General features: G+C 45.5%; 2 protein-coding genes and 2 pseudogenes across 6 annotated transcripts; 1 reads left to right on the top strand and 3 right to left on the bottom strand.

The window, feature by feature from the left end:
* Nucleotides 1-47,294: 47,294 nt before the first annotated feature.
* SCAF4 (SR-related CTD associated factor 4) lies at nucleotides 47,295-104,119 on the top strand. 5 transcript variants are annotated; one of them, XM_060198622.1, is made up of 20 exons: nucleotides 47,295-47,730; nucleotides 69,214-69,297; nucleotides 69,838-69,882; nucleotides 71,590-71,751; nucleotides 73,129-73,264; nucleotides 73,578-73,717; nucleotides 74,680-74,856; nucleotides 75,924-76,135; nucleotides 76,677-76,785; nucleotides 79,930-80,091; nucleotides 80,409-80,494; nucleotides 81,699-81,889; nucleotides 82,584-82,684; nucleotides 83,484-83,597; nucleotides 84,424-84,580; nucleotides 87,581-87,738; nucleotides 89,800-89,965; nucleotides 90,050-90,136; nucleotides 90,296-90,487; nucleotides 102,530-104,119. In XM_060198622.1, exons 1-20 carry the CDS (start codon nucleotides 47,701-47,703, stop codon nucleotides 103,447-103,449), a joined length of 3,429 nt encoding a protein of 1,142 aa, XP_060054605.1. In that variant the 5' UTR covers nucleotides 47,295-47,700; the 3' UTR covers nucleotides 103,450-104,119. The 5 variants fall into 5 exon arrangements, with proteins under 5 accessions (XP_060054605.1, XP_060054608.1, XP_060054606.1 ...); XM_060198625.1 differs by having other exon boundaries at nucleotides 75,921-76,135; nucleotides 80,409-80,482; nucleotides 90,362-90,487; XM_060198623.1 differs by having other exon boundaries at nucleotides 75,921-76,135; nucleotides 80,409-80,482.
* Nucleotides 104,120-105,790: 1,671 nt separating this feature from the next.
* On the bottom strand, nucleotides 105,791-114,428 carry SOD1 (superoxide dismutase 1). Its single transcript, XM_060198637.1, has 5 exons — nucleotides 114,243-114,428; nucleotides 110,956-111,037; nucleotides 107,803-107,872; nucleotides 106,933-107,050; nucleotides 105,791-106,004 (listed from the first exon to the last, which is right to left on the bottom strand). Exons 1-5 carry the CDS (start codon nucleotides 114,336-114,338, stop codon nucleotides 105,897-105,899), a joined length of 474 nt encoding a protein of 157 aa, XP_060054620.1. The 5' UTR covers nucleotides 114,339-114,428; the 3' UTR covers nucleotides 105,791-105,896.
* Nucleotides 114,429-115,926: 1,498 nt separating this feature from the next.
* On the bottom strand, nucleotides 115,927-119,674 carry LOC103110563 (large ribosomal subunit protein eL29-like; annotated as a pseudogene).
* A 7,389-nt stretch (nucleotides 119,675-127,063) lies between these two features.
* Nucleotides 127,064-127,619, bottom strand: LOC103110537 (small ribosomal subunit protein uS13-like; annotated as a pseudogene).
* Nucleotides 127,620-143,280: the final 15,661 nt, after the last annotated feature.

Raw genomic sequence — 143,280 nt, 5'->3', positions numbered from 1 at the left:
AGGTGTCTCTCCTTCTCCCTCTCCCTCTCCCTCTCTTTTTTTTTTCCCTCCAGGGTTATTGCTGGGGCTCGGTACCTGCACCAGGAATCCACTGCTCCGGGAGGCTTTTTTCTTTCCCTTTTGTTGCCCTTGATTTTTTTTTTATCGTTGTTATGGTTATTATAGTTGTTGTTATTGTTGTTGGATAGGACAGAGAGAAATGGAGAGAGAAGGGGAAGATAGAAAAGGGGAGAGAAAGACAGACACATGCAGACCTGCTTCACCACTCGTGAAGCAACGCCCCTGCAGGTGGGGAGCCGGTACACCAATCCTTGCACTTTGCATCATGTGCACTTAACCTGCTGTGCTACCACCTGACCTCCTATCTTTATCTCCCCCTCTTTTCTCAATTTCTTTCTGTCCTATCCAATAAAATGGGGAAAATGGCCACCAGGAGCAGTGGATTCATAGTTTTGGAACTGAACCTCAGCAATAACTCTGGAGGCCAAAAAAAAAAGAAAAAGAAAAAGAAAAAAAAATTTTAATATTTTATTTTAATGAAAAACAGAGAGAGAATGAGAGGGGGAGAGAGAGAGACACCAAAGTCCTGCTCAGCTCTGGCTTATTGCAGTGCTGGGGATTGAACCTGGGACCTCAGAGCCTCAGGCATGAAAGGCTTTTGCAGAACCACTATTCTATCTCCCCAGCCTATAAATAAATCGTTTTGAAAAAATATTTACAAAGCATAAAAAAGTAAGAACACAAAGCAACATTCTTGTTGGTGTCCTCCACATCATACTAAACTCCAGATAATTTCTTCACTCCTCCCCCCTCCACCTCCCTGTACTTCTTATAACAGTCATCATATGAAAAAATGTAAACTCCTACATTTTTTCTTTCTTTTCTCCATATTAAGAAGTCTGGATTCGGAACCAGGTGGTGGTGCACCCAGTTAAGCACACACATGCAAGGAAGGAAGGAAGGATGGGTCGATGGATGGATGAATGGATGGATGGTTGAATGGATGGATGGATGAATAATTAGATGAATAGATGGGTGGATGGATGAATAATTAGATGAATAGATGGATGGATGGATGAATAATTAGATGAATAGATGGATGGATGAATAATTAGACAATTGGATGGATAGATGGATGAATAATTAGATGGATGGATTATGGATAGGTGGATGATTGGATGGATGGATGATTGAATGGATGGTTGGATGGATGGATGATTGAATGGATGGATGAATGGATGAATAATTATATGATTAGATAGGTAGATGAATGGATGATGGGATGGATGAATGGATGAGTAGATGGATGGGTGAATGGATGGGTGGATGATTAGATGAATGGATGGAAGAATGGATGGAAGGATGGAAGGACAGATGATTGGGCAGATGGGATGAATGGATAGATGAATGGATAGATGGATGGATGGATGGATGGATGGATGCATGGATGGATGGATGGATGGATGGAGCCTATTCCCACAGAACTACTGAAAAGATTAAATGAGATAATGTGAAATAAGAAGAACTTGCCAGACAGTAAATGCTCATTAGGCACAGACAGATTGATTTTATCATTCCTCCACTGCAAAACCTTCAATCATTTCAGCTCCCATTAGGTTAAAGACTCAAGTCTCAACTGCTTGAATAAGCCATCTAGCCTTTGACTATCACTTGGGAATCTCTCTCCCTAAGGGAGTCAGGCCTACAGATCAGACCTGGATAAGAAGCCAGATGGTCTACAAGGAGGTTCCTATAGGAACCAAGCCCACAAAGGAGACAGAAAGACCCCATAATTACCTGGGAAGCTACAATTTGCCTAGATTGAGAGTCACAATCTCCAGAGATCTCTAATTTTATAACAGCATCAGACTCTCTGAGTGTCCACAGCCAAAGGGCTCATCTCTTCCGGCCCTCTGTCCCCCCAAGCCCAGGACACCATCCTCCGTCTTGCAGGAGTCTTTCACTCTGATGATTCCATGTGTGGCTCTCTTGATCTGGAGGCCTCCACTGGCCCTCTGCGCATGCTCTGTTCCCATGCCACCCTGGGCCACCCTGGGCCCCTCCCATCCATCCGTGGTGTATCCTGGGTCCCTTCCTTAGCTCCCTAACCCATCCCTCCAACCACACCTTCACTGGCATAACCCCCCTCTCTGAATGATAAGTGACCCAGGAGCTTGCTCCATCAAAAATTAATACAGGGAGTTTGGGGGTGGCACAGCAGGTTAAGTGCACGTGGCACAAAGCTCAAGGACCAGTGTAAGGATCCTGGTTCGAGCCCCGGGCTCCCCACCTGCGGGGGATTCACTTCACAGGCGGTGAAGCAGGTCTGCAGGTGTCTGTCTTTCTCTCCCCCCCTCCTCTCTCCATTTCTTTCTGTCCTATCCAGCAACAACAACATCAATAACCACAACAATGTTAAACAACAGGGCAACAAAAAAGAGAAAATAAATAAATATTTTTTAAAAAAAATTAATACAAGGGAGGCCGGGCTGTAGTGCAGTGGGTTAAGCACACATGTAGCAAAGCTCAAGGACTGGTGTTAAGGATCCCGGTTCGAACCCCAAACTCCTCACCTGCAGGGGGGGTCTCCTCAAAAGCAGTGAAGCAGGTCTGCAGGTGTCTGTCTTTCTCTCCCCCTTCCCGTCTTCCCCTCCTCTCAATTTCTCTCTGTCCTACCCAACAACAATAATAATAACAGGAGCGATTAACAATAAGGGCAACAAAAGGGAAAAAACTGCCTCCAGGAGCAGTGGATTCGTACTGCAAGCTGCTGAGCCCCAGCAATAACCCTGGAGGCAAATAATAATAATAATAAGTCGGTGGCACAGCAGGTTAAGCACACATGGCACGAAGCACAAGGACCAGTGTAAATATCCTGGTTCCAGCCCCTGGCTCCCTATCTGCAGGGGAGTCACTTCACAGGTAGTGAAGCAGGTCTGCAGGTGTCTATCTTTCTCTCCCCCTCTCTGCCTTCCCCTCCTCTCTCTATTTCTCTCTGGCCTACCCAACAACAATAGCAATAACAACAACAACAGCAAAATGGGGGGGGGGATGGCTGCTGGGAGCAGTGGATTCGTAGTGTAGGCACGGAGCCCCAGCAATAACCCTGGAGGCAGATAGATAGATAGATAGATAGATAGATAGATAGATAGATAGATAGACAGACAGATAGATAGATAAAATGGGATATGGGGGGATGGTGTACATGTTACAATATGCAAGGAGTTGGGTTCAAGGTCCCAGTGCTGCAGGTGTCTCACTATCTCTCTCCCTCTCTACCTTACCCCTTCCTCTCTATTCCTGGCTGTCTCTATCCAATAAATAAATAAATATCCTTTAAAAATATGTGATATCTATATATAGTTTGCAACATACAACACTCTGTTGCAGATGTTCTGACTTGATGTGGAGGAAGTGATAGCCCCTCAGGAGAAACCATACTTCACGTGTTTGGGGGAGGTGACCCCATAGCTTCTCCCAACCATTTGGAGTCTTGTCACTGTAGTAACCTGAAATTAAGTTGAGCTCAAACTCTCCTCAGGCCTTGCTTCTGCTGTGCACATGAGTAGTGGGGCAAGCAATTAAATCATCAAAACTTTGTGTGTATCTTTTTTTTTTTTTTTTTTGCCTCCAGGGTGATCGCTGGGGATGGGTGCCAGCACTGTGAGCCTACTTCTCCTGGTGGCCATTTTTTCCCCCATTTTATAGGATAGAACAGAGAGAAACTGAGAGGGGAGGGGAGAGAAAGATAAATACCTGCAGAGCTACTTCACTGCTTGTGAAGCTTCCCTTCTGCAGGTGGGGAACCAGGGCTTGAACCCAGATTCTTGTACCGGTCCTTGCACCTAGTACTTACTATGTGTGCTTAACTGGATGTGCTACTGCCCAGCTCCCCATGCCTTCTTTTCTTTTCTTTTTTTTTAATTATCTTTATTTATTTATTTGAATAGAGACAGCCAGAAATCAAGAGGGAAGGGGGTGATAGACACCTGCAGCCCTGCTTCACCACTTGTGAAGCTTTCCCCCTGCAGGTGGGGGCCGTAGGCTCAAACCCAGGTTCTTGCACACTGTAACATGTGCGCTCAACCAGGTGCACCACCACCTGGCCCCACCTTCTTTTCTTTTCAAATCCTGGGTGGACTCTGAGGTTAAGAAAAGAAAAATCAGGTGGTCCAGGAGGTGGCACAGTGGATAAAGCATTGGACTCTCAAGCATGAGGTCCTGAGTTTGATACCTGGCAGCACATGTACCAGAGTGATTTCTGATTCATCCATCTCTCTCTCTCCCTCCCTCTGTCTCTCCTGGCCTTCTCATTAACAAATAAATAAAATCTAAAAAAAGAAATAAAAGTGCTGGTATGCTGGGCTGGGCTAGCTTCACGGCGGTAGAGAGAGACGACCAGGGACTCATGGCTGAGCTGGGAAGCAGTATCTCATTTATTAATCAGATACATCACCTTTTATGCATCTCTTCACCAGAAGTGGCAAGGGAAAGGAAATGACGAGGAGAGGGGGCAGAGCAAAAAAAGAGCTCGAACAGAACATAGAAAGCTTCCATACAACCAGTGGGGATTAAACCAATACCCTGCAGGCAGGGCGGGACCCAGGTAAAACAGTGATTATGTAAATAGACCACATCGTAAGTAATACAAGTGAACCTAATGTGATGATCAAAACAGAAGGCCTTATAAGCAGAATTTAGAAGCAGACCAACATAAAAGAAAAACCATTTTGTTGTGATCCAGGAGGTGGCACAGTTGATAAAGCATTGGACTCTCAAGTATGAGGTCCCGAGTTCAACACACATGTACCAGAGTGATATCTGGTTCTTTCTCTCTCTCTCCTCCTATCTTTCTTATTAATAAATAAATGAAATATTTTAAAGATAGAAAAAGAAAGAAAATTAAGGGGGCTGGGTGGTGGCACATGCAGTTACAGTATATGAGGACCTGGGTTCAAGCTCCCTAGACCCCACCTACAGAGAGGGAGAAAGCTTCTTGAGTGGTGAAGCAGTGCTGCAGGTGTCTCTTTCTGTCACCTCTATCTCTCCCTCCTTTCTCAACTTCTCTCTGTCTCTATCCAAAATAAGTAAATAGAAATAAATAGAGAAGGAAAGAAAGAAAGAAAGAGAGAGAGAAAAGAGAAAAAAGAAAGGAAGGAAGGAAGAAAGAAAGAGAGAAAGAAAGGAAGAAAGAAGAGTCAGTGCAGTGGGTTAAGCACAGGTGGCGCAAATATCAAGGATCCAAGTAAGGATCCCGGTTCGAGCCCCCGGCTCCCCACCTGCAGGGGAGTCGCTTCACAGGCAGTGAAGCAGGTCTGCAGGTGTCTATCTTTCTCTCCCCCTCTCTTCCCCTCCTTTCTCCATTTCTCTCTGTCCTATCCAACAACGACAACAACAACAACAATAACTACAACAATAAAGCAACAAGGGCAACAAAAGGAAATAAATAAATAAACATTTTAAAAAAGGAAGGAAGGAAGGAAGGAAGGAAGGAAGGAGGAAAATTGGCCAGTGGTTTGTAGTTTAGAGGGGATGACAAGCGCTTCCTGGAAGCAGACGCCCTGTTACATTCTTCTAGCTTTGATGGAACCAGGGCAGAGCCTGAGTGAAACTCCCCAGACCCCAGGCTGAGCAGAGCTGGACAGTGGAGCCCTCCTTCCTTAGAGCACTCTCCCCTGGGGTGGTGTAACCCCATTTTCTGTCTAGGAGCTGTGTGTTCACGACATATCCCTCTACTGGACTGTGCCCACCTCCCACATATACATATGCATGGATTTTCCTAGAAAACTTCTAAGTGTGTGTAGAAAATTACACACACACACACACACACACACACACACACACACACACACACACCCCAGCTTGACTTAAAAAACCACACCTTCAAATTCTCCTCTTTGAAGCGCACTCTGCAACCCATCCTGTTTTAGGCAAGTCTCCCAACTTCTAAGCTGCCTTTTGGAGGATAAACTTCCTCTCATCAAAGCAGCTGTCTCTGTGATTTTTGCCAACAGCAGGAACCCTTACAGCAAGCACTTCGCTCTTCTCTTCTGGGACTGTGTTCTACAGACGGGGTGAGGCCCTTCTGCAGCTGAATGTGGGCCCCCTGTCCCAGGTCACAGAATACCACAAGCTGTAACACCACTGGCAGAAAGGGGCAGGAGTTTGAAGGCCTTTCAAACTCACAATGGAGCCAGAAGCCCTGATCCAACCTACCTCCCATCCCTTTGCTTCACGTAGAAGGGAAACCAGGAGGTGGGCTCATGGTCAGCAGGGTGGGGACCAGGGGCCATCAGAACTTTCTGTCTCCTGGAGCAGAATGGGTTTTTAGTGACTTCTTAAAATAAAGTCTGTATTACTAGTATTTGTACATAAGTATGCAGAGCTCTCTTTAGATGGACTTGTTTGTTTCCACTGAAGGTAAGTATTTTGCAAACAATGATCATGGTGAGATGAGAATTTTTACCTGTGTCAACTACCCTACTGAAAATCATTAGTCCCCTCAATTAATGGAGGAAAGAAAAGAAAGAAAGAAAGAAAGAAAGAAAGAAAGAAAGAAAGAAAGAAAGAAAGGAAAGAAATGGAGCCGGGCTGTAGCACAGCGGGTTAAGCGCAGGTGGCACAAAGCACAAGGACCGGCATAAGGATCCCGGTTCGAGCCCCCGGCTCCCCACCTGCAGGGGAGTCGCTTCACAGGTGGTGAAGCAGGTCTGCAGGTGTCTGTCTTTCTCTCCTCCTCTCTGTCTTCCCCTCCTCTCTCCATTTCTCTCTGTCCTGTCCAACAACGACGACATCAACTACAACAACAATAAAAAGACAACAAAGGCAACAAAAGGAAGATAAATAAATAAAATTACAAAAAAAAAAGAAAGAGAAAGAAAGAAAGGAAAGAAGAAGGGAGACAGGGAGGGAGACAGGGAGGGAGGGAGGGAGGGAGGGGAAGAGAGAGGGAGGGAAGTAGGCTCTAACAGGTCTTAACTGCCTCATTATTTTGAAGGGCCAAGGCAAACAGGAACAAGGGAGTAATTCGATCTCTGCTCTGGGCCTTTTAGTGTGTGTGTGTGTGTGTGTGTGTGTGTGTGTGTGTAATAGCGGCTTACAAAACTGTAAGATGACAGTGTATAGTTCCACACTTCACCCACCACCAAAACTCTGCACCCCCAAAGATAACCACCAGAGTTCTCACAAGTCTTAAAAACAAGTTTCTTAGCTTCTGGTTTTTTTAAAATAATTATTTATTTATTCCCTTTTGTTGCCCTTGTTGTTTTATTGTTGTAGTTATTTTTGTTATTGCTATTGATGTTGTTGTTGTTGGATAGGACAGAGAGAAATGGAGAGAGGAGGAGAAGACAGAGAGGGGGAGAGAAAGACAGACACCTGCAGACCTGCTTCGCCACCTGTGAAGCGACTCCCCTACAGGTGGGGAGCTGGGGGCTCAAACCAGGATCCTTACGCCGGTCCTTGCGCTTTGCACCATGTGCTTCTGTTTTGGTTTTTTTTCCCAAGTTCCTGTGTATTAGTTCTCTAGATTCCACATATGAGTGAAATCATCTGTTAGTGTCTTTCATCTCTTTATTTATTTCGCAAAACATCATCACCTCCAGCTCCATTCATTTTGTCCCAAAGGACACAAACTTGCCTGTTTTGATTGACCCTTTTTCTATTTATTTATTATTATTACCAGAGTTATTTCTGGGGCTCCTTGCCTCCATGGCCACTCCACACCTCCCAGCAATCTTTTGTTTTGTGTTATTTGCTGATAACAACAGATAGGAAGAGATAAGGAGAGAAAAGAGGGGGAGAGAGAAAGACACCTGCAACACTGCCCCACCACTCATGCAATTTCCAGCGTGCAGGTGGGGCCCACTTCCTTGCAGGCGATAATGAATTCACTCTACCAGCTGCCCTGCTTCTTCTGCTTTCCAAAATCAGTTTTGGGGAGTCGGGCGGTAGCACAGCGGGTTAAGCGCAGGTGGCGCAAAGCGCAAGGACCGGAGTAAGGATCCCAGTTCAAGCCCCCGGCTCCCCACCTGCAGGGGAGTCACTTCACAGGCGGTGAAGTAGGTCTGCAGGTGTCTGTCTTTCTCTCCCCCTCTCTGTCTTCCCCTCCTCTCTCCATTTCTCTCTGTTCTGGCCAACAACGACGACAACAATAACTACAACAATAAAACAACAAGGGCAACAAAATGGAATAAATAAATATTAAAAGAAAGGAAAAATTACAAACCAGTTTTGACTGTTAACTGTCACATGTAAAAACAGTTCTTGCAAATAGCAGAGGAAGAGAGGTTTTTTTTTTTTTTTTTTTTTTTTTTTTGTCTAGTTGAACTTGTCATCCTCAACTCACCTGTTCTCCAGAGCCACGCCAGACAGCCCTGTTCCTCTGGGGTCACAATCCCACTTTCGCACCCAATTGGGCTTTGTGTTGGGTGCTTTTTACAACTGTTCTAGGCTGATGTTAAGTCTTTCAGGTGCATTTAACATCACCTCGATGTAGGCTAGACTATGCTATGGTGTTTGGTTAGGTGTGTTCAATACATTTCCCATGTATAGCATCTGCAATTTATAGCCAATTTATCTGGTCGTGATCTGGTCGTGAGTGACTCCAGGAATGTCCGTATTGATCTAAAGCCACGAGGTCTGGCACATTGCATGTATGGGATGTAAAAGAGACACGGCAGGGAGAAAAGATGGACAACAAGGCAGCCAGAGAATAAACAGGGAGGAGGGAAGCCGCAAGTCCTGAGCAGTCTACTTCAGGAATTCACAGGGGCATGGGGGGCTGCAGTCATGTATCCTGGGTGCTGCTTGCCTACGGTCCCATCTTGCACAATGGCGGACGTGGCTGCAGCTGCTGAGATCCTGCGTGCCGACATGCCACAGGGTCTGGAGTGGACACACCTGTATGTTTCTTGTTTTGTTTTTTGCTTCCAGGGTTATCACTGGGGCAGCCTCTTTTTTTTTTATTTCCATTTTATTGGCTAGGACAGAGAAAAATTGAGGTAGAGAAGAAGAGAGAAAGATAGACACCTGCAGACCCGCTTCACTGTTTATGAAGCAATCCCTTACAGGTGGAGAGCTGGGGGCTTGAACCCAGACCCTTGTGTGCGTCTTTGCACTTCATACTATGTGAGCTTAACTGGGTGTGCCACCCCCCACACACACACACACACCGGTGTTTACTGACTGTAAACATACATGATATTTATTCACAAAAGTCTGCATGACATCAGAGCATGGAATGAGGAACATTAAGAGCCTTTGACAGCTGATGCCAGACCACAGGCGCACACTCACATAGCCCTCTGGCCGTGTGGTGGGTACACACTCTGCCCACATCCTGCATCCCATGGTCTGTGAGGGTCGTCAGTGTTTGTCACAATGTGCAGAATTTAGGCCTTTTTGTCTTGGGGGGGGGGGGGGCTGTTGGCCCGACTGCTTGTGTCATCCGCCAGATGCCCATCAGAGAACAGGAGTTGTCGCCAGAGGGGAACAGGAGTGCCTGCAGGTAATTAGCATTCCTTTCCTTTCCTTTCCTTTCCTTTCCTTTAGGTGTGTTTTCAGTAATTGAGGAAATAGTTCAGCAGAAAATACACTTGTATCAATAAGTTACAGGCATGGTAATGCAGGGTTCTCCAATGTCAAGTAACAGGCATCAAAAAATCAGGGTGTTTCTAACAATATAACATCAGGAGCTGTGATCTCATCCCCAAATCTGTAGACAGTCGGTTATTTCAAAGGAACTGGGAGGGCGGTGGGGGAAGGCTGATGGAACTGCAGCGATGTGACTTTTTTTTTTTTTTTAGAAAGATGCTGCTAACCGCCTAATAACGCCTGGGTTCCAGGGCGCCGCACACGTTCACCGGCTTCTGCAAACATGAGCTAATCAGCCTGCATTCGGGCAGGTGTGCCAGTGAGCTGTTACCACCGGAGCTTGCAAAACCACTTAACTCTATCACACTTCTTGTAGCAACATGCCAAGCGACTACTAGCCACACCCCGGGCTGGAAAGACCTGGATTTCACCCAAGCAGTGCCAAGGATCTCTGAGGGGCTCGTGCATTCCAAGGAGATCTCCCGCTCTTCGGAACTCTTTTTTTTTTTTTTAAGAAACACTCTTCTTTTTTTTATATTTTTATTTATTCCCTTTGGTTGCCCTTGTTTTATTGTTGTAGTTATTGTTGTTGTCGTCGTTGTTGGATAGGACAGAGAGAAATGGAGAGAGGAGGAGAAGACAGAGAGGGAGAGAAAGATAGACACCTGCAGACCTGCTTCACCGCCTGTGAGGCGACTCCCCTGCAGGTGGGGAGCCAGGGGCTGGAACCGGAATCCTTATGCCGGTCCCTGCGCTTTGCGCCACCTGCGCTTAACCCGCTGCGCTATTGGCCAACTCCCCGGAAGTCTCTTCTAACTTCTCACCACAAGCACCCCCTCAGATGCCTCCATCCTCCCCAAAGCCTTTCCCAGATCTGCTGGTTTGCAAAAAAGGATTCTTCTTTGTGATGACCAACCATCCAAGTTTATCTGCTGTGGGGTTGGAGAGGGGCCTCGAATATTGAGAGCAGCTGTTGACCCGAGGCCAATTGTTCCTTGTTCCGTGTGGATATTTCCACCTTTACCCACCCTGTGATAACTATTAAAACGTGGGAAGAGAAGTGATCTAGGTCGCAGACTCTCCCCTTGTTTGCAAGGGTGTCGGCAGCCTAAGCTTAAGCTTCCTAATAAAGGCTCTTGCTATCGCTGGTCTTCGTTGCGTGAGATCGGGACTCGAACTTCCGGGCATAACATCCGGGACTGTCTCCATTGCTTTTTTTTTTTTTTTTAATTCAGCTATTTATTATTAACATGAGAGGGCATGAGAGATAAAGCCACAGAACATCCCTGTGGCATATATGATACCAGGGTTCAAACTCAGAACGTCATGCTTGCAAGTCAGATGCTCTGTCCACTACACCACCTCCCAAGCAACCTGTCTGGGTTTTTGTCTTTTTTTTAAATCTTTATTTATTTGATAAAAACAGCCAGAAATAAAAAGGAAAGGGGACCTAGAGAGGGAGAGAGACAGAGAGACACCTGCAGCCCTGCTTCACCACTCCTGAAGCTTTCCCTCCTACAGGTGGGGTCCGGAGGCTTGAACCCAGGTCCTTGTGCACTGTAACATGTGCACTCAACCAAGTGCACCATCACCCGGCCCCAGTTTTTTGTTTTATCACTGAGGGTTCCACATCCAGGAAACTCCTTCATCCTAGACAAACCAGGATGGTTACTCAAAACTCCTACGACCTAGTACTGGTGACATGAGATTTTGCTATTCATCATACCACGAGCTGGCTGATAATATAATTTAGTGATGGGAAGGTACACTGATCTGGTCCCAAGATTATAAACTGCACCCCATCCCTCCGCCCAGAAGTTCTTGTCTTAATCTCCTTGCGGTGCCTAATTTGGGCACCAAGAATTGCATGTTACTTCATTTCTTTTGTTTTAAAAATGTATCTCTTTGAGCCTGTGGAATAACTCACTTGGACAGTGCTCGGCTTTGCCGTGTGCACAAGCCAGGTTTGAACCTGGCCCCCACCTCATACAAGAAAGCTTCAGTGCTGTGGTCTCTCTCTCTCTCAATTTCTCCCTGTTTTTTCTTTTTACCTCCAAGGTGATCGCTGGGGCTTGGTATCTGCACTAGGAATCCACTGTTCCTTGCAACCCATTTTCCATTACTGTTGTTGGGTATGACAGAGAGAAACGGAGAGAGGAGGGAAAGACAGAGGGGGGGAGAGACATAAACACCTGCAGACCTGCTTCACCCCCTGCAGGAGGGGAGCCGAGGCCTCGAACTGGGATCCTTGAATGGGCCCTTGCGCTTCGTGCTACGTGCACATAAAATGGTAGACCACCACCCATCCCCCTCAATCTCTCTCTCCTTCTCTCCGTATATAGCTTGGACAAAGTCAGCCTGGAGTTGTGAATTCCCAGCAGCAACAAGAACAAAATAGAAGATACATACTTACTTACACACTCCATTGTTTTTTCATTTATTTTCCCTTTTGTTGCCCTTGTTGTTCTTTTTTATTGTTGTAGTTATTATTATTGTTGCTATTGATGTCGTCGTTGTTAGATAGGACAGAGAGAAATGGAGAGAGGAGGGGAAGAAAAAGGGGGAGAGAAAGATAGACACCTGCAGACTTGTTTCACTGCCTGTGAAGCAACCCCTTGCAGGTGGGGAGCCTGGGGCTCAAACCGGGACCCTTACACTCTCCATTTTAACTTAAAACGTATAAACGTCTGTCCCTTCGCCTATTTTGTTTGTGAACAGCCCAAGCCTGGCTTTCATGCTGACTTTCTGTTCAAATGTGTGTCTTCTCTGCTCATCTTGTATAAGTCCCACCCACACATCCCTTCTTCTTTTTTAATCTTTTGTTTATTTGTTGTTGAATTGAGACAGAAAAATATAGAGGGGAGAAGGAGGTAGAGAGGGAAAGAGACAGAGAGACAACTGCAGCCCTGCTTTACCACTTGTGAAGTTTTCCCCTTGCAGGTGGGGCCAGGGGCTTGAACCTGGGTCCCTGTGCACTGTAGTGTGTGTGCTTAACCAGGTGCACCTGCGGCTGGCTCCTACACCCACACATTTCTAGGGGAACATCTTTGGACTAAAACAAGAATCTGAAGCTACTTATGTCATGCCCTGGGTGTGGGACCCTTCCAGGCCCTTGTGATAGTATTTGGAACTTCTTTGTTCATCTCAGGCACTCTGAGTTCAGGGAAACTTCTGGGTGGCTCCCATTTGTCAGTCTGTTGAAATACTTGCCAGCATGCTCAAAGTCAACACGATATGAGGGAGGTGTTCGTTTTTTTTAACCAGAGGATCAGTGACATGAAAGAAAGAGGTCTCTGTTTCTTTGCTCACCCAATTATTCTGAGCATGAGGAAGACAACTTGAAACTAAGTGTCAGTCTGTTTATTTTTTTTTTATAGATCCAATACTGTTTATTTATTCACTATAATAATTGCAGGATTGCTACAGTGACTCTGGGGGGAATTCCAGAGTTGTGCTCTCTCTCATTTATTTATTATTGGATAGAGACAGAGAGAAATTGAGAAGGAGAGAGAGATAGAGAAGGAGAGAGACAGAGAGACACCTGCAGCTCTGCTCTTCACCACTCATGAAGCCTTCCCCCTGCCGGTGGGAACGAGGGCTTGAACCCAGGTCTTGTGCACTGTAGTATGTTCACTTAACCAGGTGCGCCACCACCTCCCCCCCTCTCTTTCTTTGCTGTCTCACCCTCTTTGTCATATGTGTGTGTGTGTGTGTGTGACAAAATCAGCCCGGTGATGATATTGTGCAAAGATACATCAGTGTCAACAGAAAAACAAGCAAAAAAAAATAAAATGAAGCAAAAAACAAATAAACAAAAACACCAGAGGCACAGTACATGGCACAATGGATAAAGTGTTGGACTCTCAAGCCTGAGGTCCCAAGTTTGACCCTGGTATCACAAGTGCAAAATGATGCTTTGAGAGAGTCAGGCAGTGGCACAACCAATTAAGCGCACACGGTACTAAACACAAGGACCAGAGAAAGGATCCTCTTTCAAGCCCCCAGTCCCCCACCTGCATGGGGGTTGCTTCACAAGCGGTGAAACAGGTCTACAGGTGTCTGTCTTTCTCTCTCCCTCTTTTTCCCCCTCCCTCTCTCACCTTCTCTCTGTCCTATCCAATAAAAAAAAAAAAAGAAAGAAGAAAAGAAAAGAAAAATAGCCCCCAGAAGCAGTGGATTCATAGTGCAGGCACTGAGCCCCAGTGATAACCCTAGTGGCAAAAAAAGAAAGAAAGAAAGAAAGAAAGAAAGAGAAAAAAAGATGCTTTGATTCTCTCTCCCTTCTCATAAGTAAACAAATCTTTGTTTTTGAAGGTAGCCTTTGGGCTGGCCAAATAGTATACTAGGTTAGCACATTCCTTTGCTATGTGTGCAACCCAGGTCCGAGCTGAGCCCTGGGTAGTGTGGTCTCTTTTACTCTCTCTGCCTCTCTGTTTCTAACTGAATGTTAATATGTTAATTAATTGAAAATTTTAAAAAATTATTGAAAAGGCCCAATTATTCAACTACTCTTCTGGTAGATAAGATCTTGCTTTTGGTCCCAATATGAACTTTTTTTAAAAAAATATTTATTTATTTATTAAAAGGAAACACTGAGGGAGTCGGGCTGTAGCACAGCGGGTTAAGCGCAGGTGGCACAAAGCACAAGGACTGGCATAAGGATCCCGGTTCGAACCCCGGCTCCCCACCTGCAGGGGAGTCGCTTCACAGGCGGTGAAGCAGGTCTGCAGGTGTCTATCTTTCTCTCCCCTCTCTGTCTTCCCCTCCTCCTCTCTCCATTTCTCTCTGTCCTATCCAACAACAATAATAACTACAACAATAAAACAACAAGGGCAACAAAAGGGAATAAATAAATTAAATTTTTAAAAAAAAAATATATATATATATAAAGGAAACACTGACAAAAACCATAGGATAAGAGGGATACAGCTCCACACAATTCCCACCACCAGAGCTCTGTATCCCATCTCCTCCCCTGACAGCTTTCCTATTCTTTATCCCTCTGGGAGGATGGACCCAGGGTCGTGTGGGTTGCAGAAGGTGGAAGGTCTGGCTTCTGTAATTGCTTCCCGCTGAACATGGGCGTTGACAGGTTGATCCATACTCCCAGCCTGCCTCTCTTTCCCTTGTGGGGCTGGGCTTTGGGAAAGAGGGACTCCAGGACACATTGGTGGGGTTGTCTGTCCAGGGAAGTCCGGTTGGGGCTTGAATCCAGGTCCTTATGCTTTGTAACATGTGCACTCTACCAGACATACCACCTCCCAGCTACCCCAAAATGATATTTTAAGTGTCCCAAAGATGCTCCCACTCCAGTAGGAAGGCTGTTGAATAAACAGGGGGGACCCAGGTCACCCTTATGTTAACCTCCTCCTCCTCAGCCACCCCATTGATAGTTTAGTGAGCTCCCGAGCAAAGTCATCCAGACTTCCACTCAGCCAGGCTAACTTACCTACATCCAAAATCCAAACCTGTGTTCTCTCTGTGGACCAGCCTGCCCCCTGCTGGCAGGTCACATTCAATCACACCCATCCAAAGAATGCAGGCCGGCAACTTCCAACCTGTTTTCTGCTTCTGCCATTCCCAAAGGAAAGACACCACATCCACTACCCCTACCACACCTACTTACTGCTCCTGTTCCAGAAGCACCGTTTACAGCAAAGAGCTAAGTTATGCTGCACACAGAATCCACAGGTCTACCTGCAGACATTCTCACCCAGAAATCACTTTGCAAATAGACGCACCTGTTTTTTTTGTTTTTTTATTAGTGATTTAATGTTGATTTACAAGATTGCAAGATAACAGGGGTACAATTCCATACAGTTTCCACCATCAGAGTTCCATATCCCATCCCCTCCATTGGAGGCTTCCCTTCAGTATAGACCAAAAATCTTTGGGGTGCAGAAGATGGGAGTTCTTGCTTCTGTAATTGCTTCTCGGCTAGACATGGGCATTGGCAGATGGATCTAGACCCCCAGCTAGTTTCTACCTTTCCCTAGTCAGGTAGGGCTCTGGAGAGGTGAGGTTCTAGGATGCGCTGGTGAGGTCATCTGCCCAGGGAAGTCAGGATGGAATCATAGTTGCATCTGCAATTTGGCGGATGCACATTATATATATAGAGAGAGATATTATATGTTATATAATATATAGAATATATTTATATATTATATATTATATTATTTATTATATTATATATAATATATTATATATATTTTAATTTATTCCTTTTTGTTGCCCTTATTGTTTTATTGTTGTAGTTATTAGTGATGTCATTGTTGTTGGATAGGACAGAAAGAAATGGAGAGAGGAGGGGAAGACAGAAAGGGGGAGAGAAAGACAGACAGGCACCTGCAGACTGGCTTCACTGCCTGTGAGGTGACTCCCCTGCAGGTGGGGGCTCAGTGAAGCAGGTCTGCAGGTGTCTATCTTTCTCTCCCCTCTCTGTCTTCCCCTCCTCTCTCCATTTCTCTCTGTCCTATCCACCAACAATGACATCAGTAGCCACAACAATGTTAGACAACAAGGGCAACAAAAGGGAAAATAAATAAATATCCAAAAATTTAAAAAAACACTTAATATTTTTTTTTAAAAAAAAAGGAAACACTGACAAAAACCACAGGATAAAAGGGGTACAACTCCATACAATTCCCACCGCCAGAGTTCCATAGCCCATCTCCTCCCCTGATAACTTTCCTATTCTTTATCTCTCTGGGAGGATGGACCCAGGGTCATTATGTGGTGCAGAAGGTGGAAAGTCTGGCTTCTGTAATTGCTTCCCTGCTGAACATGGGCGTTGGCAGGTCCATCCATACTCCCAGCCTGTCTCTCTCTTTCCCTAGTGGGGTGGGGCTCTGGGGTAGCGGGGCTCCAGGACACATTGGTGGGGTTGTCTGTCCAGGGAAGTCTGGTTGGCTTCACGGTAACATCTGGAACCTGGTGGCTGAAAGGAGAGTTAATATATAATGCCAAATAAATTGTTGACTAATCATGAACCTACAGGCTGGATTAGTGCAGATGAAGATTTGGGGGGTCTCTGTTTTGTAGATAGTTAGTAAGTCTATTTTAGGTATAAAATAGGGCCAAAGGGCCCATGACTATACTAGTGTTTTTGTTGTTGTTTGTTTGTTTTTTGAACCTGACATCTGATATGCAGGTGGGCCCAAGTTATTGTCTAGGGAGATGATGTCATGACTGGAAAAGGACCAGAAAGAAAGCTGGATCAGGGAAGAGAGTAGCTTCCAAATATGGAAAAGGTGTGAAAATATTGTTGACTGTAAACCCCATCAATTTGATGTGATCTGGGGCCCATATTCAGCTTAGGAGCCTATGTGACCTCTGTGGGTTAAGCACACATGGCACAAAGTACAAGGACCAGCGTAAGGATCCAGGTTCAAGCCCCTGGCTCCCCACCTGCAGGGGGGTCACTTCACAGGCGGTGAAGCAGGTCTGCAGGTGTCTATGTTTCTCTCCCCCTCTCTGCCTTCCCCTCCTCTCTCCATTTCTCTCTGTCCTATCCAATAATAGCAATGGCAACAATAACATTAAAAACAACAAGGGCAACAATAAGGGCAACAAAATGAGGGAAATGCCTTCAGGAGCAATGGATTTGTAGTTCAGGCACCAAGCCCCAGCAATAACCCTGGAAGCAAAAAAGAAAAAGAAAGACTGTGGTCCGGGAGGTGGCGCAGTGGCTAAAGCACTAGACTCTCAAGCATGAGGTCCTGAGTTCAATCCCCAGCAGCACATGTACCAGAGTGATGTCTGGTTCTTTCTCTCTCTCCTCCTATCTTTCTCATTAATAAAATAAATAAAATCTTTTTTAAAAAAAGAAAAATAAAAAAAGATAGAAAGAAGGAAGAAGGGGGTCAGGCGGTGGCGCAGTGGGTTAAGTCCTTAGCACATGACGCAAAGCGCAAGGGCCAGCGAAAGGATCCCGGTTCGAGTCTCCGGCTCCCCACCTGCAGGGGAGTCGCTTCACAGGCGGTGAAGCAGGTCTGCAGGTGTCTGTCTTTCTCTTCCCCTCTCTGTCTTCCCCTCCTCTCTCCATTTCTCTCTGTCCTATCCAACAATGACCTCAATAATAACTACAACAATAAAACAACATGGGCGACAAAAGGGAATAAATAAAGAAATATATTTTAAAAATTAAAAAAAAAAGAAAGGAAGGAAGGAAAAGAGAGATAGGAGCTCTATCTTCCTTCATTCACTGTTGTATTTTTCTTTCTTCCTTTCTTTCTTCCTTCTTTTCTTTCCTTCTCTCACCACTAGAGTTTACTGCTCTATACAGACTTTTCCCAATAAGAGAGATAGAGAAAGAGAAACGGGAAAATCACCACAACTTCCAAGCTTCCTCCACCAGTGTGTCAGAGGCGTGGCAAAGCAGCGCCCTATCCAGATGAGCCATGTCCCCAGCTCCACCCCCTCATTTCCTTCCCGGACAGGCACAGATAGAGCTGCAAAAAGAGACTAGCATTTTCACTGCTTTTTTTCCCTCCCATTCTCCCGCAACTTCATAGGTGCTAATTACTCCATTTGGGTTACAGAAGAAACCTCAAAATGAGATTATTACGGAAAAGATGGGCCTGGTCCAGAGATTATTATTTTGGGTGGAGAGTAGATAGCATAATGCAAAATATAGGTTATGCAAAGAGACTCTCATGCCTGAGGCTCCAAAGTCCTAGGTTCAATCCCCTGCACCACCATAAGCCAGAGCTGAGCAGTGCTCTGGTTAAAAAAACATCTTTTTAATTATTAAATTATTTAAAAATATTATTATTTTATCTCCAGGGTTACTGCTGGGGCTTGGTGCTGGCACTACAAGTCCATTGCTCCTGGCAGTCATTTTTTTCCATTGTATTGGATAAGAAAGAGAGAAATGGAGAGATGAGGGGGAGACAGAGAGGGAGAGAGAAAGAGAGACACCTGCAGACCTGCTTCACCGCTTGCAAAGCGACCCCCTGCAGGTGGGGAACCAGGGACTCAAGCCGGGATCCTTACATGAGTCCTTGCGCTTAGTACTGTGTGTGTTTAACCCACTACCTCCTGGCCCCCTATTTATTTACTATTGATGAGAGAGATAAGAGGGGAGAAAGAGAACCAGAGCACAACTCTGGTCCATGTGCTGCCAGGAATTAACTCAGGACCTCATGCTTGAGAGTCCAACTCTTTAGTCATTGTACCACCGCCTGAACTGATTGGCCCAGAGACCTCGAACTCCAAGCTGGACTCAGAGCTCATGAGACTGTGGGTTACCCATGACCAGGTGCAGAAAGCATGTTTCCAATGCAACTTTGGCAGTCGCCTTCTGTTATAAAAGCTGTCGATAAATTCGAGTAGATACTGCTACCCTGCCCCCAAAGGGGTCACCCTCAAAGAATCACTGCCAACTCTCCCTCTCGCACACGGTGAGCCTCTGAGAGATGCAAAGGCAGACACGCCACCCCATGGCTGCAGAAAATCCAAAACTGCTTTCTTCCCCTGCCCCCTGGAACCCTGGATTCCGAAGATCAGACACATCCACCTGGACTTCCCATGAGGAGAAAGCATTGTTCTGAAAACAAAATGATGTTGAAATAGCTCACCTGCCTGGTGTCCTGCTTTGCCATGCATATGACCCAAGTTCAAGGCCCTTACTGCACTGAAGGAAGTTTCAATGCTGTGGCATCTATTGAGAGAGAGAGAGAGAGAGAGAGAGAGAGAGAGAGAGAGGAAGGAAAGAAGAAAGGGAGGAAGGGAAGAGCAGATTGCTCAACTGTGTAACAACTATGTAATCTGAGTCTCAGTCATAACTCCCAGAGATCTGTCATCTCTCCAAAGACGTTCGGAACTCTCATGCAGACAAGATTTCTGATGGCTTCTGGTACCTACCCCAGGGCTCCACAGGGGCAGACAGGGAAGGTCTAGACTATGGCCACCCTCACCCCTCACCCCCCACCCAGCTCGAGACATCAGAGCTGCCCACATCTGTCCTGACACTGGAAACCCTCCGTCCCAGGCAAAGCAGGACAACTGGCCTCCCTCATACTTAGGCGAAAGGGAAAGCAGTGTCTACCGGCTGAGGGCCACAGCAAGTTTAGGGGAAGGGACTTGGTGGCCTTCGTGTTGACACAAAGGATTGCCTCTTGTGGTGCAGACACACCACACATTTTCCTAGACATGCCAAAGAAAAACACCCTCCAGTAATCACATCTGCTCACAGCACGGCCTTGGAAGCAGTGCCCTAGTCCTAGAAGAGGCTCCCTCTCAGCTGGCTGGGTGCTCAGTGAGATATTCTCTGCTCCAATGCCTCCATCTCCCCACATTAGAGCTGATCTCTTTTCTGAACTCCCGTTAACCTACTGGATCTTCTGAACACCTCAGCACCTGGATTGTCTGCCAAGCCCGTTTATTTACATGCATGTTGTGCCTCGGGCAGCAAAGGCAGCACAACCATGTGAGCTTGCTATCCAATTATTGTAATTCCTTTTAGGACAGAGAAAGAGAAGGGGGGGGGAAAGATCTGCTTCGTTAAGCAGGAGAAGTAAATGCCTTCTGAAGGTCAAAAACCACGTCTCTTGATTGGAAAAGGCAGAAGATTAATGTAGGAGAAATGATAGGCATGGGCTGGGGAGACAGCACAATGGTTCTGAAAAAGACTTCCATGTCTGAGGCTCTGAGGTCTCAGGTTCAATCCTCAGCACCACCAGAAGCCAGAGTTGAGTAATGCTCTGGAACCTCTCTCTCTCTCTCTCTCTCTCTCTCTCTCTCTCTCTCTCCTGGTGTAAGATGGAGGAAAGGACCTGATTTGGGGAAGTGAGTACCTTGTGGAAGCCTATACACCTAAAATGGCAGGTGAGAGGTTGCATCCACTCCTCCAATAAAATATTTAAAAATAAGGAAAAATATAATGACCTGGGAGGTGGTATTGAACAAAGTGCTGGACTCTCAAGCATAAGGTCCTGAGTTCCACCCCCAGCAAATGTATATGCCACAGTCATGCTCACGTTCTTCCTCCTCCCTCTTTCTCCTTTCCTTATAAACAAAGAAATCTTAAAAAAAAAAAAAAAAGAAGAAGAAGATGAAGAAGGAGGAGGAGAAGAAGAAGGAGGAGGAGGAGAAGGAGAAGGAGGAGAAGAAGAAGGAGAAGGAGAAGAAGAAGAAGAAGTATAAAGGGGACATCGCTTAGCTATGACTGAAGACTAACATGAAAAGTTTCTTTAGCCAGAGATTATATATGTATATCTATATGTGAATGTATATGTATTCATGAATTCACTTACATCAAGTTCCATTTTCTCACATTTTTTGCAAAACATTTCATAATTTGGATCAAAAAAGAAAACACTGGGCTCAAATATTCAAAACCATATGTATTTTACTGAAGAAGAGCATCTTGCTCACTGTGACAGAGCAAACGAGGGCCGCTTAGCAGATATAAAAAGCAGGACTGGTGGTGTCTTTGGAGGGATGTATATACACAGGCAGCTCCAGTGTTCCAGGACTGAAAAGACACTCTTGCCTTTCTTCACTTCAGCCATAGTTCCCATCCATGGGCTGCCCTCTGGTGAGGTAAATAATCAGCAACCTTATCTGTGGTTGGGTTTACTAAGGGAAAAGGAAGGAGAGAAACGTCAAGTGTCTGTTCTAGGACCTTCTGAGGACTGAGGAGGGAAGCTGGGACAGGACAGCAGAGTTGCTGGAACATGGGGACTATAGTCACAATTCATAGAGCTTAGTGGAAAGGCCACCCCCCACACACCCAATGACCACAGCAGCAGTGGCCACGGGCCTAGAGGGGCCCAGGAGTTCCCAGCCAGTAGTGTCGGGACACAGGCAGGCAGCGTAGGGGGTGACACAGCACCGCAAGCTGCCTCCCAGGAAGGCATGGCCCCTAAGGGTGGGTATCAGACGCTCTAGCACCATCTGTCTGCACCCAGCTCCCATGAAGGCAGCACCTGAGATCTAGCTCCACCCATACCTGGCCCCGGGGCCCCACAGACAGAGCTGCACCTGCACCCGGGCCTGGCGGGGTCCCAAGGCAGAGTTGAAAGTGATCACGGCACCTCCGAAGCTGGATTTCTATAGATGATGATGATGATGAGAGTGGTGGTGTTGGTGATGGTGGTCCTGGTGCAAGTGGAGGTGATAATGATGTCGAGATGGCTGTTGGGATATCCGGCTCTGCAAGCGTGAAGGAGGCCTGGAGAGAGAGACTGCGACTGAGAAAAAAAGAAAGGCACCAAGACACAAAAGAGAGAGTGTAAGCTGGGTGTCAGGGTCTACAACCTACTAGTGAGACAGCAGCCCAGGACACTGCCATCCGCGCCTATTTATTGGCTGTACAATCAAGGACGTGTGACGGGGATCGTGGTGGTTGCGTGAGGCTTCAAACGCTTCTATTCCAGGAATGTGCTGTTTTGCTCAGGGACGCAGGAAGCAGATGATTTTGTGACTACAATTTAGGGACTGTCTAGGAACAACACAAAAGCAAGAGCGGCTTGACTTTAGATTCCTTGCACGCAAACAGGATGGAGAGAAAACAGTTTGCTCTTTTCTTCACCCTGTTCCTCCTTACTCTTGCCGAGCCCGACGTTCAAACGTTCTCTAACAGGTGATGATGGCAGAGTTAGATACGGTGGTACAGTGGATGTGGTGGTGATGGTGATGGCAGTGGATGTGGTGGTGATGGTGATGGTGATGGTGACAGTGGTGGAGCTGCACGTGCTGATGGTGGTGGTGATTGTGGTCATGATGGTGGTGGTGATGGTGACTGTGGTGAAGGTAGTGGAGATGGGAATGGTGGTGGTGATGGTGACGCACATCTTCTGCCAGCCTGGGCTCACTGCCCGCTCACACTTCCTCCACACTTCTCCCTGCCATCACTGCTCCTGTTGTGCTGATTAGTAATAATACTTGGTGTTGGGAAATTGTGCAGATGTGGTAGAACATTGGCGGGACCCACAAAACATTATATTTCCATGCAAGTTTTATTTACAGATATCCACCACGTTATCCCCTCAGGGTATCGCTAGCTTAGTTAAAACCAACAACAGGGAGTTGGGCGGTAGCGCAGCAGGTTAAGCGCAGGTGGCACAAAGCACAAGGACCGGTGTAAGGATCCCGGTTCGAGCCCCGGTTCCCCACCTGCAGGGGAGTCACTTCATAAGCAGTGAAGCAGGTCTGCAGGTGTCTGTCTTCCCCTCCTCTCTCCATTTCTCTCTGTCCTATCTAGCAACGACGACAATAATAACTACAACAATAAAAAAAACACAACAAGGGCAACAAAATGGAATAAATAAGTACATAAATATTTTACAAAAAAAAATTGCAACAGTTGCTAGGACGCTTCCACCTTCCCAGCATGGCTTTTGCCTCTCTCCACCCCCTTTCCTAGCCAATCCTGTCCTGACTCGCCACTTCTGGTTTTTACCCTATAAAACCCACTGTTAGGGGTTCACTCTCTTGCCCTTTTGTTCTCCTCTGCGACCTGACCCAGAGAAGGGCTGCTAGGCATAGTGGGAGGTGGTCATTTTGCTAGCTCCGTGTGGCCTAAACCACTCTGCTCTCGCCCATTTCTGGGGTGCCTGCGTGAATAAAGATTCGTGTTCCCACTCCGCTGCGGTCTCTTCTCTCTCCCCTGCGACACAACCCGACAACTTGGCATGCGTATCTCCCTTGAGGATAGCTTCCCCACTTTCCCAGTGGCCATCCCCATCATGTCTCTACTCCTTGGAATAAAAGTGGGACGGATAAAGGCAGGGCAGGTGGTTGGCTGGAAGCTGGGTGGTTACACCTGTCGGCACTCACACCACAGAACCACACAGGTGATGTTATACACTTCTCCAGCCTGGGCTGCTGCTATTATGATTTTTAACTGTGTGCATGGGAGCCCTCTGCTGTCCAGAGTGGGTTTATCCACTAGCTGAGTCTTGATAGATATATTTTTTCAGCTGGCCTACATAGGAATACTGAATCAAGGTCAGGTGGTAGCACACTGGATTAAGCTCACATAGTACAAAGTGCAAGGATCCCAGTTCGAGTCCCCAGCTCTCCACCTGGAGAGGGTCACTTCACAAGCGGTGAAGCAAGTCTGCAGGTGTCTCTCTTTCTCTCCCCCTCTCTATCTTCCTCTCCTCTCTCAATTTCTCTCTATCCTATCCAATAAAATGGAAAAAATAGCCTCCAGGAGCAGTGGATTCATAGTGCTAGCACTGAGCCCCAGAGATAAGCCTGGAAGGGAAAGAAAAGAATACTAAATCAGGGGCTGGGTTGTAGTAAATCAGTGGCTAGGTTGTAGCACACCTTGTTGAGTACACTTGTTACCACGCACAAGGACCCAGCTTTCAAGCCCCAAGTCCTCACCTGCAAGCAGAACCATTATGCTGTCTGCCCAGCTGTCATTTAACAATTTTACAAAGTAAATAAATGCACATGTAAATTAATAACACTTTTTAAATAAAGGGAGATGTTATCAATTGTGGCAGATCAAACCATCCTAAAATTCTGGATGGTCCTCAGGTGGAATTTCCATCCTAAGAGCATTTCACAAGGGTTAAAGACCACTCTGATTCATTTAAAATATTTAATTTATCTATTGGACAGAGACAAAGAAATCAAGAGAGAAGGGGGAAATAGAGAGGGAGAGAGAGAGAGACCTGGAGCACCAATCCACTCTGCCCTCAGGAGATACAGCACAGGGGGAAGAGGGAACATTTGCATGTGGCTCAAAGAGTGAAAAGGGTGAACAGATGTTATCTGTAGGAAACTCAGAAGCTCAGAGAGAAGCTAAGAGAGAAGGGAAAGTCCCCCCACACCACTAAACAGGGGCTTGGCTCTGCTCTAGACTCTCTGCCACTCACCTGGAGAGTGTATCTGCTTTGTCATGAACACAGCCGGTTTCAGGTACAGCTCCCAACCACTGAAGGAAACTTTAATGCTGCAGCATTTTTCTCTCTGTCTCTGTTCCTTGTTTCTGTCTCTGTCTGGGGGGAAAAATCGTCCTGGAGCGGTAAAACTTCAATGACAGGGTAAAAAAGACTCTTGGGAGTAGGGGGCACCAAGTGGAAGCTCACATAGTACAAAGCATAAGGACCTGCACAGGGATCTTGGTTCAAGCCCCCAGTTCCCCACCTGCAGGGGAGTTGCTTCACAAGAGGTGAAACAGGTCTGCAGGTGTCTCTCTTTCTCTCCCCCTCTCTGTCTTCCCCTCCCTTCTCAATTTATCTCTGTCCTATCAAAAAAAAAGAAGAAAGAAAGAAAGAAAGAAAGAAAGAAAGAAAGAAAGAAAGAAAGAAAGAGGGGAAGAAATGGCCTCCAGGAGCAGTGGATGCATAGTACTGGCACCGAGCCCCAGCAACAACCCTGGAGACAAGTATTTACAGGGGTGGGGTGGGGTGGGGGGAACGTCTTAGGAGAGGAAGCCCCTTCCTCCTGCTGCCACCATGATCACTTAACAGATGCAAAACCCCAGAAACAGTGATGAGGCACTGGTCACCTCATAGGTGTATAGTGTCAGGGTTTGGGACTTTATCCCGGGCTGTGACAACCCTCAGTTCCCTTCTGACAACTTCATGTTATGTTATCTCTAAGCAAAGATTTCTGGTGGCCTGGTTGGTGGTACAGTGGACAGAGTACTGGACTCACAAACATGAGGTCCCAAGTTCCAATCTAGACATCGCATGTACCAGAGTGACACTCTGATTCTCTCTCCCTTTCTCTCATTAATAAATAAATATTATTTTAAAAGATTGATAAAGGTTTGGCCAATGAACAAAGCAGAGCTTACCACAGGTCTGCCTGGTGTATAATAAGAAACTGATTTGAGGAACAGAAACTTGGTAAGGTTTGCCCACCTACAAACAACACTGCAGAGAAAGTTGAATCCTCTGAAGAAAGAAAACAGTCTATGCAGCTATTAAGAACAATGAACCCACTTTCTCTGACCCATCTTGGATGGAGCTAGGAGGAATTATGTTAAGTGAGCTAAGTCAGAAAGATAAAGATGAGTATGGGATGATCCCATTCATCAACAGAAGCTGAGAAAGAATAACAGAAAGGAAAACTAAAAGCAGGATTTGACTAAATTTTGAGCAGGGCACCAAATTAAAAACCCTGGGGTGAGGGTGAGGGTGGATGTTCGGCTTCACAGGAGGGGGGTGGGGGATGGAATGGAACACAGTCTTTTGATGGTGGGAATGGTGTTTATGTACATTCCTACTAATTTGTAGTCATATAAATCATTATTTAATTAATATGAGAGGGAAAAAATTGATCTAATGTCTCAAAGTTTTTAAAGCACAGAGTGAATCTTTTTAATACATTGGCTGAGTCTTTGATATGTTGACTCTCTTAAAAGCTTAGACAACAACAGGAACCTCACATTTACACTATAGAGCCTATATTTCCCCCAGTCCTGGAACCGTAGGGTGGGGCCCACTTTTCTGCATGCTGCTCTCAATTCAAATCAAATAATATTGCATCCGCGGATCACAACCTAATCAACGCAACGAGTGCCACCCCAGCATGCTTCACTTCAGACTGTGACCAGAGACTTCAGGTGTGGAATGACAACCCTTCAGCTTCATCACTAGGGTGAGAACTTTCCTTTCATAGTATTCTCTAATTCCATTCCAGGTGTTCCACTCCCCAATAAAGTCCCCAAACCTAGATATAGTCCAGGTCCCCTGAGATAGAGCATAGGTTCACCCGTGCCCATAAACTAGGGGAAAAATATATACCTGAAAACAGAAGTACACAAGAGCATGCAGGGAATACCCCCCAACACTTCATCTGCACTATTCCAGTCTTTAGGTCCATGATTGTTCAACAATTTGTTTGGCTTTGTATGTTAACTCTCTTTTCAGCCACCAGGTTCCGGATGCTAGCATGATGCTGACCAGACTTCCCTGGACAGCATCAATGTGTACTGGAGCTCCATCAATGTGTACTGGAGCTCCACTTCCTCAGAGCCCCACCCTACTAGGGGAAGAGAGAGGCAGGCTGGGAGTATGGATCGACAAGTCAACACCCATGTTCAGCAGGGAAGCAATTACAGAAGCCAGACCTTCCACCCTCTGCAACCCACAATGACCCTGGATCCATACTCCCAGAGAGATAGAGAATGGGAAGGCTATCAGAGGAGGGGATGGGATATGGAGATCGGGTTATGGGAATTGTGTGGAATTGTACCCCTCTGATTCTATGGTTTTGTTAATGTCTCCTTTCTTAAGTAAAAAAAAAAAATTTTTAATCCAAAAAAAAAAAAAAGCTTAGACAAGGGAGAACAGAAGCAACTGGTGGCACAGCTATATACAATAATGTCAAAGGACATAAATTATGGTGATGTTGTGTATGATACAGCAAATCCTAACAAAAGGATATTTCAAGGTTAACCCAATTACCAAATAATGTGATTATAGCAATAATTATTGTCTTCTTAAATCCTAAGACAGCAGGAACCTCACATTTCCTCTATAGAGCCTATATTTCCCCAGTCCTGGAACCTCTAGGGTGGGGCTCACTTTCCTGCATGCTTCTCTCAATTCATACCAAATGATATTGCATCCACTGATCCCAACCTAGTCAATGCAATAAGTACCACCTCAGCAAGCTTCACTTCAGACTGTGTCCAGACACGTAGGCATGGAATGTCAACACTTCACTCTCATTACTTGAGTGAGACCTTTACTTTCATAGGATTCTCTAATTCAATTCCAGGAGGTTCACTTCCTAACAAAGTCCCAAAACCTAGATATAGACCAGGTCCCGTGAGATAGAGCATATGTTCACATGTATCCATAAATTGGGGCAAAATATATACCTGAAAGCAAAAGTACACAATAGTCTGTAGTGAGTCAGTATAAAGTTCATAATGAAATAGTGTCTACTTAGAGTTACATACCTTCCTCATCTACTTCCTATTACAGTTCTCTCACTCACTCCAAAGATAACCTTAGCAAAGCAAGGACTACAAATGCTGAATACGGGCAAGAGACTGGCATACTTCAACGATGACTCTTTAGTCACTATCAGGCCACCCCATCATCTGGGGCCTTAATCGGGGAGTCCTGAGATTCCCAAACTGACATGATGGGCCTAGACCTTAAATAAATCCCTCTCTCCATTGTTACCGGTCATTTCTATCAGGAACAAAACAATAGACCCCTTTGTGGGCCCCCCATAGGACCTTACCCCCAACTTGGATCAACAATGGTAGAGAATATTCCATCCTCCGAAGGGAGGATGGACAGCATACTCTATGCTACACTTGAGGAAGATGGGTCAATATTGGGGCAGCATGGAATGTTCCTACTCATGACCACAGAATGTGAGCTCAGATCTACAGGGATGCAGAGGTCACATAAGCTCCTAAGCTAATTATGGGCCGCAGATCACATCAAATTGATGGGGTTCACAGTCAACAAGACTTAAACCCCTCTTCCCTGATCCCAGCTTTCTGGTCCTTTTTCCAGCCATGACATCATCTCCCCAGACAATAACTTGGATCCACTGGCATATCAGACTTCAAACTCAGGGGCAAAAAGAAAAAGGAAAAAAAAAAAAACTAGTATAGCCACAGGCCCTTTGGAATTTAACTAAAATATGCCTACTAGCTATCTTCAAAATGGAGGACTCCTCGCTCAACTCTTCATCTGCACTATTCCAGCCCTTAGGTTCATGACTGGTCAACAATTTGTTTGGCTTTATGTTAACTCTCTTGTCAACCACCAGATTCCAGATTCTAGCATAATGCCGATCAGACTTCCCTGGACAGACAACCCCAGCAATGTATCCTGGACCCCTGCTTTCCCAGAGCCCTGACCCACTAAGGAAAGACAGAGACAGGCTGGGAGTACGGATTGACCTGTCAACACCCATGTTCAGCGGGGAAGCAATTACAGAAGCCAGACCTTCCACCTTCTGCATCCCATAATGACCTTGGGTCCATACTCCCAGAGGGTTAAAGAATAGGAAAGCTGGGAGTCGGGTGGTAGTGCAGTGGGGTAAGCACACGGACTGGCCTGAGGATCCCGGTTGGAGCCCCCACCCCACCCCCCTGCTCCCCACCTGCAGGGGAGTCACAGGTGGTGAAGCAGGTCTGCAGGTGTCTATCTTTCTCTCCCCCTCTCTGTCTTCCCCTCCTTTCTCCATTTCTCTCTGTCCTGTCCAACAACAACAACAACAACAACAATAACTACAACAATAAAACAACAAGGGCAACAAAAGGAAATTAATTAATTAAAAAAAGAATAGGAAAGCTATCAGGGGGTGGGATGGGATATGGAGGTTTGATGGTGGGAATTGTGCGAAGCTGTACCCCTCTTATCCTATGGTTTTGTAAATGTTTCCTTTTTATAAGACCCCACCAATGCGTCCTGGAGCTCAGCTTCCCCAGAGACCCACCTTACTAGGGAAAGAGAGAGGCAGACTGGGAGTATGGACCGACCAGTCAACGCCCATGTTCAGCAGGGAAGCAATTACAGAAGCCAGACCTTCCACCTTCTGCAACCCACAATGACCCTGGGTCCATACTCCCAGAGGGATAGAGAATGGGAAAGCTATCAGGGGAGGGGATGGGATATGGAGATTGGGTGGTGGGAATTGTGTAGAGTTGTACCCCTCCTACCCTATGGTTTTGTTAATTTATCCTTTCTTAAATAAAAAATAAATTTAAAAAAATACACCAAGGAAGGGCTGGGCTGGTGGAGCACCTGGCTGAGCACACATTATGGTGTGTAAAGATCCGGGTTCAAGCCCCCAGCAGGGGAAAAGCTTCACAAACTATGAAGTGGTGCTGCAGGTATATCTCTGTATTTCTCTGTTGTTATTTAACTTAAAAAGGGGGGTTTTAGTTAGTTATCTCCCCATTCCTTCTCAGTTTTTCTCTGTCCTATCGAATTAAATAAATAAAATTAAAAATATTTTTTAAAATACACCAGAGCTTAGCGAAATAACTCACTGCTATGTCATGTGCGCAAGCCAGGATTGATCCTGGCCCCCCACTCCACTGAAGGAATCTTTGGTGCTGATGTGAGTGTGTGTGTGTGTGTGTGTGTGTGTGTGTGTGTGTGTGTGTATGTGTCTTCCCCTCCCTCCTTGTCTTTGCTTCTTTGCTTCTCTGTCTCTATCTGAAAGAAAGAAAACAAACACACACACACACACACACACACACACACACACCAAGAAGGGACAGTTGGTGGCTCACCTAGTACAGCATACATATTACCATGCTTGAAGGCTCAGGTTCAAGACCCCCACTCACATCTGTAGGGGTAAAGCTTCAGCAGTGGTTCTTCTTCTTCTAGCATTTGCCCTTCTTCCGTAGCCAGTCAACAGGTCAGGTTGAAAGCTGTCAGGAGCTGCTTGTTGCTGGCTTTGAAAGTGACTGGGATCCATGTGGATTCAGTTGGCTAGGAAGGATCGTCAGTTTCCCCAATGAATGGGTACTCACGGGATGCACCACGAGAAGGTCGATCCAATGCATCCCAATGCATCAGCAGTGGTGAAGCAGTGCTACAGATATCTGTCTCTCTCTCTCCCTCTCCCTCTCCCTCTCTCTCTCTCCCTGCAAAAAAAAAAAAAAAGAAATGTGTATCTATATTTGTTGGTCATCATTTCTCCATTGGCTAATTCTGCTTCTAAGATCCCTTCTGTTTATATCCATGTTGGTCATCACTCCAGGTTCCCTTGCATTGCTTGATGCTGTGGTCTATTTACATAATCACTGTTTTGCCTGAGACCCGCCCTGCCTGCCAGGCATTGGTTTAATCCCCACTGGTTAGATGGAAGCTTACTATCTCCGCGCTCTTTTTCTTCTCTCCACCCACTCTCCTACCCATTTCCTCTTCCGACCTGCCACTTCCGCTTCAGAAGGTATAAAAGGCATTTTTCTCTGATAAGTAAAAAATTGCATTGTGTTCTCACTCAGCCACGTGTTCCAGAGTTTCTCTCTCTCCAGCGGTGCTAGCATGGCATACATTTATTTATTTATTGAATAGAGACAGAGAAACTGAGATGGAAAGGGAAGACAGGGAGGGAGAAAGATAAACACCTGCAGCACTGTTTCACTGCTTGTGAAGCTTCCCCCTGCGGATGGGGACTAGGGGCTTGAACAGGTCGTTGCACATGGTAACATGAACACTCAGCAACCAGTTATGCCAACACCCAACCCCAAGAAATATCTCAAAAAGGGGGAAAGGCTGGGTGGTGTTAAACCTGGATGAACTCACACTTTATATCACACAAGGACAAGGGTTCAAGCCCCTGGCCCCCACCTACAGGGAGAAAGCTTCCCAAGGGATAAAACAGTGCTGCAGGTGTCTCTACCTCTCTCTTTCTTCCCTCTCAATTTCTCTCTGTCTCTATCCAATAAATAAATATAAATAAAATAAAATTTAAAAGGGGGAAGGGAAGAGGAATGGCCTAAGGGAATGATGTATTTGTTGTGTAGGAAGGAACCCCAGTGATTTTTGGTGGCAAAAATTAAACATACACACACACATACACAGCAGACACTTAGCATTCAGCTGCATGCTCATCATTTTTTTTTCCCAGAGGATAAATGAAACATATTTGATTTGGTCCATAAAGTCAGAAGACAAATATCCGAGCCTGGAGAGGGAGGACACGTTGTCTTGAAGGAGTGCAGGGCTGACTGGCTAACCCAGGACCAAGCTTGGGAAGTGCGCTAGCTCACTCTGCTCCAGGAGGGAGCTGCGAGGACAGGGTGGGGATAGGGTGGGGACAGGGTGGGGGGCAGCGGACAGGGAGCAGCACAAAACCTAGGTCCCTGGGGACTTGGGCTTTGATTTGGACTCAGGGGGAGATGAATCACTCCTTTGATCTCCAGGGAGAGTCTGTTTGGGGAGGGACTGAGTTTCCTTAAATACAGGAGAAGCTGGTCACATGCTTCTTGGCCCTTGATGTGATAAGAACAGATGACTAATGACAATGACAGTTGACCCCCTAGTTTGTGCCATAGGGGGAGTGGGAGCGGGTGAGAAGCTTCACAGGAGCCATTGGCCTTTGCCAGCCAATTAGGCTTTGCCTGCCTACAAAGGGGGCCAGGAGATGGTGCACCTTCTTCTTCTTCTAGCGTTTGCCCTTCTTCCGTAGCCAGTCAACAGGTCAGGTTGAAAGCTGTCAGGAGCTGCTTGTTGCTGGCTTTGAAAGTGAGTGGGATCCATGTGGATTCAGTCGGCTAGGAAGGATCGTCAGTTTCCCCAATAAATGGGTACTCACGGGATGCACCACGAGAAGGTCGATCCAATGCATCCCAATGGTGCACCTGGTAGAACGCACATGATGCAACACTAGGACCAGGGTTCAAGCCTCTGGTCCTCACCTGCAGGGGTTGGGAGGGGGAGCTTCAAGAACAGTGGAGCAGTGTTGTATTGTTATGTGGAAATGTTATGCATGTACAAACTATTGTATTTTATTGTCGACTGTAAATCATTAGTCCCCCTATAAATAAATAAATAAATAAATAAATAAATAAATACAGGGGGACCAAAAAAGGAAGAAAGAACACAAATGCCTCCCCAAACCATGTCCTGGAGATAACACGAGTGTCACTGCAAACACTGTGGATTCTGAGATTCTGATTCAAGTAAATATGAGTCTAACTAAAATAAATCAATAAATAAGAACACAAAGCACAGGGCTCTTCTCTTTCCTTTGAAGAAGCTTAGATTTCCTCTCTGTTGCAAGCATGCCTCTAGAAAATTTGTAGCTAGTGGCCCAGGAGGTGGCATAGTGGATAAAGTGTTGGACTCTCACACATGAGGTTCTGAGTTCAACCCTTGGCATTTCATGGGCCATAGAGATGTTCTGGTCCTCTCTTCTTTCAAATAAATAAATAAATATTTTTTTAAAAGAAAGTTTCTGGGCGCCAGGCAGTGGCACATCTGGTTAAGCACACACATTACAGTGCACATGGACCCAGGTTCAAGCCCCTGGTCCCCACCTGCAGGGGCAAAGCTTCACAAGTGGTGAAGCAGGGTTGCAGGTGTCTCTCTGCCTCTTTTCCTCTCTCTCTCTTCTCTTAATTTCTCTCTGTCTCTATCCAGTAATAAATAAGTATATTTTTAAAAAGAAAGAAAGAGAGGAAGAAAGAAAGAGATAAAGAACAAAAGGAAGGAAGGAAGGAAGGAAGGAAGGAAGGAAGGAAGGAAGGAAGGATGGAAGGAAGGAAGAAGGGAGGAAGGGAGGTAAGGAAGGAAGGAAGGAAAGTTGGTTTTGTAGCTTAAGAAGTGATGTAGAGGCTAGAGCACTGGACTTGGAAACATGAGGCTCCAAATTCAGTCTCCAGCATTGCATGTGCCAGAGTGATGTTTTGGCTCTCCTTTCTCTCTTTCTGGTGCAAATAAATAAATGTTAAGAAAGAAAAGAAACTCTGTACCTAGGGAGTCGGGTGGTAGCGCAGTGTGTTAAGCGCACGTGGCTCAAAGCGCAAGGACTGGCAAGAATCCCGGTTCGAGCCCCCAGCTCCCCACCTGCAGGGAAGTCACTACACAAGTGGTGAAGCAGGTCTGCAGGTGTCTATCTTTCTCTCCCCCTCTCTCCATTTCTCTCTGTCCTATCCTACAATGACAACATCAATAACAACAATAATAACTATAACAATAAAACAACAAGGGCAACAAAATGGAATAAATAAATAATTTTTAAAAATTAAAAAAAAATGTGTACCTAGCACAAGAGTCAGCAAACATGTGGTCATGGGCCAGGTGACCCTAACAGATGCTCTAGCACAAACCCTGTGCTCTCTGCAGCAACAGTACAGTTCTGCAACCTGCAGCATGAAAGCTGCTATAGATCAGATGCAGACTACTGGGTGTGACTGTGTCAATAAAACTTTATTTGTAAAAAAAAAAAAAATTCTCTTTGCCAAGCCTTGATCTAAAATACAAGGCTAGCAAAATAACTCACTTGGATAGTATGCTACTTTGCCATGTCCAGGACCCAGGTTCAAGCCTGGACCTCCACCTCATTGAAGGAAATGCTGTGGTGTCTCAATCTCCCTCTCTTTCTCTCTCTGAGACTAAAAATAAATAAAGAAAAAGAGAACATTGTACAAAAAGCACAAAGTCAGGGGTCAGGCAGTAGCACAGTGGATCAAGCGCACGTGGCGCAAAGCGCAAGGACCAGTGTAAGGATCCCAGTTTGAGCCCCCTGGCTCCCCACCTGCAGGGGAGTCGCTTAATAGGCGGTGAAGCAGGTCTGCAGGTGTCTGTCTTTGTCTCCCCCTCTCTGTCACCTGTTCTCGCTTCTCTCTCTCTCCTTCACTCTGACTCATGTGAAATCCTCTTTCATGTGTAATAAACACATTAAAAAAGTAAATCTAAATTTAAAACTAAGGCTGGGTGGTGGCTTAGTTGTATTATTCATGAGTGAGGTTTTGGGTTCCCCTAGCACCATATGGAAAAATATAGGCCTGGGGGGCCAGGCAGTAGCGCAACGGGTTAGGTGCATATAGCATGAAGCACAAGGACCTGCATAAGGATACCGGTTCGAGCCCTTGGCTCCCCACCTTGCAGGAGAGTCGCTTCACAGGCGGTGGAGCAGGTCTGCAGGTGTCTATCTTTCTCTCCCCTCTTCTGTCTTCCCCTCCTCTCTCCATTTCTCTCTGTCCTATCCAACAACAATAGCAATAGCAACAATAACAATAATAACAACAACAAAGGCAACAAAAATGAAAGGGGGGAATGGCCTCCAGGAGCAGCGGATTTGTGGCACAGGCAGCAAGCCTCAGCGATAACCCCGGAGGAAAAAATAGACAGAAAGAAAGAAAGAAAGAGAGGAGGAGAGAAAAAAGAAAGAAAGAAAGAAGAAGAGAAAAGAAAGAAAATTAAAGGCCTGGGGGCCAGGACTGTGATGCACTTGGTTAAGCACACATATTACCATGTTCAAGGACTCAGGTTCGAGTCCCTGCTCCCCTCCGACAGGGAAGACACTTCATGAGAAGTGAAGCAGGTCTGCAGGTGTCTCTCTCCCTCTATATCTACCCTTCCTTTTCAATTTATCTCTGTCCTGTCAAATAAAAAGAAAATGGAAAAAAATAGCCACTAAGAGTTATGGTACTGAGTCTCAGAAATAACCCCGGTGGCAATAAAATTAATTAAAAAAAAAAAAAGAAGGAAGGAAGGAAGGAAGGAAACAAAGGGGAAAGAAGAAGAAGAAGAGGAGGAGGAGGAGGAGGAAGAAGAAGAAGAAGAAGGAGGAGGAAGAAGGAGGAAGAGGAGGAGGAGAAGATGAAGGAGAAGAAGGAGAAGGAGAAGAAGAGGAGGAGGAGGAGGAGGAAGAGGAAGAAGAAGGAGGAGGAAGAAGGAGGAGGAGGAGAAGATGAAGGAGAAGAAGGAGAAGGAGAAGGAGAAGAGGAGGAGGAGGAGGAGGAAGAGGAAGAAGAAGGAGGAAGAAGAGGAAGAGGAGGAGGAGAAGATGAAGGAGAAGAAGGAGAAGGAGAAGAAGAGGAGGAGGAGGAGGAAGAAGAAGAAGGAGGAAGAGGAGGAGAAGATGAAGGAGAAGAAGAAGAAGAAGAAGAAGAAGAAGAAGAAGAAGAAGAAGAAGAAGAAGAAGAAGAAGAAGAAGAAGAAGAAGAAGAAGTAGAAGAAGAAGAAGAAGAAGAAGAAGGAGAAATGCCTAGTAGGCTGGCAAGGTAGCTCGATGGCAGGGCACATTCCTTGCACGTGTGAGACCCTGGGTTCCACCCGAGATCCCCAGCTCTACATAAACAACAGGCGAAAGCGCAGCCATCCAGCCATGTCTTCCGTTCCGTCAGAGGCCACAAACTGGCTTCTTGTAACACAGTCGCCTGAGAGCTTTGCCCGTGTGAGTTCCACGTCTGCTTTTTCCCTGTCCTTCCTCACGGTTATCAGTCTACCTACCGCCACGTTTAGCTGCTGTCTGTTCACCAACCCACAGCCACTTATAGCCCAATTTATGAGCCTGGATTAAAAAAAAAAAAAAACTCAAGGATGGCCTGAAGTCTTGAGTTCAATCCCCAGAAGCACCATAACCCAGAGATGGCCACCGTTTTGGAAAAATAAATATATTTTTAAAATTTTTTAAATATTTTTAAATTTATTATTTATTCCCTTTTGTTGCCCTTGTTGTTTTATTGTTGTAGTTATGATTGATGTCATTGTTGTTGTATAGGACAGAGAGAAATTGAGAGAGGAGGGGAAGGCAGAGGGGGAGAGAAAGATAAACACCTGCAGACCTGCTTCACCGCCTGTGAAGCGACTCCCCTACAGGTGGGGAGTCGGGGGCTTGAACCAGGATTCTTATGCTGGTCCTTGCGTTTTGCACCACCTGTGCTTAACCCGCTGCGCTACCACCCGACTCCCTTAAAATTTTTTTTGTACTATCTTTATTTATTTATTGGATAGAGACAGCCAGAAATCTAGAGGGCAATGGGAGAGAGAGAGGGAGAGAGACACCTGCGGTCCTGCTTCACCACTCACAAAATTTTCCCCCTGCAAATGGGGATTGGGGGCTCAAACTTGGGTCCTTGCACATTGTAACATGTGCCCTCAACCAGGTGCACCACCACCCAGCCCTGGCATCAGTCTTAATATGGGAACAATGAGACGCCTGCTACCTTAAGTGTTTGAAGATTTCTGCTATTTATTTCTTGCTTTGAGGATTGAAGTGGCACTTCCACTTTTTTAACTTATTTAATTTCTATTTATTTATTGAGAGATAAAGGGGAAATATAGCGTGGGAAAGAGAGAGACCTGCAGCACTGCTTCAGGGTTCATGAAGCTCCCCTACTGTAAGTGGAGATGGGGTTTGAACCTGGTGCCTTGCGCATGGGAACATGTGCTGTCAAGCAGATGTACCAACATCCGACCCCATCCTGTTTTTAAAAGGCTTATTGAATTTGATTGACATATAAAAGAAAGAGACGCTCATATGAGAGAGTGGGGGGGGGGTCAGAACATTGTCCTGGTGCTGGGGACTGAACCAGAAGCCACAGGCATGCAAGTCCTGCACTCTGCCAGATGAACTATTTCCCCAGCTGCACAGTGGGACTCCTACTGGGGTGATATCATACCTGACATACATGCCTGAGGCCCAGAGGTCCCAGGTTCAAGCCCCAGCAACACCATCAAATACCCATTGACCAGTACTTTACTCTCTGTCATGAATATAAGTAAATCTTTTTTTAAGTTGTTTATTTTTAAGCTTTATTTATTTATTTATTTATTTTTCCCTTTTGTTTCCCTTGTTGGTTAACATTGTTATGGTTATTGATGTTGTTGGATAAGACAGAGAGAAATGGAGAGAGGAGGGGAAGACAGAGAGGGGGAGAGAAAGACAGACACCTGAAGACCTGTTTTACCACTTGTAAAGCGACTCCCCTGCTGGTGGGGAGCCGGGGGCTTGAACCGGGATCCTTAGGCTGGTCCTTGCGCTTTGTGCCGCATGCGCTTAACCCGCTATATCACCAACCCACTGTACTACCGCCCGACTACTGTAAATCTTTTTTTTATTTTCCTTTTCTTTTTTTTTTTTTTTTGTAAATAGAGATAGAATGTGGTGATAGGGTTATAACTGGAAGGGGCAGCACCAAGACAGTTTTTTTTTAATTTCTTTTTAATTATTATTATCTTTATTTATTGGTTAGATATAGCTGGAAATCAAGAGGGAGCTAGAGAGACACCTGCAGACCTGCATCACCACTCGCAAAGCTTTCCCCCTGCAGGTGGGGACCAGGGCCTTGAACTGGGATCCTTGTGCACTGTAACATGTGCGCTCAACCAGGTGCGTCACCACCCGGCCCCAGTAAATCTTTTTGTCATGGAGCTTGTGTTGTGGCTGTTTACCGAATGACTGACTGTTTGACTGACTGGCTGATTGACTTACTCAGCCATCACTCATCTACCTGCTTTTTGCTTCAATGTAGGTTCTGCTGTGTTTTCCCCAATGGCCTGTGTCTTTATGAGGTGGGGAGCCCTTTGCAAATATTCTAATCGATTTGTCCATTTACATAAGTATAGAAGTTCACGTAAATGCACACACATGAGCTATGCATTTTAAGGATACTTTAAATTTTAAAAAAAAAATTCAGGAGCTGGGTGGTAGCGCAGACTGTTAAGCAAAAATGGTGCAAAACGCAAGGACCGGCATAAGGATTCGGGTTCGAGCCCCCGGCTCCCCACCTGCAGGGGAGTCGCTTCACAAGTGGTGAAGCAGGTCTGCAGGTGTCTGTCTTTCTCCCTCTCTGTCTTCCCTTCCTCTCTCTATTTTTCCCCGTCCTATCCAACAAGAACAACGAAAACAACAATAAAAACAACAACAATGATAAACAACAAGGGCAACAAAAAGGAAAGGATGGCCTCCAGGAGCAGTGGCTTCATAGTGCAGGCACTGAGCCCCAGCAATAACCCCGGGGGCAAGAAAAAAAATTTTTTTTTCTTTGTCTCCCCTCCCCTTCCACCCACATTGAGGCTCTTTTGCCTATGCTGGGATACCGAGAGTTAACAACTAGGTATCTCTCCTCCAATCTTTTCTGTACACTCTGTATTTTATTTATTTAGGATAGAGATAGAGAGAAATTAAGAGAAAAAGAGGAGATGGTGAGGGAGAAAGAGAGACACTTGCAGCATTGCTTCCACTCGCGATGTCTCTCTCCAGCAGGTGGGGACTGTTGGCTTGAACCTGAGACTTTGCGCATGGTAACAAGTGCACTCAACCAAGTGAGTCAGTGCCCCCCCTTCTAGCTGATGGTTTCTAAAAGTAAATCCCCAGAGGGGGAGCGGTCTGGGGTAGCTCACAGGACTTGGAGGACATAGTAGGGAGCACAAGGACCCGCATAAGGATCCCAGTTTGAGCCCTGGCTCCTCACCAGCAGGTCACCTCACAACTGGTGAAGCAGGTCTGCAGGTGTCCATCTTTCCCGCTCCCTCCTTACTTCCCTCTCCCCTCTCAACTTTTCTCTGTCCTAGCCTATAAAATGACCAAAAAAGGGAATCAGGCGGTAGCACAGCAGGTTAAATACAGGTGGCGCAAAGTGCAAGGACCCCAGAGTAAGGATCCCAGTTCTAGCTCCTGGCTCCCCACCTGCAGGGGAGTCACTTCACAGGAGGTGAAGTAGGTCTGCAGGTGTCTATCTTTCTCTCCCCCTCTCTGTCTTCCCCCTCCTCTCTCCGTTTCTCTCTGTCCTATCCAACAATGACAACATCAACAACAATAATAACTACAACAAGGGCAACAAAAGGAATTAAATAAAAATTTTTTTAAGAAAAATGGCCTTTAGGAGGAATGAATTAATAGTGCCAGCACCAAGTTAAAAAAAAAAAAAAGGAAATTGTATCCTTCCTTTCACTTGGGAGGGAATGAGCATATGCTTAGCTCTGTTATGTTGCACAGGATACCATGTGTGTGCGTTTTTAATTTACTGATTGACTTGTTACTGAGAGAGTGAGCAAACACCAGAGTATTACTTTAGCACATGTGATGGTGGGGACTAAACTCCGGACCTTATGTCTGAAAGTCCAATGCTTTATCTACTGCACCACCTCCCGGGTCACAACACCGACCCACGTTTATTAGATAGACCTGAGATCCCTTTTACAATCTAATCGGTTTACAGCGTCACAGGTACTCTGACACACGCAGAACTTTACCTGAACACATGCTCCACTGCTCTCCAGCTCCCTGCCATCATTCTTGCATTATAAGGAGTTTGTCTATCCAGAGTGTGGGTAGAGAGCTCTTAGTCCAGAAGAAGCTCACTTACACTCCAGCTCCGTCTAAAAGAAATAGAAAGGACTGAGGGAAGAAGGTTCTGGAAGACTTTTTTTTTTTCACATTAAGAAATGTAGTGTGGTGGTCCCAGAGGTGGCGCAATGGATACAGCACTGGATTCTCAAGCATAAGGTCCTGAGTTCAATCCCCCGCAGCACATGTACCAGCATGATATCTGGTTCTCTCTCTCCTCCTATCTTTCTCATTAATAACTAAATAAAATCTTCATATATATATAGTTTGGAGGGGCCAGGTGGTGGTGCACCAGGTTGAGCGCTTGTTACAATGTGTAAAGACCCAGGTTCAAGCCCCCAACCCCCACCTGTAGGGGGAAAGCTTTGAGAGTGGTGAAGCAGTGCTGCAGGTATCTCTCTTTCTCCCTCTCTTTTTAAAAGTTTTTATTTTATTTATTTTTCTTTTTCTAAGATTTTATTTACTAACGAGAAAAATAGGTGAGAGAGAAAGAACCAGACATATCTCTGGTGCATGTACTGCCAGGAATTGGACTCAGGACCTCATGCTTGAGATTCCAATGCCTTATCCACTGCGCCACCTCCTGGACCACATTTTATTTATTTTTTCTATTTTTTTTTTCCTCCAGGGTTATCGTGGGGCTCAGTGCCTGCACTACGAATCCACTGCTCCTGGAGGCTATTTTTTCCCTTTTGTTGCCCTTATTGTCTATCATTGTTGTTGTTATTGTTGTAATTGTTGTTGGATAAGACAGAGAGAAATCGAGAGAGGAGGGGAAAACAAAGAGAGGTTTCACTGATAGCAGACAGGCACTAAGAAGAATACTGAAGGATCTTCTTCAGGAAAAAGGGAATTGACAGCAGGTGAAAACAGCAGAGATCTGTACAGGGGAAGGAAGTGAGAACACCGAAAATGTTAATATCTGTGGGGAACTGTAGAAACTCTCACCTTATTTTCAAAAACCTTCAAAAGGAAAAAAAGAATTGAAAGAAAAACAATATTTATGTATCATGGGATTATAAACTATGCAAAACTAAATACAGAAAAGTAGCCAACACAAGGACTGGTGAGGAACTATTGGTTGCAAGTGAAAGGGTGAGAAAAATCATACGACGTATGAAGAAAGACAAGGAATATTACCAGAAGACAGAGAGAGAGAGAGAGAGAATTTTCCTAACAAGAATAGAATCCGGGAGTTGGGCTGTAGCGCAGCAGGTTAAGCGCAGGTGGCGCAACGCAAAAGGACCAGTGTAAGGATCCCGGTTCGAGCCCCCACTCCCCACCTGCAGGGGAGTCGCTTCACAAGTGGTGAAGCAGGTCTGCAGGTGTCTATCTTTCTCTCCCTCTCTCTGTCTTCCCCTCCTCTCTCCATTTCTCTCTGTCCTATCCAACAACAACGACAACAATAATAACTACAACAGTAAAACAAGGGCAACGAAAGGGAATAAATAAATAAAATAAATTAAAAAAAGAATAGAATCCATTCATCAAGGAAAAGTACTATTCAAATTTTACAAACAGAGTAACAGAGATTCAAAATACATAAAGCAACTGCTATCAGACTAGAAGAGAAAAAACCCCGCAATCATAAATTTCAAATGGATCCAGGATTTGGATGTTAAGCCAGAAACCATCAAATATTCAGAGGAAAACAGTGGTAGCACTCTTCTCCATCTCAGTTCTAAAGCCATCTTTAATGACTCAAGTCCATTTGCAAGGAAAACAAATATAAAAACAAACCTAGGGGACCACATCAAATCGAAAGCTTCTGCACAGCAAAAGAAACCGCCGCCCAAACAGAAAGACTCCTAATTGGATGGGAGGAGAACTTTTTATCTCATACACCAAGCAAAAAGTTAATATACAAAGAGCTCACTAAATTCATCACAGGAAAAATATTCAAAATTGGGGAGAGGATATGGACAAAATATTCACTAAAGAGATCCAAAGGACCAACAGAGAGATGAGATGATGCTCAAAGTGGGGTCGGGCGGTGGCACATAGGGTTAAGTGCACAAAAAATGAAGCACCAAGATCCCGGTTCGAGCTCCCAACTCCCCTCCTGCAGGGAGGAAAGTTTCACAAGCAGTGAAGCAGGTCTGCGCGAGCCCATATTTCTCTCTCCCTCTCTAACTCTCCCTCCACCTATCAATTTCTCTCTGTCCTACCCAAAAAGAAAAAGAAAAATGGCCACAGGTGCAGTGGATTCATAAATGCAGATACCAAGACGCACTAATAACCTTGGAGACAAAAGTAAATAATTAAATAAATAAAAATACTACAAAAACAGACGTTTCTGCGCTCAAGGCCCTAATCCCCACCTGCAGGGGAAAAGCTTCATGGTGGACTAGTGCTGCAGGTGTCTCTTCTCTCAGTCTCTCCCTTTCTTTTACTCTCTATCAAAAGTAAATTGATTTGGGCTGGGAAGTAGCACACACATTACAGTGCACAAGGACCCCGGTTCAAGCTCCTAGTCCCCACCTGCAGGCGGAAAGCTCCATGAGCAGTGAAGCAGGGCTGCAGGTGTCTCCCTTTCTCTCTCTATCTCCCACTCTCCTCTTCATTTGTCTGTAGTCACTACATAATACAAAAATTAAAAAGTAATTTAAAAAAAAAACTAAGAAGAAACTTTAAAAGAAAAATCTACCAGGTTCACAGCAGGATAAAAAAATTTACTCTCATGAACTTGGTGGTGGGGAGAGGAATCGTACTAAGTAGGCTTTTGGGGGTTCACTATAAAGTTCTATTATAGTTCACAGAAAGAGGTGGAGACAGGGTAACACTCGGTGAGAGCAGAGAAGTATAGGGAGGCTTCTCGGGCCCAAGCCTGGCAGAAGGTTGAAGCCAGATATGTGGCTGGGGAATGAAAAGAGGTCAGGTCTAAACTTGGGTTTAAAGCCAGAATGTATCAAGTGGCTCACTGGCTTAAGCGCCTAGTTAGTACCAGGCGCCAGGATCCCGGTTTGCACTTCCCGCTCTCCACCTCTAGGGGTGGGGGTCACTTCACAAGCAGTGAAGCAGATCTGCAGGTGTTTGTCTTTCTCTCTCCCTCTCTATCTTCCACTCCCTTCTCAATTTCTCTCTCTTTCTTTCTTTCTTTCTTCCTTTCTCTATTACCAGAGCACTGCTCAGCTCTAGCTTATGGTGATGCAGGGGATTGAACCTGGGACTTTGGAGCTTCAGGCATGAAAGTCTCTTTACATAATCATTATGTTATATACCCCTGCCCCCCCCTTCAATTTCTGCCTGTTCTGTTTAATAATAAAAAAAAAGAACATGGGAAAAGTGGTCACCAGGACCAGAGGATTTGTAATGCAGGCACTGAGCCCCAGTGATAACCCTGGTAGCAAAATACATATACATACACATACACATACACATACACATACATATACATATATGTTATCAAGAAAGTTATGACATATTGCCAAAGTAAAAGACTCTGGGATGGGGGGAGAGTTCAGGTCCTGGAACATGATGGCAGAGGAGGACCTAGTGTGGGTTGAATTGTTATGTGGGAAACTGGGAAATGTTGTACATGTTATACATGTACAAACTACTGTATTTTACTGTCCGCTGTAAACCATTAATCCCCCAATAAAAATAATAAATAAAACCATGACACATTTTTGCATAGAAAAATACATCATGAGTTTCACAAGAACCCAATGATTACATTTATGGGGGGGGAGGGAGGAGGGACATTTCTTTCTCGTTTTTAAGTCTATTATTTATTTATTTATTATTTATGTATTTATTTTCCCTTTTGTTGATCTTTTTTAAATTGTTGTTGTAGTTATTATTGTTGTTGTTATTGATGTTGTCATTGTTAGGTAGGACAGAGGGAAATGGAGAGAGGAGGGGAAGACAGAGAGGGGGAGAGAAAGAGAGACACCTGCGACTCCCCTGCAGGTGGGGAGCTGGGGGGGTGGCTCAAAGGGGATCCTTAGGCCCATCCTTGCACTTTGCACCACGTGCAGGTTTTTAAGTCTTAACCTAGGGCCTCCAACATGGGAAGGCCTGTGTTTTACAGGGTGAGCCATCTCTTGGCCTTAACTCCCTCATCTTAAGGAAACAAGCACACTTTCCATTCAGCCTGTAGTTTTTTTATTTGCCTTCACAACCAAGTTTCTTTCTTCCTTTATTATTTTATTTTCTCTCACCAGAGCCCTGCTCAGCTCTGGCTTATGGTGGTGCTGGTGACTGAACCTGGGGCTTTGGATCCTCAAGCATTAAAGCTGTTTTGCATAACCACTATGCTATCTCCCGATCCAATCATATTTCTGTAAGACATCTATGACCCCTACCTTTTTCTGAGGGTACACATCTCTTCGAACAGCTCCAACTCAGTCTGTATTTTGCTGGCCTCTACATCAGCGCTGAACCTGTTCTCCAGTTCTTTCTCTGGGTCTTTTTTTTGTTTTGTTTTGCTTTTTTAGAGATTTACTTATGAGAGAGGAGAACCAGATCATCACTCTGGCCCTTGCAGTGCCTAGGATTGAACTTGGGACCTCACCCTTGAGAGCTTGAGAGCCCAATGTGTTATCCACTGGGCCACATCCTGGGTGGCCTGACAGGAGCTCGTAACTCTTCAATTTTTTAAATTTATTTATTTTCCCTTTTGTTGCCCTTGTTGTTTTTCATTGTTGTTGTAGTTATTATTGTTGTTATTGGTATCATCGTTGTTAGATAGAACAGAGAGAAATGGAGAGAGGAGGGGAAGACAGCGGGGGGGAGAGAAAGATAGACACCTGCAGACCTGCTTCACAGCTTGTGAAGCGACTCCCCTGCAGGTGGGGAGCCAGGGGACTCAAACTGGGATCCTTATGCCGGTCCTTGTGCTACATGCGCTTAACCCACTGTGCTACCACCGGACTGCCAGGAGCTCATAACTCTTTAGGTAGCAGAGACTTATCTCCCACCCATTTCCTCCAGCCCCCAGCTTCCCTCATCTCTGCTCTAATGATTCCTAGGCTGCCCCTGGACATGCCACTTACTCAACAGTTGCCCCGGGGGCACCTGGAACTTCAGGCCCCCAGAAGGAAATCATCTGGGCTTGCTGAGTGAATTCTCTCAGCCTCCCTTCCTCAACCATAAACCCACTAATAGCCGCCTCCATAAATCCTCATTAGATTAAATAAAAGAGCACAGAACAGGGCTGGGCAGTGGCGCACTTGGTGGAGAACACACACTGCATGTGAGAGTCCTCCAGCTGCGCCTGGGGGTGGTGATCAGGTGTGTGTGGTGAAGCAGGTGTCTCTCATTTTCTCCCCATATCTTCTCTTCCCGTCAATTTATTTCTGTCCTATTTAATTTAAAAAAAAGGAAAAATTGCTGCTGCTAATAATAGAATGAATATATATATCTATATCTCTATCTATCTATATATATGTATATATCTGTGTTCATAGCAGCACAGTAGTCAGAACCTCGAAGCAACCCAGGCGCCCAACAACAGCTGAGTGGCTGAGCAAACTGTAATCCATAGACACAATGGAATACTACTCAGCTAATAAGAAGGATGAAGTCACCTTCTTCACCTCATCTTGGATAGAGCTTGAAGGAATCATGTGAAGTGAGATCAGGCAGAAAGAGAAGGATGAATATGGGATGATTTCACTCATGGACAGAAGTTGAGAAATAAGAACAAGGGGCCCGGTGGTGGTGCCCCTGGGTGAGTGCACGTGTTACAGCGCTCAAGGACCCGGGGTCAAGCCCCGGTCCCCACCTGCAGGGGGAAAGTTTTGTGAGGGGTGAAGCAGGGCTGCAGGTGTCTCTCTCCCGTCCTATCACCCCCTTCCCTCTCAATTTCTGGCTGTCTCTAGCCAATAAATAAATAAAGATAAAAAAAATAAGAACGAAGGGGAATAACAAAGCAGAATTGGGACTGGAGTTGGTGTATTGCCCCAAAGTAAAGGACTCTGAGGGGGTGAGGGGGCTGTCAGGTCCCGGTGCCTGATGGAGGAGGAAGATTTAAACTGGGGGTGAGAGTGTTCTGTAGAAAGATCAAGAAGCTTTACACATGCACCAATAACTGTGCTGTAAGCCACTAATTTCCCATTAAAAATTAGTCACGGGAAATTAATAATGGCCTACAGAAAGTAGAGTTATTGGTACATGTGTTATCACCACTGAATGCTTCTAGGCCCTCAGCCTCCTGTAAGTCCTGTTCCTTTGAACCCTGTGGTTAACCTAGCCCCCCCACCCCCACCCCCACCTAGACACAGCTGTGCAAGAAAAGATAGCGGTAACTTTGTAACCAGCTCTCAGACTTGGAGCCAGGGGTGAAGAAAACCCCTGCCCTTCCTAACTCTGCTACACTTGGCTGCTGTAAGCAGGCTCTTTGCCCTCAGCCTGCAGCCCTATAGCTATCTACACCGTGCCTGTGTTCCGGGCCTGGAGCCTGGCCCAGAGTTTATCTCCCACCGACTAGTTAGTCTTTGCTGAACAAAAGGTTGCAGGTAGTTCCTCCTTCCCGACTACCTCCTCACTCTGTACCTTAACATCTTTCCTTTCTTGGCCCCCACTCTAGCTCCTCTGCACCTTTCCTGGAGAGAGCACACTGCCCTCCTCTCAGCTCTCAGAACCTTACAGCTCTGCACTACCTTGGAGACAAAACCCTAAGTCTTTCGGAAGGTACAGGGCCTGTTAGGGAACTGGCCTCCAGAGTCCAGGGCCACAAACCCAAGCTTCCTCTGGTCCACTTGGAGGTGAAGTGGGGTGGGTCATGATGATGATGATGATGATGATGCCATAGGGCTCATCATCAGTTCCACTCCAACCTCAGCTGCTTCTTCCAAATGGGAGCTTGGATGCCACATCCTCTGAGAAGCCTTCCTGGGCTTCACAGGGGAAGAGCTTCTTCTCTGTTCTCCCTAACACTTCAAGCTGCTTCGGTTACAACCTGCTCATCTGTCAGTCCTTTCGTAATGAATCTGCATTCTCTGCAGGCAGAACCAAAAAGGAACAAAGATAATAAAACAGACGGACCTTGGGGCCGGACGGTGGCGCACCTAGTGGTGCACCTGGTTGAACGCAGACTTGAGTTCAAGGCCCCGGCCCCCACCTGCAGGGGGAAAGCTTCACAAGTGGTGAAGCTGGTTTGCAGGTGTCCCTCTCCCTCTCGATCACCCCCTTCCCTCCCGATTTCTGGCTCTCACTATCCAGTAAGTAAAGATAATAAAATTAGGAGGCCGGGTGGCGGCGCACCTGGTTGAATGCACATGTTACAATGCGCAAAGAGCCGGGTTCGAGCCCCTGGTCCCCACCAGCAGGGGGAAAGCTTTGCGAGTGGTGAAGCAGGGCTGCAGGTGTCTCTATCACCCGCTTCTCTCCCGATTTCTGACTGTCACTCTCCAATATATAAGGATAATTAAAAAAAATAATAATTAATAGATGGATCTTTTGTTTTCATGCCTAACTCAACCCCCCCCCCAACCCCAGCAGAGTGCCTGGCAAGGCCATACCAGGTTCTCGGGGCGGGGGATGGGGGGAAACACATGAATCTGGGTAAAACCGCTTGCAAAAACAAAACAAAACAAAAAAAAACCACAACGTGGACTTGGGGGTCAGAGTTACCACAGCCGAGGGAACCCGTTCTTCCCGGGGCACACGCATCGCCCAGGCGTGACATGGGGCTGGTGTGGCTCTCCCAGCACATTGCCCGCGACCTCAGGTCGCGCAGGACAGCCCCGCACCATTGCACCCACACCCAGGCTGCAGCAGCCTGCAGACCAGCCTGTTAGTCCGCCCCTTTGTCCTCGGCTCCCGCCCGGGGCCCGTTCGAGACCAGCCTCCTGGCGCAGGACTCGATCCCGCGCTCCCGGCGCTCCGGGCGCTCCGGGCGGACTGGCAGCCGAATGGGCAGCCGCCGGCGGGAAAGAGCGCGACGTGCCTACGTCACGCGCCGCCGACAGAGCGCGCGGGGGGCGTGTCCGAGGGCGTGTCCCGTGCGCGGAGGGGCGGGGCCGGAGAGCGCGGGGCGGGGCGGGCGCCGCGCACAGGAAGCGCCGGGAGGCCCGAGCCGTCCCAGGGTGCTCCGCGCGGCGTGCACTCGGGCCGCTGCCGCCATCCCGCTGGCGAGAAGCTGAGGGAGGCCCGCCCGCTCGCCGGCCGGGCCAGTGTGGGCCAGAGCGTGAGGGCGCGGGGGCCCGTGCCAGCCCGCCAGCCGCGGGGCGCAGCCGCCACCCCCGGACGGACATGTTGGAGTCCGGCGTCACCGCCGCCGCCGTTTCCTCATCCTCCGAACGGGACTGAGCCGGGAGTCGGGGGGGGGGGGGGCCGTCGCCGTCGCCGCCGCTCCCTGCCGGGTCCACCGGGGCCTCGGACGCCGCCGCCCTCGGGCCCCGCTCCGCCGCGGCGCCAGGTCTATGTGACCGGCCGGCCCGGGGCCGCCGCAGCGCGAACATGGACGCCGTCAACGCCTTCAACCAGGAGGTGAGGAGGGGGGTCGCGCCGGGGGTCGGGGGGGGCCTCCGCGCGGGTTCGGGGCTCGGGGCGGGGGGCGGCAAGGGGGGGACCCCCGTCTCCCGGGGAGGTGGCGGCGACCCCGGGAGCTGACCCGCGCCCCTCCCCCACCCCGCGCCCCGGGGCGGCGACCTCGGGCTCGGCCTCCCCCCACCCCACCCCGGGGTCCCGGGGGCCGCCGTCTTCCCGCCGCGACCTCTGAACTTCGCCCCCTCCCGGGTCGCGGCGCGCTCGCTCGGCCCCTCCTGCGGCTCGGCTCCCGGGCGGCCCCCCCCGACCCCGGGAGGAGTTGGAAAACGGAGTGTCTGTCGGGGAGGGGGCTCCACGCTCCCCACCTCCCTCCCTCCCTCTCTTTCCCTCCTGCCACTCGCACCCCCGTGTCCCCGCATTTGGGGGACCCCCGAGCGACGGGAGGTGCGGGGGGGGGCTGTCGGGGTCATTGGGAGCCGCACCCGCGCCCCCTGTCCCTTTCTGGGGCCGCTGGGTCACCCACCCCACCCCCACCCCCGAAAAACAAAAAGTTGAGGGTGGACGCCCCCCCACACACACACCCCGGGAAGCCGACTCCGGCCTGGGCGGCCGACCCCGCACCCCGCCTCCCCGGAGAGGGGGGGTCATGGCCACGTGACACACACCCCCCCAAACGGGGACAAAGCTGCCCGCGGGGCCTGGCGGCTTCTTACTTGGGGTTTATTGTCCGGGGCCCCGCCCGCACCCCCGGGTGCCCCGGCCTTGCGGGGTGGCGGGGCGTCGGCCCCGTGGGAGCCGTTGTCACGTGTTGCCGGGCGGCCCCCTCGTCCCCCCCCCCCCCCCGTCCCCGGCCGCGCGGGGCATCACCCCGGGGTGGGGGGCGACTCCGCGGCTGGGCCTGGTGAGCCCGCGCGCGGACTGAGTTTCCGAAGAGCGAGGTGACTTCCTCGGCTCCCGGCGGCCGAGCGGGCCGCGGTGGAAGTGGACTCCGCTTCCTGCGGGAGCGGGCACGGCTCCCGGGGAGTTCGCTCTCTCTCCGCCCGCCTGCCTCCCCTCCTTGCTGCCTCCTTCCACACGGGCAAGTACTTGTTGAGTGAGGTGTAGACGAACGGGAGAGCGTTAGACAAACAGAAAGAACGACAGCTTCAAAGTGGGCCTCTCTGCCAAGCTGAAAACTTACTATTTTGATGACACTTTTTCTTCTAAGGTTCCTTCCTTCCTTCCTTCCTTCCTTCCTTCCTTCCTTCCTTCCTTCCTTCCTTTCTTGCTTCCTTGCTTGCTTGCTTGCTTGCTTTCATGAAGGCGACTTTTCATTTTCGGTGTATTTAAAGATAAAATTACTAACCGAGGCACCAAAGTTGCTGTTTCAGTGCATATCCACCGGCAGCCTGTCATGTTTAGTTCCGGGAAAGCGCGATGTGTGACTACATTGAAAATCCACAAATGGGAATGGCACTGACTCCTTGAAAAGAGGAAATGGTTCACTTCGACTTTTTTTTAAACGCACAGAGAATCAATCCCCTTACCACTGTTTACTTTGCCCCTCGAATAAGTTTTATCTTCATTCCAGGTTTTGGGTTATCACAGTGCATTGCATCGGGGGTGTGGGACTTTGCTCTGAAGAAATTATTCTGGCTTGAAAATCCATCATCTTGTGTCTTCTTTATTTGTAGCGCTTGTTATTTCTCCACATTCCGTGGCATGGTACTCGGAACCTCAAGTCTCCAGAATCTTACTGGCGTTTTACAGACTTGTGAGTGCCTTCCCAGCTGAGTGCTGTGGGGCTGTGGAGGGTCTTTCCCTCAGGACCTAGTCTAATCCATGGGAGAGACTTGGGCAGATAGCTCGTGTGTGGTCTAGAAAACAACTTCCATGCGCCCTCAGAAGGTGCTGTGAGCCCCTCGAGGACGGGGTGCTGGGGTACTGGAGGACTTGCCATAGAGGAAGTGGGGATGGGGAGGCCACAGCTGGGAAGTTGAACAGAAATGAAAATGACTAACTAATGAGTTGCATAGCTGTGTAATGTACTTAAATTCCATGCTTAGGTTCTGAGTAGCCTAAAGCCTCTTGAATTATTATTATTATTTACCAGAGTACTGCTCAGCGCTGGGTTATGGTGTTGGGGATTGTACCTGAGACCCGCATGCCTCGGCCATGAAAGTCTCTTGTATACATCAGTGTGCTGGGGCCGGGTTGAGCACATGTGTTAGAATGTGCAAGGGCCCAGGTTCAAGCCCCAGGTCCCCACCTACAGAGGGAAAGTTTCGTGAGTGATGCAGTGTGGAAGGTGTCTCTCTGTCTCACACCCTTACCATCATGCTCTTCCCTCTTGATTTCTGGCTATCTCTAGCCAATAACTAAAAATTGCTGGGAGTCAGGCAGTAGCACAGCTACGTAAGCGCACATGATGCAAAGCGCAAGGACCAGCATAAGATCCCGGTTCGAGCCCCGGGGTCCCCACCTGCAGGGGAGTGTTTCACAGGTGGTGAAGCAGGTCTGCAGGGGTCTGTCTTTCTCTTCCCATCTCTGTCTTCCCCTCCTCTCTGTCCTATCCAACAACGACAACATCAATAAGTAAGGGGATAAGTAAGTATTAAAAAATTGCTGTGCTATTTCTCTGGCCCATGTTGCCCTTCCCTGAAGGGTTTTAAAACGAAATGATGAAAACACCGAGTAGCGGTTGGTTCTGCAGACTGAAGCAGGAACAAGGAGCAACATCTGAACTTGCATAAAGGCGCAGATGTGATTCCCAAGAGCCCGTGAACCTTGGTGTCTGAGAGGCTTTAGAAACACCTTTTGCACCCACATTCTAGGTGCTAGGAGAGCTGTTGATGCCGTTCGGAAGGGTATTTACTGGAGAAGCGAATGTGGTGACTTTTGAGCAGGTTGAATTTGAGATTTGTATGGAGGAGTTGTGTGGAAGTTTTGGACAGGTGGTTGTGTAGGACTCAGACTTAGAAGCAGCCAAGTGGAGACGGGATTTGGAGACATCTGGGCATCACTGTCATGTGTCCTAGAGAAAAGTGGGTGGGAGGGGGTGCAAATGAATGAATACCAATAAACGTGTGGCATGTCGGATGTCTTATACACATCTAGTGGGCCTGCAGCTTTTCATCCATTTACAAGCAGAGACTGACTTTCAAATGAGTTCAGTAATTCTTCCAAGGGCATCAAGCTAATTGACAGCTAGGGTTTTACGCATGTCTCACCGTCTTAACTGCTCCTGGAAGGTTGTGCTTTTTTGTAGCATTCACAGGGTTAAAATTGGGGGGGGGGCACGTTACCAAACACAAGGGTGCCCCCACAGACACCTTCAGGGGGGGAGAAGCTTCACAAGAGGTGAGGCAGGGCTGGAGGTTTCTGCCTCTCTCTCCCCCTATCTTTCCTTTCAATTTCTGTCCTATCTAATAAAAAGGGGGAAAGGCTATGGCTTTTGGGGTGATGGAATCAGAAGTTCAGGGTTAACAGGTGATGAGAGAAACAAGAAAATAGGCAGGTGTGATGTGGAGGTGTTTTGTTTTTGTTTTTTTTAAGGTTTGGTGGTTTTGAGGGCATCGAGAAGGAGAAAAGCTATTTCAGGAGTAGCAGTTAGCTGAGCACTGGTGCTAGACTCTTTGTATATCTACAAAATACATGTAAGCTCTTGACTTACTAAGTGGTGTCAAACCCGTCTTCTCAGAAGTGGGAATGTAAGAGTACATCAGGGAGGGAAATTATATTGGAAATTGTGATTTAAACCACTGGGGGGGGTAGGTTGACTTAGAGCAAAATGTTGGCTAAGAGGAAGGAGACAGATGAGAAACACAGGGGAAGGGTCAGTGGTTGGACCGACAGAGCTCACTGGGTAGTGCATCTGCTTCACTGCACAAGACCCAGATTTGAACAGCAGCCAGCACACTGGGGGAAGCTTGAGGTGGGTGGGTGGGTGGGTGTGAGGTCCTGGTGACAGCAAAAAGGTGAGGTTATTATGGACACTCATTTAACCAGAGGACTTTGTGGCAAGACACTAAGTGTTGTGAAACTGTTGAGAGTTGTGAAAGATGAAAAGGTGAAGCGGGGGAGTCGGACGGTAGTGCAGTGGGTTAAGTGCAGGTAGCACAAAGCGCAAGGACCAGTGTAAGGAACCGGCCAGTGTAAGGATCCCGGTTCGAGCCCCCGGCTCCCCACCCCTCCATTTCCCTCTGTCCTGTCCAACAACAGCATCGGTAACTACAACAATATAACAACAAGGGCAACAAAAGGGAATGAAGAAATATTTTTAAAAAGATGGCTGAAGCAAGCTGGGAAATAGCTCAGTTGGTAGAGTGAGATTAGTGTGCCTGAGGCTGGCTGGGAGCCTCACATAGATAGAGCAGGTGTGAGTGGTGAAGTTTGTGAAACAAAGAGTTTCTCTATCAGGTTATTTGTTGGGTTCTTAAGAGGTTGTAACTACTGTTTTAAGTGTTTTAACTTAAAAGAAAACAGAGCCTTGCCACCCGCCAGAGGCGAGGTTAGTGGCTGACCACCATCTCACTGCTCTGCAGTGTACTAGTTTTTGCTTCAGTGACATTTTCTTCTGGCTTCCCAGTTAGTGATCATTTAAAGTTTCTCATTTTTGTCTACAAATGCTGCAGCAAACTTTCTCAAACACCTTTCCTGGCTGCGGGTATAAGTTTCTCCAGGACAAATCTTCTCAAACTTTTTTTTTTTTTTTGGTGTGTGTGTGTGTGTGTGTGTGTGTGTGTGTGTGTGTGTGTGTTACCGGGACTTAACACACGAAGTAAATCGGCGGCGGCCCTCGCCCCATTTCACCTTGTTACGTTGTTCAGGATATGTACAACTTCACTGGGCCAGGGCTTCTTTTCTTTTTTCTCTATTCCTTCCTTTTCTTATTGAGGTAGAGAGAAACGGGCTGCGCAGCACTGCTTCACTACTGAGAGGCCCCTTCCCCTGCGGCCCCATGTGGTGTGGCCTTTCAGCCTACTGCATCAGTCTCCCCACACTTCACAGACTTTGACTCTTAAACTTGTAGTTGTTGAGGACCACAGAGCTTGTCTAGCTGTGGGTTGTATCTATCAATCATGATCACATTAGGGAGTCATTAAATAGACCAGTAAACACGTTACTTGTATCATAAATGACATTTTAATGAAAATGCATTTCTAAGAAGAGAACATTTAGAAGAGTGGTGTGTTACATTTTCGCAGATTTTGTTTAAATTTCTTTAATAGCGCATAGCTTCTTCTGTTTCTTCAGTCTCCTGCAAATCACCCTTGCAAAACTGTCCTGTACACTTGTGAGAAGATGAATGAAAAGGGCTAACAGTGTCTCAGTATTAATATGCAAACCAGTTTAACCTCAGAGACCAGTGACAGAAACTCTCCCCCCCCCCCCCCCCCCCCCCGTCCCTGGAATTTTTTTTCAGAACTGGAATGCTGAGGTTGGTGCACATATAGTGCTACTTCGAGATATCCAACAAAAAATGGGGTAGTTTTATATTTTTAGTCTTTACAAGCAAACAAGTGAAATTATAGATACTTGGTGTGTGTGAGAGAGAGAGAGAGACTTGGTGTGCTTACCCAGTAGGCTATGGGTTCTATTGATTACTAGGTGTGATTGCTAGAATTCTAGACTATATGTGAAGTTACCGTGTTTTTAAACCTGTGGTACACTCTTACTGTTCTTAGTCAATGCTTTTTTTTTTTTTTTAAAGATTCATCTAAAAAGTGGGCAAAGAATTAAAACAAAGTTCTCACTGTGGAAGAGATGTAGAGGACTGTGACAGCGGGTCAAGCAAAATTGGTGGTTCCTTTTGTCTCGTTTGACCTTTGTACTCTTGAGATATTTTAGAAGTTAGTCATTTCCCTGCTTCCCCCGCCCCACCTCCCAGTGCTTGGCTCAGTCAGGTCTTATGGTGGTGCTGGGGATTGAACCTGGGACCTTCAGTGCCTGAAAGTCTTTTTGCAGAACCATTCTCTTCTCAGCCTTCTGCTGTTTCTTGGTTTTTAGAGAATTGTTATCTCCCGTAAGAGTAGAGAGCTTTCATTATGGTGAGTGGAAAAACCCTGGAACTTTCTCTGACAGCATTTTTTGTGTTCTTGTTGAAGATTTTCCAGCTTGTCTTTTTTTGGGGGGGGCATGTTTTAGAAAAACATAATGTGAACATATGTTAAGGACCTGACTCAGAGACATGGTAGTATCATCTTATAAATTTTGTAGAAACTACCTAGATTGTGTAGTGGTTATGCAAAAGACTTTTTTTTTTTTTTATTTACTGGATAGTGACAGAGAAATTGAGAGCAGAGGGGGAGACAGAGACACCTACAGCCCTGCTTCACCACTCTGAAGCTTTCCCCCTGCAGGTGGGGCCATGAACCTGGGTCCTTGCTCACTGTAATGTGTGCGCTTAACCAGGTACACCACCACCTGGCCCAAGACTTTTCATGTCTTAGGTTTTGAGGTTCTAGGTTCAATACCCAAACACTCCTGAGCCAGCGTCCTTGGGAAAAATAAAGCTCTATTGAGAAAGTGTATGTTTGTGGGGACTTTGTGTGTTTTTCTTTTGTTTCCACCAAATGAAAATTGTGGTATCCTTTCTTCTGCCATAGAGTACAAATGAATATAATTCACTTGAGCATTCCAGGTGACTTTCTGTAGGTAAATCTGTGCATTCAAACTGATTTTCAGTAGACAATGATCATGTGCAAGGGGGAAATTACAGAAATGATAAAGCTGTAATGTCTGATAAAGCTGTAATGTTTATAATATCTGATAAAGCTGTAATGTCTGTTAAGACGATGCTGCATCCTTTTAGCACAGTGATGAGCTAAGAGCAAGCGAGCAACTATCCTACTTAGAGTTGAAATTTTGAATGATTACGGATCTGTTCCCGTTGAGCCCCACAGCAAAGTGGAGTTGAAAACAGTTAATTGACTTTTAGCTTTTCTAGTACTTGAGTTTAGAGTAGGAGAAATGCCTACATTTGTGTGTTAATATTTATTTTCTTTATTGGGAGATTAATGTCTTAATATTTATTAAGAATCAACAGTATTGTTTTTTATTTACATTTGTTTATTTTTTAGAGAACTCGGTTTTACAAACAGCATCATAGCGCACTATAGCCCATTCACCTTCCTCTCGACCTAGTTACTGTTTGCACTGTTTGACTGTTTTTCACTGCTTTATACTTAGAACTCTTAATTGGTGATTCTGAAGACAAAGATACATAGAAACGTTGCAACTTTAGCAAGAAATCCAATCTTAACTCTGGAGTAAAGTTAAGAATTACAGACCAGAGGAGGGTAGATAACGTAATGGTTATGCAAAGAAGAAACTCTCTTGCCTGAGGCTCCAAAGTCCCAAACTCAGTCCTCTGCACCACCCTCAGCCAGAGCTGATCAGTGCTGGGGGGTGGGGAGAGGCACACACAGCAAGGTCTTAGTGGGAAGAGAGGTTAAAGGATGGCAGGGCTCAGTGAAGCGAGGAGGGTTGTGGGAGAACTGCAGCGTTTATCCTGGGGGGCTAGTGGGCACAGAACCATCTCACAAATCACTATTACAATAGTCTTTAAATAAATAAGTTAAAATAATTGAAAGGGAAGGCTTAAAGCGGAGGGTCACCCACGGAACTCTTTGAAGCTATATGTGTTTGACTAGCATTTTATGGGCTTAGTTATAATTGCCTGTGGTGTGGTCTATTTGACATCCAGGGCAAAGACCCCCCCCCCCCACACACACACACACACACACACACACTGCTCTTCCTCATTAATTTTTTTCCTTTCAGAAATAATCTTGAAATTGTCTGGGAAAGAAACATGAACGTTATGCCAGTTACAAATATTACAGTGGAAAAATGGTTGATTTATTATTTTTAAGTTATTAGTACTTTTAAAAGATTTATTTTCCCTTTTCTTGCCCTTGTTGTTTAACATTGTTGTGGTTATTGATGTCGTCGTCATTGGATAGGACAGAGAGAAATGGAGAGAGATGGGGAAGACAGAGAGGGGCAGAGAAAGAGACACCTGCAGACCTGCTTCACCGCCTCTGAAGCGTCTCCGCTGTAGGTGTGGAGCCGGGGGCTCGAACCGGGATCCTTACACTGGTCCTTGCGCTTTGTGCCACCTGCAATTAACCCGCTGCGCCACCGCCTGACTCCCAATACTTTTGGAAATTTGATCTGTGGGTTGTACTGTCCTGTCGAGCAGTTCCAGACAGTCCACCTGCTTGCTGCGCTGGGGTGCTAGGGAGTGCTGTTCCTTAAAGGAGAGCTGGTGCCGGGGTCCTGTGCTGTCCATGCTGCATCTGTATGCACTTTACTGGGATATCCCACTGTATTTCCTTGTTAGGACTTTGTCAGGCCTGCAGTACCTTGCTCTGAAGAGACCCGTGTACTGCACTTTTCGGGAATGTGCCTTTGAGCCTTTCGAAAGCAGGTGTAATATTCCTTGGACTTGAACGGCCACTTGAGTTAAGATATGTAGTGATATATCATTACTTGAGGAAGGACAGCAAACCTTGGGTTTCATTCAGTACTGTTTAAATCCTTATAAATACTTCTTACCAGTTTTCAGTTGAATAAATGTAGAAGCATTTTTTTTTTCCCTCCAGGGTTATTGCTGGGCTTGGTGCCTGCACCATGAATCCACCGCTCCTGGAGGCCATTTTTTCCCCTTTTTGTTGCCCTAGTTGTTGCAGCCTCATTGCGGTCATTATTGCCATTGTTGACGTTGCTTTGTTGTTGGATAGGACAGAGAGAAATGGAGAGAGGAGGGGAAGACAGAGAGAGAGGGGAGAGAAAGATAGACACCTGCAGAACTGCTTCACCGCCCGCGAAGCGACTCCCCTGCAGGTGGGGAGCCAGAGGCTCGAACCGGGATCCTTACGCCGGTCCCTGCGCTTTGCGCCACATGCGCTTAACCCACTGCGCCACCGCCCCACTCCCAGAAGCATGTTTTTAGAGCTAGGTTTTTAAAATAGTGAGAGAGAAATGTCCAGAAGAAGGCAAAGTCATGGAGACTATTTATAATAGATTATTTGGGAAGGTGAGGGGAATATTTTTAAATAATGTTGATGATTATATGACAGTATAGCAAACACCATGTAACTTGAGCTTTAAAGAGGTAAGTTTCCCGATCTGTGAGTTCTCCTGAATCTGTAAATGTGAAGTGGTAGGTTGTGGCCATCACTTTTATTGTTTTGTTGTTTGATCTGCTTTTTGGTAAGTTGAGAGAAAATATTAGCTGCCAAGTAGCTGTGTGAATTGTTTTGTTGATCTTGAATTTGAAGATTATTCAAAAACTAGCTTTAGTTTTTACATGCTATTTTAAGAAGTAATGCAGTGGGGAGGGACAAGCTCAAGGGAAAGACTGGAAAGAATCCTGCACTCGCTTACTAAATAGCCACCAGCTGCTGGCTTCCGGGTAGTTGGGTTACATGTGTCTGAAATTGTTCAAGTGGGCAGTGGGACAGGGCTATCAGCAACTTGGTGGGCTTCTGTACAGTCTGAGAGGTGAAGTTGTATCTCCTAAAAGACACAGTCTTGTAAACCAGCTTGAGCTGATTAAAAAAATAAATCAATACTGAAAAGTAAGGAAACTCTGGGTGTTACTGAGGTCACAGTATAAGAGGCAGCCTCTAGGTCTCACGTGGCTGTGCTGAAGTTTTCTGTCTAATGTGTGTTCGTGAAGAGGACTCGGTGGGTAACTTCTGACCGTTAGACTCACGGTAGCAAGTGGTCTGTCAAAATAATGGATATTTTTGGAAGGGCTTAGTAAAATTTAAGAATGAAGATAGGTAGATTGTTCTTTTTCCACAGCATTGTAGTGACTGCCGTCAAAGCATAAACCGAAGACATTCCTTGACTAACTTATATTCTCAGTTAAGATTTATAAAGATTTGCTTGTTAGAGAGGAGGAGGGAAGAGAAAATCTTCTGCACCGGAGTACTGCTTTGGCACGTGCAGTGCCACGGGATCTGACTTGGAATCTCATACTTGAGCTAGTTTTTTAACTGATAAGGGTTTTGTAAGTGCTAACATTTCAGATGTTAATTGCATGCTTGGCTTTGGTCAGTCATCACAACATTATGGGAATAGGTGGGCATAAATAAAATATGCACATGGGATTCATATTTTTGCGGCCAGGGTTTTGCCATCTGCACAGTTCCACTGCTCTCTGCAAACTCTTAGATCTAGGATGAGAGGATGGGGAGATAGCATCATGGCCGTGCAAATGACTTCACGCCTGAGGCCACTAAGTCCCGGGTTCAGTTCCCTGTGCCTTCCTTTGTAAGCCAGAACTGAGCTCTGTCGAAGGGAGGAAGGGAAGGAAATAGGGTGAGAGGTAGACGAGATGCCACAGCACAGCAGCACCACTCAAGAAGCTTCTTCAGTTTTGCGGGATGTTCTCCTGCTGTCGCTTGAGGCTCAAATTCAAATCCTCATGTAGCAGAGTGAGGTGCTGTATAGGCTGAGCTATCTCCTAGCCCAAATATGGGATACTTTTTCTACGTAAATGTCTTTTGTGTCCTGGAACGTTTTTGTTTTTTGCTTGTTTGTTTTTGCTTTCCCCCCTTTTGTTGCCTTTGTTGTTGTTGTTATTGTTATTGATGTCATCCTTGTTGGATAGGACAGAGAGAAATCGAGAGAAGAGGGGGGAAAGACACCTGCAGACCTGCTTCTCTGTCTGTGAAGGGACTCCCGTGCAGGTGGGGAGCTGGGGGCTCGAACCGGATCCTTATGCCGGTCCTTGCACTTTGTGCCACGTGCGCTTAACCCGCTGCACTAATGCCCAACCCCATGGGACAGTTTTCTAGTGAGGCACAGTAAGTTATTTTGTGTCATAAGTGGCTGGGTAAGTTTCCTGTCAGATTAAACCCCAGCACCACATAACAAGTGCTGTAGCACCAGAGGAAGGACACTAGTACTGTGGTGGCTCTCCATCTCTTGGTCTCTATTTGAATGAAAAAGCAGCCCAGAGCTGTGAGATTGTGTATGTGCTCGGCCCTTGTCCACTAAAATAAGAGGGGATAGGGAGGGTGCTGAGTTTGAGTTCTGGCTTGTGAACTAGCACAGTAGTGCAGGGACTTGAATTAAAATACTTGGCATTTCCTAAATCACCTCCTGCCCTATTTCCTGAGCAAGTGGAAATAAAGTTGAAAATTGTATTTCATTGAGTCAAGAAGGAGGTAAGGAATAAAAAATGCCTTCTTGTTGTAAACTGGAATTGAAAAGGTTAAAAAGCCTTAATTAAAAAGTGAAAAGTTTGGGGGAGCAGGGTGTAGGGCACCCACCACCTTACTGTGTGAGAAGCCTGGTGCAGCGTGTCCTGGAGCAGCGCTGGGGCGCCTTTCCCTTCCTGTCCGAAAATGTTGGGAAATAGTGGAATCACTCTGACTCAAAGTCCTGTCGTGGAAAACGGGATGAGAAGAAAATGTCACAGGAGTTATGAAGGTGTGCGTTTGTGACAGACACCCTGACGCCACGCCGGAAAAGTGAAGTTTCAGTGAGGCACAGACCCTTAAAATGGTAGGGAAAGAGCCAGCCAGGGTGTGCTTGAACGACCAATTCATCCCAAGTTCCCTTAGAACCCAGTGATAACAGCAGTCAATCCTGTGTACAAAGTTTGAGCTCGTGCTTGCTCTGTTTGCGAGTTGGATTTCTTCATGTGCATAGAGCTGTGATTTGCTCACCCCAGAGTAACTATATTGAGTATTAACTGCGTATATGCGCTGTGTGTGTGTGTGTGTGTGTGTGTGTGTGTGTCTGTCTGTCTGTCTGTCTGTCTGTCGGTCGTGGTTTCTCTACATTCTGGAGCCGGGGAAATTTGTGGGAGAATACAGTGAGGTTTGAAAGTTAGGAAAAGTTACGTGTAGATTTTTTTCTTAACTCTCCAAATTGGAGAATTTAGTGTGCAACTTTTACTTGTAGCTTGTGAGGTGTCTGACTTGAAATCTCTACACATCTGAAGGGTGGATTTTGTGCAGAAATGAATGTGATAGTTCACAGTGTTTAAGAAGTCTGCCCAGAGTGGTGAAATAATACATGCGCCAGACCTTAGCGGAAGGAGGAACCGACCTCGAGTGCTCAGTGGGAGCAGAAAAAGTCCAGTTTTCTTAGAAATGTGATGCCAGAACTGTCAGGGGACAGAGATGAGGTTTCTACGGAGTAGATGGTGTCCCCTTAACGAAAGGGATTCTTTCCTTTTCTCCACCCCCTCCCCATTTGTTCCCAGGGTGGCACCACTAGGCCAGCACTTGCAGATAGAGACGGAGACAGAGGGAGAGCTAGGGCAGTGTGTTCCCAGGTGAGGGATGCTTTCCCTTTTAAAACATTTATTTCCTTATGAGAGAGAGGAAGAGAGCCCAAAGCAGTGTTCAGTTCTGACTTAGCATAGTGCCAAGAAGCGAGCCTAGGACTCCGGAGACCTCAGGCACAGAAGTCATGCGTAACTGCTGGTGCTGCCTCCCTGGCCTTAGGGGATGCTTTCTGTAATCCATTTACCTACCAGAAGTATATGTAAGACTGGTTTCCCAGATTTGGACTTTATATCCACAGGGCTTTAGTTATTGTACATTTTAAAGAAATACATTTTTACTGAAGATTCAAGAAATATCTTGTATTAGATAGCTTTCTGGAAGTGGAATTATTGTTTCAGATATATAGGCATTTTTAATTCTTGGCAGACAGGGGGCTTTCTGCTTACCACAAACTGCCCAGCTTTAAGAAGACAGTAGCTCAAAAAGACTCGACCTTTCCAACAGCCCAGTATATGAAAGGCCCTGATAGGACTTAGTGAACTGGTAGTAGGCTGGGTGGTAGCATGACCTGCGTTCAGCTTGCAAGGGAAAGGCTTTGCTAGAGGTGAAACTGCTTCTCCCACTTCCCTCTGTGTTTATATCCAATAAAGAAAGAAATTATATATATACATATATATATATATATATATATATATATATATATATATGTATATATATGAAAACTGGGAATTTCTCCTTACTTAGTTATCCTAGCATTTAGATTTCTTTGGTTATCATTATTGTTGGGGCTTCACTAGACTGGGCTGATTTCTCCAGAGACAGAAAACACAGCTCTGCAGCTTGACCATTGTTCACCCTGATGGCAGACAGGTGCTGTCCCAGGTGAGCTGTCTTGCCAACCTACAATTAAATGTTTATGGAATTGTCTTTAAGTTGTAACTAGTTGAATAAAAAATCTTTTTGGAAAACATAATTTTAAAGGGCCCCCCTCCCCCAGTTAGTTACTTTTGTTAAGAGATTTGGTGTGTGCCCCCTTTTTTTAAAAGTATTTATTACTAGGGAGTCAGGTGGTAGCGCAGCAGGTTAAGCGCAGGTGGCATAAAGCGCCAGTACCCGTGTAAGGATCCTAGTTTCAGCCCCCAGCTCCCCACCTGCAGGGGAGTTGCTTCATAGGTAGTGAAACAGGTCTGCAGGTGTCACTATCTTTCTTTCCCCCCCTCTGTCTTCCCTTCCTCTTTCTATTTCTGTCTTATCCAACAACGACAACATCAATAACAATAATAACTACAAGGGCAACAAAAGGGAATAAATAAATATTTAAAAAGTAATTATAAAAAAGTAGTTATTACTAGTAAGCGTTAGAGTTAATGTTGATTGTAAGTCCTGATTGGGCTAAAGCCAGTCCTATATAATTATAAGGAAGAAAAGATAGAAGTATCTCATTGAAGGAGATTCTGAAATGAAATATTGCTTGAGCCTGTGTGGGGGGGGATTTTTATTTTTGCCACCTGGGGTATAGCTGGGCCTCAGTGCCTGTCCTGCTCTACTGTTCCTGGCCGGTTCTTAAGAGAGGGTGAGAGAAATAACAGATCGGGGGAATATCTGCGGCCCTGCTCTCCTGTTAGCAGAGCTTTCACCCTGCAGGTAGGCATTGGGGACTTGAACCCTGGTACTTGAGCACACTAATGTGCCCCCTACAGGATGCACCGCCACCCAGCCCTTGGCTTCATTGCCCTGATGACTCAGTTTCAAGAAATAAGGAAAAGACATATTCTGAAATCATAGATTTAATGTCAGTAACTTTTTATATCTGCTACTTTTGTCAGACAACTAAATTTATGAATTTCTAGTCACTCAGCCAGAGTAAATTTGCTAGCAATGTATAACAAACTAAATCAAACTTTTCTGTCTTGTTTCTTAACCAGAGCTCTGCCTTTATTACTTGTTGATCTTTTTTTTTTTTTTTTACCAGACCACTACTCAATTCTAGCTTATATTGGTGCTAAGGATTGAATTTGGGACCACTGGGACCTGAGACATGAAAGTGCTTTTTCCATAACCACGTTGCTATCTCTACAGCCCATATGTGCCTCTGTATTGGTGCTGAGTCTTGAACCGGAAACCTCCAAAGCTTCAAACATCAGCCTTTTGGCACTAAACTTTTCACTTTTACTGTGTTTTGACCCATGAATTATAAAACAATATTTTGCAATGATCATTATTTGGCTTAATTTCATCATGAAAAATATAGTCAGGATGAAACTATTAATTAATTTTTGTCAGAGCACTGCTCAGCTCTCGTTTATGGTAGTGTGGAAGATTGAACCTTGTTGGACCTGGGGTCTCGGGTGTGCCAGTCAGTCTACATAACCTTTGTGCTAGCTCCACTGCCATATGGAATACATCTTAGCAGAGTGACAGTGCCAAAAGAACATTAGATAAGATGATCTAATGCAAGTAAATATGTCCTGTTCTTTTTAATTTGGGGGGGCGGGCGGGCGGTGTGGAGTTGTAGGAAGGTCATGGATAGTGGCTTTGGGGAACGTAATAGCTAATTAGGATAGCTGCTGCGCCAGGTAGCAGAACATGCTCTCCAGACTACCTGGTCAGTTACAAAGGCCTGTCTAAAGCCCACATCAACCAGTGTGCGGATTGAAATTATTCTGGTATTAGTGATTTTAGCAGCATGCTGTAAGACTACAAGATGCCAGGGGTATGGCTTCACACACATAAACACAACCCCCCTCTACCAAAGTTCTGTCTTCTCTCCCCCCCCCCCCCCATAGTTCTCACAAAGTCAAGGGACTGTTTGGCTGTAATTGTTTGTTTTCCAAGTTAATTTCCTTTAGTCATCTGTACTCCATCTGGTAGTTGTACTTCACCTCTCTTATTTTACTTAGCCATAATCACCTCCGATTCCATCCAAGTCATTCCCAATGAAGATTTGAGACACCAGTGAAAACCGTCTGAGAGGTTCAGATGATGATAGATATGAGTTAAACATTTAAAAAAAATAACGTCCCCACATACCTACATTCTGACTCCTAAACCCTATAGCTGTGAGACCTTACATGGCGGAAGAGCTTTTCCAGATGTGGGGAAGTCAAAGATGTTGATAGGTTGGTTATTCTACATTACTCAGATAAACCCATTTTAATCTCAAGGGTGCCTGTCAGATAGGCAGGAGAGTTGAGAGAAATGATATACAGTGGAAGAAGTCTTGGAGAAGAGGAGATAATGATTACAAGGCTGGCTTTAAAGATGGAGCTAAATGAACGTGGGCACCTTGAGGAAGCTAGGAAAGTTGAGGAGTAGTTGCTGCCCAAGAGCCTCGAGAAGGAAAGCGGCCCTGCCAGTCTGTTAGACTGGTGGCAGTCTGACCTCCAAAACAATTGGTTTTTTCTAAGTATGTTTCTGTGGAAATAAAAGGCTCTGAGGCTCTTAAGTCCCAGGTTCAATTCTCACACCTAAGCCATAGCTGGCTCTTAAGTCCCAGGTTCAATTCTCACACCTAAGCCATAGCTGATCAGAGCTCCGGTAGAGTTGTCTCATAAAGAAGGGTTAGTTTGTGTACTGTGGGGCGGGGGTAGATAGCATAATGGTTATACAAAAAGACTCATGCCTGAGGCTCCAAAGTCCCAATCTCCTGCCCCACCATAAACCAGAGCTGCCTTTGGTTTAAAAAAAAAAAAAAAAAAAGATTTAGAAAGAGAGGAGGCATTGCAGTGCTGGCATGAGAAGCCAGAGGTTGAACTGGGACTGAATGCTACCAGGCCACCTCCTGGGTTATGACATTTTTAAAATATTTTTTTATTTATTTTCCCATTTGTTGCCCTTTTTTTTTTATTGTTGTAGTTATTACTGCTGTTGTTGTCGTCGTTGGATAGGACAGAGAGATGGGGAAGACGGGGAGAGAAAGACAGACACCTTCAGACCTGCTTCACCGCCTGTGAAGCGACTCCCCTGCAGGTGGGGAGCCGGGGACTTGAACCGGGATCCTTAAGCAGGTCCTTGTGCTTTGCGCCATGTGTGCTTGATCCGCTGCGCCACCGCCCGACTCCCGACATTTTTTATTTTTTAAGCCACTAGACCACTTCTTACAGCTAGCTAATGATAGAGCTAAGGCTTCCCAGGCTGATGATTGGTCCTTTCTGATGATCATTACTGCCATAGGAGTTTATTTTAAAAAATTCAGCAAGTAAATTCAATGGTAGATGACCATAAGATAAGCTTCCAGGAGATTCCTCAGCCAGTGTTGGGGTCACAGTGGTTCTTTTTATTTCAGATTATTAAATTGCACTTTGTTCTACATCCAGGTGGAGAGTCAGCACATTGCCTTCAACTTACACTTGGCTGGACACACACATTTCATCTCTTGTGCGGCTTGCTTGTTTGTTTATTTTAATCTGAGTCCAAACTCATGTAACCATTACATTTAAGTGTGTGTGGTTTTTGTTTTATTACATTTTTTTTTATTTAGCTATATGGTCACTACTGTCTTCAATATCGGCGTGCTATTCCTGTGGTTTATTTTGTATAGTACTTTCTAGAAAGAGCTTGAGTTTTGGAAAATGGCATGAAATTATTTTTTTATATATTTTATTTTTCCCTTTTGTTGCCCTTGTTTTTAATTATTGTTATTGATGTCGTCCTTGTTGGACAGGACAGAGAAATGGAGAGAGGAGGGGGGGAAAGAAAGAGAGACACCTGCTTCACTGCCTGTGAAGCGACTCCCCTGCTGGTGGGGAGCCGGGGCTCGAACAAGGATTCTTAAGCTGGTCCTTGCACTTTGTGCCACATGTGCTTGACCCGCTGGACTCCCATGAAATTACTTCTGTATGACTGAGTGAGTAGATTCTTGAACCTCTGTGGCTCAGTGTTCTCGTCTACAAAGTATAATAGCTACTCTTCTTTTATATGACAGAGAAACAGGGAGAGCGCCACCTACAGCGCTGTTTGAAATGCTCATAAAGCTTCCTTCCCCTCTCCAGGTGGGGACTTGAACCTGGGTTCATGTGCATGATGATTCAGTCCCATAATATCTACTTTGTTATACTAGTTGTTTTGTTTTTGCCTCCAGGGTTATCACTGGGACTGCCTGCACTATGAATCCACTGCTCTTGGAGGATATTTTTCCCATTTTGTTGCCCTTGTTGGGTGTTGTCATAGCTGTTTTTGTTGTTGGATAGGACAGAGAAATCCAGTGAGATGGGGAAGACAAAGAGGAGGAGAGAAAGATAGACGCCTGCAGACCTACTGCGCTACTGCCTGGCCCCAGTTGTTGGTATTTTTATCCAAATATGCAATGTCAGTACACAAAGTTACATCAAAATGTATGTGGCAGTAGAGTTTCTAGGTCTGAAGAGAATTTTTTTGCTTTGCTAAGTGAAATTGATGAGTTTGTACTTTTTTTCCTTTTCTTAAAGTATTAATGTATACCCTTTTGTTGCCCTTGCTTTTATTGTTGTAGTTGTTGTTGGATAGGACAGAGAGAAATGGAGAGAGCAGGGGAGGACAGAGAAGGGGAAAGATAGACACCTGCTGACCTGCTTCCGCCTTTGAAGCGACTTCCCTGCAGGTGGGGTGCCGAGGGCTCGAACCAGGACCCTTACGCTGGACCTTGCACTTTGCGCCTTGTGCGCTTAACCCTCTGCGCTACTGTCCGACTCCCGATGAGTTTGTACTTTGAAGAAGACAAAATATTAACAACAACCATAGTTTCTTTTTTTTTCGTATTTATTGCTGAATAAAAACAAATTGAGAGGAGAGGGGGGAGATCGAGAGGAAAAGAGACAGAGAGATACCTGCAGCCCTGCCTCACCACCATGGAGCTTTCCCCTGCAGGTGGGGACCAGGGGATTGAACTCAGGTCCTTGTGCACTGTAATGTGTGCATTTAACCAGGTGTGCCACTGCCTGACCCCTCTCATTGAGCTTAAAGATAGTTTTAATTGCTTGAGTTGAAAACTCTCTGTAGTGTTTTCTTTGTAAATATATGCAACCCAAATTTACAGCTTGAAGATAAAAAAAGAGGGCAGGACTGGGGAAATCACCTTATGCAACAGATTTTCATGCTTGTGTCACTAGAGGTCCTGGGTTCAAACCTACTCCCTCCTGGTTCTGGGTTCAAACCTACTCCCTCCTAGTTCATCAGCACCAGCCTGCTTTACAAAAAGACCTTGGCATTTGAGATAGGATTACACTCAAGCAAGAGGTTCTGAGTTCAGCCCTGACCCCTCATGCGCCAGACTGATGCTCTGATTTTCGTGTGTGTGTGTGTGTGTGTGTGTGTGTGTGTGTGTGTGTGTTAGTGTAATTTGTTTAAGGTCATCTAAAAAATGTGATAGAGGTTTTTAAGGCTAGCATGTAAAAAATAGAATGCAGGTGGTCATCTGGGGAGCATTCAGACATGACTCTGACCTCATCCTGTCTAAACACAGCTTGCTGCTATTATGGATAGTTCTTGAGAGTGAAAAATTATTCCAGTTGCTTTCTTTTTTCTTCCTCATCTGCCACTCCCACCCCCGGGATTGCAACTGGAACCCTGGAGCCTCAGGCAGGCATGAGATCTTTGCATCATCTACTACTTAATCTGTTGAACTTTGGAAGCACTATTAGAAAGTAATGTCAGCCCAGGCAGTTCGTTGTCAAAGAGCTGAATGAATGAAGGGGGGGGGGGGCATACTGGGCTAAGGCACATGGCACGAAGCACAACCACCAGGAGAAGGATCCCGCTTTGAGCCCCTGGCTCCTCACCTGCAGGGGGGGCGCTTCACAAGCGGTCAAGCAGATCTGCAGGTGTCTCTCTCCCCCTGTCTGGATTGCTCTGTGTCCTATCCTGCAACAACAGTGATAATAACATCAACCGAATGAGGGGGGGGGGGGGAATGGCTGCAAGGAGCAGTGGATTTGTAGTGTGCCCCAGTGATAACCCTGGAGGCAAAAAAAAAAAGAAGAAAAAGAATAAACAAGATTTTGAGTTGATTAAGTTGTCACACTATATGAATGTGTCAGATGCTTTCACTATCTTTTTGTCTTCATTTGATATGGAGGGAAGTAGAGAGAGAGCTGTAGCACTGCTTTGCTGCTCCTAAAGTTTTCCCCCTGCAGGTGGGGGCCAAGGTCTTGAACCGAGATCCTTGTACATTGTATGTACCATGTGCGTGTAACCGGGTACATCTCCCTTACCCCCAGGTGTGTTAAATTTCTGGTATGTTTTGGTGTTCACTTGTGCGGCCCCCTTCGCTATAACACATCGGAGCTTTTGGCATGCCCTGAGCAGACGTGTGTTCTTGGTTTCCTTCTTAGTTAAAGTTCTCTTTCACCCATTCTTGTGCCTTTTATCCTATAATTTTTCAGTTTCTCACCTGGACTTCTCTTCGGTATTTCCGTTCCACAGTCTGCTCTCTCCAGGGATATTCAGTCAGATGCATTCTGTATCAGCATCACACTATATAGACAGCTTGATGTACTCGATATTTTGCCTGTATCCTTCTTTGTAGTATGGTCTCTTCATTAAAATATTCTCTGAATAACAGCTTGAGAAGGCATTCTCAACTTTGTTTATTCATAAGACTGGGTACACACATTCTCTCATGAATGTTTGCAAAGTGATGTATTGATATTTTGGGGGGTTGTTTTTGAGTTTTTTGGGGGTTTTTTTGAATAGAAATTAAGAGGGCTGGGGAGATAGTGTGAGAGAAACAGACACCTGCAGCATTGCTTCACCACTTGTGAAGCTTTCCCACCCTGCAGGTGGGGACTAGGGGCTTGAATCTGGCTCCTTGTGCACTGTAATGTGCTTACCCTGATGTGCCACCGCCTAGCCCCCAGGTTGAGGTTCTTTGTTTCTTTTGTTAATAAAATTTCAAGGATTACCATCTTATAATTAGTGAGCTTTCTCTTGGAGAACTCTTTATTGTGTAAATAAAATCATTATGATGGGGCAGGTGTAGATGGCATAATGGTTCTACAGACTGACTCTCATGCCTGAGGCTCCAAAGTCCCAGGTTTAATCCCCTGCACCACCATAAACCAGAGCTGAGCAGTGCTCTGGTAGTTAAAAGAAGAAGAAGAATTATGACCCTGGGAATGGTGGTGGCCGAGTCGCAGGTCTGCAGGTGGTGTCTTTCTCTCCCCTTCTCTGTCTTCCCCTCCTCTCCATTTCTCTCTGTCCTATCCAACAATGATGACATCAATAACTACAACAATGAAACAAGGGCAACAAAAGGGTAAACAAATAAATATTTTCAAAGAGAATTATGACCTTATTTTTAAAGAAAAAATTTGAAGCAAATTTCTGTATTAATCATGGTCCTCTCATTTTCTGTACTTGCTGTTTTGTATTTGTTACCAAGGAACACCCCTTAGCTCTGACCTGTGGTAGACACCGAACCTGGGAGCTCTTGCATGAAAATCCTTTGTGCTACTTGATCCACGACCCCTTTTTCTGAGTCATAATTTTTGTTGCTTATGTGCCTTTTTCCCTATTAGGTTGCCTGCTCCCAGCACCAATCCTGCCCCCCTTTTCCTCTGCACCACTATAAGCCAGAGCTGAGCAGTGCTTTAGGAGTGTGTGTGTGTGTGTGTGTGTGTCTACATCTGTCCCCTCAGTGAAGCTTTGTGATTTATTTCACTTCGACAGGTTATACACACAGACACACACATATATTTAATATATGTTCTATACATTAAGAACAGAGTCTTCTTTCAACAGTTGTAATAACTTCTTGGGAGATGATGAAGTTTAAAGGCAAATATCTTGCTTGTGTGTTTAAATCTCATGGCATTGCCTGATTGGTGGGTTTACTGTTGCAGTATTAAACGTCGTTTTTATTCGGACTAAATGAAGAAATTGTAAATTCTGCTTTTATAATAATAGCCTATTAAACTACTTGCCTGGTAAATGTGATTCTCCAAATTGTTTTATTATTTAGCCTCACAAATATAAATGAGATTTTTGGGTTAAAAATTGAGTCACTTTGCCACTGTAATTCCAGAAACATGTTTTTTTCTATTTGAATCATTTTTTAGTTCTCTAGTAAAGCTCTGTGATTTTTGTTGTTGTTGTTGTTGTTGTTAGGTTTTATAAATTCCTTAGTGTTTTCACTTTTACTTATTTTTTGGTAACCAAATTGTGAAAGTTAGTCCAAAAGTTTGCCGTTCTTTTACTTAGTAGATTTTACTTAGTATATTTCTAGAAGTAGGTTATTTATCTCTAATCTTACTCTTTTTGTTTGCCTTTTAAGCTCTTTTCACTTATGGATATGAAGCCTCCCATTTCTAGAGCCAAGATGATTCTTATCACAAAAGCTGCTATTAAAGCTATTAAGGTAAAAAGTAAGATATGTGAAATTCTAAAATGTTATGAAATGTGAACTCACATTTTGTAATTCAAGCCTGAATCAAAGTCACTAATCTCTTTTTGCTGAAGACTTAATTTTAGTAAATTTGTACTGTTGTGTGTGGGGGGTGTGTATATGTATATTTATGTTTTAATTTCTCAATTGAGGAATTAATGATTTACAGTCAACATTAAAAATAAATACAATAGTGTGTACATATGTAAGATTTCTCAATTTTCCACATAACATTTCAAACCCCACTGGGTCCTCCTTATATATTTTTAACCAGTTTTTTTTTCTTTCGCTATTTATATTGATATTTCCCTTTACATATTTTCCCAGCACTACTGAAGTGTAATTAACAAAAGTTTTTTAAGCTTCCTATGTTTAATTATTTGTTGAGAGTCTTATCAGTTGTTGACTGGATTAGTTTTCATGGGTCATTCAGTATTGACTTTTGAACCACTGTATTATAGAAAATATAGGGCTATGTAAACTAAACAGTAACTTTCTTTTCATTCTTTTCAGCTTTATAAGCATGTGGTACAAATAGTAGAAAAGTTCATCAAAAAGGTAACTATCCATTTCATGGACTCATTTCAGTCATAATCTGTATTGTGATTTACTTTGAAAACTATAATTTAGATGTCTGCTTGTAAGGACACTACAAAGAAGCTGTCATTGGAGCTTTTTTATAATTCCTTTTTTTTTTTTTTTTGTAATAATGCTGTTGGTGGAAGATTTTTGAGGTAAATAGGAATTTATATACTGGGCAGGATTCATCCTTCAACTGAATGCTGCCCTTCTGTTGTTTGCCCAACCTACTTGGTTGAACTTGTAACTCATCTTAAGAATATTTCAAACGTAAACGCTTTGTAAGGGTTTTTTTTCCGGTATTGCCCTACCCAGATCGTAATTAAACCATTTAGTTCTACAATTGTATGTTGGTTTATAAATGTGTTGAACCCAATCTCTGTCCTCTCCAGCCTGGAGTTTGTCATTTTGTGCATGTTAATGCGTCTGTAAACATTTCCCATTGGTGACTGTATGAGTACTAGCTGAGACATTGAATTCTGAGCTTAAATTCTTTATTTTTCCCTTTTATTGCCTTTGTTGTTGTTGTCATTGTTGCTGGATAGGACAGAGAAGTCGAGAGAGGAAGGGAAGACTGGGAGAGACACCTGCAGACGTGCTTCACCACCTGTGAAGCAAACCCCCTCCAAGTGGGGAGCCAGGGGCTCGAACCAGGATCTTGCACCATGTGCTCTTAATCTACTGCGGCTCCCTGGAAACTATTTCTTTACATGACTTACTCCCGTCATTTCCCTGGTTTTAAATATTTGAATTTTTGTAATTTGTGTCAGGACCTCCTGCCCGTCCAGTTTCACCAGCTTGGGCCCCTTTCACCTTCTTCAGATGGAGAGGCAGAGGGGTGCTGAAGCCCCCCTCTGGTGCCACCCTGCCTCACCTGCTATGCTAGGACCCCTGCACACGTGACGTGGCATGCGGCCAACCTGGCTCTCCTTCCAAGCCTTGACTTTCCGACTTTTTAAAAAATAACTTTACGGGAAACCAGGGGTGGCTTTGTATGAGAAAGACTGCATATATTTCAGTTGCCTTCCTAAGATAAATTTCAGTGATATTTTTCTTACATGAAATAGACTTTGGTGGTCCAGGAGGTGGCTCATTGGACTCTAAAAAAGAAAGAAATAGACTTTGCTTTCTAAATCATATCTCACAGTTTGTACCATCAAAAATGCATGCTGGCGTATGTTTCTTTAACTTCTTTTCTCTGTTGGGGAGGATTAGTGGTTTACAGTTGGCAGTAAAATACAGTAGTTGACCCATGTGTAAGGCTGCTATTTTCGCCATAACTCTCTAGACCCCCACCAAGGTCCTCCTTTGCCTGTTTCTTTATTTTTATCCTTCAACATGGATATTCCAAGAATGACATTCTTTTGTTACTGATAATGTACTTTAATATATTACTAACTTTTTTTTTCATTTTTAAATGTAAAAATTCCTTTTGAGCTAGATAAAATTGGAGACTAAAGTAGATTTGTGTGGAAGTGGCCTAGGAATTGGCAAAGTAATGTCACTGGAGAATTGTGTGGAAATAGAGAATCAAAGAAATGTAAGATGTTGTGTCTTAATTTTCAAGGGAATGAGAATTCTGTATGTTGTGGGAAATTTGACAAGCTAGCCAATGAGAGTACACGCTCAGCTACTTAATCAGATTGTAACTATTTTTGAATCAACTTTACATCTTTATTTTTGTAGTGTAAACCAGAATACAAAGTTCCAGGATTATATGTAATTGACTCAATTGTACGACAGTCTCGCCATCAGTTTGGAACTGATAAAGATGTTTTTGGGCCAAGATTCTCTAAAAACATAACTGCTACATTCCAATATTTATATCTTTGTCCATCTGAAGATAAGGTAAATGATGTCTAAGTTAAAACTTAAATTGTTTTGTTTCTGTTTGTTTTACTGAAGTTTATATTGGATATTCAAAGCCTATTAGCTGGGGAGGTCATTATTAACGATCTCTGTGAACTCTAAGCAAAAGCCAAGTTTTTCTTTCTGTATTCCTATATTTGTCTTATCTTTTGAAATCCTTCAGTAGTCATTCTTGAAATATGAAAGAAGGCACCTGGTTGAATGCACATATTACAGTGCACAGGGACCCAGGTTCAAGCCCCAAACCCCCACCTGCAGGGGGCTGCTTTGTAAGTGATGAAGCAGTGCTGCAAGTGTTTATCTCAGGTGGTTGCTCACCGCAGACGGAATGTATCAAAAATCACAATCTAATACGGGGAGATGGCGCAATGTTGTTCATTAGTAATCAGACTACAGCATTAAAATGCAGCTATCCGCTGGTCTTACAACGTGCTATAAAAAGGTAGAAAGACATCAACATAATAGCTAGATTTCTATAGCTAACACTAGTAAGCCTACTCAGAATACTTAGATACAGGGAGGTCTGCAGTCAGCAACATGTCAGTCTTGAGTGTTGTGAGCCACTCGTAGAGGAGTGCTCTGGGAAATGTACACACAGCCTTTGGGAGGTCATGGTCATGGTCGTGAGCGGCACACCTTCTGCATCGTCTTCATTATTCTCTGGTCCACAAGACATTTTCTTAAAATGTCTTAATTATTAGTCATCCTGAATTGATTCTTTGCTGCTGCTTCTCTTTCTCCCCCTGCCATCTCCTCCTCCCTCTTTCTCTTCCCTTCTCCATTTTCTTACCAGAGCAACGCTCAGTTCTGACTTGCGGTGTTTGAATTAAGCCCAGGGTCCAGGAGCCTTGAGCATGAAGGTCTTTTACATAATAACTGTGTTACCTCCCCAGCTTTGTTTATTTCTCCAAGATTATCTTTTTTTAAGTCCATGACATATCTTTGTAATCATAAACATACTGAAGAGTCTCAAATACTTTTTTTTATTGTAAGAGTTGGAGAGAACAGATTTGGTTCTGGTTTTGTCATCATTGCTCTCCTGTGGGCCTTGGGGAACAGCCTCGCCCATGCAAGCCAGGTGATCTAAGATGGAGCCATCCCCAGGTCCAATTTAATTCCCTAGGTTTTACTCTTTTTCTCTGCCCCCCACCCCCCCCTTCTTGCTCCAGATTACACTGTACTGAGGAAAGCTTACTAGAGTAGTTTGACCAGGTTGTAACTGTGGTGTCTCTTTCCCCCCTTGTTTACAGAGCAGGTTGTGTGGAGTAGTAACCTGGGGAGTTTCTTTTATAAGAGGCATACTAAGTTGCTCAGGCTAATATTGACTATATATTTATGTTTCTTCACACATAACAGAGTAAAATAGTTCGTGTGCTGAACCTTTGGCAGAAAAATGGAGTATTCAAAATAGAAATTATACAGCCTCTTTTGGACATGGCAGCAGGAACCAGTAACGTTGCCCCAGTAGCAGAGACTGTCGCTAACAATGAAGGTATGGGCAGTTTAATTACAGTCTAAGAACATGTGTGTGGCATTGGGTACATTAAAAGTCTTTGCTTATGTAATGGTGGGACTTTCAGTTTGAAGGTAGACCTTTTCATAAAGCTTGTTTTTAGTAAAAGTGCTTTTTTTCTCCTCAAGTACTTACTGTTGTGTAGACTCTAGTACCATCGTCTGGTTTTTTAATATGTCAAACAAAATGGAATGTTATGAAAGAAGACTTCTGCTGTCTTCTCTGGCATTTAAGAAGGTTCAAAACGAAAGGTTTCTTAGGCCTACCTCAATGATGATCTTTCTTTGGCTAGGTTCCCCTCCACCTCCAGTTAAAATTGCTTCTGAACCTACACAAGCCACTACAAACTCTATACCAGCTGTGCCACAGCTGCCCAGTTCAGATGCCTTTGCTGCTGTGGCCCAACTGTTTCAGACGACTCAAGGTCAACAGGTAATCTGCCTATCTGAAGATTGAGCGGCTTGTAATTGAATACTATTGTCAGTTTTTTGTTTTCTATTCCTAATTAGCAAACACACAAACACATTCCAAGGGAAGAATTATTCCACTTTCAACTAGAAAAGCCTTCACTAGGAAGGAAAAAGTGGAGAATCAGCATTACTATTACTCCCTTTAAAGAGGACATCAGAAACTACTAGTACAGCTGCTCTCAATTCTAGTATTTCAGATTGACTTGGAAAGTTTTTTTTACATTTTTCTAGAGTATGTATTTACCTTATCCATAACTGAGTGTGTTTTCTCTTTGACCATCTTTTATTTTTTCATTGGATAGAGACAGCCAGAAATTGAGGGGATAGGAGAGACACCTGCAGCACTCCTTCACCACTTGGAAACCTTTTCCCTTGCAAGTGGGGGTCAGGGGCTTGAACCCGGGTCCTTTAGCACTATAACATGTGCGCTCAAACCAGGTGCGCCACCACCCGACCTCATTTAAAATGTATTTCTTTTTTTCACCTTTTGCTGCCCTTGTTTTTTTATTGTTGTTGTAGTTTTTATTGTTATTGATGTCGTCATTGTTGGATAGGACAGAGAGAAATGGAGAGAGATGGGGAAGACAGAGAGAAAAAGACCTGTGGAGCGACTCCCCTGCAGGTGGGGACCCAGGGGCTTGAACCAGAATCCTTGTGCTTCGAGACACATGCACTGACCTGCTGCACTACCTCCTGACTCCCCCAAAATGTATTCTTAACTGTAAGCAACGTTCATTATATCTGTCCTGATGGATTCATTCACACACACAAAAACACCATTTACTGTAAGGTAGACTTGCTCCATGACTGTGCTATTTTCACTTACCTTTAAGGGCTTTTTGTTTTTTCTTTTTTTAGGAAGTTAGCATTTGATGCTATGATTATGCTCTGTTGTGTGCTTTATCAGTTTTCCAATTCTTTAAGCTTCAGCAGATCCTTCAGACTTTTCAGCAGCCTCCAAAGCCCCAGTCTCCTGCCATTGACAACGCTGTGATGGCTCAGGTGCAGGCTATCACAGCTCAGTTGAAGACTGCTCCTACACAGCCACCAGAACAGAAAGCTGCTTTCCCCGCACCCGAGCAGAAGACCACGTTTGACAAGGTGCGCTTCTCGCCTGGTTCACGTGCCCTGGCTAGACTGCTCAGCATGGGATGTGGGAGGAGGTCACCATTTTGCTATCTTCTCTGGGTGATATTGTTATTTTGTGGCTTGAGGGATTTCTCTTTTCTTTGGACATTGATGGAGTTTCCTAATTATAGACTTAAAATATACTTGTTGCCCTCCCCCCCCCCAAAAAAAAAGTGAAAATGAAATATAAAGGAAACAGGAAACCATGAGTGATTTCCTCCACCACCACCCCCAACTTGGAAATAACTATTGTAGCATTTTGGTATATATCTTTAGAGATAATGTCTTGTGAATACAGTCTATTTATTTGCACCTTGATCCGGTTGTCTGATACTAAGCCTGGTAAATTTAGATTTGTGTTTTTACAGGGATACTCCACAGTTTGTGTTCAGCCTGTTCTGTTGATAGACACTGAAGTCCTTTTGGGGTTTTGTTTTGATTTGAGAGGCGAGGAAAAAGAGCAAAAGGAAGCTAGATATACCTACAGGCTTGCTTCCGTACCCGTGAAGCATCCCTCCTGCAAGTGGGGAACAGGGGCTCAAACCCCTGTCCTCGCAGCACATTATAGTGTATGTTCGCACTTAACCGGGTACGCCACCGCACAGGCCCCTATTAGCTAATCTTATCACTAGCTGCCATGTCATGTCTGTGTTGGGCTAGTGTAGTGTCCTCCCGTTGTCTGCTATCCTTAGGGGTACCACTAACAGCAGTATACTGAGTTATGCACAGCTCAGAGCTTCCTGTTGAAATACTAACCTAGACAGTTCTGTTCTTGGATGTTTTCTCTATTTATTGGGTTTATGGCTATATAAATTTTCATTAAAATTTACAAGTTCCTGCTTTATTAATAAATCAGTTTAAGTTTCAAACCCAGGGTTTTGTGCATTTGTGATAACACTAAACCATCTCCCAAGCCATTGTTTATACTTTGAGTGGAGCAGGAAAAGACATGTAAGCATGGCTCTGCTGTCCAACTTTGTCTCTGGTGCTGGTGCTCCCCTCGGTTTTTAGATGGTTTATTGTCATGTCTCTTTCAGAAGCTGCTGGATAGATTTGATTATGACGATGAGCCAGAAGCTATGGAAGAATCGAAAAAAGAAGATGCAGCAACCACCGCCGCTGCTGCTTCTACTGCCGCTGCCACCGCCACAGCACCTGCTGCTGTTGCTCCCACCCCGCCTGCTCCCGCCGCCTCAGTCCCCCCTGCCGTCCCCATCGCCACGCCTGCTGCTTCTCCGTCACAGGCACCCTTGTGAGTATCTTTCTTCCGATTCAGAGATTGATTTATGTTGGGAGCAGGGGGCACGGAGAGAGCCGGAGCACCACACCGGAACGTGCAGTGCCAGAGATGGACGTCGGAGCCTCCGCTGGAAAATCAGTGCCTCCTCTCCCAGAGCCCCATCTCAGCTCCCGTCATTGCATTTTAAAGTGATGATTTGAGTTCTCCCCAGGGGGCAGGGGAGCATCGTGTTGGCAGTATAAATGACTTAGTGTTAATAATGCTGAGTATGTAAGCTAACGGTGAAATACATGATTTGGTAAAGTATTAATTAGTCACCTCAAAACAGCATTCTTTGTATCTATTTTTTCATTTATTTTTGCCAGAGCACTGCTTGGGTCTGACTTGGTGCCGGGGCCTGAACCTGAGACCCCTGAGGCCTAGGGCCTTGGGTGTCAGTGTCAGTGTCTTTGCATAACAACGATGCTGTCTCCCAGCCCCTCTCTGTTCCTGTAGTGTAAGTGTTACGAGAATGTTGTTTCTCAGCGGGTAACAAGATAACATGGTTTTCTAGTGGGTTTCCTGGAGACGGCGCACAACAGCCCGCATATGCGCAGCAGCAAGCTGTGGATCAGTTTCAGCCTCGAATGATGCCCATCCCGCAGGAGCCAGTGCACCATCAGGTACAGACCTTTTCCTGCAGCGGAATCTCAGTAGAGCATGTGCCTGGGTTGTACTTCGCAGACCTCTGTTTAGCTGTGTGATTAGTCAAATCATATTTCAATGCCAGTAAAAAGGAAAAAGCCCCATGCTTCCTATTTAAAACTAGATGTGCTAGTTAGAGTTGTTTAGATATAAATTAAGATGCTATTTCAGGAAATTAACGTGTCCCTAACAGCTCTCTCCAGTGTGGTGAGCTTGATATGTTTGTGTATGTAAGTGTTATGTGATTAAATCCCTTTAAGGACTGTATGCTCTCAGTGCTCAGAATAACGGTGTTTAAATCTACAGTTAAAATAGCACAGCACACTGGAAATGGAGACCTGTTCATTGTATTTATTTTCAGTGAATCTTCCAGTTTCCTAAACATGAGACTACCCCTAACTGAGGAGGAGACTTAATAAAACACAAATCTTAGTCCTCGGTGCCACAGTCAAAATCTTTTTTTTTTTTTTATTTGTATATTGGTCCAGTTGTGTAGCCAGCCTTAGGAAATAGCTACTTTGTGGCCCTCCTTTAGAAAGTCAATGAAGAAATCTCTCTTTTTAAAATATTGTATTTACCAATGAGAGATACACAGAGGAAGGCCAGAACGCTATTTAGCTCTTGACTTCTGGTAGTGGGAGGATTGAACCTGGAAATGGAGCCTCAGGAGTGGAATTCTTGTGCAAACCATTATGCTGTCTTACTCTACCTAAGAAATTTCAAGAGCACTGTTCAGCTCTGGTTTATGGTGGTGCTACAGACTGAACGTGGGATCTTTGCTGCCTGAGTCATGCAAGTCTTTGCATAACCATTATGCTCTCTCCAGCCAAGAAGTCTCTTTAGTTTAGTGTATGTTTATTTTCTTTTCTGTATTATGTCCATTCTTTATGTATACAAGTCTCCCCCGTCATCCAGAAGTAGCTTTGGCTAATATGGTCTAAAACAAAGAAGCAATTCTTAGAATTTCTATGGAAACTTTCTGTGTTTCAGATACAGAAAAATAACCAACCAGATTGCACTTAAAGGGAACTTAACACTAATTGGTAGTGGAATGATGAGAAAATCAGGAATGATAAGATGAATACAGAGTCTGTATAGAAGTAGTTTCTGGGGGGAAAAAAAACTTGACAGCCCTTTGTCACTGCTAAGGGTAGAAGCTGCAAAGCAAATGCTGAACTCTATTTTCACATTTTACCTTTTACTATGTAAATCCCTTGTGAATTTCTTTTAAAACTGTGATTTATGGAGGTTTTCCTTTAAAATAAAGAGGTATAGCAAACTTTATGAAGCTAGTGTGTGATTGTACTGACTTTAACCAGAGGATTGGCGGGGTTTTCTTGGTTTTTATTTCCTGTCTCCCTCCCCTATTGTGGACCTGGAGCCTCATGCACACATGTATACATAATTTCACCCAGGTTGGTTTTTTCATTCAGATAGAGGAGACAGCACCTGAGTTTCTCCCAGTGTCGTGGCGCTCTCATTTGGTGCCTGGGCTCGAGCTTGACTGTGCACATGGAAAGGCACAACACCTGACCTGGTTATTTCTCTCTCCCATCTCCTAAAAAGAATTCTCAGGCAGGGGTAGACAGCATAATGATTATACAGACACTTGTGCTTGAGGCTCCAAAGTCCCAGGTTCAATCCCCCGTACCACCATAAGCCAGAGCTGAGCAGTGCTCTGGTTAAATAAATAATAAAAATAAATTTTTAAAAACCAACAAAGTAAAATAAATAAATTTTTTAAATGAATTCTTACAAAGCCATCTAGAAGTATGAAGAGGAGGCCAGGCAGTGGCACACCAGATTAAGCGCACACATTACACATCCGGGTTCAAGCCCCTGTTCCCTACCTGCAGAGGGAAAAGCTTCATGAGTGGTGAAGCAGGTCTGCAAGTCTCTGTCTGTCTCTCTCCCCCACCCTGTTTTCCCTCACAATTTCTCCCTGTCTCTATTCAAAATAAATAAATAAATAGACTAACAATTTTTTTAAAAAGTATGAAGAAAGCCTTTGATTTTTTCACATGTTTAACAATTACTAAACATTTGTAAATATTTCGGAAAGAATACTTTTTGGTAATATACATGCACTTTTTGAATTGTATTGGCTTTCATTTCAGGAGAGGGAAATAAGAGCTTACCAGATCGTGGTTACTTTCCTCATGATACTTGGAGCTCTGAAAAAAGAAGTCTTCAGAGTTGGGCTTTGTTCCTGCACAACAAATCCACACTTCACTACTATTGCTGCACGGCCCCCCCCTTCCTTCCTCCTCCACCCCCTACCCCCCCCCCCTCAATAGAACAGAAAGAAGAGTAGAGACCTGTAGTACTACTCATGAAGCTTCCCCTGCACGTGGTGGGGGTGGGGCTTGAGCCCAGGTCCAAAACTGCTTCTTTTTATTAGTTGTCTTTTCCCCCTTTTCCTTTTCCTCTTCTCTTTGTCTTCAAAGGTCCTGGTCCTTGGGATCAGTGTAGAGACCTCACACACAGCCTGTGTGTTCACTCTTACTACCAAACTAACTACTCATCCTCTGGCTTGCCCATGTAAATGAAGCTTAAACATGTCTTAAACATATTAAACCATCTTAAACATATTAAACCATCTGTGTGTTTATAACTTTAAAGTGAGTTATAAGAGTTTCACATAAATACTTGGATAAGTGAAGTCTTTAAAGAATTGTACCTGTGTAAATTTGTTAATCTTTGTTGTTTTCCTTAATCATTGTAGTTTTCCTTGCTTAAAATGTATTGAGAATATTTAAACTTGTTATTGCTGTTTATAAAGTAAGCGTTTGGGAGTCGGGTGGTAGTGCAACGGGTTAAGCGCATGTGGCGCAAAGCGCAAGGACCAGCATAAGGATCCCGGCTCCCCACCTGCAGGGGAGTCACTTCACCGGCGGTGAAGCAGGTCTGCAGGTGTCTGTCTTTCTCTGCCCCTCTCTGTCTTCCCCTCCTCTCTCCATTTCTCTCTGTCCTGTCTAACAATGACAACAACTACAACAACAATGAAAAACAACAAGGGCAACAAAAGGGGAAAATAAATAAAGTGAGCATTTTCCTAATTGTTTTTGGTAGCTTTTTTTTTTTTTTTAAATTTAAACATACACTCTCTTTAAAAATGCAAGGTCCCACTTCCTCCTAACGGACAGATGCCAGGATTTGGCCTTCTCCCTACACCATTTCCACCTATGGCTCAGCCTGTAATCCCGCCAACTCCAGCTGTGCAGCAGTCTTTCCAGCCTCCTTTTCAGGCACAGAGTGAACCGCTCGCACAGAAGGCACATCAGGTAGGCTTTAAAGATTGCTGGGGTCTGTTTGCTTGATAACAGTGGTTTTAATCCGATATAAGGCTTGGGTACATAATCGTATGTCCTAAATTTGTGCTTTGAGATTGTATTCAACAGTTTCCATGGAACCCTGGGGGGATACATTTGAGTTTAAAATGCTTATTAACCTAATTCACCTCTCTAGGTGATGGCTTGTAACTTAGTGTGTTTTGGATTTTTGTCCTTTCCACTATTTATAATGTCCACTTCTATATTTAATGGCAGGTTTGTTTTATTTTGGTGTTTTTTTTCTTTTTCTTTTCTTTTTTCTTTTTAAGGAAATGGAAGTCGAACAACCTTGTATTCAAGAAGTTAAGAGGCATATATCTGATAACAGAAAGTCAAGGTCAAGGTCAGCATCCAGGTAATTCGTGGAAAATGCGTTTTCCAAATCCATGTGTCTTTGAACATGGAGATTAAGATCATTTGGAACTGGTTAAATAGCTGTGTACTGGGCCTGCTTTGCCTTGTGCACAGCCAGCCGGTAGCCCGGCCCCCACCACGTTGGAGGAGCTTTTGGTGTTTGCTCTCTTTCTGAAAATGTCGACCTGAATGAAGCAGTGAAGCCCTGGAAACCACAAAGAACAAATAAAACCAACTTGCATAATTTTCAGCTCTTCGGTGTTAATGAGATAGCACTTCTCATAGGTACATGTTCTTATAGAGTGAGGGTAGAGAGATTGATTTGTTAAAATATAAAGTATGGGACCGGGTGGTGGCGCACCTGCTCAAGGACACAGCTCAAGCCCCCGGTTTGCAAGTGGTGAAGCAGGGCTGCAGGTGTCTCTCTTTCTCCCTCACCCTCTCAATTTCTGGCTGCCTCTATCCAATAAAGATAATAATAAAAAAAATACAAGGTAAGTCATGCCAACATTTCCCCCCATTGGTGCTTTATTGTCTGCAGATACTGTGGGATTGTAAGAATTACAGGTATTAAAAGTTTTTTGTACGTTTTTCAGCAAGAGAATAATCTTATAATCAAATTGTTTTTAATTGCTACTGAAAGAAAGATGTAACAGCATAATGTATCTCAGTGGCAACAATCAGATTTTCTTTAACCAGAGCACTGCTCAGCTCTGGATTATAGTGGTGCAGGGGATTGAACCTGGGACTTTGAAAACAATTCGATTTTTATACTACAAGAATGTGATTAGTATAGTACAAGATACACTGAAAATGAGAAGTGATCATATAAACTAGCAGTGTCTTACCTCATCTGATATATGTTTGTGTCTATGCACACTTAAACTTTCTAAACTTTAAATTTCCTTCTGTTGAATTGCTACATTTCAAACTCTGGCTTTCATAGTTGTATTTTTTTTTTTTTTCTGTTTAATTAATCAGATACAGAGGGAAAGAAAGCCCAGAGCACTGCTCAGCGCTGGCTTATGGTGGTGCTGGGGATTGAACCTGGGATCCCAAGCCTGAACGTTTTTGGCATGACCATTAGGATGTCTCATGAGCCTGTATTCTTACTATGACTATTATTATTTTCAAACTAGCACATACTTACCTTTTCCATTTTTACTTCATTTGCCATTTCTTTCCCTCCTTCATGAAAATACTAGGTCACCAAAAAGAAGACGATCTCGATCTGGTTCTAGATCACGAAGGTCTCGTCATCGACGTTCTAGATCTCGGTCAAGAGATAGGCGCCGACATTCTCCTAGGTCTCGATCCCAAGAAAGACGGGATCGGGAAAAAGAAAGAGAACGGCGACAGAAAGGGCTTCCTCCCATCAAATCTGAAACTGCCAGTGGTAAATTAACCTTCACGCATACTTCTTGCATTTTTTTTTTTAAGTCATGGTTATTAAATGTTTTGCAGCTCTTAGGAAGATACCATTTTAGTACATCCTGTTGGGTTTTTGGTATATGCCTTGCATTTTCTTTTATGTGTTAAACTAATTGTAAAAGGGATCAACCAAATTAGCAATGATTAGTAACTTGAGTTGATATGCCCGTAGCCATTTGATTAAAAATTATTATGTAATGCTTATTTATCATTATTCTGTATACTTTCTAGTAGAATATATAAAAATCCGAGACTGTGGGTCATATTACCTAACTTAGCACACAATAGAAGAGTAGAACCAGGTACATACGCAGTCACTGGTTAGAAAGGGAATGTCGACTACCCATTGTGAACAAGAATATTCGCTGGGATCAAATCTTAGCTCTCCTGCTGACAGCTAGAGAGCCTTGGGCAAACTATCTGTTCTTTGTTCCCCAGTCATTTCTGATGAAATCTTTAAGCCTATCCAGGGGGAAAAGGGGGGAAAAAATTCTGCAAATATTTTTCATGTATCATTCATAAACCTGATTTTGGTTTTGGATGTACAACCTCAGCATTCAGGAGTTTTGTAAATGTACATGAACGTGCTTCTTAAACTTGTGAAACTATAATGTGACTCATGGATGTTTTCTGGGGTTTTTGTTTTGTTTTCTTTTAAGTTTGTAGTACTACACTCTGGGTGGGACAGCTGGACAAAAGGACTACTCAGCAGGACGTTGGCAGTCTCTTAGAAGAGTTTGGGCCAATTGAATCAATTAATGTGAGTGTTTTAATTATTTGATGACAGTGGGCATGTGATTAATGTCATTTTAAGTAACGTCTTTTTTTTATTTTTAATTGACGATTCAATGTTTATTTGAGGAATTACATGTCAGATGGGTATAACTCCACACCATTCCCACCACCAGAGTTCTGAATTCCCAGTCCCTCCATTGCAAACCACCGCAGTTCTCCAAGGTTGCAGACGTGGGTTGACTGTCATCTCTACAGCTATCTGTCTACATTTGTGCATAATCACCCACTTTCTCTTCCAGGTCCAATCCTCTTCCCCTCCAAGCCACACATTACTACATCCAAACATCTCTCCCCTTTTCATCCTCTCTTTCTGGGGCCTGATGGAGCTGGATTTCAGAGCCCTCTTATCCTCTTCCTCCTATCATTTCTTCCCCACTGGGGGTGTATGGATCAAAGTTGTTTTGGGGGTAAAGTAAGGTCTTTGATTTTTAAGCTATAGAAGGTGTTTGGAGCCCATGTTTTGGCTTTCTCTGCATTTTTCTTCTCCATCATATTCTCTTTTAATAACCAAGTTAAAGATCTTTTTCTTAAAAAAAAAAAAAAAAAATCTTGTAACCAAGCTTGGGAGGCCTTTATAGGTAAGTCATTAATTCCTGGCAGCTGAGATTAAACTCAAATTGTCAAATTTTTAATTAATTTCAGATTATAGAATGTTGACTTGGTGAAGAGGGTTGCGGTTATTGGAACTGGTTACTAGTTAGTATTCTATCTTAATGACCTTTGGTTTTTCACTTGTTTCATAATATTGAAATGTTTTGGAACAGATGATTCCTCCCCGAGGCTGTGCCTATATTGTTATGGTTCATAGGCAAGATGCTAATCGGGCCCTGCAGAAACTGAGCCGAGGAAATTACAAAGTGAACCAGAAGTCCATAAAGGTATAGCTTCCTCCCTCACACGGTTCCCTCATTAATAATTTAATATCACATGACTTTTAAAATCTATAATCTTGGGGTTAGAAATGTGCCGAGCCGGTGTAGTGGCTCTGCCCATGGAATTTGTGGATGGGATAGATAGCATAATGGTTATGCAGAGTTTCATGCCTGAGGCTCCAAAGTCCCAGGTGCTACCCCCTCACCACCATAAGCCAGAACTTAAATTATTTTAAAAAAGAAAGAAATGACACTCGCCACTGAGACATTTTATATGCGTTTTTTTTTTAAAGAAAGATTATCTCCTTAATCTTAAAACTTGAAAAGTTAGGCACATCGTAGAATTTTTTTTTTAAGTAGATAGGTTTATCGAGATATCAATTGATACTTTATAATATCATCTAGTAAACTTTTCTTCAGGCATTTTTAAATTCTCCACATTTTTGTAGAGGGAGGAAAAACATGGTCACAGATGGTACGTGGCAGTCTCCTCCGAGGAGCCAGCGTCGGCGTCGTTTTCTCAACACCTTAGCATCAGTGCTGCCCGTACGTCCGTGCCATTGAGAGCACTCCCCAGAATACTGCATTTCTTTTCTCTGAATTTTATGCTGGCAGAGTCGGATCACAGGTGACTGAGGAAGTGGGGCAATGGCTGCTGGCTTAGAACTTGCATTGCAGGAGAAAAGGGAGAAAAGGTAGCCAGACCCTAGTGAAAGTCCAGTCTGCCGCCGGGTGGCCAAGTCTAAATAATCAGAGTGGGGACACTTTGTAATCAAAATGTATGATGGTGCTTTCCTCCTCTTCTTTTTATATTTTGACTGTGATGGAATAGATTGCCTGGGCCTTGAATAAAGGAATTAAGGCAGATTACAAACAGTATTGGGATGTCGAACTTGGTGTTACTTACGTTCCGTGGGACAAAGTGAAGCCAGAAGAACTGGAGGGTTTCTGTGAAGGTGGCATGTTGGATAGTGACACACTCAGCCCAGGTAAAACTTTATTTAATTTCTCTTCAAGTCTGTCTGTTCATTCATTCATTCATGCTGCGGTGCCCGTGTATACACCATGCCAGTCTCTAGTTACAAACTGAGGAGGTTACAGTGGGGATAAAGCAAAGTGGTCTTTGCCCTAACGCAGTTTGTTGTCTAGGGTGAGGAAAGCGGGCCAAAATGAAATGCTTTGCCGTGGAAATGTAACACATCCCTCTTAACTTAAGCAGCCATAGGTGGTCGCTGTAAATGGCTTGCAGTTCATTTGACCCACAAGACCCAAGAGTTGTGCAAATCAAGAGTTTCAGAACTTGCTTTGGCGGGGGCCTTACCCCTGTGTGCTGTGATTCCACCACTCATGTAGCGTGCTCTGAGCTCCCACGTGGTGCCAGAGCCTCAAACCCTGGACCTGCCACATAGTACAGTGTGACTTCCACATTTTGAACTCTCTCTCAACTGTTGGTTCAAATCTTGGCTTGTCTTTGATAAGAGACAGTGAAAGAGACAGCATCAAAGCTTCCTTCAGTGTGGTAGGGCCTGGGCTCAAACCTGGGCCATGTACATGGCAAAGTAATCACTATCATGTGTGTGTGTGTGTCTGTCTGTCTGTGTCTGTCTGTCACCTCCAGGGTTATTGCTGGGGCTCAGTGCCTGCACCATGAATCCACTGCTCCTGGAGGCTATTTTTTTCCCTTTTATTGCCGTTGTTGTGGTTACTACTGTTGTTACTGATGTCATTGTTATTGGATAGGATGGGAGGGGGGACGGGTTGAGAAAGATAGACACCTGCAGACCTGCTTCACCACTCGTGACTCAACCCCGCTCGCCTTTTGTGCTGTTTTTAAGAGCACTTGAGAAACCGCCCAAGTCACTAAGTATCTCACGACTATCACTGCGGAGAATCAGTGTGTAGCATGGAGTGGTTACAGTGAGGGCATTAGTAATTGTGCCCAGACCTAACAGTGGGACCAAACAGTCAGGGACCCTGCTGGTCGTGTGGATGGGTTGGTATGAGCTTAAAAACGGAGACATGCTGAACCTCAAGTTTTGGGTGTCGGTTCCCCAAATGTTAACCAGACCTGATCACGCAGTTTCCAGTGCTGGGCGTGTGCGCGGTCATATTGCCGAGGTTGCTTGTAGATAGTCTGATCATTGAGCATATCGAGGTGAGCAGAGCTCCCAGGATGTACCCCTGGCAGAGTAGCTCCTAGGTGACTGCTCCCTGTCCCCTGTCAAGATGATCTTACTGAAAAAGAGCACGTTGTACCTAAACCTAAAGAAGAGATAGCACTGAAGAAATAAAACTGAATGCGCAAGAATGAATTCAGCATAAATGCGAAGAAGGGTTGACACACTAGGTTAAAAAAAAAAGATGTGGGGGCTGGGCAGTAGCAGATCAAGCGCGAATGGCCTGCCGCGCAAGGACCTCGGGCGTCCCGGGTTAAGGGCATCCTGGCTCCCCACCTGTAGGGGGTCGCTTGGTGAGCAGTGAAGCAGGTCTGCAGGTGTCTTTCCTCCTCTCTCTCTTTCTCTGTCCTATCCAACAACAACAGCAATAACTACAACAACAATGAAAAACAAGGGAAAATAAATTTAGTGATTTTTTTTTTTTTAAAGCCTCCAGGAGCAGTGGATTCATAGTGCAGGCACCGAGCCCCAGAGATAATCCTGGAAGCAAAACAAAAGGAGTGGGGGGTTGAGGGGGCAGAGAAGCACAGAATGAGTCTTTTTTTTTTTTTCCCTCCTCCAGGGTTATTGCTGGGCTCTGTGCCTGCACCATGAATCCACCGCTCCTGGAGGCCATTTTTTTCCCCCTTTTGTTGCCCTTGTTGTAGCTTCGTTGTGGTTATTATTATTGCCCTTGTTGACGCAATTCGTTGTTGGATAGGACAGAGAGAAATGGAGAGAGGAGGGGAAGACAGAGAAGGGGAGAGAAAGATAGACACGTGCAGACCTGCTTCACCGCCTGTGAAGCGACTCCCCTGCAGGTGGGGAGCCGGGGGCTCGAACCGGGATCCTTACGCCGGTCCCTGCGCTTTGCGCCACATGCGCTTAACCCACTGCGCCACCGCCCGACCCCCAGAATGAGTCTTAAACTGAACACTTGCTATTGTGTTTGAGTCTAGTGTTCTATAGCAATTTCTTTGGAGATGTTTCCATGTCCAGACAGGAAATCTGAAGTAAATGGTTAAGATGAAGAGGTACGCTGGGCAGTGTGGCCCACACAGTTGCACACAGGTGGACCCAGGTTCAGCTGCTCGGTTCCCACCTGCAGAAGGGGAAGGGGAAGCCTCACAGGTGATGAAGCAGTGCTGCAGCTGTCTGGTTTTTATCCTTTTCTATCTCCCCTTTCATCTGTTCTCTGTATCAATTAAGCACTTTAAGAAAGTGAAGACGCGTATCTAATTGTGCGCATGAACATTAAAAATATCAGATTGACAGTGGAACTGTAGTGGAAGAGTTTGGCAGTGGGTTATGGGCATGGCCTGAACTGGTGAGACGACAGGGTAAGGAGGGACACATCATGCCAAGGAAATAGGACATGCTTACAGGAGTTTCAGGTCAAAAGGAGCCAACTGCTGGGCCATCCTCATGCACATCTCAAAGAGCTGAGATGTTAGACAACTCGGTGTGCCCAGATTCTGCAAGGTTCTGGTCCAGAGTAAAAAGTCTCCTCCTCCCTCCCAAGATCTTTGATCCAAATAATCCTTTGTTGCTATTCAGAAGATGGATGTGTGTTCATAGCTTTATGTGCATATGGATTCGACCCCATCTCTGCCCCTCTCTTGTGACCGTGGGCATAGTGTTTTCTGTCTTCCTCATTTCGTATAAAATGGAAATAATAATAGAACTTACTGTAGATGCATATGACAAATACAGGAATGAATAGAATGCTTAGGACTTTTTTTTTTTTTACATTTATTTTCCCTTTTGTTGCCCTTGCTTAGGATTTCTTACACTCATCTCATAGTTAATGTCCATTTTATTTAACTCTCATAGATTGGAAAGGAATTCCTAAGAAACCTGAAAATGAAGTTGCACAAAATGGAGGAGCAGAACCCTCACACACAGAACCAGTCTCCCCTGTTCCTAAACCATTGCCTGTGCCTGTCCCTCCTATTCCTGTTCCTGCACCTATAACAGTACCACCTCCACAGGTAAGAATGTTTGGAGCCTGACTGAGAAGTGTCTGAAAGAGAAACTTTATTATATCAAGAGTCACTTTTGAGAAAGTATAGAAAGAAAGAACTAGTGAGGATCAAACTCGGGATCTCATCCTCCTAATCTGATGACAACTGCATCACCTTCCGGCCACCCTTCTTCCTGACTGGATTTTATTACAGGACTTAGGGAACTAAGTCTGTTCTGAGGGAACTTGAATTTATACTCAAGAAATTGCTGATTTCAAGGGAGGGGGCGTGTTAATCCTCAAGGACGCAATCTCACCACTTCTGGGCAGTTTTTCCAGACACGGAAAAAGATGACACAATACACACATGGTGCCAGGGTTCAAATCTAGGCCATGTTCATGGCATAAGCCAAATTAAAAGATCTTCAGGAGGCTGTGTGGTGGCACACCGGTTAAGTGCAAAGACCTGCTCGAGGATTCAGGTTCGAGCCCCCGGCTCCCCACCTGCAGGGGATACTCCACGAGCAGATCTGCAGGTGTCTGTCTTTCTCCCTCTCTGTCTCCCCCTCTCTCCTCTCAGTTTCTCTCTGTCCTGGCCAGTAAAATGGAAAAAATGGCCACCAGGAGCAGGCCTGGCACCAATCCCTAGCAATGACCCTGGAGGCACACACAGAAAGAAAAAATCTTCGGAATACAGGCAGAGACAGTGGGAGGTACTACAGCGTCAAGTTTCCTTCAGTACTGTAGGGGCTGGGCTCATGTATCCAAGTGAGCTCTTCCACCATCCCCCAGGAACTCTTGGTGTGTGATTGGCAGCTATTTGATATATTGAATGCCCTTTAACTCGGAGAGAAAGTCTTAACATGTGTAGTCTTTGCTGTCTAACCAGCCCTTGTTTATCAGAAGGGAGAACCTGGTTTGAGACTTGACTCTTAACTCCACTGTTTATATTCAGCACTGTGACTTTGAATTTGAACACAGTGTAAAGCTTGGTTTCCTAGCTATAGTGTGGAGATTCATTCACTCCTAGCTTTAGCTTTGTTCCTCTTTTTATCAGAGTTTGAGGATTAACCGAGACAGTGTATGTTAGACACTCCTGTGTTACCTTAAAGATCTAAATATTGGAAAAACTGGTAAAAACATATATAAATAACTTAGAAAAACAGGGTTTAAAAAAAACACCTGTTTTTATGAAAAAAGAAGAAAGCAACTCTGGCTTATAATATTGGTGCGAGGGGTTGAGCCTGGGATAGTAGGCATGCGAATGAGGTAACTAATAGAATAAACTGTCTCCTTGGCCCTTGACCCATAGTGTGATGCGCTAGGATTTTTTTGTGTTTCAGTACCTTTTTCCAATGTGAAAGCTACGATGACTGACTTACCATAAAAGTGTGATCCCTGGCTTCTTGGTTTCCTCGGAGTTTAAGAAAATTGCATGCTTTGATACACACTCAACTGCTATTTTTATAAATGAACTTCTCAGTTGGGCAAACTTCATTCGACCTTTTAGATAAGCCTTCCCAGTGCAAGTTAGTAAGACTCGGTGTGTATCAGCCCTCCTCTGGAGCAAGCTGACCGACTACAACTTGTTGGCCTTGTCTTAACGCAACAGTTAACATCTGTTGGTCTGTTATTCTGTTAGGTGCCACACACTAGCATTTAATGTGTTAAGTTTTAATTCTCATAACTTTGTGAAGCTGACGTTTGTCCATTTTCAGATGAGTGAGCCGAGGTCTAGAATAGCTTGCTCAGGGGCATGCAGCTAGTTGTGGCCTGATCACTGTGTAAATTGCCAGGCTGCTTTCTGAGAGTTGTTACCTCCCAAACATGTTGTGGAACATTGTGTCACACTATCTGCTCCCTCACTGATAAGTGGCTGGTCTAATCAACAGTGTGAATTCACTTGTTGGCATAAAGAGCCAGGTCGTGATTTCTGTTATTTGCGATAGGTACATGTTATGGCTTGCTGTCCGATGTGTTGACACAGTCACGAGTTTATAAACCCTAGAGTTCAACAAGGCGTTTTCGCCGTATGCTGGCCATTAAGGGTGGGGTGAGATCAGAGATGTGACTGTACCTTCCTTCCTAGGTCCCACCCCACCAGCCAGGCCCTCCTGTTGTCGGTGCTCTGCAGCCTCCAGCCTTCACGCCCCCCATGGGGATTCCCCCTCCTGGCTTTGGTCCTGGTGTTCCTCCTCCACCACCACCACCACCATTTTTGCGTCCGGGATTCAACCCAATGCATTTACCACCAGGTACACTAAGTCTCAGGAGACAGTCCTTTAGAGCCTAAAATGAAGTGACACCGTGTGCGTTGACGTTCTTTTTTCTTGTTCTAGGTTTCCTTCCTCCTGGGCCCCCACCTCCTATAACTCCACCAGTTTCCATTCCTCCTCCTCACACTCCGCCAATAAGCATCCCAAACTGTAAGCATGTTTTTCCTTTGTGTCCCCTTGTCCTCTTGGTGTTGAGAGTAGGAGGGAGAATGGACCAGTGACAGGGTCTGTGCAGTAGTATGGCAGAATGTTGACCGGGGAAAGAACTAATTACTCAGCTTCACATGTTGATGTAATTATATTCCTTAGCCACTATCGCTGGTATAAATGAAGACACTACAAAAGACTTATCTATTGGAAATCCCATTCCAACAGTGGTGTCTGGGGCTAGAGGAAACGCCGAGTCTGGTGACAGTGTGAAAATGTATGGCTCAGCCGTGCCACCCGCCGCACCCACGAATCTGCCCACTCCTCCTGTAACCCAGCCCGTTTCACTTCTTGGTAAGTTCATTACTTTATTACTGGTTTTTTTCCGCCCTGCCCAGGTTAGGTTTTTTGTTTTTGTTTTTTTCAGTGCTGATTTTGGTAAATGTCCTCTGGGTCTGGTGTTCTTGGTTAAGGAAGATCTTCCTCTTAAGCATGGATGCTTTGTTCTTACCAAGAGTAGCCCATGATTTTAGTGACAGCTCTGGATTTCCCCATCTTAATTTGGCATAGAAAAGTGATTAGGATAATTAATCATTCTCTAAGAAGGGATTGGTACGAGGCTTATTGATCCACAGACCCCACATAGCTTCCAGTTTTTATTATACCTAAAACCCTTTGTTTTGGGGGTGAAATTCTTTGTAGTCTAGTAATGAAATTCCTTGCAACGTAGTAGCGGTGTTGTTACCTGAATAGCACTTTACACTGCGGTGCTGCCCCTGATGTTGAGCTCTTCCCAGTGAGACTGAGGTTTCCATCTGTAAGATGCCTTATCTTCTTTGTTCTCTTGAAATGCAAATATGTCATTTAACTGTCAATGGTGGCTGTTTTTAAATGAGTAAGTTGTAGTTGAAGTGATGCTGCCAAGTGTTTTAGCAGAGAGTTAATGCATTCTTAGTATTAGAAGCCCATTATATTTTCTCGGCTATATTTGTGTGCACATGCTTGGCTTTATAATCTTAGTTGTTTTTTTTTTTTTTAAGGAAAGCACATTGCTTACCTTTGAGATGTAGGGCTGTGGGTTTGATTCAGGACTTTTAACTTTTCACACCTTTCAATACTGTGGACTCTGAACTTTGTGCATGTATTACATTTGTAATAAAAGTGAATTTGTTTTCAAATGGCATGCTGTCTTCTGCCCTTTTAAGACTGAGCTTAGGCTAATAATAAACTTGACTTTTATCTTACTATGTAGAGTAATGGTAAAAAAATCTGTGCTTTAAAAATGTCACAAGTAATGTAGCAATAGTCATCGTGATGGAAACTGATTTGTTTGAGCAAGTTGCTTAAGAGATCTACACCCTAATGAAAGTCACGTAGTACAAAGAAGCCGTCTAACAGTGGACTAGAAGCTGGAAGGCCCTAACATCTTTGGGGATATTGCTTATTTCTAACACTCTCCCCTCCCCCCCTTTGGTATCTGTACTAAGATGGTTGCACAGCCTCGTAAGCCCAGAATCTAGCTCAACTAGAATTCTCTCTGCACACCTTTCTTTCCTCTACCCCATGTGATGATATAAATCCTCTTTGAAGTGAGGTTTAGAGACTATTTCAGAACTGTGTACATACGCTTTCGTCTGGGCTTAGAACACTTCGTGGGTGATTAAAAAGATGTCATCTCTGCTTTCAAGCATCTTAAGTAGCCTGCCTCTGGTTCACCATCCAGGTCTTGAAGACTCTACCCTTTATTTTGTACCAACTGAAATGGATAGCCAACACATAAAACAAAATACAGATGGGCTTGGTAAGCTTGACACTGCTAGAAAAAGTACTGCATTTCTTGGCATCTGTCATACTTGTTGGATGTCCGTCTCCCCCACCTTGCCCCATCCAACTACCCCTCCCAGAAGGGGAGCTCCTGAGAGAGGGAGGGGCATTTGTTCCTTGAGTGAGTCGGTGATGGGGTGGTTTCAATACAGGGCTGACTGTACTTCACCTCCAGTTATCTTTTTCTATAGTTTCTAAAACAAAATTTAGACTTGGGGGATCTTCCAGACCTGAAAAGTTACATTAAAATTTGTCACAGTACCTTTTGTAGAAAACAGCCACTTAAGTAAAACATAGTTTAGTTCACATGATGATTTTAAAAAGAAAATCCACTTGTGCTTATCCATTCAGAAATATGGAGATGAGTAAAGCTTTTATAGAAGCGAAGCTTTAATGAGTGTGCAAATAAAACGGGATTTACCCAATAGACCATCACAGTTGCATCATTTTGGTAAAGTAGCTCTGCAGGGCCCTTAATGAGCTTGGGGTGTTCTTGACCTTACCCGAGTAAGTCTCCTTTATGAGAAGGCTTCAGTTATCTTGGCGCTCTAGTGTTCCCTATTACAGTGAAAAGAAATGGTATGCCTAGAGGTGTGATGCTCGAGTTCAGTTTATCTGTGAAAGAAAAATAAATAAAGAGGAGGAGGACAAAGGGGCCTGGCTGGTGTTGGGATGAGCTGCTGTGTGAAACATCCCACAGCGCTTACTGGCTTACCGCACGTGAGGATACCCACTTACTGTTTGGGAAGCTTTGAGGAAAATGACATTTATTGCTTTGGCTCTGCTTCTTAGACTTGCAGAAAGCAGAAGCAAAGGTTTTAGGGGGGCAACTATTGTTTTGATGTTTCCCCGATCAGTTAGACCACATGACTGTGCACGCTGTGTGCCCTTCAAATCAAACTGACTTTTCCTAGACCTTCGTTTCCTTAATGTGGCAATCACATTTTAAAGCATCAGGAGCCAGATAGATGTTCGTTGAATCTCCTCTGAGATTCTGTAGTGAGACTTGACTATGGGAAGCGGCAGTAGGGCTCACTCAGTGTAGCTTGGTTTAAAGAGCTTTCGGATTGCTTAGACGGAAGTGTGCGTATTAGTTTCTGGAGCTGGGTCCAGGTAACCCACACTCCACACTGCTGACTTTTTACAGGGATCTAAAGACCTCTGTCGTTGAGGTAGATGACACTGAAAATACATAATTACTTGCAGTCCACTGGGGATTTTCCTGTCGCTTGATTTTAAAGAAATCTGTTCTTGGTATTTCACACTCCAAAAACAGCTACTAAAAGAAGTAGTGGTTTCAGAACACTAAAGGTTAACAGTCTAAGTAGCTGATCATTTAGGATAAAGACTATTAAATATACAGTGATTCAACTCATCCACTTTACTGTATAAGTGTATCTGTTTAAAATTTTAATTTGTATCATATGTATCTAATGATGTAAGCATATATCATTAAAACATTAATTGTAAATGTGAAGTTTGGGTTACTTTGGTGTTCCAAACAATAAAAAAATACACAAAAAGTGTTTGTTTGTGTTACATCTCTACTGTGTTAAGCAAATACCTGCTGAAAGAAAACCCACACACATTTGGACTCACTCCTTTTGTGGAATAGTAAAGCCCCTCCCCCTTCCAGATCCAGAAATTCATTCACTACCGACCACAGAGGTTTCCCAAGGCTTATTACCCTAGTGTGATAGTTTACCAAGAGTTTATTTGTACCATCACCTCCTGCTTACTGGTAGTTTTGCTGCTGAAGACTTAAAGCAGAAGTTCCAAGTGGGTGGTCTGCAGGCGTGGTTAGTAGCCAGCAGTGCCTGGCCTCCTGTCTGTACATCCCCGGGGCCTCAGCGCACCATCTGAGTCGATGCTCCCAAGTTTGGACACTTGAAGAAATCGTAGGCAGAATCAGTTTATGAGCCGTACGTTAACAGGTATTTGTGCTTTTGCATAATAGTTTTGACCCTTAAAAAAATTGGCTAGAAAGTGAGTAATTTTACTATTGAGAGCTCAATAATTGCTTTAAAATTCGATTTTCATTTGTGGTGTGATTTCACTTAGCTTTGGGTTTCTAATCCCAGAGTTTGAATTTTCTTATGCTCCGTTTTTAATATCTGTATCAGAACATTAGAGCACAGTGGGGGGGGGGTGCTGAAGAACTGTCTAGGAAGACAGATTGTGTATGATAACGTTAATTCCCTATTTTTTCCCCTATTGTGAACTTTAATATTGCTCCATTTTAAGCTAGCAGGACTTACGAGGTGTAGTCATTGGTGCTCGTAAAGCCTGTTGACTTTATCCTAGAAAAGTCGTCTTTGAAAGTTAAGTTTTGAATTGTTATCCAGAATTCTGCCTTCAGTCTATAACATTTTTATTGGCACAGGGAATAATTAGTAGCATTCCTTACCAGATATTTGCCTTAAATATGAAGTATTCATAGATAGATACACTGTTCTTTCAGAAGGCGACTTCCTTTACATAGAACACTTGGACAGTCTTGTGCAAGAACTTTGAAAGCTGTGTTTTACACTGTGTCCATTTCCCCTGTGCTCTTCCTGAATTGTAGAGATCGCATTTTGTGTAGTCACCAGTGAGAACACAGAGCATCTCTGGCACAAGATTTCTGTTTAAAGAGACTTGTAATGCTGGAGTTCTGCTTTGGGGGCGGAGGCTGAAGGAGGGCTGGATTTGACTCTAGATTACTATAGGTAGACAAAAGTATTTTCCTTGAAGAATTTCAGGTAAGATTCCCCCCCCCCCCCAGCTACCATTGAAATTCCCTGCAGAAATTTTAAGTTAACTGTCCATTCCAGTGTTGACTCTGATAGTGTAAACTTTTCCCTGTGAGTCATAGTTGTTAAATTTTGCCACTTAAAGTTCAGGAACGATTATTGCATAACAAAAGATTGATGAACACCTATAAATTAACTTTAGGGCAGTTGACCAAGGCTGGATACTTTATGACAAACTGAGGTGTCATCCTTAAAATTCTGATTTTTGCTGATAAAATATACGTTATATTTGTATTATGGTAACGAAAGCTTTTTCTTAAAGATTTAACATTCTATACATGTTTTGCATTATATTCATAAGTGCAATCAAAAAATGCTTTATTTAGCTGTTGCCTCTACATTCTTCCTAACTCATCGTAACACTACAAGAATTGCCTTGAAGTCCTTTCAAGATATTATGCCCTAATTGTTACCGTTATAAGTGGTTTAATATTGATTTACAAAATTATAAGATAACGGATATAATTCCACACCATTCCCACCACCAGAGTTCTGTGTCCCCATTCTCTGCATTGGAAACTGCCGTGGTTCTCCCAAAGTCACAGCTACAGGCTGACCTGATACTAACTGGTGCATCTGGACAAAGTAAATACATGTATGGGGCTGTGCTGGTGACTTGGTTTTCAGAGTATCTGGAATTAAAGCAGTTGTTGATTTGCTATAACCCAGCGAGGGATCTTGGTACATTGATGGGCGAGCTCAGTGATACCTTTTCCCTTTGTGGGAAAATTACATCTTAGGTTCTACAGAATGCCACAGTGACATTCTGTTGGGATCAAATTTTTAAAAGATGAAGCTGTGATTTTGGAACAGAATGGGGGGCTATGAAAGAAAACTACAACCTTTCTCAAAGTAACTAAGAGGTCTTCAGAGGCTTACAGCGGAAGAGACTCACCACCTTGGGGAAGAGACATGGAACTTACACTGTTCCTGGTCCTCGGGGCCATCACTTATGCCACCAGTATCCACTCAGACACCCAACTACTAGGTGCCAAGCACCACCCTTCTTTATACTAGAGTTGACTGGCTGAGCAAGGCCTGTATAGACTTCTATGTAGTAAAGCATAAATTCACTTGGAGCTGTTTCTATAAAGAAAGTAGAGCCAGGAACGGTCGGGTTCTTTGTCTTTGAGTCTCACAAGGGATGTGTTAAATTTCCAAGGATGGTCAGAGGCAGTAAGAGGAGAAGTGATAGAGCCATGTTATACTGAGGAAAGAGACGTTTTAGGTAGAATGATGGAGAGGGGTTACCACTAGATTAAGATGAACTTGGCTTCTTGGCAGGGCTGCTGTGGGCTATTCCCTAGTAGCAGAATAATCAAAGCTAGAGAAGAAAGCAGTGAACTTAAAAGCTGTTATGAGCTGAGTTACGTGTACCCTGGGAAGAAGGGGGTTTTGATCATTTGTTCTAGATACAAAAGGGCAGTGGGAAAATGAAAGACCCACCTTACAGAAGCTTCCTTCAGTGCGGTGGGAGCGGGGCTCAAACTTGGAGCACGCACACGGCAGAGCAGCACACTGTCTCCGTGAGCTATTCCCAGCCCTTGCAGTTAACGTGGGGTGGGGGTTGGGAGAGGGAGGATTACATTGGCTACTGGAAAATGAATAGAAGTTAGTCTGGATGGATGCCTTTGCAGTAGGTGAAAGCCAGCGGCTTGTGCTGGAGTAGTGGGGAAGTAATCAGTGATTGAACTTTGAAGGTTGAGTCTTGAGTACTTAACGCCTGGTTAAACTCAGTATGGGAGAGAAAGGAACAGTGACAGCTTTCAACCTGAAAACTGATCAGTTGGTAGGAGGTCACTGGTTCCTGAGATGGGGTGGGTCTGGGAAGAGGATAGTAGGTTAAAATGCTGGGCTTTGAATTTTGGTGTTTAGTAGCAGGCATCAAGTTAAGCAAGTCCAATCTAAAGATGGGGGAGCCAACGCATAAAGAGATGTGTCACTTGCCGGAAAGTGCAGCTACAGTTGATAGCATAAACGCTGGCACCTCGTGACCGCTATCCTGGACTGTTGGGCGAAGAGGAACTGTGCGGCCAGTGGAGGTGGGAGGCGGTCAACCAAGTAAAAGGTTTCTAGGGAGAGAGAGGTAAGCTAGGAGATGTCTTTGATCCAGAAAGGGCACTGAGATTTGCCAGCTGCATCTAGCAAAATGAAAGGCCAGGAGAGAGCAGGCGATGGAAGTCTCTGAGAAGACTTAGCTATACAGGAGAATCTAAAACGGGATGGTCATTGGGAAGAGATGCAAGGTGGGGAGGTCTGGCCTAGCGGAGAAAATGCTAGGGTTTTAATTATCAGAAAAGCCCAGTGAGGAAACCTGTTTTGATGCAAGGAGGGAGAGAAATTTGGCTCAGTTGCTAATCCTCAGCTAACTGATTGCATGAATTCAGGGCTTGACCAAAAAAAGCTCAGCTTTCGGAATGCAGATGTCTGACAAGCCGAGTGGAAACGGTCGTGGAAGACTTGATCAGATTTGATGGTGCTTATGGAGCCAAGAGTGTCTCTGAAGACCACTTGAAGGGAATCGTGAGAGACCAGCTCACCGTTTGCCTTAGGGTAGTGCCAGGGATCAGGCCCCCAGGGCCTCATGCTCACACCATGCAAGTCCTGTACTCCTGCTACTGAGTCACCTCCTTGGCCACTCTTCCCACTTCTCCAACTGCTTGAAGAGTTTGTTATTTTTCTGGGAGACAGAGAGGAACCAGGTCATCCTTAGAATACATGTGACGGTGGGGGTTGAATCTGGAACCCCATGCTCGATCATCCAAGCATTGATCCACTGTACCACCTCCCTCCTGTGTCACGCAGCCTATAAACCCGTAGGCTTAGTAAGATGTGGTATGTCCATGCCGTGGACTATTACTTAATCATAGCAATTGTGCGCCAGCCTACTGTTTACAACGTGGGTGCACCTCGAGAAAGGTACTTAAAGAAGTCTATCACAATAGTTACATAATTTCATTTTTAATGATTTTTTTTTAATAGGGGATAGAAACATTGAGAGGGGAGGGGGAGAGGCGAGACACCTGCGGTACTGCTTCACCACTTGTGAAGCTTTCCCCCTGTAGGTGGGGACCAAGGGCTTGAGCTTGCATCCCAGCACACTGTAATGTGTGCACTTAACCACATGCACCACTGCCTGGCCCCCAAAATAATTGGTATATGATAACTGACTTCTTGGGGTAAAAGGGCTGGGAGAGTTGGGGTGGAGTGGAGAATGAGAGTTAATAAATCAGTTTTGAGATGATGAGAATGTATTCTAAAGTTGGTTAATAATGGTCCAACTTCGGATAGACTGGAAATCACTGAGCTGGACACTTTACACGAGTAAATTATGAGCTCTGGTGTATTATCTGTGAAATTGGTCTAAACGAACCAACAAAGAGAATTAAGGAGAAACAGACACAAGCATATGAAATAGGTATATAGAGACATGTCGGCCAGGAAAATTGCCTGCCCGGATTGTTACAAGTTTAAAATGAGACGAGTCTGAGTACTGAGGGTGGGTGGGTGACCTCTCAGCCTTGTTCAGGTGCGTATTGGAAGACTGGTGAGGGAAACCTCTGGACTCCAGGCCAGGTAAGGAGAGCGAAGTCATTGGCGGTGTCGTGGGCCTGACCTCAGAGGAACCGAGGGCTCAGAGGTGGTGGTTTGTAACGCACTCCTAGAAACTGCCTGTGGATTTGCTATGTGAAGAGGCCAGGTGGTGGGAAACTGCGGTGCCTTTTCAGGTGCTCCTTGTCCCTTTCCCCTTCTGCTTCCTCTTTTTTTTTTTTTTTTTTTTTTCCACATAGCCAATCCTTTCTTGAAAGGTGCTGTTTAAATTTGCATGACATATCCTTCATGAAAGCATCCAGCTCGTTGAAATTGGTGCCACCCTCAACAAGATTTGATTCTGAGTGTAGCTACTGTCTCCCTGGTGTCACACACAGCATCTGTTGTAGAAAGCTAAGCTGCCCTACCCGTCTTTGCTTCTGAAATACAGACCACTCGCTCTTTGAGGACCCATATGAGACAGTAAGCTGCTTCACATTTCCACCAGGTGTGACCCACCAGTTCTCAGTATCAGCTGTAAAATTTATCACCTGTCTCCAGAAATGACTTTTTTTTTAGTTCCGCATTCACTGCTTACAAGCCAAGAGCTCTGCTCTTCCTCTCAGCTTATGCCAGTCCTGTGGTTAAAGGTGGGGTAGGTCTGGCTGCTTATCCCTGGCGTCCCATTTCAGTTGAGTCATCGCCAACTCCTAGATCCTTGGATCCTAAACCTTAACTACCCTCCAGTGCCTGCCCCCTTTCTGCTTCCCTGTGTGCTGTTTGCTAAAAGGACCCTTTAGAAAAATAATCATCCCTGCTTTAAAAAGAAAAAAATAAATCCATAGCTAAAGAAGGGCAAAGCGAATCTCTTCCGAAGACAGTGTATTCCAGTTCTCAGGTCAGAACAGCAGACCACTGATGTGCAGACCTTTCACAAAGGCTGCCGCTCTCAGCATTGTGCTTCCTGCCTCCGAAACCCAGTTCAGACATCCCGTCGGGCCCCTATTCAAACTCATGCCACCTTTGCCAGCATACCTGCGAGTGCCAGGTCCTGCAGCAGTTAGCATCGAAGGGAAGGGCTTGATCCTTCAGCGTGTTGAGTGAGTTAAGAATGTAAAACTCAGAAGCTCAAGTCATGTGTGGACTCAGTTTGAAAACTTGGTGATAACTGCACATCGCACTTAAAAGGTCAAATTGAATAATTGCATTTAGACTTGGTTGACTCATGTTACATCTTAGTGTATGCATAATGTTAGTTACGCTCTGCCCTAGTTTATTAAATTTTCTTCATGAAAAGCAATGCATGTTCACTGACAATAGAGATCCTGCAGTAAGCAGAAGATCCTAATTCCATCCATTAGTGGAATTTGAAGATCAACATTTGGGATGTGGGGAATATCCTGTCAGAATAATTAATAAATTTTAGTTTATACAACTTTAAACAGAAGATCCACTTAGAAATGAGGGGTGGGATTTTGTGTATAATGATGTGCCCTACAGGGTGGTTTTTTTGTTTTTTAAGAATTTATGAGAAAGATGGGAGAGAGAACCAGACATCTCTGGTATGTGTGCTGCCAGGCGGGGATTGATCTCGGGACCTCATGGTTGAGAGAATCCAGTGCTTTATCCACTGCGCTATCTCCTGCACCACGCTCTATAGGTTTTAGTACAGCTGCTGCGGATGCTGCCAACCCAAGGGCTGGCACGGTTGCTCACCTCGCGTTCTCACACATCCATGGCCTGCCTTCATGCCTAGTCCTCACTTCACTGGAGGAAGCTTTGATACTATGATCTTTTTCTCCCTCTGTCTCTGCCACTATCTGAAAATAGTTTGCAACAGTGAAACCCCAGTGTTGATTAGTGTGAGGGAGAAAAGGGACTTGGGATGTGTTCCTGTACAAGGTCAAGGTGACCTTGTATTCCTCAGTGATTGTCAGACTGGTAGTTGAGGAAGCCAGTCATCGTGAAATCAGCTCAGGAACAAGACCAACTGTTCCACAAGAGAGACTGCTTCCTCCTTGAGGGTTAATTGAAAGTACCGAGCTTTGTCAGGTACTCTGAGCCCATTTCCTAGCGTTGTCAGAAATTGCCCAGTTCAATCCCCAGCACTATAATATTGCCAGTGGTGCTCTGCTTCTCTACATGGGTTTAATAATAATAATAATAAATTGCTGTTGGAGCGCTTCAGCCTGAAGATCAGGACTCAAATGTGCTACCCTGCCCTCTGCAACAGTAAATGTAGGTCCTTTCAGTCTTTGAGCAAAAACTAACGAGAAAGCAAAGTTCCGTGTAAGGGTTTCTGTACATTACAGTGATTGCCAAGAAAGGCTGTACACGGGCACATGCATTGTGTGCTGCCGATTCTGAGTGAAAGTCCGCAATTGTTGGGACCGCAAGTTTGCTTATAAGAACAAGGACATTGTAGCTTGTTGACTGGCTGGGCACTGTACACTCAGCAATGTTAGAATGTTTCGGTTGCCCACTAAATCTTATTTCAGCCTGAGAGGAGACATGGGTGTTGTTTGTTGGGCCTTTCCTAGTGAGAATTCGAAGGGTCTGTCTTTGTCTCGCTCAGTCCGTTTTCACTCTGCTGGCTTCCTGTTGTGGTCATTAGAACTTTTAACTTTTCAATAACACTGGGGATCCCAGAGTCAGAAGAAGGACTTCAGATCTTTAATCATAAGAAATGAAAAATAGGACATTTGTTCTTGCAGGAACAAATATTTAAATATTTAAATATTTAATGCTAAGGTGTTTATCACCCGTTAAAGATAGACGTGTGGAATGATGATTTCTGCATATAACTATGTGCCAAGCCTTTGTCCCATTTTAATCTCAGCTGGAGATGCGCATCAGCCCTGTGTTTCTGAGGCCTGTGTCCAGTCTCACTACTGAGTAAAATCCTATCTCCCCAAACAGACTCTTCTTAAGGAATCTTAATGCCAAACCTGGTGAAACTTTATGTTAAACAGAGTAATGAACAAATACACATGCTTATTGTCTCTCATACTACTTTTAGCTATCTTTAAAAAATCGGCGGGGCGGGGCGGTAGCGCAGTTGGTTAAGCGCAGGTGGCATGCAGCAGAAGAACCGGTTAAGGATCCCGGTTCAAGCCCCCAGCTCCCCACTTGCAGGGAGGTCACTTCACAAGCAGTGAAGCAGATCTGCGGGTATCTGTCTTCCCCTCCTCTCTCAATTTCTCTCTGTCCTATCCAACAACAGCTATAACAATAATAACCACAACAAGGACAACAAAATGAGAAAAATAGCCTCCAGGAACAGTGGATTCCTATAGACCCCCAGCAATAACCCTGGAGGCAAAAAAAAAAAAAATTAGCAGGGCTTGTTAAAATGCTTGCTAAAGTGATAATAGTAAAAACGTGGGGAGAAAATAGTGTATCTGTCTTTTTTTTTTTTTTTAAATGTAGGGCTTAACAGTTTTAATCACTCAGTTAAACCTATCATTTGCTCCGATCTTTGTACGACAAGGTAAGGTGAATGAATCTGTTGATCTGAGTGTTTGGCTGGCGACATATTGAGTGATAAGATACTGTTGCTTTAGTGGCGAACCACACAGAAATCCTTTCCGACATCAGTATAAATAAATCGTTGCATTGTTGTGACCCTTGTAGCAATACTTCTCTAAATTAAAGTAGTAAGCCCTTATCCCTTGGGTCAACACCGGTTTCATCAGGCTCACTGCCTTCGGGAAAATTGAGTCAAAGGAACATGAGTGACAGTTATCATTTTGGGCTGGGCGAGTTGCACTAGATGTACTCAACATTGAAAAGAAGACCTGCAAAAAGAAGCTGGGGTGTGTGTGTGTGTGTGTGTGTCTTTGCATGCATTTGTGAGGCATGTAAATGACATGAAGTCAGAGCCCCCTTCTCCCTAGTATGAGCCTGAGGCAACCTTCTGTTGGCACAAATAGCTTGTTCCTTTATTTCATTTGTCTGTTTTTTAGTAGGAACTTGATACACTGGGCTTTTTTTCCCCCTCAGCTGCCCTAGTCTACTAGCATGACGCTGCACTAAGTGTGTCGTGTATAGGATAGGGTCATCTAGAAGACTGTTCACCAGGGCTGGGCACAGGGGCTGATGCAGAGTTCCTCACAGAGAGAACGGCAAATAGCACAGAGTTGGAAGATTCTGAGTTGACTTGTCTTTCGCTCCAGGCTTGACCGGAAGCAGTTGAGACTCGGGTGGCATCTTCCATGTTACTCACATCCGCTTTGCATTGCCTTTCCAGGTACTCAAGGAGTCGCACCTGGTCCCGTGATTGGACTCCAAGCCCCATCCACGGGTCTCCTGGGCGCCCGCCCAGGCCTCATCCCCCTCCAGCGCCCCCCCGGAATGCCGCCACCTCACCTGCAGCGCTTCCCCATGATGCCCCCTCGCCCCATGCCGCCGCACATGATGCACAGAGGGCCCCCCCCAGGGCCGGGCGGCTTTGGGATGCCTCCACCGCATGCCATGAAAGGCCCGTTCCCGCCGCACGGGCCCTTTGTCAGGCCGGGGGGCATGCCAGGCCTCGGGGGCCCGGGGCCAGGCCCGGGTGCTCCTGGGCCTGAAGACAGAGACGGAAGGCAGCAGCCGCCGCCACAGCAGCCGCCACCGGCCCAGCAGCCGCCACCGGCTCAGCAGCAGCAGCAGCAGCAGCAGCAGCCGCCGTACAGAAACGATAACAGGCAGCAGTTCAATTCAGGTAGAGACCAAGAAAGGTTTGGAAGAAGATCTTTCGGAAATAGGGCGGAGAATGACCGGGAACGGTATGGGAGCCGTAACGAGGATAGAGATCATAGCAGTCGCGACAGGCGAGAGTGGGGAAGGAGGAGCCCTGACCGGGACAGGCACAGAGACTCGGAGGAAAGAAATAGACGCTCTGGTGGGCATCGAGACAGAGAGAGAGATTCCAGAGATAGAGAGTCCCGTAGAGAGAAGGAAGAGAACCGAGGAAAGGAGAAGTCTGAGGCGCCAGAGAGGGCAAGTGGTAACAAGGCCTCCGACCCTCCTGTTAGCCAAATGGGAAAAGGCGACACCGTCCCAGAACTCAAGGGGACTGAGTCCGAGTCCACAGGGAAAAAACCTCCCGAAGAGTTACCTGCTGAGGCTACCTCATCCGTCGAACCCGAAAAGGATTCCGGCTCAGCAGCCGAGGCTCCTCGCTAGAGACTGGAACGCGTCTGGCTGGGACGGGGACACTTGCGGAGTGTAGAGTCGGGATGTACAGATGCTGTATGATAATTCGCTCCTGCTAAATCCACAGCCCCGCAGTAGTTGGTGGGGAATTGTAAGCAATTTGATTGCTCCCTTCTATTTAAAAATAGCCACAAAATAACAAAAAATACTGAAAATATGGATAAATATTACCCCTTTTTGCTGTAACTTTTTAAAAGTTTTGACTTTAAAAAGTTTACAAAATCGTAATTAGAAGTGCTCTCTATTTTTTTTTTTTAATTTAAGACAAGGTTAACGGTGAAAGCTCAAAACAATAGGGATGTTTTTAATAAACTCTATTTTCGTAACAAACTTTAACGTGTGCTATTCTTCCTACACTGCATCAAGGTGGAAAAGGATTGTTCACCATCAAAGTTTGAGCTGTTAATAACTGTACTGGAGTCTAAATTAGACTTGTTTATTTGGAAATAGATATTTTTGTGTAGTTATTTTCAAATTTTCCTTTTGTAACTCTTTGTTAGCTACTCAATGGTAAGGTGAGAGGTTTCGATGTTAACTGGGGGCAAAAATTGTCAGCTTTTGCAACTGAATTCAGGATTTTCTTTTCTGCCTTAGGCTTTGTGGTAAATGTTTCCCTGAATTAAACTGTAAAGAGAACTTTTGCAAGTGTGAGAACGTGGGCCCTGGCTTTACCTATTGTACTGTGCACTTCCTGGCTGCCCCGATATTAATGACTTAGGAGGTTGGGTGTTTTTACCATCCCATTAAATTTTTCCCAAAAGGGGGGGGTGAAAGAAATCAAGCAAGCATACATTTGAACCTAAAAGCTTTCTGTCTTTATGTTTAAACGACTTAAATGCAACCTATTGTTTCCCATAAACCTGCTGCCTTTCTTTACCTCCCCTGCTGGGCAGAGGTAGACTGAACTCTTTGCCACTTACAAATTGCTTTCGTTAGCTTAAAAGTGTTGGAAAAAACAGTTGTGTGTTATCTAAGAACCACAGAAGACATCTGAAGCCAAATCAGACTTCTAGCTAAAGTAATATCAAAAAGCAGTGGCACAGAGAAAGGCCCACCCTTACACAAGCCAAGTATTCATGGCCTTGAGTTTGTTATTTTCAAGGGTCCTGCTTACAATGTGCTAAGCAGTTAACTTTGCCTTTGCCTTCTTTGCTGCGTGAGGCTGCTCTGTGTCCTGGATTTTGAAATACTGTGGTCTGCGTGACAAATTTGGGGAGAAATGACCGCTATCTTGAGTAAGGTTCTTGTGCTCCTTCTTCCTGCCTTTGGAAAATGAGAAGACCCGGTTTTCATCTGCAGACCTGAACAAAGCAGGTGGGACTTGTACCGTGTCTAGTATTGTGAACACTTGGTTGTGTGTGGCAGAACCTCAAAAGTATTACACCTGAGGCATTAGAGCAAGCCCTTCTGTTGTCTCGGTCCCACACTGGGTGAAACCCATTTTTAAGTCATTTGATGGGGAGAGAAGAGAGGAAGACACCACAGCACAGAACCACCACCACCCCCAGGTGCTGAGGGGTCTTGGCTCCAACTTGCGTAGTGAGTAGAACACAGCAGGCACCTGCCAAGGTGAACTATCCCACTGGCTAGCTGGCAGTGAACATTCTATTCAGAAACTGGAAACTATAACTTGTCTCTTTCCAAAGAAGCTTCGCTTTCCTAAGTGATCTGTACTTGACAGAGCACACATTTAGTTAGTCAGAATTATAGAAATGTTCAGTTTCTCTCTCAGAAACTGCATTCCTCAGTTTTCGATCCATAAATACCTGCAGTCCACATTGGAGAATCTTAGTTGAAGAGCATTCTCTTACAGACACATAATGAGTTCAAGAGAAACAGACTGAATTCATCAACTGCGAGTAGAGTCAACCCCCAATGATGTTTAAGCTCATTGGGAAGCGGAGTCAGTCAACTGAGTGAGCTGAGGTTTAGTCAAATACTGATCCAGAGCCTAAGGGAGAAAATCTGAATTTCCCTCAAACAGGACAGCCCACACTTGCTAAGGACTAAGGGTAAGGTCTCTGCTCAAAGACTAGGTTAGCTGCTAAAAATGCAAACATTTTCATTACCTCATTTAGGACTTTGAAAAGTCTACAAAGTGGTTAATAGCTGTCAACATGTTACTTGTCTGGGAGTCCACCAGTTTAGGCTTTTAATGTTAATAGCCTCAAAGTCAGTGCTGTGCAGTATTTTTCTTTAGTGGAGGCTTGAATGAGAATTGCAGACATGGAGACAAATCGCTCACACACTTTAATTGAGCTACGAAATCATATCAGTTACTTAGAGCAGTTAAAAGAAAAAGTCACACCGATTACATATTTAAGATTACAATGTTTAATGTTTTGTCAAGTGAAATTTCTACAACTAGCAGGACAACAGATGAGTTACGAGGACACAGACCACGTCCCAGGGAATGTTCACTGTGCGATGCCGATCACACCACATGCCAAACGACTTCCAGCGTTCCCCGTCTTCGAGCTTTCGTCATCCCCACCTCTGCCCAAGTCATCGCGTTTCTCATGGACCTTTGAAACACGTTAAGGACATGAGTGAGATTTAGGGCTATGCAGTAATAACCACCACCACTCCCCGCAACACCCAAGTGGATTTTTTTAGATGTTTAAAATAACACTTGTCAGGGAATAAACTTAAGTTTTTATTTATTTATTTCTGGATCCGGAGGTGTGTTTTCCTTAAAGGCTCTCTTAAGTAAGCAGTGCGCTCTCTCGAGTGGAACAGAAATCTAAACCGCTGTTCTGAGGCCACCGCACCACACCACCTTAGTAACCTGTTACAGCAAACATTCCTGTATAGTACACGATGCTTTGGGGCAAAAAAAAAAAAAAAAAAACCTAGCAGAGCTGCCTGTCAACGAGAGGTGACCTGACAAGTACTGTGAATTCCTTAAACAGTGGCATAATGAATTTTGCTTTTCAAACAGTTTTCTACTGTGGCCGAAGCAGGTTTGGAAGGGCTATGCATCAGCTCAAAGCAAGTGACTAAATGTCCAGAACCCTCTAGGCCTGGCAGAAGACAGTCTGGTCTTTGAGGTGTTTTGCTCTTCCCCATGTGGGGGGGGGGGGGGGGGACGGGACAGACACACACAGGTTAAACATGATGCTAAGCTGTGAGGGAGCCCACCCACACTGCAGACTGAGCAAAATGCTGTTTAACTACAAGGGAGAGACCCAATCTCGGCCTGGCATTCTGGGCCTTTTACAAGTAGGATCAAGAGTGTTTCTGCCGCGCAGGTCTATGATCACATCAGTGCTCTGAAACTGCCTGAGCTTTGCTACAACCATCCTCCAGTCAAACTATTGATTTTCAGGACCTGAACTAAAAATACAACTGAAACCAGGGCAGGTAACTGAACCAGTGGGAGAGAGAGAACTAAACAGAAATACACTGGCCTGTGTGCTAGGAGAAACTGGATTAAGTGCTATGAAAACATACCACCATTGTGCGGCCGATGATGGAATTTGGGCCAGAGAGCGCGATCATGGCGTCCTCAATGGACACGTGGGCCACGCCATCTTTGCCGGCGCTCACGTTGCCCAGGTCTCCAACGTGCCTAGGAGGAAACACCAAGAGTCAGCACTGCCACTGGGGCAGGTCATGAGCAAAACTTAGAAATCAGTCAGGTATCTTAATGGGCTAAGAGACGGGCATATCAAATAGGACCTCTCGCCTTTCTATTTTTCAAATGAACAAAATCATGGGGACAAGACACATTTTTAAAGTAGACCCTCTAGACACGTGGCTCTTGAAACAGGCTTCAAGTCTGCTGAGGGATGTGTGCGGGGAAGACTGAGGGGGGATAGATCGTGACTCACCTCTGAGGGGAAGCCCTTAATCTGGGCCATCGTTAAGGAAGCTATGCCTCTAGGACTGGCAGAAAGACTATAATTAACTACTTCATCAATCCTTATCTGTAAGGCCAGTATTTTCCAACAGAGTTAGAGGGAAAACTGAACAGAAACATGGGAGTCTGTCTGAAATTCTCATCTCCAAACCCTCCCCTGTTGCACGATGATGTTTGTTTTGCTGGAGGCTGAGGTACTGTTATTCACGGCATTTCCTGTATTCGTTGCACTTGTATCAGTTCTGTACTCAATAAATGCTACAAAACCAAAGTTTGTAAGTGTCCCCATGTGTCAATTCCTTAGCCCCTGGCATAAGTCATCCCAGCACCTGGGAGAAGAGGTTTATGTAGGGGGGAGGGCACTCACACCATTATCTTAGCACATAGCAGACCCAGAAGACTTCCCCCCTCCCCCCAAAAAAAGAAACCACAGCTAGCATGTGAAGCATTCTGCTACTCACCTCTCTTGATCCTTTGGCCCACCGTGCTTTTTGCCTAGAGGGTTAAAGTGAGGGCCTGCACTGGTACAACCTATGAGCCAAAAAGAAGTGAATCCATTATGCATCAAAACCCCAGATTCGGGGGTTGTATTGTTAAATGGGAAACGGGAATGTTAGGCATGTACAAACTATTGTATTTACTGCTGAATGTAAAACATTAATTCCTCAATAAAGAAATAAAATTTAAAAATTAAAAAAAAAACCCAGATTCTCCAACAATTGCTATTTACTGTCAACCATGAATCCCCTCAAAAAAAAAAAGGGAGGGGGCGCTGGGCAGTAGTGCAGCAGTTTAAGTGCACACAGCACAAAGCGCAAGGACCGGTGTAACGATCCCGGTTCGAGCCTCTGGCTCCCCACCTGCAGGGGAGTCGCTTCACAGGCGGTGAAGCAGGTCTGCAGGTGTCTATCTTTCTCTCCCCCTCTCTGTCTTCCCCTCCTCTCTCCCATTTCTCTCTGTCCTATCCAACAACAATAACATCAATAGCAATAATAATAACCACAATGATAAAACAACAAGGGCAGCAAAAAGGGGAAACAAAACAAAACAGGCCTCCAGGAGCAGTGGATTCCGAGCTCCAGCAATAACCGTGGAGGCAAAAAAAAAAAGAAAAGAAAGGGGGGGCTGGGGAGATAGCATAATGGCTGTGCAAAGAGTTGGGGGGTGCACACCCGGTTAAAGCCACACTACCAGGCTGAAGGACCGGGTTTGAACAGAGGACAAGCTTCATGTGTGAAGCAGGTGTCTTTCTTTCTCTCCCCCTCTTTATCTCCCCTCCTCTCTCAATTTCTCTGTCCTATCAAATTAAAAAAGGGGGGGGGCGAGGGAGGGATGGCCACCAGGAGCAATGGATTTGTAGTGCCAGTATCAAGCCCCAGCAATAAGCCTGATGGCAAAACAAAGGGAAAAACTCATACCTCAGGCTCTAGGTTCAGTCCCCAGCACTAAGTCAGAGCTGAGCGGTGCTGGGGGTGGGGCATGGGGGACACTGCATCACTGAAGACAAAAATGGAGACTGGAGATACTTACACTAAGGGCAATTGAGCAAAAATATAAAATAAGAGGGGAGGAGATAGCATAATGGTTATACAAAGAGATTCTCATGCCTGAGGCTCAGACGTCCCAGCTTCAATCCCCCGCACCACCATAACCTGAGCAAGGCTCTGGAAAGAGGGGAAAAAAAAAAAAAGGAAAAAAGTGACCCAACTGACTCGTGCTCAGGAAACTATGTGGTTATGGGGAGGGGGTGCAGTGAGCTACTCTTTACATCTTCTCATTTAAAAAAAAAAATTTTTTTTTAATTTATTTATTTATTCCCTTTTGTTGCCCTTGTTGTTGTTGTTGTTATTGATGTCATCGTTGTTGGACAGGACAGAGAGAAATGGAGAGAGGAGGGGGAAGACATAGGGAGAGAAAGACAGACACCTGCAGACCTGCTTCACCGCCTGTGAAGCGACTCCGCTGCAGGTGGGGAGCCGGGGGCTCGAACCGGGATCCTTACGCCGGTCCTTGTGCTTTGTGCCACCTGCACTTAACCCGCTGCGCTACCACCCGACTCCTACATCTTCTCATTTTGAAAACCAGTGTTAATTTAAAAAAATAAAATTTGACATTCCAAAAAAAAAAAATACAGAAAGATGGGTTTTTTACTGGATAGAGCCAGACAGAATTCTAGAGGAAAAGGAAGACAGAGAGGGAGACAGAGAGACACCTGCAGCCCTGCTCCACCACTTATGAAACTTCCCCCTTGCAAGTGGGGACTAGGGGCTTGAACCTGGGTCCTAGCGCACTGTAACATGTGCTGCTCAACTGGGCGTGTCACCACCCAGCCCCTATAAAAACAGAAAGAGAAAACAAAACCGCGGAGAACAGAAACAGGAAGCAACACCTCTGTGAGGCTCCAGTTTCAATGCCCGGCCCGGCCCCTGCTCACTCGTGCATAAGCCAAGTGGGAGAGGAGGGGAGGGAGGGGAGCACAGCCAGGTCAGGCCCCCTCCTGCAGACGGATGCTGGCTGAGTGGGGGCCCCACTCTGCTGGGCTCGGGCTTCCTGGAGAAGCAGGGCACCACCCTCCACGGCAGGAGATGGGCCAGGCCCCTGCTGAGCTGCCCCCCGGTTAGAAGGTGGCACCCCTCAACTACAGAGACTGAACCCCCACAACCCACAGCACCTCTCTCTCCCTGCCACCTGAAGCCTTCCTCAGTGGCACCCTGGGTCTACAGGGCAGAGCTCCAGGGGTCAGAGTTCAGCTGGCATTCTGCAGCAGGGTTCAGGGCAGGAGATGCCTTGAGGCCTCTGCCTTGTGGAGAACAGCAGGAAGTTGCCACTGTTTACAACTTTTTCTTCTGCCTCCAGGGTTATTGCTGGGGCTCGGTGCCTGCACCTTGAATCCACTGCTCCTGGAGGCTTTTTTCCCCTTTTGTTGCCCTTGTTGTAGCCTTGTTGTAGCCTTGTTGTGGTTATTATTATTGCTGTTGTTGATGTTCATTGTTGGATAGGACAGAGAGAAATGGAGAGAGGAAGGGAAGACAGAAGAGGAGAGAAAGACAGACACCTGCAGACCTGCTTCATTCACCACCTGTGAAGCGACTCCCCCACAGGTGGGGAGCCGAGGCTCAAACTGGGGTCCTTACGCCGGCCCTTGCACTTTGCGCCATGTGCACTTAACCTGCTGCGCTACCGCCCGACCCCGTTTACAACTTCTGCCCCTTGGCCCCAGGGAGCAGACCGGAAGTCTAGAATAAGTTCAGAGTAAGCAGGAGCCTCTTGAAAGAACTGAAGGGAGGTGAGCAACTGGAGAAGTGGATCCTGGTGGTTAGATCACTACTGAGAGGGACCAAGTCATGGAACACTGAAAGCAAATGCCAGCAAGACACACCAGCAAGACGGCCCAAGTCTTCAGGGTGTGAAGTCTGATTGCTGGGGGGCTGTTAACCCCTGCTCCTAACTCACTCCCCCCCATGCCCAAGTGAGAAAGTGAGACAAGGAATCAGCCCAGCCCAGTGCTGGCCTGCCCACCCCCACCTCACCCCCCACCATGACAAAAGCATCCCCTCCCTCAGGAGGTCACTCCAGGCTGGGCACGGGAGGACAAGGAGTGGCCTGGCACCTACCTTGTGTGTTATCTCCGAACTGGTGGACGTGGAACCCATGTTCACCTTCAGCCAGTCCGGAAATGGAGCCCGACACTCTGACCTGTCCACCATCCTTCAAAGAGAGACAGAGAGAGAGACCAGCGTTGGAGAGCAGGTGCCTCTGGGCACAAGGACAGACGCTGGACAGCTCCCGCCCCGGCCAGGGGCAGAAGAGTCAGCATCCCAAACACCCCCCCCCCCCCCCCCCCCCCCCCGCCCCAACCCCAGTCCTACCACTTCCTAACAACACACACCTCCGATGCTCTAGGCTGGGCCACTCTTCTCCCAGCCCCGGGGAGTGGAGGGGCCCTGAGGCTGGAGTCACAGTGGAGTGAGAAGGCACCCAGACACACGTGCCTCCGGGTTCTGGCTCCCTCACAGGGAGCACGAGGAGCGAGAACTTAGCCCTGTGTGAGCACCTGTCAATAGGTCCCATGTGCACATGGGATTTGCATCTGTGTGTGTGATCTCAGACTCCTGATTCCCAACATGAGCAAGCCACACTTTTATTATTATTATTATCTTTATTATCGGATAGAGATAGCCAGAAATTGAGAGGAGCATAGGTGATAGAGGGAGAGAGACAGAGAGACACCTGCAGCCCTGCTTCACCGCTGGTGAAGCTTTCCCCCTGCAGGTGGGGACCGGGGTCTTGAACCTGGGTCCTTGAGCATTGCAACATGTGTGCTCAACCAGGTGCGCCACCGCCCAATCCCCAAGCTACACTTTTTAAATTTTTTTTTCCTTTTGTTGCCCTTGTTGTTTAACATTGTTGTGGTTATTGATGTCATTGTTGTTGGATAGGACAGAGAGAAATGGAGAGAGGAGGGGAAGACAGAGGGGGGGAGAGAAAGACAGACACCTGCAGACCTACTTCACCGCTTGTGAAGCTACGCCCTTGCAGGTGGGGAGCCGGAGCCTTGAACCCGGATCCTTCCGCGGTCCTTGCGCTTTGCGCCACATGCGCTTAACCCGCTGCGCCACCACCCGACTCCCAAGCTACACTTTTTAAACACTTTTTCCTCCTCCATGCAGACTCCTTTCTACAGAGCAAACATGAGAAAAAAAAAATCAAACTGGGAAATGTCCAACTGGCCTCTAGTTCTCCATTCTTTAGCATGGATGAAGAGTTTTTACTTGACAGCCAGAAAATAGCCTCACACTCCACTGCCCCTGGAGGTGTCCCTGGTGTCAAAGGGACTGAAACCCCGATTGTCTCTCCACAGACAAGAAAACACCAGCTCTGTCCCCAGTCAGGAGTTGGCAGTGGGCGTGGGACGGCCACACAGACACCAAGGACATGATAGCGACAGAGACTCCAAGTCCACTCCGCAGTCATGCACGAGACGGTCTCTCTGCTTTGAATCCAGTTTGCCAGTCAAGAACCAGGGCAGGTGCAGGTGGCTTAGCCTGGAATGGCCTGAGGTTCTGCTGGAAAAAGGCCGCTGCTCTGTGCCGCTTTGAGATTGAGTCTATCATGACTCTTTCAAATGCAGGCCTTTCATCTTGGGAAAAACTTGTGCCCTGGGAATGTGGAAGCTGCCCACCTCATGCCCCCCCATCCCCAACATAGTGTGATGTGAACAGGCTGGCTGAAGGCAAAGAAACAGTCACACACACGCAAAAAAAAAAAAAAAAAAAAGAAAAAAAAGAAAAAAAAAACTAGGAACCTAGGAACCTGCTCCTCCAGGTGAAGCTTTCTGCTAGAAAAGACTGCCATCAGGGGCCAGGTGGTGGCGCACCTGGTTGAGCACACATTATTACAGTACAAGGAAGGACCTGGGTTCAAACCTCTGGTCCCCACCTGCAGGGGGAAAAGCTTTGCAAATGGTGAAGCAGGGCTGCAGGTGTCTCTCTCCCTCCTCCCTCTCTCGCCATTTCTGGCTGTCTCTGTCAAAGAAATAACGATAATTTAAAAAAAAAAAAAAAAAAAGGTTGCCATCAGGTAGGGGTAAACAGCATAATAACAGTGAATGCAAAGAGACTCTCATGCCTGAGGCTCCAGAGTTCCAGGTATAATCTCCCAGCACCACCATAAGCAGTGCTCTGAAGAAAAAAAAAAAAAAAAAAAAGATTGCCATCTAAACCACAATTTAAGTGCAACCGACAGAAAACAGTCCCCAGGCGAGACTACACCCTTGTGCACTTGCAGATTGTACCGCACACCCAGCCGAGGTGTAGCTGGCATGTGCCTGGCCGGGCTCCGGGGAAGGCGGGAAACCTCCAGGGACCCAAGGTGCAGAGCCACCCAAGGGCCAGATGTAAGGCGATTCCCCGGGACAGCAAAGCAGCTCCCCACCGGCTGGGGAGCTGAGAACTCAGGGGCGGCCCCTCCCCAAAACACAGCTCACAGACCTATTCCCTCTCTCCCACCCCACCCCCGCCACGCAGTGGGGACACTGGGGGGCACCCCATGGCTTCCTGGGACACCCCCCCACACACACAACAACAACAACAGCCACGCTCAAAACACCCTGAGCATCAGAGCCGCCCTGGAGAGCTGGGCGCAGCCTGCAGGCCCCGGAGATGTGGAAGCAGCTGACCTGCGGCGGCGTCCCAGGCCCTTGATAGCAGCGCCCCCAATGTGCACCCCGGGGACCCTCCCCTCCTCCTCAGCCAGAGAAGGGAAGGGCTTGGGCTTCGTCCCCGGCCCAGGCTCGTCACCCTCCAGAGGGTGTTGGCCTGACTTTTCGGGAAAAGGCCGTGTCGCTCTCGCCCCCGTCCTATTTTGCCATCAACCCCGGAGCACCCGGTCCCCCAGGCTGCACCATCGGCCCCGAGGTCTGCAACCCACTGTCAGCACCATCGGCCCCCGGTCTGCAACCCACTGTCAGCACCATCGGCCCCCGGTCTGCAACCCACTGTCAGCACCATCGGCCCCCGGTCTGCAACCCACTGTCAGCACCATCGGCCCCCGGTCTGCAAAGCCCCAAGCTCCAGGCAGGAGGCACGCATCCCCTCGCTGCACCTCCGGCCCCCCCAGAACCACTGCGCCCCCAGAATCCGCAGCCCCCTCCCCCGCCAGACCTCCACGCCTGGAACCCCCGCCGGCCCGGGGGTTCCCGCCCTGAACCCCGCCCGCGGGCCCACGCAGTGACTCAGCACACGCGGCGGGCGCGGCCAGGCCTGCGGGCACCGACTCCGGGAGGGCCGGAGGGCGGCGCGAACCCGGCCCCGGGGCCGAGATGGGGGCGTGGCGGGAGCGGCGGGCCCGGCTGCGGGGCGGCGGAGCACAAGTGCGCGCAGGCCCGGCCTCGGCCTCCCGCCTCCCGCCCTGCTCCGGCCCTTGCCTTCTGCTCGAAGTGAATGGTGCCCTTCACCGGGCCGTCGCCCTTCAGCACGCACACGGCCTTGGCCGCCATGACTCCCGGCGTGAACTCCGCTCCGGCAACTAGGGAAAAGGACGGAGACGCCGCCGGAAACGCCGACGCAACTACAGCGCTGTGCGGCGCAGGGGCATTTATAGCAGGATCTTTCGCCCCGCCCACTCTCCCCGGGGACCAATCACCACCCGCGCACTCCTCCCGCCCCCGCCGCGGGGTTTCGCCTAGAGAGTGGCTGACGGGACCCGGGGGCGGGGCCAGCGCAGCTCGTGGTTCCTTAGGCCCCCGGGGCTGTAAATGGCGCAGCGCGCAGAACTAAGAGCCCAAAGCCATTCCCGCCCAGGCTGCACCCATTGGGCTGCTGGAGATCTAGAGAACATGCCTTGAGATCTGAAGTCACTTTGGCGTTCTCACGAGCTAGGTAAACATTGCTTTTTTTTTTTAATTTTTAATTATCTTTATTTATTGGATAGAGCCAGAAATCAAGAAAGAAAGAAGTGTTAGGGAAAGTCAGAAAGACACCTGCAGCCCTGCTTCAACGCTTGTGAAGTTTTCCCTCTTCGAGTGGGGCCCGGGGACTCGAGCCTGGGAACCTGGGTCCTTGCGCACTGTAACATGTGCGCTCAACCAGATGCGCCACGCCCTGGCCCCTGTAAACATTGCTTTCTGGAGTGCATTGGGCGCGTAGTAGTTCTGTAAAGACTCTCATGCCTGCGTCTCTAAAGATGCAGGTTCAATCCCCTGCACCACCATAAGCCAGAACTGAGCAGTGCTCTGGTAAAATAAATAAATATGGTTATCGGGGCCAGGTGGTGGCGCACCTGGTTGAGCGTACATGTTACAGTGCGCAAGGACCCAGGTTCAAGCCCCCGGCCCCCATCTGCAGGGGAAAAAACCTCACAAGTGGTGAAACAGTGCTGCAGGTATATCTCTCTCTCTCTCTGTTTCCTCTCTATATATCCCCCTTCCTCTCAATTTCTGTCGGTCTCTATCAAATAAAAAAAGATTTAATAAATATGGTTATGCAAAGAGACTGTCGTGCCTAGGGCTCCAAAGTCCCAGGTTCAGCACCCCCATACCACCATAAACGAGAGCTGAACAGTACTCTGGTAAAAAATTAAAATAATAACAATAATTAATAAATACATGTAAGGTGGGGTGTATCAGAATCTGGGAGACAGCTTAGTCTGTTAGAGCAGCAGCTTGCCTGACTGTGGCCACAGAGGTTGCAGGTTCCATCCCTGGGACCACCTTATACCAGAGCTGAGCAAGGCTCTGGCCTCTCTAATGGTCATAAGATAGTAATAAAAGGGAATTGAGCGGTAGTGCAGCGGGTTAAGCAGCGGGTTAAGCGCAGGCTGCGCAAAGCTCAAGGACCTGCATAAGGATCCCGGTTCGAGCCCCCGGCTCCCCACCTGCAGGGGAGTCACTTCACAGGCGGTGAAGCAGGTCTGCAGGTGTCTGTCTTTCTCTCCCCCTCTCTGTCTTCCCCTCCTCTCTCCATTTCTCTCTGTCCTATCCAACAACAACAATAAAAAAACAAGGACAACAAAAGGGAAAATAAATAAATATAAAAAACAACAAAAAAAAGATAGTAGTAAAAATAAAGGCAGTCTTAAGAGAAAAGTCAGACCCGCCAGTAGATTTTCATCCTTTTCGTTTTTGAGTGGTCTAATCTTTTGCTTTTCTGAGGATGTGTAAAGTCAGCACAAATGTCTCAGTCTTTGGCTTCACTTTTTCTTTTCTGGAACAATGGTAGTTATTGCCACCATTATCATCCTTAGACTTCATCTTAACTTTTAGCACAGAGAATTGCAAACTCAGTTAGCAGGATTCTGTATTATTTTCATATATACATATACATATATATATATATATACATATATATATATATGTATATATAGTTTCTGGTTTTTCCAAGGCTACAGCTCTAGGTAAAAGAAGATGTCAGTTGGATTCTATGCAAGGATTATGTTTTGTCTGGCTCTGTCACTACAATACTCAAAGAGAAGAAGACAGGATAAATCATTAATGATGCCTCCCTACCCCAGAATAGTATTTACTCTTCAAAGACACTGTCTTGGGGGTGGGGCTGTGACATACCTGGTTAAATGCACATAGTACCATGCACAAGGACCCAGCTTGAGACCTGGCAGGGGGGAAGCCTCACAAGTGATGAAGCGACTCTGCAGGTGTCTGTCTTTCTCCCTCTCAGTAGAGGAAGAATCAATTACAACAATAAAACAAGGGCAACAAAAAGGGAATAAATAAGTAAATACTCAAAAAAAAAAAGGAAAAAAAGAAAAGAAAAGAAAAGCCAATAAACTCATCTGTACTGTTTGCTCATATCATAGTATGCTCTCGAGATAGTTTCTTTCTTTCTCTTTTTTTTATTTTTAATTTTTATTGGCACCAAGGTTATAGCTGGGGCTTAGTGTCTGAACTATGAAATCCACCACTCCTGGTGGCCATTATTTTTCTTTTTCTTTTCCTATTATACTTGATAGGACAGAGAGAAATGGAGAGAGGAGAGGAAGACAGAGAGGGGGAGAGAAAGAGAGACACCTGCAGACCTGCTTCACCACCTGTGAAGCAACTCCCCTGCAGGTGGGGAGCCGGGGGCTCGAACCGGGATTTTTACACCAGTCCTTGCGCTTTACGCCACTTGAGCTTAACCCGCTGCGCTGCCGCCAAACTCCCTCTGAGGCTACTTTTCTAGCCCCTGGTGCTCTGAGGCTTCTCCTGTCAGAGAAACAAGCCTCATTTTTCTGGCACCTTCTAGAAAAGGTCTACATTTGCAAGTCTGCTTTTGGCACGTGCACTCTGTCTCTGGGTACCTGGCACGTGCCTGGCAGTTGCAAAAATGGGTCAATGCCAATCAAAGGGCCTTTGCCCTAGACCAAAGTTTCTCTGGATTCCAGGAAGTTGGTTGGATTTCAGTCTATGATGAGAGTTCGTTGACAGATCAACCCACAGCTACAAAGAACCTCCCTGACAAGCCTGGACTGTGCCTTCTGAGGTTCACAGAAGGACTTGTGTCCTGCAGGACTTGAGGACATCCTGCATTGCATCCCTGGAACCTCACACCTGGACAGGGGAGTCCCTGACTCACATCACCTGTCTGTGGATCCAAGGAAGCTTCCGCTCAGAACCTTCTAGAACACAGTTAACAAGCTTATTGATTGTATTTATATATTGCATTTAAAATGCATGTAAACAGGGGCCAGGTGGTAGCGCAGAGGGTTAAGTGCACATGGTGTGAAGTGCACAGACCGGCTCAATGATCCCAGTTCGAGCCCCTGGCTCCTCCCTATCTGTGGGGGGGGGTGCGTCGCTTCACAAGCGGTGAAGCAGATCTGCAGGTGTCTTTCTCTCTCCCTCTCTGTCTCCCCCTCCTCTCTCAATTTCTCTCTGTCCTATCCAACAATGACAACAGCAATAGCAATAATAATAATAACAAGAGCAATAAAAATGGCCTCTAGGAGCAGTGGATTCGTAGTGCAGGCACCGAGCACCAGTGATAACCCTGGAGACAAAACAAAAAACAAAACAAAAAAAAAAACAGCATTTAAACAATTGAGTACCTTCTAGAACAAGGTTAAGCGATTGATTGACTGTATTTATTTATTGCATTTGAAAATGTCTGTGAATCATTGATATGCTAAATTGCCCCTAGGAATTGAAGTTTATTTTATTTAAGATAGAGACGGAAGTTAGAAGGGTAGAGAAAGTGAGGAAGAGACCACAACCTGAGCCTTCCTTCCATGCCATGGGGGCTGGGCTTGAACCTGGGTAGAACATGTACCTGCACTACGAATCCACCGCTTCTATTGGCTTTTTTTTTTTCCTCATTCAACAGGGCAGAGAGAAATGGAGAGAGGAGGGGAAGACAGAGAGGGGGAGAGAAAGACAGACACCTGCAGACCTGCCTCACCACTTGTGAAGCGACCCCCCTGCAGGTGGGGAGCCGGGAGCTCAAACCGGGATCCTTACGTGTCTCTTTCCTTACACTGTGTGCGCTTAACCGGGTGCTCCACCACCCTGCTCCTTCTTTCACTCTTTCTCTACCTCTGTCTTTCTGCCTCTCTAAATAAATAAACAAATAAGTGAATTAATAAAAGTGGTATTAGCTGAGACGCCAGAGGCCCCAGGGTTAATCCCCAGCTCCAAAAACCATCAACCAAAACTGAGCAGTGCCCTGGTTAAATAATTAACTAATTATGGGGAGTGTGGCAATAGTGAAGCGGGTTAAGCTCAGGTGGCACAAAGGAAAGGACCACTGTAAGGATCCCGGTTCGAGCCCCTAGCTCCCCACCTGCAGGGGAGTCGCTTCACAGGTGGTGAAGCAGGTCTGCAGGTGTCTATCTTTCTCTCCTCCTCCCTGTCTCCCCCTCCTCTCTCCATTTCTCTCTGTCCTATCCAACAACGACCACGACCACAATAATAATAACTACAACAATAAAACAACAAGGGCAACAAAAGGGAATAAATAGATATTTTAAATTAAAAAATTAACTAATTATATATTGTGTCAAATTTATTTTACAAACGGCTCAGGAGGACACCAACCCCAGGGAGAACAGCCCAGGGATCTCACCAGTCCCACGGTCCTCACACTGGCAGGAAGGGGCCTTGACTGTGTAGCCTTGGGGGCCTGGGCACCTTTGGCAGCTGGAGCTGGAGTGGGAGCTGCTGCTGGAGCCTGGGCCTTGGCCTTGGCTTTGTCTTTTCTCCTGAGACCTCTGGCCATTTAACTTGGACACGTTTCCCAAGCCTGGGGTGGGCAATGTAAGTCAGTTGCTTGAGCTTGCGGCTGCTGCCCTTTGGGATGTTGGTCTTGGCCTGCTTGGGCTTTGCCGGGGCCTTGAAGGCCTCAACCGTTGTGCTCACGCCTTGACGTTATTGGCCTGCATCTTCCTCAGACTTTTTTTTTCTTTATATTTATTTATTCCCTTTTGTTGCCCTTGTTGTTTTATTGTTGTAGTTATTATTGTTGTTATTGATGTCGTTGTTGGATAGGACAAAGAGAAATGGAGAGAGGAGGAGAAGACAGAGGGGGAGAGAAAGATAAACACCTGCAGACCTGCTTCAACGCTTGTGAAGCGACTCCCCTGCAGGTGGGCAGCCAGGGGCTCAAACCGGGATCCTTACACTGATCCTTGCGCTTTGTGCCACCTGCGCTTAGCCCACTGCGCTACCGCCCAACTCCCCCTCAGGCCCTTCTTGTTGTGTTTCTTGGCAAATTGCATGTTCCTCAGGAACCTGGGGTCCACTCCCTTCAGAGATTCATATCTTTGTGGTCGAGGTTTTTTAATGCCATTTCTGTGTCAGTTCTGGGACTGGTTGTGCATGGTGTGGTTCCTGGACTTGGCCATGTCTGCACCAAAAGCTACAACCTGCTGCAAGCGCTGGAACTGGAGGGGAACTAATTAAAGTGGCACCAGCTGCCCACACACTTCACCAGGTAGAATGCTTATTTTGCCAGGCACAGAGCTCAGGTTTGAAGCCCAGCCCCGTGTGGGAGGTGTGAAGGTACTGGAGAAAGCTCCGGTACTCCTCTCTCTTCGTTTTCTCTCTCTCTGAATGAGAAAGCAGCCTGGTGGTCCGGGCGGTGGCACTATGGCTAAGGCACTGGACTCTCAAGCAGGAGGTCCTGAGTTCAATTCCTGGCAGCACATGTACCAGGGTGATGTCTGGTTCTTTCTCTCCTCCTATCTTTTGTTGGTATTCTTCGTGTTGGTTTGGTCCTCTTCCCCCTACCTCTGAGAGATTTGGTTTGGCCCCTGCTAGTTTCACGCCCCCTCTTTCTCCCCACCCCCTATGCTAAGGAGGACCAGAGTCCCAGCAGCAGCCCCTAAAGGAGAATGATGGGGAAGCACATGGTGTGGTGATTTGCCTGTTCGTTAATAAAGACTAAACTGCAGCTTCTTGGCCCAGCCATGTGTCCACGAGTCTCTGTCTCTGTCTACCGCCGCGAAGCTAGCCCGGCCTGCTGGAGCCCCCAAACATTAACGACAATCTTTCCCATTAATAAATAAATAAAATCTTAAAAAAAAAAAAAAAAGCAGGGAGTTGGGCAGTAGTGCAGTGGGTTAAGCGCACGTGGTGCAAAGTGCAAGGTCCATTGTAAGGATCCTGGTTCGAGCCCCCGGCTCTCCACCTGCAGGGGAGTCGCTTTACAGGCAGTGAAGCAGGTCTGCAGGTGTCTGTCTTTCTCTCCCCCTCTGTCTTCCCCTCCTCTCTCCATTTCTCTCTATCCTATCTAACAACGACAACAACAACAACAATAATAACTACAACAATTAAAAAAAAAAGCAACCTGGGTGAAATGAAATAGGCCTGTGTGGGGCTTTGGCTACACACACACCCACCCACACACATCACACACACACACCCACACCCACACACACGCCCCATACACACACACACACACACACACCACACACCACACACACACACACCACACACTCACACACACACACCACACACACACGTCACACCCACACACACACCACACACACACATCACACACACCACACACACACACACTCACACACACCACACACACCACACACACACCACACACACACACACCACACACTCACACCACACACCACACACACACACACCACACACACACACCACACACACACCACACACACACACACACCACACACACACTCACACAAACACACACCACACACACACCACACACACACACACCACACACTCACACCACACACCACACACACACACACCACACACACACACCACACACACACCACACACACACACACACCACACACACACTCACACAAACACACACCACACACACACCACACACACACACACCACACACACACACACCACACACCACACACACACACACCACACACACACACACATATCACACACACTCACACACACACACACACCACATGGGGGGGAAGGGAGAGGGATGAGAGAGAGAGAGATCAACAGGAATTTGCTGGCAAGAAGCCCCCAAAACCAAGAGCTGTGGTCAGTACAGACCACAGGAAGGTTAATGGGACCACAAAGCTGTAAAACACCGGAGTCATTTTTTTAACTGGGACAGTGTGGGGCGTAATTTAGGGTATTAGGAAGTAGAAGTGCCCCTGCCTGGCATCAGAGAGATGAGAAATGGGGGGGGGGGGGGAAGAGGGGGAGGAGCTGGTGACCTGCTGAGTCATCATGGCAGGGACAGAGGTTATGAACAGCTAGCTGCTCCCACCCTGCGCCCTGGCTCTCAGATGATTCAGAGCTGGCACCTTAACTCAGCAGTATCCAGCCCTGCCTATGAGAAGCACCCAGCTTGAGATGCTGGGGTCCAATTGCACGAAAGTCTTCGAATTGTGTCCATTTCAATCGTGAGTGCACGTTACATAAGATAACGACCCCTTTCCCGCCCCCCCCCCCCCCCCGTTTTTTCTGGTTGAGTGGCTCACCTCCGTATGTACTTTCCTTGGCATGAGGAAAAGAAGCCTGTGTTGTTTGTCCAAACAAGCTTAACCAGCTCTCTGTGACATGCAGGCAAAAGCACTTTCTTTGGACTAGAAAAATAGCTCGGTCAGAGAGTGGCTGCTCTGTGGCCCAGGTTTGAGCCTTGCATTGAAGGAAGCTTTGATGGTGTGGTTTCTTTCCTCCATCTCTCTCTCTCTCTTTCTCTGTCTTTTATTTATTTATTTATTTATTTTTAAAGTTTATTTTTTAATATTTATTCCCTTTTTGTTGCCATTATTGTTTTATTATTGTAGTTATTATTGTTGTTGTTATTCATGTCACTGTTGGATAGGACAGAAAGAAATGGAGAGAGGAGGGGAAGACAGAAAGGAGGAGAGAAAGACAGACACCTGCAGACCTGCTTCACCACCTGTGAAGCGACTCCCCTGCAGGTGGGGAGCCGGGAGCTCGAACTGGGATCCTTACGCCAGTCCTTGCGTTTTGCACCACCTGTGCTTAACCCGCTGTGCTACCGCCTGACTCCCTATTTATTTATTTTTTAATATTTATTTATTTCCTTTTTGTTGCCCTTGTTTTTACTGTTGTTGTAGTTATTATTGTTGTTGATGTCGTCGTTGTTGGATAGGACAGAGAGAAATGAGAGAGGAGGGGAAGACAGAGAGGGGGAGAGAAAGACAGCCACCTGCAGACCTGCTTCACCCCCTGTGAAGCGACTCCCCTGCAGGTGGGGAGCCTGAGGCTCAAACAGGGATCCTTGCAGGTCCTTGGGCTTTGTGCCACCTGTGCTTAACCCGCTGCGCTACCGCCCGACTCTGTCACTTTTTTTTTTAAAGGGACATTTATTTACTTATTTTGGATAGAGACAGAAAGATTGAGAAGAAAGGGGGAGATAAAGAGAAACACCTGCAACACTGTTTCACCTCTTGTGAAACTTCCCTCCTGCCCGTGGGGACTGGAGGCTTGAACCCAGGTCCTTGCACACTGTAATGTGTGTGCTCCACCGGTTAAGCCACAGCCTGGTCCCTGTCTTACTCTTTCTATCTGAAAAACAGCCCAGACTAGTAAGACACCACAGATGGACAAACAAAAGCAGTTTCATTTTTAGAAAGGTAGATTCTGCTCATTTCATATGAGACAGAGAAAACATTTGACACGAGAGAGGAGAGGCCAGGGCTCCACGCTGGTATAAGTGGCCCCAGGGGTCAAACCGGCAGCCCCACTGTGCAAGTCCTGTGCTCTACCAGCTGAGCTATTTCCCAGGTTCCAGAAACACTTTCTAGCTAATACAGACGGGAAACCAGAGGCCGGGCAGTGACGCACATGGTGATGTGCACATGTTACTGTGCACAAGGACCCAGGTTCAAGCCCCTAGCCCCCACCTGCAGGGGGAAAGCTTCATGAATGGTGAAGCAGTGCTGTAGGTATCTGTCTGTCTCTCTCCTTCTCTCTTTCTCTCTCTCCCTTTTTAAGGTTTTATTTATTTATTCATGAGAAATATAGTAGGGGAGAGAGAGAGAAAAGAACCAGACATCACTCTGGTTACATGTGCTGCCAGGGATTAAATTTGGGACCTCCTGCTTGGGAGTCCAAGGCTTTATTCATTGCACAGCCTCCCAGACTGCACATTTTCTTTCTCTCTCCCTACCCTCTCAAGTTCTGTCTGTCTCTATTTAAAAAAAATAAAGTAGAATCTTTAAAAAAAAAAATCTACCCTTTCCATCTCTCAGTCTCCTAACATCTTATTTATTTATTTTTTAATTATTAATAGTGATTTAGTAATGATTAACAAGACTGTTAAGATAGCAGGAATACAATTCCACACAGTTTCCACCACCAGAGTTCCCTGTCCCATCCCTTCCATTGGAAACTTCCCTATTCTTTATCCCTCTGGGTATATGGACCAAAATTCTTTATGGGTGCAGAAGGTTCTATCCTCTTTCTTTTCTGTTCTTTTTAAATATTTTTGTATTTATTTATTCCGTTTTGTTGTCCTTGTTTTATTGTTGTAGTAATTATTGTTGTTGTTACTGATGCCATTGTTGTTGGATAGGACAGAGAGAAATGGAGAGAGGAGGGGAAGACAGAGAAGGGAAGAGAAAGACAGACACCTGCAGACCTGCTTCACCGCCTGTAAAGCGACTCCCCTACAGGTGGGAGCCGGGCCTCGACCGGGATCCTTCCTCGGGTCCTTGCGCTTTGTGCCACCTGCACTTCACCCGCTACACTGCCGCCGGACTCCCTGTCCTATCCTCTTTCTAAAGAAAGAGAGAGAGACCGACTTTTAGGAGTTATATAGGCATGCCGCACCAGTGGTAGCCCTGGTGACAGCAGAAGACAGAGGTTAATCTCCAGTTAGGCACAAGTGCCGTTGGCTGGCTGGTTGCCCAGAAGCTCCAGCGCTGTGGTCTCTCTCTCTGTCTCTCTCTCTGTCTGTCTCTGTCTCGGTCTATTTGAATGAAAAAGTGACCCAAGAGTGATGCAGTCACACTTACTTAAGGTAACTAATAAACAGATGAGAGAAAGAAAAAAAGGAAGGGGTTAAGCGCACGTGGCGCAAAGCGCAGGGACCGGCGTAAGGATCCCGGTTCGAGCCCCCGGCTCCCCACCTGCCGGGGAGTCGCTTCACAGGCGGTGAAGCAGGTCTGCAGGTGTCTTTCTCTCCCCCCCTCTCTCTGTCTTCCCCTCCTCTCTCCATTTCTCTCTGTCCTATCCAACAACAACAGCAACATCAACAATGGCAATGATAACCGCAACGTGGCTGCAACAACTAGGGCAACAAAAAGGGGGAAAAATGGCCTCCAGGAGCGGTGGATTCATGGTGCAGGCACCGAGCCCAGCAATAACCCTGGAGGAAAAAAAAAAAAAGAAAAAAAGGAAGGGAGGAAGGAAGGAAAGACAGAAGGAGAAATAGGGGCTGAGAGATAAGTCACGTGATAAAGCACATGAGTCCCTTGCATGAAGCCTTGGAATCAAACCCTGTCACCATATAGCGGCTCCATGGATGGCCGAGTGGCGCTGTACATAGTGTCTCTCCCTTTCCTCTTCTCCTTCTCACTTCTCTCTCTTTCTCACTCTGAAAGAAGTAAAGAATGAAAAAAGTAGCCACTGGAGGCCACTGAGAGGTAACGTCACACACGCACATTTATTCCCTCATGGAGAAAAGAAAGAGAGAGATAGACCACAGCACTGGGGTTTCCTCTGGTGCTATGGTGTTTCTGCAGGGTGCTGGGGTTCAGGAAAGGGACAAGGCACTCGACCTAACTGGGAGCTGTCTCTCCAGCCCTAGTCTTCTTACATGAGTGCCTTAGAGAAGAGGCTTCTGAGTCACGTTGATTCTAGAAGAGATTCCTCACGGAGCGTAGATAGCTTAATGGTTATGCAAAACGGACTCTCATGCCTGAGGCTCCAAAGTCCCAGGTTCAATCCCCCACACCACCATAAGCCAGAGCTGAACAGCACTCTGGTTAAAAAATTAAAAAAAACAAAAAAAGTCTCTATGGGGAGTCAGGTGGTAGCAAAGCAGGTTAAGCGCACATGGTGCAAAGCGCAAGGACTGGCATAAGGGTCTCGGTTCAAGCCCCCGCCTCCCCACCTGCAGAGGAGTCGCTTCACAGGCGATGAAGCAGGTCTGCAGGTGTCTGTCTTTCTCTCCCACTTTCTGTCTTCCCCTCTTCTCTCCATTTCTCTCTGTCCTATCTAACAACGACAACAATAATAACTACAATAATAAAACAATAAGGGCAACAAAAGGGAATAAATAAAAATATATATTTTTAAAAAAGAAGTGATTTATCATTACTTTTTACTGTTTTTGTAAGTGAATAGGTGTTTACACTCAGTGCAATCTGGCTCCCTCTCTACTAAGAATGTTTTTCTTGTTGAGAAACTCTTCCTCTCCATGAGAATAAAAAAAATCTCTGGGTCAGTTTACCATGAGAAATGCCAATCCAGTTTGATGCAGGAAGACAAGTCAAACCAGTTCAGTGAACTTTGAAAGTGGTTCTTAATAACTTCGAGAGTCACTGGAATGCAATAAGGTTTTTGGTTTTTTTTTTTGCCTCCAGGCTTATTGCTTGGGGCTCAGTGCCTGCACCACAATCCACTGCTCCTGGAAGTTATTTTTTTTTCCCTTTTGTTGCCCTTGTTGTTTTATCGTTGTTGTGGTTATTATTATTGTTATTGTTGTTGTTGGATAGGACAGAGAGAAATGGAGAGAGGAGGGGAAGGCAGAGAGGGGAAGAGAAAGACAGACACCTGCAGACCTGCTTCAACGATCATGAAGCGACCCCTCTGCAGGTGGGGTGCTGGGGGCTTGAACCAGGATCCTTCTGCTGGTCCTTGCACTTGTCGCCATGTGCACTTAACCTGCTGCACTACCACCCGACAAACACCGTTGAGTTTTTGAAAGCATTTTATTTCTGTATTAATGAGAGAGAGCCAGAGTCTTACTCTGCACACACGATGCTGGAGATTGAATTTAGGACTTCATGCTCAAGAGACCAGAACGTTAATTATTCGATGCATTACCTTTTGGGCCAGTCGTTTTTGTTTTTAGCATGAGAAGTGTCTCAGAAATTTTTGTTAGGGTGGGAGAAACAACAGAATGGTTCTGCAAAAAGTCTTTCATGCCTGAGGCTCAGAGGGCCCAGGTTCAATCCCATAAGCCAGATTTGAGCAATGCTCTGATAAAAAAAAAAAGGAAGGAAGGAAGGAAGGAAAAAAATGAAGGGAGGAAGGGCGAAGTGTTAGCTGAAATTCTCAAAGCACCTACCACTTTTTAAATGTTCCAGCTTTGTGTGATTTGGGCAGAGTCTGTTTGAGAGGAAAGAATATTTATTATGTCCTACCTTAGTGTTTGTGTCTGTATTTCCCAGTGAGAAGAGAAGACGCACTCTTATTAGCCAGGAGACCTGTTGGATATTGAGTTCTCTGCAGTGTCGCTTGATGTTGGGTTCTGTCCCCAGAGTTGTTGTGGGGATTCAATGACTGCTTGTTGAATCTGCCACTTTTGGTGGCCATTTTTTCCTTCTTTCTCTCTCTCTCTTTTTTTTTTAAGAATTAAAAAATTTAAAAAAAAATTTATTTATTCCCTTTTGTTGCCCTTGTTGTTTTATTGTTGTCATTATTATTGTTGTTGATGTCATCGTTGTTGGACTGGGATCCTTATCCTGGTCCTAGTGCTTTGAGCCATGTGCACTTAACGCACTGCGCTACCACCCGCCTCCCCTTCCCTTTCAATTTCTGACTGTGTCTATCCAACAAATAAATAAATGTAATAAACATTTTTCTTCCTTTTTTTTTAGGTATATAAACTTTTTATTGACAAGGCCTAGATTTATTTCTTCTTGGACACACCCACGGTGCGGCCACGGCGTGGCCATGGCGTCCTGTGGTCTTGGTATGTTGGCCACGGACACGAAGTCCCCAGAAGTGGCGCAGCCCTCTGTGGGCTCGAAGCTTCTTAAGCCGCTCCAGATCTTCATGGAGCTTGTTGTCCAAACCATTAGCCAGGACCTGACTGTATTTTCCATCCTTCACATCCTTCTGTCTGTTCAAAACCAGTCAGGTATCTTGTACTGGTGTGGATTCTGCATAATAGTGATCACACGTTCCACCTCATCCTCTGTGAGTTCTCCTGCCCTCATGGTCAAGTCAGTGTTGGATTTCCTCAATACCACATGAGCGTATCTTCGCCCCACACCCTTCATTGCAGTAATGGCAAAGGCTATTTTCCGATGCCCATCGATGTTGGTGCTGAGGACTCGCAAAATGTGCTGGAACTTCTCAGGAATCACTAGAGACATGGAGGCAGCAGCCCAGCGGCATGTAGGTCTCCTGGGGAAGAAATTACACAACTTTTTTTTTTTTTAATTTGTTTACTTATCAGATAGAAACAGAGGGGAATTGAAAAAGAAGGGGATAAATAGGAAAGAGACAGAGAGACACCTGCAGCCCTGCTTCACCACTTGTGAAACTTTCCCCTTGTAGGTGGGGACCTGGGACTTGAATCTGGGTCTATGTGCACTGTAATGCATGCATTCCACCAGGTGCGCCACCGTCTGGCCAATAAACATTTTTCTAAGGGAGTCGGTTAAGCGCACGTGGCGCCAAGCGCAAGGACTGGCTTAAGGATCCCTGTTCGAGCCCCTGGCTCCCTACTTGCAGGGGAGTCACTTGACTGGCGGTGAAGCAGGACTGTAGGTGTCTGTCTTTCTCTCCCCCTCTCTGTCTTCCCCTCCTCTCTCCATTTCTCTCTGTCCTATCTAACAACGACGACGACATCAATAACAACAATAACTACAACAACAAGGGCAACAAAAGGAAAAATAAATAAATAATTTTTAAAAGAAAGAAATTGAAAGGGAGGGGATGATAGAGAGAGAGAGACAGAAACATCTGTGACACTACTTCACACCACTCATGAGGCTCCCCCCCCCCGTAGGTGGGGACGGGGCTCGAACGTGGGTCATTGCACACTATAACATGTGTGCTCAGTCAAATGAGCCACCACCCAGCCCCCATCTTTTCCTTATCTTTTCTTTTATAGGGAAAGAGAAATTGAGGGAGCAGGGGGAAATAAAGAGACAGAGAGACACCTGGAGCACAGCTTCACAGCACATGAAGCTTCCCCCTGCAGATATGAACCAGGGGCTTGAACCTGGGTCCTTGAGATAGTCACATGTAACCTACTGGGTGTGCCACCACAAGGCTCCTCCTCAGTCACCTCTCTCTCTCTCTCTCTCTGTCTTTTAGGTACCAAGTCCCAGTGTACATGCAATTTCCCTGCTCCCAGACCAACTTTTAAAAAAATACTTATTTATTCCCTTTTATTGCCCTTGTTGTTTTTATTGTTATATAGTTATTAATTGTTGTTGTTATTGATGTCGTTGTTGAATAGGGCAGAGAGAAATGAAGAGAGGAGGGGAAGACAGAGAGGGGGAGAGAAAGATAGACACCTGCAGACCTGCTTCACCGCTTGTGAAGCGACTCCCCTGCAGGCGGAGAGCCAGGGGTTTGAACCAGATCCTTATGCCAGTCTTTGTGCTTCGTGCCACCTGCGCTTAACCTGCTGTGCTACCACCTGACTCCCTTCATTCTCTTTCTGACTGAACTCACTTAACAAGATTCCTTCAAGCTCCATCCAAGACGATGTGAAGAAGGCAACTTCACCATTTTTTTTTTCGTTATTGAGGAATTAATGTTTTACATTCAACAGTAAACATAATAGTTTGGGGGGTTAAGTGCATGTGGCGCAGAGTGCAGGGACCGGCGTAAGGATCCCGGTTCGAGCCCCCGGCTCCCCACCTGCAGGGGAGTCGCTTCACAGGCAGTGAAGCAGGTCTGCAGGTGTCTATCTTTCTCTCCCCCTCTCTGTCTTCCCCTCCTCTCTCAATTTCTCTCTGTCCTATCCAACAACGAATTGTGTCAACAAGGGCAATAATAATAACCACAACAGAGCTACAACAAGGGCAACAAAAGGGGAAAAAAAAAAAAAATGGCCTCCAGGAGCGGTGGATTCATGGTGCAGGCACCGAGCCCAGCAATAACCCTGGAGGAGGAAAAAAAAAAAAAATATATATATATATATATATATATATATAAAATAGTTTGTACATGCATAACATTTCCCAGTTTTCCATATAACAATACAACCCCCACTAAGTTCTCTGTCATCCTTCTTGGTCTGTATTCTCCCCACCCACCCACTCCATAGTCTTTTAGTCTTTTACTTTGGTGTAATACGCCAATTCCAGTTCAGGTTCTACTTGTGTTTTCTTTTCTGATCTTGTTTTTCAACTTCTGCCTGAGAGTGAGATCATCCCATATTCATCCTTCTGTTTCTGACTTATTTCACTTAACATGAATTTTCCAAGGTCCATCCAAGATTGAAAACGGCAAAGTCACCATTTCTAATACCTGAGTAGTATTCCATTGTGTAGATAGACCACAGCGTGCTCAGCCACTCATCTGTTGTTGGACACCTGAGTTGCTTCCAGGTTTTGGCTATTACAAATTGTGCTGCCAAGAACATATGTGTACACAGATCTTTTTGGATGGATATGTTGTGTACCTTAGGATATATCCTCAGGAGAGGAATTGCAGGATCATAGGGTAGGTCCATTACTAGCCTTCTGAGAGTTCTCCAGACTGTTCTCCACAGAGGTTGGACCAATTTACATTCCCACCAGCAGTGCAGGAGGGTTCCTTTGACCCCACACCCTCTCCAGCATTTGCTGCTGTTACCTTTTCTTTTTTTTTTTTTACTCTTTTTTAAATGTTTTATTCCTTTTTTTTTTTTTTATTAATTAACAAAACCATAGGGTAGGAGGGGTACAACTCCACACAATTCCCACCGCCCAATCTCCATATCCCACCCCCTCCCCTGATAGCTTTCCCATTCTCTATCCCTCTGGGAGCATGGACCCAGGGTCATTGTGGGTTGCAGAGGGTAGAAGGTCTGGCTTCTGTAATTGCTTCCCTGCTGAACATGGGCGTTGACTGGTCGGTCCATACTCCCAGTCTGCCTCTCTCTTTCCCTAGTAGGGTGGGTCTCTGGGGAAGCTGAGTTCCAGGACATATTGGTGGGGTCTTCAATCCAGGGAAGTCTGTTACCTTTTCTGATGTATGACATTCTCACAGGAGTGAAGTGATATCTTATTGTTGTCTTTATTTGCATTTCTCTGACAATCAGAGACTTGGAGCATTTTTTCATGTATTTCTCAGCCTTCTGGATCTCTTCTGTGGTGAATATTCTGTCCATGTCCTCCCCCCATTTTTGGATGGGGTTATTTGTTGTCTTGTTGCTGAGTTTGGCAAGTTCTTTATATATTCTGGTTATTAGCCTCTTGTCTGATGTATGTCATGTAAAGATCTTCTCCCATTCTGTGAGGGGTCTCTTGGTTTGGGTAGTAGTTTCTTTAGCTGTGCAGAAGCTTTTTAATTTGATGTAGTCCCATAGGTTTATGCTTGTCTTAGTCTTCTTTGTAATTGGATTCGTTTCATTGAAGATGTCTTTAAAATTTATGCGGAAGAGAGTTCTGCCAATATTTTCCTCTAAGTATCTGATAGTTTGTGGTCTAACATCCAAGTCCTTGATCCACTTGGAATTTACTTTTGTATTTGGTGAAATATAGTGGTTTAGTTTCATTCTTCTGCATGTTTCATCCCATTTTTTCCAACACCATTTATTGAAGAGACTCTGCTTTCCCCACGTAATAGTCTGGGCACCTTTGTCAAAGTTTAGATGTCCATAGGTGTGGGGGATCACTTCTGGGCTCTCAACTCTATTCCACTGGTCAGTGTGTCTATTCATGTTCCAGTACCAAGCAGTTTTGATGACAACGGCCCTATAATACAATTTGAGATCTGGGAGTGTGAGGCCTCCGGTTCTGTTCCTTTTTCTCAAGATTGTTTTGGCAATTATAGGTCTTTTCTGGTTCCAGATAAACATTTGTAGCATTTGTTCTATTCTCCTAAAAAATGTGCTAGGGATCTTGATGGGGATAGCATTAAATTTGTAGATGGCTCTGGGTAATATATTCATTTTGATGATGTTAATTCTACCAACCCATGAACATGGAATATCTTTCCACTTCTTTGTGTCTTTTTCAATTTCCTTGAGTAGTGACTCATAATTTTCAGTATACAAGTCTTTCACTTCTTTGGTTAGGTTTACTCCTAGATATTTTATTGTTTTGGTTGCTCTAGTAAAAGGAATTGATTTCTGGATTTCAATTTCTTCTAACATGTTGGTACGCATGAGACCCCTTCTGTTTCATTTGGTTTAAATCTCCACTGCTTAACACTATTCTATTTACATAACCACTTCATTCTATTTACATAACCGCTGTTAACAAGCACCACCCTCCCTCCAGGGCATTGGTGGTTCAGTGATAGGATTCTCACCTGCTCGGCCCCCTCCTTGTCACACTCTGATTTTCACCAGTCACTTTTCTCTCCACCCTCTCTATGTCACATCCTGTTTCCACCCTACTTGGCAAGTATATATAAAGACAGCATTGTGAGTTTTCCGGTACCTTGAGTTTAGCTTAGCTCCGCTTAGATTGTGCTGCGTCCTGCATGAATAAAGAGATACTGCCTACAGCTCAACCATGAGTCCCTGGTCGTCTGTTACCCGCCCGTGAAGCTAGCCCGGCGAAAACAACACTAACTTAGTGTTTGCATAGAGAAATGCCACTGACTTTTGAATGTTAATTTTGTAGCCTGACACCTTACTGTATTGCCTGATGATATCCAAAAGCTTCTTGCTTGATTCCTTAGGTTTTTTTTTTTTAATTAAAAAAATTTTTTTATTTATTTTAGTGAGAAAGAGTAGATACAGAGAGAAAGATACCATGAGAGAGGAAGAGACCAGAACACTGCTCAGTTCTGGCTTATGGTGGTGCAGGGGATTGAACCTGGGACCTCAGAGACTCAGGCTTGAAAGGCTTTTGCATAATCATTATGCTATCTCCCCAGCCCTAAATTTTATTTTATTTTATTTATTTTCCCTTTTGTTGCCCTTGGTTTTTATTATTGTTGTTGTTGTCGTTGTTGTCATTGTTGTTAGATAGGACAGAGAGAAATGGAGAGAGGAGGGGAAGACAGAGAGGGAGAGAGAAAGATAGACAACTGCAAACCTGCTTTACCGCCAGTCAAGTGACTTCCCTTGCACAGGTGGGGAGCCGGGGGCTCGAACCGGGACCCTTATGCAGGTCCCTGCACTTCACACCACCTGTGCTTAACCCACTGCGCTACCGCCAGACTCCCCTTCCTTAGATTTTTCTATGTATACTATCATGTCATCTGCAAATAGGGAGAATTTGACTTCTCTTCCAATCTGTATGCCTTTTATTCCTTGCTCCTGCCTGATTGCTATGGCAAGAACTTCCAACACTATGTTGAATAATAATGGTGATAGTGGGCAGCCCTGTCTAGTACCTGATCTGAGGGGAAATGCTTCCAGTTTTTCACCATTGAGTATGATGTTGGCTGTAGGTTTGCTATATATAGACTTCACTGTCTTCAGGAATTTTCCATCTATTCCCTTTTTTTGTAGTGCTTTGATCATAAAGGGATGTTGTATTTTGTCAAAGGCTTTCTCTACATCTATTGATATGACCATGTGGTTTTTGGTCTTGCTTTTGTTGATGTGGTGGATCACATTGATTGATTTACATATATTAAACCAACCTTGCATGCCTGGGATAAACCCCACTTGGTCATGATGAACAATCTTTTTGATATACTGCTGTATCCAGTTGGCTAGAATTTTGTTCAATATTTTCGTATCTATGTTCATCAGAGATATTGGTCTGTAGTTTTCTTTTTTGGTTGTGTGCCTGTCTGCTTTTGGTATCAGAGTGATGTTGGCTTCATAGAAGCTGGCAGGGAGTATTCCAGTGTCTTCAATCTTCTGGAAGACTTTTAAAAGTAGAGGTATTAGTTCTTCTTTGAAGGTTTTATAGAATTCATTTGTAAAACCATCTGGTCTAGGACTTTTCTTTTTGGGAAGATTTTTGATAACTGTTTCAATTTCATTAGCTGTGATGTGCCTGTTCATGTTATCTACTTCCTCTTTACTTAGTTTTGAAAGTGGGTAGGTATCTAGGAAATCATCCATTTCTTCCAGGTTCTCTAGCTTGGTGGCATATAGTTGTTCATAGAAGCCTCACATGATATGTTGAATTTCTGCAGTGTCTGTTGTGGTATCTCCTCTTTCATTTACAATTCGATTTATTTGGGTCTTCTTCCTTTTTTTATCTATCTCCTCATTTAGCTCCCTCATGTCTTTATTAATTTTCTGCCTGGATGATAAGTCGAGTTGAGAGAGTGGGGTGTTAAAGTCCCTTACTATGACTGTGATGCTGTTAATATATTGCTTTAGCTCTTTCAGTAGATGTTTGATGTATTTAGATGGATTCTCATTGGGTGCATAGATATTAATAATTGTTAAGTCCTCTTGATTGACTGATCCTCTGAGCATTAAGTGGTGTCCATTCCTATCTTTTTAAATTTTATCTATTTTAAAGTCTATCCTGTCAGATATGAGAATAGCTGTTCCTACCCTTTTTTTGTGGGCCATTGGCTTATATGATAGTTTTCAATCCTTTCACTTTAAGTCTGTGTTTGTCTTGTTGAGTTAAGTGGGTTTCCTGTAGACAGCATATTCTTGGGTTGTATTTTCTGATCCATCTTCCTACTCTGTGTCTTTTAATAGGTGAATTCAGGCCATTGACATTTATTTATTGATATCAAAGACTGAAGATTATATTTTTTTCCCTCCAGGGTTATTACTGGGCTCAGTGCCTGCACCATGAATCCACCGCTCCTGGAGGCCATTTTTCCCCCTTTTTGTTGCCCTAGTTGTTGCAGCCTTGTTGTGGTTATTATTGCCATTGTTGATGTTGCTTTGTTGTTGGATAGGACAGAGAGAAATGGAGAGAGGAGGGGAAGACAGAGAGAGAGGGGAGAGAAAAGATAGACACCTGCAGACCTGCTTCACCGCCCGTGAAGCGACTCCCCTGCAGGTGGGGAGCCGGGGGCTCGAACCGGGATCCTTATGCCGGTCCCTGCGCTTTGCACCACGTGCGCTTAACCCGACTGAAGATATTTTAACGTCATTCTTGTAGAGTTTTAGAGTGTTCTGATTTATGGCCTATTTATGGTGGTCTGACTGTTTATAGGAGAACTTTCAGAACTTCTTTCAGGGAAGGCTTGGTGATAGTTGATTCCTTCAACTGTTGCTTGTCTGAGGTTTTTATGACTCCATCTAGTCTGAATGACAGTCTAGCAGGATATAGTAGTCTTGATTGAAAGCCTTTCTCATTGAGCGCTCGATGGTTATCTTGCCATTCTCTTTTGGCCTGTTGCATTTCTGTGGAGAAGTCTGCTGCTAATCTTATGGGTTTTCCTCTGTAGATGACTCTTTGTTTTTCTCTTGCAGCCTTCAGGATCCTTTCTTTGTCCTTATTCCTTTCCATTCTAAATATGATGTGCTTGGTGTCTTTAAGTCTGGGTTAATTCTGTTTGGGACCCTCTGAGCTTCTTGAACCTTTATGTCTTTGATGTTGTCTAGACTAGAGAAGTTTTCAGCTATTATGTCCTGCAGAATGCTTTCTTCCTCTCCCTCTCTTTCTTCCTCTGGTAAGCCAATAATGTGTATATTGTTTCTTTTTTTTTTAATTTATTTTTATTTAAGAAAGGATAAATTAACTAAACCATAGGGTAGGAGGGGTACAACTCCACACAATTCCCACCACCCAGTCTCCATATCCCATCCCCTCCCCTGATAGCTTTCCCATTCTCTGTCCCTCTGGGAGCATGGACCCAGGGTCGCTGTGGGTTGCAGAAGGTGGAAGGTCTGGCTTCTGTAATTGCTTCCCCGCTGAACATGGACGTTGACTGGTTGGTCCATACTCCCAGTCTGCCTCTCTCTTTCCCTAGTAGGGTGGGTTTCTGGGGAAGTGGAGCTCCAGTAACATTGGTGGGGTCTTCAGTCTAGGGAAGCCTGCCCGGCATCCTGATGGCATCTGGAACCTGGTGGCTGAAAAGAGAGTTAACATACAAAGCGTATATTGTTTCTTTTGAAGTCATCCCATAGGACTCTGTTGTTGTTTTCAGCATCTCTTAATCACTTTTTGAGGTCTCTTACTTCTTTTTTAGTTGTCTCTAATTCGTCCTCGATCTTGCTAATTCTGTCTTCAGCCTCATTGATTCTATTTTTTTCTCCCCTCTCCTGCTTTCTGGAGTTCATCTATTTTGTTCCCTGTTCTGATACTGTTTTAGCTTGTTCAGCTAGTTGTGTTCTTAGCTCAGCTATTTCAGCTTTCAGCTCTCTAATAACCTTGAGATGTTTAGTGTTTTCTTCCATAGTCTAATTTCTTGTTCCTGTATTTCTGATTACAATTCTTTCAATCTTTACTCACCTCTATGATTATTTCCTTAGCTAGTGTTTGGATGTTGACCTCATTATTTTGTGCTTCACCCTTTGGGGGGCTTTGAGCTGGACTCTTGTCCTAGTTCATTTCTCCAATATTGCTTCTTGTTGGTTTAACCATTTTATATATTATGTTATGAATTCCCTCTCTCAGTACTTTTCAAATTACTGATCACTATTGCCTGGATTGACTTGTGTCTAAGTAAATTAATTAAAGGATTCACAGTGGTGGAAGTTAACAGTTGTTTCAATAGTATTTTAATTCCTGATTTGGAGCTCAGTGACTTAAAAGCCTCTTTTGTGCTTTTTATTCCCTGTAGGCTATGGGAGCCTGAGGGCTTTTAAACTATAAGTAGGCTTCTTAGCTTAATCACTGACTCCGGCATGAAGCCCAGCCAGTCTATCTTGGCATTATTCTCGATCGCACTCTATCATTTCACGAACATCTCATAAAAACTGCAGCAAAGGTGGGCGCGAGGAATAACATCATTGCAAGACTGGCCAGCTCCTCATGGGGCGCGAGCGCTTTCACACTACGATCATCATCTCTGGCATTATGCTATTCCACTGCAGAATACTGTGCCCCAGTATGGTTCCATAGCCCCCATGTCCACTTGGTCGATTCCAAATTATATTCCTCCATGAGGATAATTTCTGGAACCATCCATTCCACTCCAGTTCCATGGCTGACAGTTCTTAGCAACATCGCCCCGCCAGATGTTCGTTGGGATGCGGCATCATCTAAGTTCATTTCCCAAGTCTACGCTCGACCGTACCTGCCAATATACACGGATATCTTCGCCCACCCTGTCCAACGCTTGACGTCTCGTCATCCAATCTGGTCTCCTATGCCTACACTGAACTTCTCTGTTCCAGACTCTTGGAAACAGAGTTGGCAGTCAGCTGAGGTAAAGAACAAACACCTCATCACAGACCCCTGCAAGCATCAACCCGGCTTTGACCTAGCACGTTATGATTGGGCCCTCCTCAATCGCTATCGAACAGGCCATGGCCGGTGTGCTGCTATGTTCCATCGCTGGGGAGCCAGAGTCGACCCAAACTGCCCCTGTGGCTCCAGACAGACTATGACCCACATAGTCAATGACTGCCACCTCTCCAGATTCAAAGGAGGTCTCGAAACTTTACATCAGGCTCAACCTGACGCTGTTGACTGGCTACGGAAGAAGGGCAAATGCTAGAAGAAGAAGACTGACTCCTGACCAAGAGATAAAGCAGGGTATGGCAGAGATAATCCAGTGGTTATGCAAAGACACTTTCACTGCCCCACGGCTATGGCTCTGAGGTATAGGTCTTCTCCTGAGTTTCCTACTTAGATCTCTGTCCCCTGGTGTCCCTTCCTGCTGCTGCTCCAGATTCTGAGGGCAGTAGCAATGGAAACTCAGAGTTGTACTTGGTGAGTCTCCGGGGAGTCCTCTCCTCCCTTCAGCTGTCCCCTGGTTGGTGGAACAGACTGGAGGTGGTGTCTCTGACAAACTGCCGGACTGTTACCAGCCACTTAGTCTCTCTCCCTAGGCTCCTCTCTGTCACCAGCCACACGTGTTTGCACTCTGGTGACTTGGTGGGCTCCTGAAGTCATTCTAGTCCTGTCTTGTTTTGGTCCCAGATGGTCTCCTTTGGTATTCCTAGTTGATCAGGGAGAGGAGAGGAGAGGAGAGGAGAGGAGAGGAGAGGAGAGAAACACATCTGCTGCTCGTCCTTTTTTTTTTTTTTTAAAGATTTTATTTATTTATTTATGAGGAAGATAGGAGAGAGAAAGAACCAGGCATCACTCTGGCACATGTGCTGCCAGGGATTGAACTCAGGACCTCATGCTTGAGAGTTCAAAGCTTTATCACTGGACCACTTTTTTCCCCCCTTTTGTTGCCCATGTTGTTTTTCATTGTTGTTGTAGTTATTACTGTTTTTGTTGTTATTGTTGCCGTCATTGTTGGATAGGACAGAGAGAAATGGAGAGAGAAGGGGAAGACAGAGAGGGGGAAAGAAAGACAGACACCTGCAGACCTGCTTCACCGCCTGTGAAGCGACTCCCCTGTAGGTGGGGACCCGGGGGCTCAAACTGGGATCCTTACCCTGGTCCTTGTGCTTTGCACGACGTGCACTTAACCTGCTGCGCTACCACCCGACTCCCAACTTCATCATTCTTTTTTTTTTTAATATTTATTTATTCCCTTTTGTTGCCCTTGTTGCTTTATTGTTGTAGTTATTATTGTTGTTATTGCTGTCGTCGTTGTTGTATAGGACAGAGAGAACTGGAGAGAGGAGGGGAAGACAGAAAGGGGGAGAGACAGACAGACACCTGCAGACCTGCTTCACTGCCTGTGAAGCGACTCCCCTGCAGGTGGGGAGCCGGGGGCTCGAACCAGGATCCTTAAGCCGGTCCTTGCGTTTTGCGCCACGTGCGCTTAACATGCTGCGCTACCGCCCGACTCCCCAACTTCATCATTCTTAACGGCTGAGTGGTATTCTTAAGAACCTTGCAAAATGCCCCTGAAGTCGACTCCTAAGAGCCCCCACACTGAAGACCGAGTTTTTGCCGAATTTTGCTCTTCAAAACGCTTGCCCTGAGTTTTACCCGACACTTAGGTTTTCTTACCATCCCGCCCCCAACCAGAAATCGAGAGGGCAGGGGGAAGATAGAAAGGGAGAGAGACAGAAAGACACCTGCAGATCTGCTTCACCATTTGCAAAGCTTTCCACCTACAGGTGGGGAGCCGGAGCTCCAACCCGAGTTCTTGCGCCTTGTAACACTGCCCAACCAGGTGCGCCACCCCCAGCCCCTCAGATTCAGTCTCTTTACTTGCCGACCTGAATAACATCTCAGTTTAACGCCCAATTCTTTGTGTATTTGTGGAAATGAGCCTAAAGACTGCATACGTCTGTGAACTGCTTGGTTTTTTCTTTTAAACGGTTGATCTGGCTTATATTTCATCTATTTCAAGTGTTTATTATGATTCTTTTAATTTTTTTCTTTATTGTATTATTATTATTATTACCAGAGCACTGCTCAGCTCTGGCTAATGATGGTGCAGGGGACTGAACCTGGGACTTTGAAGCCTCAGGCATGAGAGTATCTTTGCATAACCATTATGCTATCTACCCCTGCCCTATTATTATTATTATTATTATTTTTTAAAAAACGTTTCTTTTTTAAAAATTTTTTTAATATTTATTTTATTTATTTATTCCCTTTGTTGCCCTTGTTGTTTCTATTATTATTTTTTAGGTCACTATATATGTTTTGTTCTCTTGCTCAAATGTAACTTGACATTCTGCATAAACTGAAGACAAGAGGTTGTATGAAAGGTGATACTTGTGAGAGAGCTTTAGTCCTCCGTGAGGAAATTCTACGCTGTGGGAGTGGGAGAATGAGAAAAATCATCTGAGAACCGAGGTCTGCTATAAACATGCCAGTATGCCCCTCTGTAGGACTCTGGGGGCAGATAAGGGGTCCCTTTCCCCCTTTTTATATATTTTTATCACCTTATTGGGATGTGAGTGCTTTATTTCTTTTTTTGGCTTCAGGGTTATTGCTGTGGCTCAGCGCCGGCACCATGAATCCACTGCTTTTGGAGGCTACTTTTTTCCCTTTTGTGTTTATTATTATTTTGTTGTTATTGATGTTGTCGTTTTTGCATACAACAGCGAGAAATGGAGAGAGGAGGGGAAGACAGAGAGGGGGATTGAAAGACAGACACCTGCAGACCTGCTTCACCACCTGTGAAGCGACTCCCCTGCAGGTGGGGAGGCTCAGACCCAGATCCTTGCGCGGCTCCTTGTGCTTGGCACGATGTATGTGCGCTTAACCTGGTGCGATACCTACCGCCCAGCCCCCTCTCAACTTATATGACCGAGATCATCCCATATTTATCCTTTTCTCTCTTTTATTTAACCAGAGCACTGCTCAGCTCTGGTTTATGGTGATGAGGGGGAATTGAACCTGAGACTTTGGAGCCTCAGGCATGAGAGTTTGTTTGCATAACTATTATGCTATCAACCCTCCGCCTGCCCTTTGATTTATCTCACTTAACAAGATGACTTCAAGCTCCACCCAAGATGAAGCAAAAGAGATGGCTTCATCATTTTTAACAGTTGAGTAGAATTCCATTATATATATATATATATATCACACTTTTTTTTTTTTTTTACCAGAGCACTGCTCAGCTCTGGTTTATGGTGGTCCATGGGATTGAACCTGGGACTTTGGAGCCTCAGGCATGAGAGTCTCTTTGCATAACCATTATACTATCTACCCCTGCCCCATCTTTCTTTTTATTATTTCTTTTTCTTTTTTCTTTTCTTTTCTTTTTTTTTTTTTAACCAGAGCACTGCTCAACTTTGGCTTATGGTGTTGCAGGGAACTGAAATTGGGACTCAGGAGCCTCAGGCAAAATAGTTTCTTTGCATAACCATTATGCTGTCTGCTCCAGCCCACAACTTTCTTTTTCTGTATGATTTTTAAAAAATTTATTATCTTTATTTATTGATCGGAACAGCCAGAAATAGACAGGGTAAGGGACGATAGGAAAAGAGACAGAGAGACACCTGCAGCCTTACTTCACCACTCGTAAAGCTCTCCCTTTGCAGGTGGGGACCGGGGTTCGAACCCGTGGCCTTCCTCCAGCATGGCAACACGTATGCTCAACCAGGTGCGCCACTACCAGGCCCCTCAAAGTTTTCATTGAATAACTGCTGACTCTCAGTCTTGCTGGCAGAAACCTTTTGGGGATGGAAGGTGGTGGTGGCTGTGCAGGCATGGGAAATGCTCAGTGCCCCCAAGCTGGGCGTTTTAACTAGTTTAGATGGGGACCAGGAGATGATTCACCTGGTAGAGGATACAGTTTGCCATGCAGAAGGACCCGAGTTCGAGCCCCCAGCCTCCACACAGGAGCACCACTCCAAGGGGAAGAAGCTTCGTGAGTGGTGAATTGTTGCTGTGGTGTCTCTCTTTTCTATCTCTGTCTCTCATCCTTTCTCTAGGAAAAACAAAGAAAAAATGGTTACCATGGTTAAATTTTTTAAATATTTTTTATTTTTTTATATGTATTTATTTTCCTTTTGTTGCCCTTGTTGTTTTATTGTTGTAGTTATTATTGCTGTTGCTGATGTTGTCGTTGATGGGTAGGACAGAGAGAAATGGAGAGAGGAGGGAAAGACAGAAAGGGGGAGAGAAAGATTGATACCTGCAGACCTGCTTCATCTCCTGTGAAGTGACTCCCTTGCATGTAGGAGCCAGGGGCTCAAACTGGGATCCTTGAGTTGGTCCTTGCGCTTCGCGCCATGTGCACTTAACCCACTGCACCACCGCCCGACTCCCACCATGGTTAAATTTGATGTCGTTTTTTTTTTTTTTTTTCACAACAGAAAGATGTGGCATTAAAAGGAGGATGTGTAAAAAAGGAGGATGTGTGGGTTTGCAGCTGGGGTGGTGGTTTAGAAGGGGAGGGTGTGGTACTATCATGCCTGGAGCCCTGGGACCAGATGGCGGCGCACCTGGTTAAGCGCATACACTACAGTGTTCAAAGCCCCTGGTCCCCACCTGTAGGGGGAAAGTTTCACAAGGAGTGAAGCAGGTCTGCAGGTGTCTCTGTGTGTCTCTCTCCCTCAACTCCTCCCTTCTCAATTTCTCTTTTTAATTTTTATTTTTTTACTTACTTTATTTGAATAGAGACAGAAATTGAGAGGGGAAAGGGAGACAAAAAAAGGGAGAGACAGAGAGACACCTGCAGCCCTGCTTCACCACTCAGGAAGCTTTCCTCCTCCAGGTGGGCTCCAGGGGCTGGAACCTGGGTCCATGCACATTGTGATATGTGTGGTTAACCAGGTGTGCCACCGACTGGCCCCCTCCCCTCTGAATTTCTCTTTGTCTCTATCCAATAATAAGTAATATTTTGGGGGAGTCAGGCGGTAGCGCAGGAGCTTAAGCGCAGGTGGCACAAAACGCAAGGATTGGCTTAAGGATCACCTTTGGAGCCCCTGGCTCCCCACCTGCAGGGAAGTCACTTTACAGGCGGTGAAGTAGGTCTGCAGGAGGTGTCTGTCTTTCTCTCCCCCTCTCTGTCTTCCCCTCCTCTCTCCATTTCTCTCTGTCCTATCCAACAACAAAAACATCAATAACAACAACAATAAAAACTACAACAAGAGGGGGTCGGGCGTGGCGCAGTGGGTTAAGCGCATGTGGCACAAAGCGCAGGGACCGGCATAAGGATGCCGGTTCGAGCCGGGGCTCCCCATCTGCAGGGGAGTCGCTTCACAGGCGGTGAAGCAGGTCTGCAGGTGTCTGTCTTTCTCTCCCCCCCCCCTGTCTTCCCCTCCTCTCTCCCTTTTTCTCTGTCCTATCCAACAATGAACAACGTCAACAATGGCAATAATAATAACCACAACGAGGCTACAACAACAAGGGTAACAAAAAGGGGGAAAAAATGGCCTCCAGGAGCGATGGATTCATGGTCGAGGCACCGAGCCCAGCAATAACCCTGGAGGAAAAAAAAAAACTACAACAACAATGAAAAACAACAAGGGCAACAAAAGGGAAAATAAATAAATATAAAAAAATTAAAATTTAAAAGGCTACCCTTAAAAAATAATAATAATGATAGTAATATTTTTTAAAAATTTAAGAGAGACCTGCAGCCCTGCTTCAGCACTTGTGAAGCTTCACTCCTGCACATGGAGACTGGGGACTTGAACCCCAGGACCTTTTGCATGGTAACAGGGGCACTCCACTGGATGTGATACCACCCCGCCCCTTAAAGCTCAATTTTGTTTGTGGTAACGACAACAGCTGCCTTGGTTATCGCGCCAGGAGAGACCAGAGGAGAAGAACCACCCCAAGAGCACGGCTGACTTGAATTTGGGGTCTTCACCCCAGGAGCATGGCTGATCTGAATTTGGGGTCTTGGAGAGCCGAGTAGTGTCCCCTCCTCCTTCAGGACAGCGGGCCAAGTTCAGATGGAAACTCCACCTCCTCTCTTCCCATCCCCACACCCTATGTCTGGGTTTCATTCCTGTGACCTTTGTCCCCTCCAGGGACATTTCTCCAGTTGTCAGCTCCAACAAAGCCAGCAAAGAGCTGGACGGATACCTCAGGCACAAACTCAAAGCTGTTTTTTTTTTTTTTAATTATTATTGCTATACGACCTCACCAGGAAATGTAATTTGAGAGAAGACTGAGGTTAGTTTGTCTTTTAGAAAAATAATGTTGCCCAAACTGAAAATCAGCGCCACCTAGTGGCTTTGAATGCAGTCAGCCAGAGAAGGTTGTTTACCAGGGAACACCAACTAATATTCCTCCTCCTCCTCTCTCTCTCTCTCTCATTTTTTCTCTCTCTCTCTCTCTCTCTGTGTGTGTGTGTGTGTGTGTGTGTGTGTGTGTGTGTGAGAGAGAGAGAGAGAGAGAGAGAGAGAGAGAGATGTTCTGGGGCCTCACACGTGCAATTCCACCATTCTAGGGCTAATTTTTCCATTCTTCGAAAATTATATTACTACATTATTGATACTAATTATTATTATTAGCCAGAGCACTGCTTAGCTCTGGTTTAT

The sequence above is a fragment of the Erinaceus europaeus genome, chromosome 9, assembly GCF_950295315.1.
Source record: "Erinaceus europaeus chromosome 9, mEriEur2.1, whole genome shotgun sequence".
NCBI classification, from domain to species: Eukaryota; Metazoa; Chordata; class Mammalia; order Eulipotyphla; family Erinaceidae; genus Erinaceus; species Erinaceus europaeus.
This window is presented reverse-complemented; position numbering and strand designations above follow the sequence as displayed.

Excerpts from the sequence above, each read along its gene's own strand:
- SCAF4 (XM_060198621.1), top strand. The coding sequence starts at position 47,701 with ATGGACGCCGTCAACGCCTTCAACCAGGAG. Across the intron at positions 81,890-82,583 it reads CAAATCTGAAACTGCCAGTG|TTTGTAGTACTACACTCTGG; the intron begins GTAAATTAACCT and ends TTTTCTTTTAAG. Across the intron at positions 87,739-89,799 it reads TAACAGTACCACCTCCACAG|GTCCCACCCCACCAGCCAGG; the intron begins GTAAGAATGTTT and ends CTTCCTTCCTAG.
- SOD1 (XM_060198637.1), bottom strand. The coding sequence starts at position 114,338 with ATGGCGGCCAAGGCCGTGTGCGTGCTGAAGGGCGACGGCCCGGTGAAG. Across the intron at positions 107,873-110,955 it reads GTTCGGAGATAACACACAAG|GTTGTACCAGTGCAGGCCCT; the intron begins GTAGGTGCCAGG and ends TTTGGCTCATAG. Across the intron at positions 106,005-106,932 it reads TCATCGGCCGCACAATGGTG|GTCCATGAGAAACGCGATGA; the intron begins GTATGTTTTCAT and ends CGTGTTTCAAAG.